The sequence below is a fragment of the Schistocerca gregaria genome, chromosome X, assembly GCF_023897955.1.
Source record: "Schistocerca gregaria isolate iqSchGreg1 chromosome X, iqSchGreg1.2, whole genome shotgun sequence".
Taxonomy (NCBI): Eukaryota; Metazoa; Arthropoda; class Insecta; order Orthoptera; family Acrididae; genus Schistocerca; species Schistocerca gregaria.
The window spans coordinates 751187759-751331937 of NC_064931.1; the positions used below are offsets into that span (position 1 = coordinate 751187759).

Sequence of the window (144179 nt, forward strand, 5' to 3'; positions counted from 1 at the left end):
TAAGTAAATAAACATAAGCCGCTAAGCAGTAGGCCTAAACAGTACAACTGTCAAACAGTTAGAAGTACAGAAATAGCAAAGGGATTTAACACATACTAAATCATTAGTAGCTTATGGAATAACAAAATTGTCATTGGATTTATCTTAGATCTTTCACAAGCTGTTGATAATATCTGCCACGCAATTCTCTTAGGCCAAATGTAAACACTAGTAATGGAAAAGAGTGGGAAAATGTGGTTCAAATCTTATCTTCAAAATAGAGCACGGGTTTTGGAACTCTCATCAGTTCATTGTAGTCATAAGGTCAAACTGATACCTAATGAAAATGAAGTGAAAATATGAGTACCACACGATAGTTCGCTAGGTCCTCTTCTGTTTCCCATATTCATAAGTGGCACACAGCAATAGCAGAAGAAACACCATCAGCAACAGCAGAAGCAACTCCTCCAGCAGTAGAACCAGTTCCTATAGCAGCAGCATCATCTCCCACACCAGCAGTAGCAGAACCAACTCCTTTACCAGTAATAGCAGAAACAACTCCTCCACCAGCAGCAACTAAACCAACTTCGCCAACAGCAGAAACAGTACCAGCTCCTCCTCCATCACCTTCAAGAGTAGCAGAAAAGAATAGACCAGTCACAGTAAGTAAAGTATCATCTTTGTCTCATGATGAAGTGATACCAAATGATTTGGGAAAACATGTTCCTATAAAACTTGTGGACAGTAAAGTGAAACAAACTTCCAACCGTGTTTCAAACAGACCCAAAAAATTACCAAAGAGAAATGATTTTTTATGGTTTATCCCAAGGAAGTCCAACCGCCACATACATAGATTCCAGGGCTGAAAAAACAATTAAATGTTCTCCATTGCCCCATAATACTGTACTCCTCCCCTCCTGTGACAGCAACTCTATCTTATTTCTGCACTTAAATGTGAGGTCTCTGAAAAATAAAGCTGATGAGCTTGGTATACTATAAAAAAGTAACAAAAGAATGATTTTATGTGTAAATGAACATGGGTTAAAGGAAGAGGATATAAAACTGTATGTACCATCAGGTTTCAGATTAGCTACATACTTCTGCAGACCCAGTGAATCCTATGGGGGTTCATCCATATATATTAGCAATGATCTAGACTTAAAGTTTTCTGTTCTTGAAGTTAGTGACCTATGCATTAAAGGAGTTTTTGAAGCAGCTGTTTTTATTATACCTAGTATACAGCTCATAACTGTGCTTTATATCACACTCCTGAAAGTAATGTAGAACAATTTATAGAACGTTTAGAAAAACTTGTGATCAGTATACAAAAATATACTAAATATAAAATTTTAATCTTTGGGGATCTAAACATAGACATTAGGAAAATGACAGCCAGAAATGTTAATTTAGTAAACATGTTAAGATCCTATAATCTCTTTTGTGCTAATGAAGGTCTTACAAGGCACTCCTCCTGTCTTGACAATCTAATAACAAATGTGTACAAATGTGATTTTGAGCTAGGCTTATTTAATGTCGATTACCTGTCAGGCCATAGAGGTATATGGGTGAAACTAATTACTAAAAAACCAAAAGAAGATGAGGAACAAACTCAGTGTGTCAGACTATCTACAGATACAAATATTATCAAGTATAGAGAAGAACTTAGCTCAATAGATTGGAATACTGTTATACATTCCTCCAGAAATGTTGATGAAGCCTTCAGCACATTCCACAAAATCATTTATGAAATCTTCCACACATGCTGTCCACTGGTTAAAAAACAAAAAAGTTAGGAAACCTAGCCACTCAACTTTACAGAAGTGGTTTTGCACCCCAATTACGAAAACTGAGACTATTGGTAATTACTTGTCACGATAAGATCAAAAAGGGAGCAGTAGATAGAGAAACTTACAAAAACCTGAAAAGAAAATATAGATCTGAAATTAAAATAGCCAAGTGTAAGGCAAATGGTGATTTCATTAAAAAATCACACAATAAATGTAAGGTTGCATGGAAAGTAATAAAAGCAGAGCTAGGTATGGATATAAACTACAAAGACAACACAAATGCTGCTAACGTCACTGCTGATGATTTCAATCACTTTTTTTGTCAACTCTGCCAATCTTAGCCTTCCAACCCACAGCAACCAGAATTCCAATTCAACACATACACCTACTTCTCACCCCATATCTGGCAGAAATTTTCAACAAAACATTACAAACATAGTGTCAGCTTGTAAATGGAGAGAAGTATAAGTAACTGACATAATTAAAGCAACCTCTAAATTAGGATACTCTAGATCTGAAGATGTGTATGGCCTGTCAAACTATGTAATTAAAAAATTTGTAGATCTCATATCATATCCTCTTTGCATACTGATAAACTGGATGCTCTCAAGTGGACACTTTCCAGACTGTTTCAAAAAAACAGTTGTCATACCATTACACAAAAAGGGTGACAAGTCCTGTCTCAATAATTATAGACCAATTTCATTTGTGCCTATTCTCTCAAAAATAATAGAACATTGCATACTGCAGCAAATAAGCATACACCTATCAGACAATAATATATTAAATGATTCTCAGTATGGATTCAGGTCAAACTTATCAACAGTCAAAGCAGTTGAAAACCTTATCTCTTTTGTACTAAGCGCATTTGAGTCAGAACTATCTGCTGAAGCCATTCTAATTGACTTGAGTAAGGCTTTCGACTCAGTTAACCACAAATTATTATTAGATAAACTGTGTTGCTATGGAATCAAACACTTGGAACTCTCACTAATTGAATCACACCTCAGCAATACAAAACAAGTAGTAAAGCATAATGACCAACAGTCACAGACTTTAAGTATAAAACGAGGTGTTCCTCAGGGCTCAGTGCTTGGCCCTGTACTATTTATATTGTTTGTAAATGACTTTCCAAATAACTTACCCTGTAAATCTATCCTCTATGCCGATGACACAACATTAGCTAATTCTGGAAAGGATATAAACATGTTGAAGGAGGAAAGTGGAGAGTGTCTCAAAATATCTAATATCTGGTTTAAAGCTAATGACTTATCTATGAACCATGAAAAGACTGTCAAGATAATCTTCAGTTTATCAAACAGTAACATGGAGTTATCATCTGTTAAACTACTAGGAATACACATTGACTCAAAATTAACTTGGGACACACATTCAGATTATGTATGTCGACAGCTATCATGAGTTATCTACCTACTAGCCAAACTACACACATGTCTTACACAAGATTTATTGCTTCAGTCATACTATGCCTTCTTTCATTGTCATCTACAATATGGCATTCTTTTATGGGGTAACTCTCCAGGAGCCAAAAAAATTTTCACTTGGCAGAAGAAAGCAATTAGACGTTTTTGGGACACACATTCAGATTATGTATGTCGACAGCTATCATGAGTTATCTACGTACTAGCCAAACTACACACATGTCTTACACAAGATTTATTGCTTCAGTCATACTATGCCTTCTTTCATTGTCATCTACAATATGGCATTCTTTTATGGGGTAACTCTCCAGGAGCCAAAAAAATTTTCACTTGGTAGAAGAAAGCAATTAGACGTTTTTGCGGAATCACTGACAACAGGACCTCATGTAGACCTTATTTTAGAGACTTAAAAATTCTCAGAGTCCCATCTCTTTACATATATTGTTGCCAATTAAACATAAAAGAAAACTTAAACCACTACACTATAAGGAAATCAGTTCATCAACACAATACTCGACAAACATATATGATTGATATACCCACAACCAGGCTTAAGAAAACCCAATCTAACTATGAATACATAGGCATAAAATTATTCAACACTTTACCCGTACAGGCTCAATTGGATTCAATGGATATTTTCAAAATTAAAACCAAAGTGTGGATGAAGAAAAATACTTTCTACAGCGTATAAGAATTTCAGAATAGTTGTAAGGATGATCTAATTTACTGATAAACTAAGGCTTACTGTTATGTATAGTTATGGATGTAGAGGCAACTAGCTATAAGCTAATAGGGTACAACACCGTCATCATTTCCTTTTTTACATTTTTTTCCATGTAATATTTTTGTTATATGAAACATAATGTACAAATAGCTATAATACTTTGACAACATTGATTGCATGTTAATGCTGATAAATTATGGATTACTGTTATGTATGGATCTAGGTGTAGAGGCTGTTGTAAGCTAATAGTTTACAACATTGCTATATTTTTACTATGTAATATTTTGGTATGTAAAACATAATGTACAAATAGCTGTAGCTCTTCTGACGACATCGATTGCATGTTAATGCTGAAAGATGGATAAAATAAACAAATAAATAAATATATCTCGAAGATATAGAAGTTACTACCATGAGTTCACAGATGGCGTCGGTGTAACAGTAAGTGACCGAAAGGAATCTTTGTATACAGCTATTTATTAAGTTCATACATTCATGGTTCAATGCGAACAGCTTGACGCTAAATTTCAATAAAGCAAGTTGCATTCAATATGGAAAAAGTAATTCAAGAATAATATCTGGTTTTGAGAAGTTAAGATTTAGCGATGTTTGTTGACCTGGTCTTAAATTTGAAATACCATGCACCTGTAATGAAACTTTCCCAAGGACTCATTTCAGTATCTTTTGGTCTGAAAATCATTTCAAAGGTTTGCACTACACAAGGCTGCAGAGTTAGATGCTTTTGAGTACATCCAGTCCATTGTAACTTATGGTGGGTCAAAAAATTGCGGAAGAGCGCAGTTCAATCCCGATCCGCAATGACCTCTTATTTGAAACACATTATATATAGTGTGTACATTTCATCAAAGATCACTTCCTTAAATTGCCTTCGATATATCTGCGCCTGTAGTCCTTGCCACATTCTTAACTTTAAGGTTTTGGTTTGTTGCTCATTGACAATATGGAGGAATTTAAATGTCTCTCTTTCCTGTGAAATAGCATTCAATTTTCCCATTGGTTCTCTGCTAGTATTCGCCACTGAGCTATCTGTTTTATCTGAGATCACTGTAGGAAGTAAACATGTCAGTGGTGTAGAATAACGAAGTTTGTGTTCTTCACCTGTGGAAAAGTATGATGAGCAGTTTTGTCTAGTGGTTGCCTCGATGAACGACTTTTATAAAGCATCTTTGATATAGATCTCAAATAGTGAAGAGCATGAATACATTTTCCTCTACGTGACCATCCATATGTTTTATCTTTGCATATTGCTTTGGAAACCTAGAGATTAACCAATAACATTGTTCTTCCGCCAAATAATCCAGTTGTGACATCTGGCCTGTGAGTGTGTTGGAGAAGGTAGGTGTTTTGCATGATGGCTGATACAACGGTGGACGCAACCCGACGCCTCAATGTCAAGAAACAAACGTTGGATGATGCTTATGCGGCACCAGCAAATTTTCTTGAGATCGACGTGATAAATCCTATTACTCATGGTGTTGGGAAGAAAAGATACACTGATTATGAAGTTAGAATGAGAGTAAGTTTCTTTGGAATACCAAAACCAATTTCTTACCTGTCACTGTATAGTTTTGCTGCCAGAATACTGAAGATACTAATTTCGCGTCGTTTTTCCTGAACTTCAGACAAATCTACCTGTTTTCAAAGTGAAGGAATCGAGCGTTCGCCGGAGATACAGCGATTTCGAATGGCTCAGAAATGAACTTGAAAGAGACAGTAAGGTAAGAATCAGCGTTCTTGGTAGCAGTGTACTTTCTGTGCTGTAAAAATCGTTTGATTTGGTGGTTGTCATTATTAATTTAACTAACAGTTACCAAGTGGCATTAAAGTACTAGCTTCCTTGCTTCGAGAAGTTTCTGATGAGCAAAACTTGAAGGCTTTGTCAGAATAATAACTTTTAATTTCAGGTTGTAGTACTCTGCAAAGTTTTTACTACTTTGCGTGTAACATCGTATTGTTTCCCAAATGATCTGCAGGTCAGATGATATAAATGAAAACTAAGTACCGCCATCGTCGAGAGAGCAAATAATTTTCGTCGGCATTGACAAAAAAGGGAAAAAGTTTTTAAGACAAGTAGAACTGGGGGGGGGGGGGGGGGGGGATTCTAAGGTGTAGGTTCAGTCTAAAACATCCCAATTGCATGCCTTCCCAAGCAAAAATAAAACAAATCGTTCCCCTTACCAGGATTCCTTTCGTTCTGAACTATTAACTATACTTAAAATTTCAAATACAGACCTTACGGTTGACAGCACCTGAGGTCTTTCTCAACATGCCTCCTCCCCTCCATTTCTCATTGCAAATTACTTAAAAGAAATTGGTATGGTATGTTTAAGATGTCAGACTTGTGGGATTTTGAGTATTATTTTAAAAGGAAGCTCGCGTTTTCGAGTTAGACATTCGTATTTGTTTGACAGCGATTGATAATGTAGGTTATGTATACACTTAGGGCGTATTTTGCTCTTTTTACATTTTTTTGTGCAATGGTTAGATCTGTTAAATAACTGCTTTAGAGTAATACTCAACCTTTGTTAGGTGCATAAAGGCGTAGGGCAAATAAAGCATTATCGTATTTTATGGGTAAAATTTATATTCAGACACACCAAAGGTTAATTTATTTCGTTGACCCTTAATCAGATTCTTGGCGATTTCCAATGTCAGGAAAACAAATCTTGTACATTTTCTAAATATGTGATTCTGCTAGTGTTCCTTCCATACATTGTAAGAGAGCATCTGTCATAGTGTGGATAAAGTAATAAATATGCACATTAATGACAAAGTTTATTACAAAGATTTGATTCTAGAACCATTAAAGTGCTCAAGGTAACTGTGCTAATTATATGTAAAAATCAAGAGTTTACAATGTTTGCTTACACAGATTGCATGGCATATTGTGAAATTTCGTCTAACCACAGCCACAACCACCACCACCCAAAATGGGACATGTCCATTGTATAATACGGGTGAAGTTTTTTAAAATGTATCTTGTTATAAAAAAGATGCTTGTGTAAAATGAGACAGAAGTGCTATCACAGCCTTGATTTTTTGCAGTCACATTCTTTGGATTTGCCAATTCATGACCAAAATATAACCTTTCAACCTAAGCCATTCTTCAGGCTACACTGCAAATCCACTAGAGCTGAGATTTGAAGGGATCCAGTATAACACTTAAGTGATTGAATTATTGTACAGAAGAGATGCAGAAGTCAGATGTTACCTGGAACTCACATATCTGCACAAAATATAAACTATGGCAATCCATGTGGAACTGCTGGTGCAAGGTTCCAACTATTGGGTAGGGTGTGTTGTTCACCAACTGTAAAACTATTTTATTAGTGTCTTACTTTTTATTACTCCCAAGTTATTGAGAAGTATAGTCCTAGATGGACACTTTCTGGTCCAAAGTTAATTTTGATTTTTGGAAGATAGTGGTTATTAAAGTGGTTCTCTGAATTATGCTGTTGGTTTGAAGGATGTTCTTTACCATAAATTTTAGTGAGGAATAAGTATATAGAGGGGCTGTAATCGGTATATCCAGTTCTTTGAAAGGGCTTTGACATACTCTAATTTTGATTCGTTTTAAGACTTCTGCTTGCATAATTGTTCAGTAATTACCTTTCACCCCCTCCCGCCTTCCCTTTCTGTAGATTGTATGCTTGCCAATTAATTCTAATAAACCTTTGTTCATGTCAAAGTTTCCCAGGTGCTTTATGAATTCAGATTTGTGGCAAAATGCAGTGCTGTATGTGTGATGTTTGGGAGGGACAGACTTCACATCCCCATTGGGCCACCAGATTTTGGCTCTGTACACTTTTATTCCTGGAAATGATTAGACAGTTCAATGTTTGAATGATTCCTTCATCTACAGTTTGTCAGTTTACCTACCCACATGCACCAGTCACTTCCTCTGTATGTATTCTCATATGACTTTGACTCGTGAGCAAATTAGTCAGCATAGCCCAGTCTCAACATTGTCCACCCTCGATAACTGAATGGTCAGTGACGGATTGTCAATCCTCTGGGCCCGTGTTCATTTCCCGGCTGGGTCAGGGAACTTTCTCTGGCCAGGGACTGGGTGTTGTGCTGTCATCATCCTTTCATCCTCGTCGACTGCAGGTTCCTGAAGTGGCGTCACATAGAAAGACAAGCACCCAGCGAATGGCCTTCCCGGCAGGGGGGGGCCACTAGCCATTCGATTAAATAAATAAAAATATAAACATTAAAATGATTGAAATTTCTTATGAGTCAAATTTTTTAACTATTTAGGTGGGTGAATTGTGGTAAAGGTACAGCTAAACTGGCTTTTGCTGAAAACGTTATCAATCTGTTTCAGTGATGTTTACTGAGGACCCCTTCAAACTCTACCATTCACACTTGTCTTGATGAATTTAGTCTTTCCTTCTGTTCCTCTTCCATATGTCCTAACTGTCAAAACATGGCAATCTCAATACTCTACACTACATTTTCATCCAGTTCAAGACATTCCAAAATTCGAAAACTTCGAAGTTTTAAGGCTTAGTTAAATGATAGGCACATTGAATAAAACTAAACACACTTACTCCATTATTTATTGACAATATTAAGTTAGAAGGTAACTATAAAATTAAATAACACTTTGTAAACAATGGTCCTGTATTTCACTGGAAAGTTTGGGTAGGCTAAGTGAAGGTTGTAAGTTTTAAATTTTAGGCATGATTTCAGGTTCTCATCCAATAAGACTTCAATTACACTTCACAAGGTTCTCTAGAGAAAACGGTGTGTGCATGAATATGTAGATCTGAATAAGAAAAGAACAGAAAACACTAGTTTAAGCTGATTTGGTCAGGAGTACTACTTTAGATGTCATAGTGCCCTTCTCAAAGTATTTCAAAGTAGACCTCATCTGCTGTGAAGCAAGTTCATTTTTTCTTAAGTATTTCTGTGCCGGAATAAGAAATTCAAATGTAGTGTTCCAGAATATTTTTTCTTAAATCTAGCAATTACTGGGTGTTATTTCACAAGTTCATGAAATTCGGCAGGTACATATGATATTTTACTCATCAATGTATTCTCCTTCACTATTTAAGTCTGCCAACACTGGGGTAACTTTTTGATTCATTGACTAGGAATCACATGGTTTTGAGATGAATAAATCATTGAGCTATGTTCAGAGTGCATTTTCATTCAGAAAGGAAGTTCCTTGAAGGTTGTTAGATAGTGGTGGTGAAAATCTGAGGGTGCAAGGTAAAGTGAATAAAGTGGGCACAGAATGAATTCCCAGACCTGTATAGTGTTTTTGGGTCGGTATATCACAATGCAAAACTAGTATAAGCCGACCTCAGGGAAGATCATTTTGGATTCTGTAGAAATGTTGGAACACGTGAAGCAATACTGTCCCTACGACTTATCTTACAAGCTAGATTAAGGAAGGGCAAACCTACGTTTCTAGCATTTGTAGACTTAAAGAAAGCTTTTGACAATGTTGATTGGAATACTCTTTCAAATTCTGAAGGTAGCAGGGGTAAAATACAGGGAGCGAAAGGCTATTTACAATTTGTACAGAAACCAGATGGCAGTTATAAGAGTCGAGGGACATGAAAGGGAAGCAGCGGCTGGGAAGGGAGTAGGACAGTGTTGTAGCCTCTCCCCGATGTTATTCAATCTGTATATTGAGCAAGCAGTAAAATAAACAAAAGAAAAGTTTGCAGTAGGTATTAAAATCCATGGAGAAGAAATAAAAACTTTGAGGTTCGCCGATGACATTGTAATTCTGCCAGAGACAGCAAAGGACTTGGAAGAGCAGTTGAACGGAATGGATAGTGTCTTGAAAGGAGGATATAAGATCATCAACAAAAACAAAACGAGGATAATGGAATGTAGTCGAATTAAATCGGGTGATGCTGAGGAATTAGATTAGGAAATGAGACACTTAAAGTAGTAAAGGAGTTTTGCTATTTGGGGAGCAAAATAACTGATGATGGTCGAAGTAGAGGATATAAAATGTAGACTGGCAATGGCAAGGAAAGCGTTTCTGAAGAAGAGAAATTTGTTAACATTGAGTATAGATTTGTGTCAGGAAGTCATTTCTGAAAGTATTTGTATGGAGTGTAGCCATGTATGGAAGTGAAACATGGACGATAACTAGTTTGGACAAGAAGAGAATAAAAGCTTTTGAAATGTGGTGCTACAGAAGAATGCTGAAGATTAGATGGGTAGATAACGTAACTAATGAGGAAGTATTGAATAGGATTGGAGAGAAGAGAAGTTTGTGGCACAACTTGACCAGAAGAAGGGATCGGTTGATAGGACATGTTCTGAGGCATCAAGGGATCACCAATTTAGTATTGGAGGGCAGCGTGGAGGGTAAAAATCGTAGAGGGAGACCAAGAGATGAATACAGTAAGCAGATTCAGAAGGATGTAGGTTGCAGTAGGTACTGGGAGATGATGAAGCTTGCACAAGATAGAGTAGCATGGAGAGCTGCATCAAACCAGTTTCAGGACTGAGGACCACAACATCATCATCACAATGCAGGTGGATTTTATTGTTGTTGTTCTTGGTTTGTCTCTGCAAGATGTCTAGTTTCTCAACAATAAGTGTTCACAGTGATTGTTACATCTCAGGGAAGCAGTTCATAGTACACTACACTGTTACTGTTCCATCAGATGCATGCCATTATCTTTTGTGGATGTGTGCATGTCTCTGTACTGGAAGTTGCTGCTTTGTTTGGGGTTAACCATTCCTTTCTTTCCTTTATTTAGCATAATGCCATTTCTCGTCACCAGTGATGTTAGAAATGAATTATCGGTGTTGTTCATGAACCAATATTTATAACAAGCAAGCAGCATATGTCGATCTGCTGATTTTTGTAGTTTTGGCTTAGAGGATGTGGTACCCAAACACCCATTTTTTTCCCTTCGCCATTGCATGCAAATGTCACATGATTATGGGCTAATCACAGTTCATCACATTTGCCAGTTCTTGTACACGGACATGATTCACTGTGGGTTAATGCATTCGAACGATCGTTAAAATCCGAAGGTCTTCCTGAACGTGGAAAGTCACTGATGTCAAAATGATCCTCCCTGAAATGTGTTGTTTTCTTGCTGTGCTCTGTGTAGTGGCATTAGCCATTCAGTGGCATTAGCCATTCCCTCTATTAAACTCAAACAGAAGAATGTTGGGAATGTTAGTTTCTTCACTTGGCACTCCATTTTCTAGTGGCCGCAGCTCCACGCCCTATCTGCAAATGATAAAATAACTTCAATGGCACCTGTGAACTGCAATTAAAAATGACAGTTGATAAATAAACCCATAGCAACAGGAATGCTAGCATCTAAAACTAAATGCTGCGGACTGATGCACCAATTTGCAGTTGGGAGTTCTTGAAATAGAAAAATGTAAAGGACACGCGCATGGGGGTATTAAAATCCTAGAATGTTTAATGATCTGAAGCATGGAGGTTTAGAGGTGTCCAATTCCACCTCTCTGCTTTGACACAAGACAACATAAATGTGGTGGAAAGGGCCATTTTAAGTGTCACCAGTATGGTGCTGATATCACTACATACACACAGCAACAAACTTGAAAATACATGTAAATAAGACAGTAACATCTCCCTCCAAAAATAGCCCAACTAATGGGACAACAGTGGGAAATCGGAGGATTTAGGCTGGGGACAAGCTAAATATAATAGTAAAAAAACCACGCCACAATCCCAAAGCACACATTGATAAACAAAAAAATTTACCACATTCTGCTACACCAATAAAATCTACAGGAATCACACTTACCTTGACCTATATAGGTCAACCACAGCTGACGATACCAAACACACAAACAAACAAAAAATTGATAACTTGCTGAAAAAACTTCATGTCCTGAACTACAAACACTGCCAGAGACTTCACACATCCAACACAAAGGCATAAATGAACACACACGTGCATGTGCATGCATGTGTGCGCGTACACATACACACACGTGCATGTGCATGCACGTGTGCGCGTACACACACACACACACACACACACACACACACACACACACACACACACACACACACACACACCAGCAGCAGCGGGCACCATCAAACACAACGAACTCAGAAACTCCACTCTGTAATGACATCACACACAACACCCTTACATCAGGGTTCAAGGCAGATTTAATCAGATGCTTAGATTGACCCAAACATGACTTTAAACGTGAAGAGGTTGAGAAAGAGCAGCCAACCACTTGCAAACAAAGGCATATTGCGACAATTTTGTGTCTTCTTCAAAAGGTGTAGTAGACCTTCTTGAATCGCATACTAATTAGGTATAAGGAATGAAGCCAAACAGCTCTTGTCACAAAGATGTTCATATTAAGAGCACAAATAATCATAAGCATGTCTTATGGTGCAGCACTGTAGTTGGACAGATGTGCAGATCAAATGCAAAGGCACACTGTGCACTTCAGCTGCACACTTGTAATACTATGATGCTGCAATCCTAAGTCATGGCTTGTGATTATTTGTGCTATTAATGCTCAAGTGGACCTGTGTGTAGTGACAGTTGCAAATAGCATTGTCTTAAACTGTTGCATTGTTTTAAAATTGTGACCCCTGTACCAATTCCTTAAATATTGCTCCAGCTAATGCAGTGATAACATGTGCTGTCATGTGTCCAAGTGAGCAGCAGTAATATAAAATTGAGCTAGGTGGGAAATTTATATTACATGCAAGAAAATGACCTGGATTCAGAACTAGCAGTGTAATCCCACAATGTGGCAGTTGTCTAAGATATAATTAGCAATTACATACAGTTGGCTAGGATCTGAAACTGTGCTGACAGTGAGGTTAGCACACTGGGCTCTCATTCGGGAGGACAATGGTTCAAACCGGTTTCTGGCCAACATTATTTAGGTTTTCTGTGTTTTCCCTAAATGGTTTCAGGCAAATGCTGGGATGGTTCCTTTGAAAGGTCATGGCTGGTTTCCTTCCTCATCCCTCCCTAATTTGAGCTTGTGCTCTCTAATGACCTCGTTCTCGATGGAATGTTAAGCACTAATCTCCTCCTTGTGCTGTTTACTGCTTAGTCATTACTATGGGGTAATGTGTATGTGGCAAGTGTGATATATGAATGTTTATTTTATTATTGTTTAATGGAACAGTGATTTAGTGTGTGTAAAGTAACTTTCTTTTGTTTGATTAAAGTAAGATTGAACTGATTTTGCCATACATGTTTATCCTTATGTAAACAGCTATTCTTTACATGTGTACAAAGTATACCATGTGCCTGGTCGTATTATAAAAAGATTATTTATTTTTCAACCTTTCCAAGGTTAAGATTGCCTTGCTATAGCAAAGTTATCGAGATGCACACTTAAATATTTTGAAAAATGTTGTTACCGTATAAACCTTATTTATACGGCACTGTCTTATTTTTAGATCGTTGTGCCTCCTTTGCCAGGCAAAGCTTGGAAGCGTCAGATGCCATTCAGAGGGGATGATGGTATATTTGAAGAAGATTTTATAGAGGACCGAAGAAAAGGACTGGAAAGCTTTGTAAACAAGTATGTAATTAAACTAATTAAGTTTTTGTCAAAGTATACATATGCCTTTTGTTTAATTTGTAATTTCTTTTGCCAGGATTGCAGGTCATCCACTTGCCCAAAATGAGCGATGCCTTCACATGTTCTTGCAGGAACCAGTTATTGATAAAAACTATGTCCCGGGAAAGATCCGGAATGCGTAATACTTAAATATGTATTTCTGATACTCAACTTTCGTTTTCACTTATTGTTCTGTTAATATCAAAATTGTCAACTTTGCCATTCCAAAGTTACAAGCTGTACTGTGCTATTCCTGCAGATAGAAGTCAGATGATGTGGTTATAAGTTATTTGTGTGTGTGTGTGTGTGTGTGTGTGTGTGTGTGTGTGTGTGTGTGTGTGTGTGTGTGTGTGAAATATTTAACCACCTTCAAGGTTTTTCATTTTAGAAAAAAAAGTGCGTAAGTTACAGGAAAAGCATTACCGTGTGAGATAGTCCTTATATATATATATATATATATTACTTGTGTGTAACTGTTTATTCAGCCACAGATAATGTGGATAAGAGTGTAATCATGAATGAGTGGTTTGAAATTGGGTAAATGCTAGGCTGCTGAATATTCAGTATGTGATGCTTACAGCCACTCATGATTCATTGATTTATGTAGTGACTTAGTTTATCCTTAATGGCTTTAATTGTTATTATAAAATTTAAGATTGACTATATAATGTTATGTTGTTCTAAGTATAAATATTTAAAGTTTTTTCCACGTGTTTAAAATTGTAAAAGATTGAAATACTACTACTCTCCACACTTTCACTGTCAGTTTGAGAACATTTAAAGACTTAACTGATCTGTCAAACATCTGAACTATGGGGACAAGTTCAGTGTTAAATTTTTAGCTAATGATAGCTAGTATTTCACTGAAATATGAATAATTTACAGGATAGTTAACTTACCAACCCTATCTACATTTTTGTTCTTTGGTTCAAAATTTCACAGCAGTTTAACTGTAGTCGAAATGTTTCTTTGGGATGTACAGTAGTTGTAAGTGGTTGCATATTACCATTTCAAGTATCTGTAATCTTGAAATATAGAAATCCTGTGTCTGAAATTCATTTACTGTTGAGTGTGTTCTCATTTGGCAATAAAACTACGCTTTGTATTTTCAGTCTCATTAGAAGATAAGAATAGTTATGTGCGTGTGTGTTGTACATTTTCTTGAATGTATGTGCAAATCCAGCAGGAGTTGTCATGTTCACATGTCACTGTATAAATTATTGGGATGAATACTATTTTATATTAACATATGTAAAGTTTTTAAATCCACAAGAACATTTATGTATGGTGCCAGTGTTTATACTGGTGATATTGAAGAGTCTCTTTACATTTATTTACCATATTTTCCTCCTCAATCCAGTTTCCCTGTTTAGTAAAAACTTATTTTAATTTTACAACCTTGAAAGGAATTATCATTTGTGTTAATATAATAAATGGAACATGTGGAACAACTACATTACTGCTTACTAATGATCTTTGTGGTATTTGAGAACTGTGAATAGACTCCCAATACATGATTTTATTTGTGGTATTTTATTCAGATGCCTCTTAGTCCCATCAGTATTTAATTGTATTGGTGTAACATGTTTTTGGTGTTGATTGCTCAAGGGCATTAAAAAAATCGGATCTTAAAGTTGTGGTTAATCAGAGGGTGGGCTAGCTTGAGGTTTCAATTTGCATTTTGAATAACCCATTTGATACTGAGGTTGGAAGATGATAAATTGTCATATCCATTGTTAAAATATAAATTTACTTTGAGGGTGCCACATGAATTTGTTACAGGTGTTTGTCATGTACCCACAAAAGAGCATTGAGGCATTGACTGAAAAAGTAACAGCTGATATGATTTGGGACTGCTTGAAAAGTTAATAAAAGCTGTTTGAGATGTGGCATACAATGAAAGTTAAGAGTTGAAAAAGATGTAGCTTCTGTCTGGAATTTATATATTAAATGATAAAGAGAATTGTAGTTCTAATTACACTGGAGATTTGCAGAATGGGTACTGCCCACAATGCATCCTGCCTGCTCAGTACTGGAAAGTTTTCTTGGGCATCACAAGGGTATTAAGTGGTCCATACAGTGAAGTAAATTCCAGTCTGATGGGTTCTAAGTGCTGTTACATTTCACTCTTCTTGTAATGAAGCTTCTTGTGGTTATACAATTTAATTTTGATGGAGTTTCCTGGAAATGTTGTCAACAAGTCACATTGTATGCCAAGGAACAGTTCTAACAGTTTGTAGGCTTCATAAGTTTTCATGTCAACACATCATAAATCATTTTATGAAAATGTTGTATACACTTTAACAAAATAAGAACAGGCCTACATTATCCCATGTTACTGTGGAAGGTAAATTTGGTACAGTACACATGGGTTTGAATTGTTGGTTTGCTGTATTTGATAAATGTACATTTGTCAGGTCCTTGTAGAAGTAGTTACAGTATTCCCACTCTTTTGAATTCGGCTTTGTTTTCAGTTCTCAATCAATAGTGTGTTGCAATGTCATTGTTAAAACTTTAGTAGAAGTGAATCACTTCTCAGAGGCCAGGAATTTAATTTAAACTGTCTTGGAGTTTCCATTCCAGTATTACATGGTAATAGGGAAATGGAGGGAAAATTAGTTCTAGCAGTCTGGGCATTTACATTTATATTTTTGTGTAGTTTCATTGTAAAATGGGATATATGGCCACTGATTCTGCCACAACCACTGAAATTCCTTGTTGTAGCTTTGTTTTTATTGGTTTAAGGGTATCAAAGTAAAGTGGACACACTGCGATACTCAGATTGGCCATGATGATAGGAAACACACAGTCTGACTATCCCTATATGCCACTGACAGAATATAATTTACTGCAAGAAATTTCTTTATAGTTTGTGAATGCAGCATGTGCAACAAAGGGCTGAGGGGACTAGTTCAAAATATCCCGTAGTATGAGATAGGATATTGGAATCTGAGACTGGAAAAGTAATACAGCCTACTGTAGCAGCTAAAACTAGACTACAAATTACAAAACAAAAGTAGTAGCCTCAATTTGCCAGGTTTGTTTTTGGAATATTTCATTTAATATCTGAATGAAACATGTTCATTTTGTCATTTTCTGCAATGTTCTGGAGATAAGTAGAGCAAGGAAAGTCGTCAATATCTGAATCACAATCAGGGGAAGAACTTTAGACCAAAGACAAATTAATCCTCTTGCAGTACGTAAATGAGTCATACTTGTGGAACATTTTGTCAGATATCTCTATTCAGTACATACATCAAAAAACACATGGTTGGAGAGACAAGCAGCAATTGATTACTGAATAAATATAGCAGAGGTTGTTAAAAAATCTAATTGTCACACTACAGAAAGCATGGTAGAACATATCGGTTTGATACTTTTGAAAAAAACTGAAGAGTGCAAAAGATTGTAACAGTGTACAAAGTGAAACTGCGTGGAATGTAAAGGGGTGTTAAACTAACCACAATGCTTATGAAACTGCCATGCCTTGCAGGACTGCAGATTTTTAGAAGTGCAGGTTTGTTCCTGTTAGAAATTTGTTGTAGGAAAGCATTTATTATTGTAAATTAATTTTGTCATTTTTAACATCTACAGTTAGGCATCAGGTTATTACATTCCTTCCGTCCTTTCAGGAAATCGCACCTGGAGATGCCTATGAAAATAATTTAAAATATTTGTGTAAAAATCTCAAAGTAATTTGAGTAGGGCTTGGTGACTTTGGCAGTGGGTGTAATTTTTGCTGGGATGAACTATTGGCAGTTGGTCATACACTGGTGACATACTTGGCATATAGAATGTTCCTGAGCATACATGTCAAGTTGCCATTTCTCCTCCACTTCCATACCTGCAATTTATGTGAAGACCTAACCAGTATAAGTGCTAGTTTCAATGCCATGGTAGATAGCTCGGTACATAAAAACTGACCGCTATTTCAGTGATATTAGGCATCGTGCCAATAGATCCTGTGGTTTCAAATCCATGGATCAATCATTAGTTCTGAAGCACTATGCCAAAGACTTGTCTGAACCAGATTCTGGTTTGCCTAGTAAATCATACTAAAGTTATGTGATAAAACCAACTGTAAGCTTGACTGACCCAATCAAAGGAGTGCAGTGTCCCAGGCTGGTAGCTATGGATGGGAAAGCTTCTCTTACAAGAAACTCTAATATGAGTGTAGTTAATAATTCATGGTTGTGTGTGAAAGCTTTTACTTATAGTCCAATGAAGCACTTTGCTGTTAAGAGAATGTTTAGATACTGAAAGGGAGGTCTGCAACACCACCTACTGATAAACATAATTTCTTTTGAGCTTGAAAAGTAGTGCAGTTGCTAACATTGGTATTGTTCTGGCTGTTAGTGTCTAGTGGATAGTAATGAGCAAGTCCTAAGTGTGTTTGCCAGCCTACCATTTCATTTCTATGGGGTATGAATTTTTGGAATGCAACACTTGAAATAGTGTTGGAATTGAAGGCATTCAGGAACTGAAATCAGCTGGTCTCATGATATCAGATGAGCAACAGCTTGGCACAACTGGCAAGCCAAATGCTTCAATGCCATCAAAGAGGAAGGTAGACACTAAGCTAAGAGCCATGAGATTTTTAGAGCATATTTATGGCTAATGAGGTAATCGTAATTTTTGAGTATTACCTAGGAAATTGAAGTTTCAATGAGCTTGACTAATCTTTTCCACAACTAGAATATTACAACTACCAATGTAAAGATACATTTCACTAGATCTGCATTTGTAGTGTAATCTACATAAGTAAATATTCTTGATTGAATGACAAGATAAATCATGATTATTAAGAGGAGAAAAGCTTTAGCTCTATGGAACATTTAGTTTCTGAAGAACTAAACTGAGACCTGTGTTGTGGTTTTTAAAATATGCAGTTTTGTTCCTATTAACTTGGTCTTGTAGTAGTACCAGGTCATACTAGGTAAATGGAAGTGATTTGGAAGAATCCTTTGGTTGTTTATCAACACAAGTTTCTTTGTGATTTTAGTCCTAAAGAGTGCAGTCATATTCACTACTTCTACAGACAAATTATAAGATTTTATAGTCCTATTTATTTTTCTATTGACAAATTATAAGATTCTGTAGAATATGGACATTTTTTGATGCTCCTGAGTGAGAAATTTCAGTTCCTATACTGAATCTTGCCATTGTCTCAGGAATAGTCTCCATGTCCACTAAAAGCTAATGGCTCCCTCAATGACATGACTGAAACACACTTTTACAGAAAGTTTACATGTTAGCTATTGCAGTTTGTCAAGATTTTTCTCTCCTTCATTTTAAGGATGTGTCCTTCCCAAATGCTAATCTTAAAAGCAGGCAAAGAGCGTTCAGACTGTTGTGAGAGAATTTGGAAATTGCTTGCCGAGAGAGAAATGGAAAAATGTTAGTAAATTCCCCATGCCTGTTTTAATTCTACAAAAAATGCTAACTGACACTTTTTGCACAAATCAGGTAAATTACCTATTTTGTGTATCAAGACCTGCTTCAAAATCTACATTGTCACTGAATTTGTATAAGGCCCTTCAAAGCCACTTCTATGATGAGCAGCATATTTGTAGAAAACTGGAAAAAATGGCAACAATTGCAGTTTTAATTTTCATTGTTGTGCAGAATTGATTTCTTTTCAGAATGGTTGAAGGTTATTTGCCCCCAAGGAGTCTGAAAAATCTGATTTTTCACACTTGATGAAATTGCTATACCTAAGACTAATACACACACACAGATGTATAAGTCTTCTCATATTCCGTGTGAGAACAGACTGAGTAAACATATAGAAGGCAGAATAAAAAGTGCTACCCTGAACTTAATAGAGATTTGTAGAGTATAGATGTACATTAATAGGGTGCTGGATGTTTGTAGTAGATACAAAGCTGAGAGGAGGATGTTTGCTTCCCCAGTGAAGGTCAAAGATGTAACAAACAATGAAGTACAGTTTGATGTGTCAGTTTTTTTTTTTGCAGTGATTAATCATGTGCTTCTGGGTGTTCCCCTATTTCCATTTAACACAATATTTATAGATGATCAGCTAGCTGTCTTCAGGTGCCACATTCATCTGTAATGTGACATACACTGCCTTTTGGATATCTAGATTGGCTTTTAACATTACAACTGGGTATTGGGCCAATATAAAGAACAGCAATCTTTGACTTCACTTCCTCAGTCTCTCAACTGCAACTTCTTCCTCAGGTGTTTTTCATTGCATTGCCCATTCAGTTTGATGGTCTGGGTACCCATTCCTTGAAAACAATTTGTAGTTGCAATTCTTCGGCAAAGCTATCCTTGTGTGAAAGTATTTGAGCTCTATTGATCAGAGCTGTTAAGTTTCTTTGTGATGGGTGTTGACGGCTTGATGTGTGGGTATAGAGGTCTGTGTGTGTGATTTTCTATATACACTGACAAGGAATCCATATGTTCTTGTAACTAACACAAGGAAGGAGGGTAGCTTGTCTCTCTTTAAAATTCCATCATGTATTTTGTTACAATGGATAGTTTAAATGTTCCAGGAACTATTAAAGCTTTTCCACTCCATGTGGGCACAACATAAGTGTTGTCCACATGCTGATTGAAACACTTTGGTTACGGATACTGGCAGAAGTAAAGCTGTGAGTACGGGGCGTGAGTCGTGCTTCAGTAGCTCAGTTGGTAGAGCACTTGCCCGCGAAAGGCAAAGGTCCCGAGTTCGAGTCTCGGTCGGGCACACAGTTTTAATCTGCCAGGAAGTTTCAGTTTGGCAGATTCTGGTGTCTTTGTTTCAAAGTGTTTCATCTATGGTACACCCAGTGCTTTATTTGTAAAAATAAAACTCACTAACTCACTCACTCTACTGTGGCCCTCCAGTGGGTGTTTTTGAAATTTAGACTTGTTAATACATTTTTTACATACGAGTACAACATATCAATGCATACTGTCACAAATAGAGCAAGTCTCTCAATATGCAATAACGGGCAACCCATGAATACACCATCAGTCTGTTCATATTTTTTGTCAAATTGGAAATAATTTGATGACAATGTACCTAAAAAGTTCTGGGAAACAATTAAATTTTTCCTTTAGTTCCAAGAAATCAGGAAGTGGAACTCTCGTAAAGAGGGAGACATCAAAACTGACCACAATTTCTATGTCCTGGAGCTGCACTTGAGCTGCTCTATAAAGTCAGTGGTGTTATGAAAGTGTTGTTTACACTTCCCCCACATTTGATGGGAATGTGTTTTAGGTATTTTGTCAACTGGCACATAGTTCTGCCAATATTACCTGTGGTCTTACAGGAATTCCTTCTTGGGTTTCCAAGAAGACACTATATTCAAGATGGCACTGCAGCTCATATTTTAAGACCCTTAGTGATGTTACTTGGTAAACATGACTCGAAGAGTCATCATCTTTCTCTAGATTTTATTCTTTGGATTGACATTTATCGTTGATGTTCAAAAGGTCAAAAAATCTTCTCATTGTAGTCCACAAGACACAAGGACTGCAGCATTGCCCTTGTCAGCTGGCAGAACTACAGCTTCAGTGTCCTCTTGCAGGTTTCTTAATGATGTTATCCCTTGGAGATGTTGGATCTTAGTGTTTGCTTCAGTAAGTGTTCCACAGGTTTTGTAGAAAAACTTGTTGGCTCCTTCTGGTGGGAGGGAAACTGACATGCTCCACTGAGTTGTTGAATGCTGCTGGTAGAATTTTTGGAGTGGATGCAAAATTTAGCCCTTTAGTGTGGATCCAGTGTATTGCCCCAGATGTTTGTAAATGAGATTCATGATACAGCTCCCAGCTTCTTGTCTTGGGTTTTTGTGCACGTGATTGAATTTTGCTCTGCTGTGCATACATTTTTTTTTATTGTTTGTGAGCATGTTGTATTATCAACCCATCCCCAAGATTTTGCAGTGTGTTTAGCTGACATGTGAAGATGGAGCTGAAGCAGCTGTTTTTGAAGTGACATCTAGCATATGTCGGGTGTTGCAAATTCTCTCTCGCACTAGAACCATGCTTTCATGGCACCTAATCATACTTGCTGCTGTTGATGTTGTGTTTGATTGTAGCGAACATAACTACAGCTTCAAACTTTCTGGCAGATTAAAACTGGGATCAGGGCTGAAACCTTTGCCTTTTGTGGGCAAGTTGTCTGCTGATGTAACTACCCAAGCGTGACTCATGACCCATCCTCACAGCTTTACTTCTGCCAGTACATCTCCTCATGCCGTCCAAATTTGACAGTTCTCCTGCATGCCTTGCAGGACTAGTACTGGAAGAAAGCATTTTGTGGAGACATTGCTTAGCCACAGTCCGGGGGGTACTTTCCAGAATGAATTATGAGTTTGCAGTGGAGTGTGTGCTGATATGAAAATTCCTGGCAGCTTAAAATGGTGTTGGCACACAGTTTTAATCTGCTAGGAAGTTCAAGATCAACACACTCTCCACTGCAGAGTGAAAATTCATTCTGGTAGGTATGACTTGTTCATTTCGACTCCTTGTTGGGAAGGTCAACACTGAGAAGTGGACTTTTTTTCTTGGCAGAGTTTATCCAAATGGAGTACATTGGGGAACATCCTGCAGAATGGAGTGCTGAGATTGCTCAGACTTTCATAGTGTTATTAGTGTTGTGCTTCCAGGTGTTCTGCTGGGTTATTGTTTTTACTTTATGCAGTATTTCAACAACCAATCAAGCTGTCAGCCTAAGGTTCTTCAAGTTTTGCTGTTAAGTGTACTCACTACCTGGACTCCAACCGGTCTGTGAACTATTGTTGGTATGCACAACTATTTATAGCAAGAGTTCAAGTCTCTACATTCTATGACGCTCTTTTTGTTTTTAAAATTCACTGATATTCCATGAAGTGCAAACTCTGTGGTTTCCTGCTCTGGTAGATGCAATGGCCAGCAATATTTTAATAAATTGATTTTAATTTTTTTATCGATACCACCTAAACAGTAAAATGGTTAGCATTGTTACTGTCCATGTGGTGTGTGTCAGTCATATAGGGTCCACTCTGCCCTTGTGAGGGCAGATGAGGAGCTGCTCAAATAAAAAAAAGCACATACTGGCAATAAAGGCTGGAGGAATTAGCAATGTTGTATGATTATAGGTAGCTCCTCCTACTGCCTTTTAGGCAGCAGTTGGCCAGTCACAGCAGGCCTAAATATGGGTCCATGAATGGTGTTCTTGTTTTTAAAATGGAAACAATAACTTGTCAGAACATGTGGAGGCACACCATTAATGGAGTATAGTACTGGGAAATAACTGTTTGAAGCTGTATAGTTCATCACACAGTAATTAAAATGGAGATAAAGTTGTTTGTGACTTTTGCACATGTGTACAGTGGCCAAATGACATAAGTTATTATGGAGGTAGGCACAGGTGCATGACAATTAGATAATGGAAATGAAGTGGCCTGTAAAATGTTATTCTTTGTTAAAGTTGTCAATGGTTATCAGGAATGTATATTGAATATGTAGTGGAAGTGTGCAAAGTAGTGATGGTGGCAGTATAATCCACACATTTGATTGGCCAACCAGGGCCTCTTAAGTGTTCTAAAAGTTGTGAACTACAATAGTGTGGGTCTGGGCAGTATTCTGAAACTTGTTTCTTCTGGAAACTTGTCCGAACAGCTCTCCTCCATGCAGGAGCTTGATTGTGAACAGTTTAAAACCATCAGAATTAGACAGAGGAATTTCCCCAATATTCACTACAGCACATTCAATTTATAGCAGGTAGCATTCATCACTGAATGTAATCCGAATTTTGACTGGCGTTGGGCTTTAACTTTCCTTAGCTGCAAAAAAAAAAAAAAAAAAAAAAAAAAAAAAAAAGCGGTACAACTGATTATTTAGGAGGTTGAAAGCCTCGCAATATTTGGAGTAGTGATGCAATGAAATGTAAACTATTTTGTTAATAAATAATCAGATTTATATACATTTACACTATATGTAATTTTATGTGATTCCATGCAAAAGAGTAGTTAAATGCACTTACAGCTCTGTGGAAATGTGTTCATTACTGCCTCCACATACAGAAGCACTGACAGTTGATCTATATTTAAGTAGAAACTATACATTATGTCTAGGTTTTAATTTAGGTTGGTACCATTGGCTGAATTGTGTTCATTTATTTCATGTTCCAGTGCTCCAATTTATGAATATATCCCAGGACATAGAACATGTCAGTTTTACAAGTTCATAAGAGTTAGGTTCTATGGTATTATAAAAGTAATACTAAATAATTTCATATTTTATTTACAACTTAGGTTCTGTTACAGAAAATGAATTACAATAATAAATAGAAAGGAACAGAGATAAAGGGTCTGAGTGATGCTGGGTATGTGGTTCAGGAACTTTAGAGTAAAATGACCCAAACACTTAGTTTGTGAAGGGAAGGCATTAAAAATCTTAAAGCCTCTGAAATGGACCCCCTTCTGTACAATACTCAGGTTCGCATGCTCTTAATAGATATCATCTTTTCTTCAAACTTCCTGGCAGATTAAAACTGTCTGCCAGACCAAGACTCGAACTCAAGACCTTAGCTTTTTTGTGGACCAGTGCTCTACCATTCGAGCTACCCAAGCACGACTCATGACCTGCCCTCACAGCTGTACTTCTGCCCAGGCTGTGGCGGCTAAGCCATGTCTCCACAATATCCATTCTGCAAGGTTTGCAGGAGAGCTTCTGTGAAATTTGGAAGATAGGAGATGAGGTACTGGCAAAAGTAAAGTTGTGAGGACGGGTCGTGAAATGCAGTTGGGTAGCTCAGGTGGTAGAGCACTTGCCCACACAAGGTAAACGTCCCAAGTTTGAGTCTCGGTCCGGTGTATATATAGTTTTAATCTGCCAAGAAGTTTCATATCAGCACACTATCCACTGCAGAGTGAAAATCTCTATTCCGGAATCATTTTTTCTTATAGTGTCATGACTATGATACACACTATTACATTTAAAAAAGGGCTTTCTCCCCCTTTTATGAAACACACAAGGGAGAATATTGTTCAGTGGATGTGACAATTTAAAGCTCCTTAAAAAGATTTCTATATGTGATGAACCCCACTTATGATTCTTAAGGCTCTTTTCTATGCAAATAGCATTTTTCTAGCTAGTAGCCCAAATTGTAATGGCATGAAAATAACCATAACGTGATTTACTAATTTCTATGAGAGTAAAGAAGGTGTAAAGCATAAGTTGTAGAACTCAGTCTTTTGCACAGGCCGAGGTTGTGGTTGTGGTTGTGGTTTTACCAGTTTAATTTGCTGTCGATATGCAAGCCCAGGTATTTTGAAGTATCCACTGTAGCCATCTGTGGGTCACCCAGTTTTTCTACAATTTCTTCATCTTTAGAGGTGAATGTGGTTTTACTGTAAGTAACAGAAAGATCATTTATGTTACACTAGTTCACAGTATACCCAAAAATATTATTAGCTGATGCCTCAAGTTTGTCTAATGAATTATCAATAAGTATCGTAGCGTCATCGCCAGAAGTGAGTTTTGTTTTGTAAGAATGTGTGCCCTGATCCGTACACTCGACCTCCTTCCACAAAATTAATGAGAGATGGCAGCCAAACACCCCACCCCTCACCAGATCCTAGATATACTCTTGACTAACAGTATTCATCTACCTCTACAAAGAGGTAGATCTTTAATAGAAAGTAGGGGATCCAGAATTGGTCACTTTCCTGCTGCACAACCTACGCTTAGGTACGTAGCTTTATGTAAAAGTATTTGCTAACTGATACTCTCAAATGCTTTTGATAGGTCACAAAATATTCCAGTCATCTTAATTTTTTGTTGGACTACAAAACATTGACACAAATGCAAATATTGCATCTTCTGTTGATAACTACTTCTGAAATATGAACCAACCTTAGCTTATAGTATTATACTCATTAAGGTATTTAACAGTCCTAGCATGCATTGCTTTCTCTGAAACTGTGGAAAAACGTCCAGTAGTAAGACTGGCCCGTAGTTAGCAATATCTGCCTTATCTCCCATCTCGTGCAGTGATTTTACAACTACTTGCTTAAGCCTTGCAGGAATTATTCATTGCTCGAGTGATACATTGAATGTATTACTAAGTTGAGGGAACAAACTAAAATGTTAGCAACTACAAATGTATGTGTATTTATACTGTTTCCCCAGTCATTAGTGTTTCAAATATGTAATGTCAGATATGAATAATGTTAGTCAAGAGTGTACCTAGGATCTGGTGAGGCGTGGGGTATTTGGCTGCCACATCTCATTAATTTCGTGGAAGGGGGTCGAGTGGATGGACCAGGGCACACATTCTTACAAAATAAAAATCATATCTATAGAAAAACTGTTTTTGACTCACCAAACATACTAAGACTACTAATTTATAATACATACCCACCACAGTGTGATGAACTGAGAGTGTGTAGCTTGTGTGATATTTTTAAAAAATTATTTTGTTATTGGGCAGGTAACATTGAAACATGCAAATACTTCTTATATACACATTCGCCAGTGGGTAACAAGAAAAACAGCATAATTTAAATGTACAATACAAAGGGAAACTTTTAGAACCCAGAGCCAGAGACTTTTAGTTACAAGAAGAATAATGGCAAAATATTTATACACTTGCTGTTAGGTTACAAACATTCCATATTGCAACTTTCTTCAGACTGATAACTGAAGTGACATGTTTGTGTGGCAGGGAAGGACAAAAATTTCACTTGCAAAGGTCATAATTTTTGTATGGGGAGGGTGAAAGGTGCAGCTGCCCCTCACCGGGTTTGTCCTTACTGTTGGTAATTAATGACATGGTGAGTGATACATAGTTACTTAATAGTAGGAACAACTATTAGAGCACACTGTGGTATAGGATAAAAAGTTATCGATTAACTTAATGCGTCAAATTCTGATAAAAGCTCAAGCTTTCAATAACTGCCTCTATCATCATCATTATCATGGGCTGTTGTGAAACTGTCGCGGTTCCCAATTTTATGCCCAGAGGGCAACATCCTGTTTCTTAGATTAAATGATGGTGATGATATCATGGAGATGCCAAATGCTTAGGTGGCACTGTCTGCATCCGGATTTGCTCAAGTGTCATGACTTATATCAGTTGGTGAACTTTAAAAAGCCTTCCTGTGTCATCTTTCTTTATGAAGTTCATGTTTCCGTGTGTTGCTAAGTTCGTAGCCAGTATCTATTAATGTTATCACATAATATAATTTCCACTGCTTCCCTAATCACAAAGTACCACCCTGACAGACAGGGTGAACAGCTTGACACAGTCACAAAATATATAATAAGCGTAACAATGCAAGGTGATATGAAATGGAACGAGTACATCAGATTGCTAGTAGGGAAGATGAATGGTCAACTTCGATTTATTGGGACACTTTTGAAAAAGTGTAACAAATCTATAAAGGAGACACCGTATAGAATACAAGTGCAACCCGTTCTTGAGCACTGCTTAAGTTTGTGGGATCATGACCAGGTGAGGTTAAAGGAAGACATCAAAGAAATTCAGAGCCATCTAGCTAGATTTGTTACCTGTAGATTCAATGAGCATGTGAGTATTACAGAGATGCTTTGTGAACTCAAATTAGATTCCCTGGAGGGAAGATGACATTCTTTTCGCGAAGCGCTATTGAAGAAATTTCGAGTACCAGCATTTGAAGCCAACTGCAGAACAATTCTACTGCTGCCAATGTACATTGTATGTAACGACCACTAAGAGATGAGAAAAATTAGGGCTTTTACAAAGCTTATAGGCAGATGTTTTTCCCTCACTCTATTTGCAAGAACAACAGGAAGGGAAAAGACTAGTAGTGGTACGTGGTACCCTCCGCCATGCACTGTACAGTGGATTGCCGAGTATGTATGCAGATGCATAAAAGTGGAAGCCTTGCCAATTTCATGACAGTCAGGCCTAGCCCATGATGATGATGATGATGATGATGATGATGATAGTCATTAAAAGCTTGGGATTTTGAAACAGAAAGTTAACTGAGAACTTTTTACTCAGAGACAACAGACTTCAATCAAATTGGGGCATACTTTGCTTGTTGCAGCTACGTGCACCACAGTGCAAACATAGAAATCAATTGGAGCCAATGCTAAGTACAGCATTCAAAAGTGACTGTAAAGTTGGTAAGAGGTAAGGCTGTCATCAATCCAAAACTTGGTTTGGAAACCCCAATGCTGTACACTTATATGGCGTGGTATACTGTTGTCTTCCTCCATCCTTTGTGACTTACCCAACTACTTCTAGGGGTACCTACAGTTTAAAGTGGATTCCAAACCATTGTAGTTGCCACTATCGTATTAAACTTGAAACAGCTTTCACAAAGATGAAGTAATTTGGGAGTAATCTGAAGACAACTTTCAGACACAATGGTGTAACATTGTAGACCTAAGGCATGTGGTATGAATTTAACACACGAATGTCAAATAGTAACATCCTCATTCATGTAAAGGCTCCCTGCAGATATCTTAATTCTGATTTTGTGAGATGTCATGTACCAGTTCTCCCCGACTTCACCAAACCATCAGTGTGTCCCCAGTTCCATGTGATATGCCCTTAACAGAAATTTATTTGAGAAGAGATCAAAACTGGGTAGGCAAATCATGTTCCACTACAATAACAAAATTGTGCGAAATACTAAGGACCTGAACACACATGAAAATTGAGTCATACTCTTGTTGCTGATGGCTGACAATTGTATGACCATCATCAATAGCTTCATTTCAAAGCTTGGAATCTGTTAATATTTTTATAAGTTTGTACTTTCCATATTGCACATACTTATTTGTATGATGCAAATTGTTGTTGATTAAACTGACTACATCACAGATATACCTTACAGGTAGAATCCTGTTTTTTTTTTTGTCATCCATGTCCAATAATGCTTGGGGTAACACAGGAGTTATGTTAAAAAAAAAAAAACACCTCTGTCTTCTTTTTACATAGTTACACTTTGCAAGCAAACTTTATGGGATAATACTGGAGCAGTTATGTAAATAAAAGTGACATCATTGAGGCAAACATTTGCTTCACACAAATAGTAAGTGGTAAGTATTTAAAAGGGTTCTCTCAAGTCACTATAGAAACTGAGTACTGATGACCGGAAAGTTGAGAGAGATTTTGACTGGCACGTGCTCCGCACATCTAGTTTTTAGCTAGGTTTCAAGCTTGTACAGAGTATTAACTGTATTGGATATAGTTGTTCATTACGGAATTATACATTCATTTTGGTGTCGAAAACATCATGCTAGAAACTACCAGCATAAACTGATGTTTCTGTACAGCAGATCAAAGTCATAAAAGAAAGTATAAATGTTACAGAGGTATTTAATCTCCCATGTAGTAACAGTTCACAATACATGACATTATTCCTGAAAATGGAAATACCTCTGTAAGGCTCAAACAGAGAATGATAGTCGTTCTAGTAAAGATCATTTTGAGCTTAATTGCTTACATATACCAATTGTGTAGCTTCTGTTAAACTTCACGTGTGAATTATCCTCATATTTCATACATAAAGTACAAGAATAAATACTTTAAGCTGTGTTTTGTAGTTGAACTGTTGTTCCATTTCTTTATTTTATCCATAATAGAGTGAAAAAGTGCTGAGGTAGCAAACTGTCTTGTACTCATGTTGTCATGAGTCGTCATTTGCCTAAAGAGGTGGATCTCACAGCATGTTTTGTTTACTGATGACTGACTCTACTCTTACATCTTGTTTGTAGTTGCCCCTGACATTTGGTTAAATTCTGGCAGGAAAAGAACTGTGTTTCATAAGTAATAAAGTGAAGCTGTCTTCAATCTGAAGATTGCTTTGAGCACCACAGTGCTTTGTGATGTAATTCTATTGTGGTCTCTTGCCTTCCTTCAAACTCTGAACTGACTTGCGTGACCAGTTACAGTGGGACTTATAGTTCAATGTGGATTCCAAACCAGTTAGTTGGTTGATTAGTTAGCTGGTTATTTGCATGTTCTTTGGATCACTATTGTGAAGTGGAATGAGTCTGTTTTTCAATTATAGCATACTTTCTCAGCAAAATATGCTAACTGTTTCCTCAGAAATTGTTCTATCGAGTAGAACAATGGTTTCCAACATGGGGGGTAATTACACCTGAGGGGTAAAAACAAAAGAATTGGTCATGTTTTGGTCACAAAACTGAATTGTTTTTAAAACATCATTACAATCAATCATATTTCAGTGTTATACTGATTGCATAAGTTACCAATTACTACATTTCATTCAAATACTAGCAGGGTTGCCACAGGTTCTTGAAATCAGGGAATGTCAAACACGTCATGGAAATGAAAAAAAACGCTGGCAAAATCACGTTTTTGTTTCAGTAGATGAAATGGTTCGTTTACTGAGATGTCATGCATTGTCACTGGCCAGGCACAGCAGAGTACATGCGTCACTTCCCTACTCCCTCATTACTACTGCTTCTCTCTTTTCTACCACTCCCGTGAGCTTGCAGTCAGTGGTGCCACCACTTCTTGCAGCTAGCCTGGCAGCTACCAATGAGAGGCAGGGGGGCCATGAGGAGTGGGTTTGTATGATCAGATTCTCAGAGACTGTAGACGCAGTGGCTAGAGACGGTAGTCGTGTGCATTATTTGTGTCTGGATGATTGTATATGTAATCTCGTTTTCTGGCAAAACCTATGGCTGAAAATTTAGTTGTGATTGTGTTTTCTACTTGCCTGTCTGTGCCTCAGCGGTCATCTTTACGGTGAGTTGCTACCTATCCTCATTATTATTGAGACGGCTAGAGACGGTAGTCGTGTGCATTATTTGTGTCTGGATGATTGTATATGTAATCTCGTTTTCTGGCAAAACCTATGGCTGAAAATTTAGTTGTGATTGTGTTTTCTACTTGCCTGTCTGTGCCTCAGCGGTCATCTTTACGGTGAGTTGCTACCTATCCTCATTATTATTGATTCTAAGAGTATTTGAACAAGTTATCTTTTGCATGTATTGATCACCGTGGTATCATTTCATCAACACGTTGTCTGTGGCTGGTGAATAGCTGGTAACACGAGTGGATTTCTGTGATGGGCGAAAGCCATTAGGGTTCCCACTAATATGCAGGCCCTCCCTGTTAGGTTTAGTCTCATTGATCTACCCACAAGCTGTGTGTGTCTGTGTGTAGCAGTGGATTTTCAAGGTTTATTCCATGGACTCAGGAATGCAGTGCTCCTCAGAGGCCAATTGCGCTGGATTTCTGGAATTGCGACTGTCTCACCACAAATATGTTGTACTGTGTGGCGTTTTCTAGACATTTTATTTGTTCTAGTACATTGTGGCACTTCAAAAGTAGTTTATAAGTTAGGAAGTACGGGAAATAAGAACAAGAAATCTGCCAGTCACTGGAGGTTATCTGCTACATACTCATATACACTGAAGCTCCAAAGAAACTTGTATACGCATGTGTATTCAAGTACAGAGATGTATAAACAGGCAGAATACAGCACTGCGGTTGGCAATGCCTATATAAGACAACAAGTGTCTGGCGCAGTTGTTGATCAGTTACTGCTGCTACAACGGCAGGTTATCAAGATGTGAGTGAGTTCGAATGTGGTGCTATAGTCAGCGCACAAGCAACAGGACACAACATCTCCAAGGTAGCGATGAAGTGGGGATTTTCTCGTACAACCATTTCATGAGTGCACCGTGAATATCAGGAATCTCATGAAGCATCAAATCTCCACATCACTTCAGCTGGAGAAAAAACCTGCAAGAATGGAACCAATGAAAACTGAAGAGAATCATTAAGTGTGACAGCAGTGCAACCCTTCTGCAAATTGCTGCAGATTTCAATGCTAGGCCATCAATAAGTGTCAGCGTGTGAAACATGGAACAAAACATCATTGATATGGGCTATCGGAGGCTAAGGCCCACTTGTGTACCCTTGATGATTGCATGACACAAAACTTTTACGCCTCACCTGGGCCCGTCAACACCGTCATTGGACTGTTGATGACTGGAAACATGTCGCCTGGTTGTACAAGTCTCGTTTCAAATTGTATTGAGCAGATGGACATGTAGAGGTGCGGAGACAACCTCATGAAACTTGCATGTCAACAGGGGACTGTTCAAGCTGATGGAGACTCTGTGATGGTGTGGGGCGTGTAGTTGGTGTGATATGGGACCCGATACGTCTAAATATGACTCTGACAGGTGACTGTACGTAAGCATCCTCTCTGATCACCTGCATCCATTCATGTGCATTGTGCATTCCGATGCGCTTTGGCAATTCCAGCATGACAATGCAATACCCCACACGTCCAGAATTGCTACAGTGTGTCCCCAGGAACACTATTTTGAGTGTAAACACTTCCACCGGCCACCAAACTCCCCAGATATGAACATTACTGAGCATATCTGGGATACTTTGCAACGTGCTGATCAGAAGAGATCTCCAGCTCATCTTACTTTTATGGCTTTATGGACAGCCCTACACGATTCATGGTGTCAGTTCCCTCTAGCACTACTTCAGAAATTAGTTGAGTCCATGCCACATCGTGTTGCGGCACTTCTGTGTGCTTGCAGGGTCTCTACATGATATTAGGCAGGTGTACCGTTTCTTTTGCTGCTCAGTGTATTTCTCGAAAGAAAAATTACAAAATATATGTAAAATAATAGATATAGCACAGTGGGTAATAACTGATGATAACGAATGTAGCAGAACCAACATTTTATTTTCACTTACCTGTAGTGTTAGTTGACACAATTATTCCCTGCCTTATACATCTCTTTCAAGACCCCTACTTTTTTCTAAGGTTATTTCTGAAATCGGTGAAGGTCTTTTAAATCTGTCTTGTTACTCCAAGAAAATGCATGTTTTTGTCAGTAAATGTGTTTAGTTTTATTGAAATAAAATGATATCAGTGGTCTTAATGAAACACACATACCATTTGGCTTGCTTTCTCCATCTAAAAACAGTTGATTACAAAGGCTGTTCATGTCAGTACCTAAGATTTTCACCCATATCAGGAAACGCCATCTGTTTGGATTTTTTTTTAAAAAAAATAGATATTTCCTCATTTGCACTATTGTCTTACCGTAGCTGCAAATGCAGATTGTCAACTTAGTCTTATCTCACCTTTGAGATCTCAAAATTTGTTGGGGAAAAATGATAAAACTTGTCTGGAATTCAGCATTAATGTGTGAAAATGTGGTGGAGATGACAGTTTCTAAAGCAAATGTGTCAATTACATCTTCCTGAGGTAGTCCACCTGCTACACATATACTTTGTGCTGCAGTGCCCTTAGACAGTGAGCTGTGTGATGGGACTTTATCTCAATCGATGAGGTTAAGTGGTGGTGGGATGCCTGCTGATTTCCCGTAAACAACCTGTATGGGATTTATCAAGTGTGGCCCCAATAGACCATTCTGTGCATTCACTATTGCAGAAATCAAAAAGTCATATTCACATTCCAATTCCTTGAACATGGGCACTAGTAACACTAGTTGCTCTGTTAAGGATATTAGAAATATAGCATGTTGCATCTTCTTGCTCATACCATTCTCATTTCTCCCACATGAGTGCCCAGTTTTCTAATCCCTTCAGCAGTAATCTGCCCTCTCTTGGTCACTGCATTTATCATTTGGTTTGTCCCCATTAGGGATGCTCTTACTATAGTTACTCACTCTTTATACAGTCACAACAGTCCTCTCTGTTGCTTTTCTAACACACCTATTTTTTACCTTAAAGAAGGATGCATTGTCTTAGTGTAGTGTACCAAAAAATATCTTGCAAGTCACACCAACAAAGTTTAATATTCCTCATTTTATCCTTGTTTGCTCATGCCTAGCCAACTCCCCAATTAATTCTTTTGCTTCCATAATTTTCCTTGCATGCCATTTTGTAGTCTGCTGTACCATTTGCCTGTGCTTACTTTGATCACACGTAACTTCATATGGCAATGCATTACTGCTCTGTTGGCTACTGGTTGTGTTTGCTCAGACTTCTCGTGAAGTTCTCTTAGACTGAAATAGCTAACAGTTCTCCAAGTTGTACTGTATAGACTAATTATGCCATGGTTATCATAATATATTCCCAGTGCAAACTGGAACTGTTGTATTCATACACCTTATGACAGTCTTCCTTGTTCCGTGAAGCAGGACATCAGCATCCTCCCAACAAGTGCTCTCATCCATAGTGCCTGTTTCCCTGGAATCTGTAATAAAAAGAAACTCTCAGCCTACTGACCATACCCTTCTAGTTCTTGCTGGTTAAAATTTGGTCACTCTAGTACATAACATTTCATTTCACTTAAACTAATCCAATATCAAATATCTCACTGTTATTTCTCCTATTGTTCCCTGTACTTCAGAAAAACTCTTTTTATCGATCTGCATGTACCTTTATACATTTCTTTCACCATAATCGAAATAGATTTGGTTCCTTCACATCAACAGCAGTAGATGGTCCTCACAACTGACTATCCAATTTCTTAGTGCATCCTCTTCATACGCATTCATCATGCAGCCATGCTTCCTGAAAATCTGGGGTTCTTAGTTTTATCACAGTTTAACTTATTTCGTTCCTTGTTCTCGTGTTGCTGCAGGTGCAACATCTGCGTCCTTTGCTGGATTTTGGTCACATAATCTTTGTACTTATGAACTACATTCACCGGCTTTTTCTGGAGCTACCCGGGTAGGTTACATTTCCTGTCAAAAAATAACTCAAATGGGGCACACCCCGTTGTACTGAGAGGTATCGTGTCGTATACAAAATTAGCATGTGGCACGCAGTGGTCCCAGTCGGTTTGATCTCAGCTAATATAGTGCTGCAACATCTCTGTTAAGGTACAATGAGTGCACTCCAGTGCACCATAGGATTGTGGATGGTAGCTCATCATCTGAACCTTTTCTATCCTCAACAGTTTACAAACCCCTTTCATGGTCTCACTTATAAAATAACTGCCCATGTCATCCAGTAGTGATCCCAAATTTCATAATTACATTCTCAACTAGTTTTTGCACAGCCATGTTAATGTCTTGTCGGTCAGTTGGTCCGGCTAAAACAAATTTCGTTAATGAATCCTGAAATGTCAGAATGTAGCAGTTTCCGGCATGTGTTTGTGGTAGTTGGTCCATGATGTCAATATTGCACCTAAGAACACAAATTCTGGGTAGGAGTCAATTCCAACAGGTGCTTCATCTTTGTCTGTGTTATCTTGTTTTTCTGGCAGCTCTCACAAGTCTTAAAACATTTTTCTATGTTGACCTTCATTCTGGGTCAGGAACAATATTGTTTCACCTGCCTGTAAGTTCTCCCCATTCCCTGATGTCTGCCCACAAGGAATGTGTGTATCTGGGCCAAAAAAGCCAATTTGTCTGCTGAACTCATTGTCCTCCATGCTTAGCGGTGGTGTGTCATTCTTCATGTCTCCGGTTGAGGGTTCTATTGTCTCAGCAATTTCTGCTATCTCTGTGCTAGCAGTCTCATCACATGCCTCCAAGGCCAAGCTTTGTTTGCCTTCTATGTAGAGTATGTGATAGCCACACTCCTCTAATTTTAATCAAAACTTCATCAACTTGGAAGATGGATCAGAAATGCTACCTAACCACGCCAGTGGTTTGTAATCCATGATTATCTTAAATTTTCTGCCGATCATCACCGAGGTCGGAAATATTTAACAGTTGACACTATATATGCTAATAGTTCGTGTTCCACCATACTATAGTTCTGTTTGGATTTGTTATGGATCCTGGAGAAGTACGTTATTGGCAAGTCCGTCCACATCTCTCCTTGGCTTAAGTATATGCCAAGAGCATGATTGCTTGCATCCCTTTTAATTACAAATTCTTTAACAAAAATTAGGACACTGTAACATAGGAGGACTGATTAGTTTTTCTTTCAATTGCTGTAAGGGTTCTTCCTGTGAAATTTTACGGAAATCACTCATGAATCATCATCAGTACCCGACGAGTCCTAGGAATGATTTGGCTGGTCTTTGGCTGTGGGTATTTCTCTATAGCCTCAACCTTGGAAGGATCAGATTACAATCCCAAAGCGGTTAGTATGTGTCCCAGGAACATAATTTCTTTCCATAAAAACTCGCATTTATCTACTTGCAGATTCAAGTTCCTTCATCGCAATTGACTGAATACTACATCTAGGTGCATTTTATGCTCGTCTAATGTGGCACCCACCACAACGACATTGTTCAGATATATAAAGACTTTGTTAGCCCATACCCCAGTCAGACAGCATCCATTAAATGCTGAAAAGTGGATGGAGCAGCTTTCAAGCCTATTGCCATTTTATTGTATTCATAATGGTCCATTGGTGTGCTAAAAGCCATTTTTTCTTGGTCCTTCTCATCTATCAGTACCTGATAGTATCATTTAGCAAGGTTCAGCATGGAGAAATACTTCGCCTTCCCTGAACTGTCGTAAGATCTTGTCGATCCTGGGCAAAGGCTATACCATCTTTAAAATATATTTCATTCAGTTTTTGGAAGTCTGCTAATACAATTTTTGTCTCCTGTTGGCACCTTATTTCTTTGGAATCATTATTAGTGGGAAATTCCATGGGCTGGTACTTGAAATTATGCCATCAGCTAACATCCCCTCCAGCTAGGTTTGTAATGCTTATGGCTGCACTTGGGGAATTCGGCATGGTCTCTGGTTTATTATTTCACCTTCAGCTTCCAGTGTCAGTGGAATTCAATGCTTTACCAATGTTGTATGAATGAGCACATCTCCTGATAAATGGAACACATTGTTGCATGAAGATCTGAACAGGAAAGGCTTGACAGATAAAATAGAGATTCAGGAGAGGAAGAACCTGAGAAAAATTCTGAAACCCATCAAAACAGATGGTGAGTTCAGAAGACAATCAAACCAGGAGCTATACAATCACACTGAAAAAATTACAGATGTAGCCAGGAAGAGACATCTCGCTTTCTATGGACATATCACAAGGATGGACCAACCAAGACTAACCAACCGACTTCTCAGTTACTGGAAGAACAAGAAGACCGTGGCACCATGGCTGATAGAAGTGAAGAAAGACATCCAGGAACTGAACATAACTGAAAGTGACGTTAAAAACTGAGAACTTTTCAAAAAAATGGTTCAAATGGCTCTGAGCACTATGGGACTTAACATCTGAGGTCATCAGTCCCCTAGAATTTAGAACTACTTAAACCTAACTAACCTAAGGACATCACACACATCCATGCCCAAGGCAGGATTCGAACTTGCGACCGTAGCGGTAGCGCAGTTCCAGACTGAAGCACCTAGAACCGCTCGTCCACTCTGGCTGGCGAGAACTTTTCAGAAGAATATTAAAAGAAAAGAGATTTCAGGACAGATCACCCTGTAAAAAGACCGGCGCCCTTTGTACAAAGGAGAAACATAGGCAGAGAATGTGGGATTACTGGGCAAACATCAAGTCCATCTACAGGCTGAAGTTGAATATGGTGGTCCTTAGCTGGCCCATTCGAAAGAGGAAGAAGAATAAGAAGAAATAAATGTGATATGCCAATAAATATAACGTAATCGATGGGTATATTTTCATTTTCAATGTAACACTGAAAAACAGAGAAATAAAATAAAAGAAAGAACATATTGTACCTCAAAAATAAGTCTTCAGAAATGAATATTAAACTGGCAAGAAATAATGCCAAAATTAGCAGAAAGAAGGACTAAAATTTACAGGAAATAACACTGAAATTGTCAAAAAATAAGATCAAAATTGTCATAACATAAAACGATTTCCTGATCTTAGCCATGAGATATTAGTGAATGAAAGTAGGAATATTAAATCACATTTTTGAAATTTTCGTCTTCAACATGTGGTATTATCCACAATGTCAATGTTGCAGAGCTTAGACATTTAAGGTAGCCTGCAATGTAAGACTTTCAGCTCAGGTTCTTATCCATATAAACACGTAAGAATTTTGTTTGTTTCTATTATTGATTTATCATCATGCATTATTTCTAATGTGTGATCATGTCTTGTGCAGTACTGAATTGCATATTGCGTTTTATCTAAATTCAGGGACAGTCCAATTTCAAGTTTTTCAGTTACTCCAGTAGGCTTGATTATAATATTTGCAACGTCAGCAAAGAGAACTACTTGTTCTTCTTGGATATACAGGGTGATTTTTTCCGCAGTGTACAAACCCTATGGATTGATCAGTGATATGAGACAAAAAATGTCTAGTGAACTTATGTCCAGAAATGCATGGTTTCCATGCTAGAGGCCATTTATTCAATCACATGTTGTTAAAGAGACTGCGGTCTATTAAGAGCTCTACCATGCAGCCACAGTTACAGCCTGTGTTGAAAACGGTTTCCATGCGCCTCAATGTGTGCGTGTTCTGTCCCACACATTCGACCAGGTTGCATCTGAACAGTGTCAAAAGTAGCATGAATACATTGCTCCAGTGTCTCCATATCTGGGATGGCATCTGCATGTGCAATACTTTTGAGACGGCCTCATAATCAGAAATCACACAGGTTGAGGTCCAGTGAACAAGCAAGCCATGCAGCTGGACCCTGGCCAGTCGACCAGGGAAGACACAATTGAGACGTGTCCGGACAGTAATGGCGAAATGGCTGGAGCACCATAATGCAGCAGCCTCATAACACTTCGAAACATCAATGGCACTTCTTTCAGCAGGGGAGGCAAAGTCACCTGCAAGAAACGTCGATAGTTCTGGCCTGTTAGGTGATATGCAAGGAAGACTGGTCCCAAAATACAGTAGCCAATTATCCAACCCCACACATTCTGGCTGCACCGATGCTGATGATTCACTGTCACCATAGCATGGGGTTTTGCATAGTAGCCCACAGATGACTGTTATGGAAGTTGAAGATACCACTCCGCGTATAGGTGGCCTCATCTGTGAACAGGATGGATGACACACATACCGGAATCATTGTTGCCTCGTGAGGAAAACACTGACAAAACTGCTCCTGATGTGGCAAGTCTGTTGCTAGTAGCCCTGAACACGCTGTAAGTGATAAGGGTAGTAACAATCATCATGAAGAATGAAACTTCCTGGCAGATTAAAACTGTGTGCCCGACTGAGACTCGAACTCGGGACCTTTGCCTTTCGCAGGCAAGTGCTCTACCATCTGAGCTACCAAAGCACGACTCATGCCCGGTCCTCACAGCATTACTTCCGCCAGTATCTTGTCTCCTACCTTCCAAACTTTACAGAAGCTCTTTTCATATCAGCGCACGCTCCGCTGCAGAGTGAAAATCTCATTCTGGAAACATCCCCCAGGCTGTGGCTAAGCCATGTCTCCGCAGTATCCTTTCTTTCAGGAGTGCTAGTTCTACAAGGTTTGCAGGAGAGCTGCTTTAAAGTTTGGAAGGTAGGAGACGAGATACTGGCGGAAGTAAAGCTGTGAGGACCGGGCGTGAGTCATGCTTCAGTGGCTCAGATGGTAGAGCACTTGCCCGCGAAAGGCAAAGGTCCTGATTTCGAGTCTCGGTCAGGCACACAGTTTTAATCTGCCAGGAAGTTTCACATCAGCGCACATTCCACTGCAGAGTGAAAATCTCACCATGAAGAATGTTACACACAGTTGTCTGGCTTACCCTGTATGGGTGGGCCAACTGCCTGGTAGTGACATAAGCAGTCACCTTCCATAGTGTTAATCACATTTTCCTCCAAGTCTGGTGTCCAAACATATCAAGTACGCCCTTCATGATTTCCTGCTTCTTGAAATAACCCTGTCTCAGACAAATGGTGAAACACTGTTGCACACATTGAATGCTGTCGTTGTTGTCAGTAGAGACTTGTCTCCTGATACAACCTTGGTGCCCCCTCCCCATTACCATTTGCCTTTCTGTAAGTAAACACCATGTTGGTAAGCTCTCAATTCAAATACAGAGCCATTGTGTATAATGCTGTATCACATCCACTACAAGGTGAGTCAGCACCAGAAGTAGTTGGACAGAACATTCTACATCTAAATACATACTCCACAATCCACCATACGGTGTGTGGCGGAGGGTACCTCGTACCACAACTAGCATCTTCTCTCCCTGTTCCACTCCTAAAAAGAACGAGGGAAAAATGACTGTCTATATGCCTCTGTACGAGCCCTAATCTCTCTTATCTTTGTGATCTTTCTGCGAAATGCAAGTTGGCGGCATTAAAATTGTACTGCAGTCAGCCTCAAATGCTGATTCTCTAAATTTCCTCAGTAGCGATTCATGAAAAGAACGCCTCCTATCCTCCAGAGACTCCCACCCGAGTTCCTGAAGCATTCCTGTAAGACTCGCATGATGATCAAACCTACCAGTAACAAATCAAGCAGCCTCCCTCGGAATTGCTTCTATGTCCTCCCTCAATCCGACCTGATAGGGATCCCAAATGCTCGAGCAGTACTCAAGAATAGGTCGTATTAGTGTTTTATAAGTGGTCTCCTTTACAGATGAACCACATCTTCCCAAAATTCTACCAATGAACCGAAGATGACTATCCGCCTTCCCCACAACTGCCATTACATGCTTGTCCCACTTCATATCGCTTATCAAAGTTACGCCCAAATATTTAATCGACGTGACTGTGTCAAGCGCAACACTACTAATGGAGTATTCAAACATTACAGGATTCTTTTTCCTATTCATCTGCATTAATTTATGTTTATCTATATTTAGAGTTAGCTGCCATTCTTTACACCAATCACAAATCCTGTCCAAGTCATCTTGTATCCTCCCTACAGTCACTCAACGACGACACCTTCCCGTACACCACAGCGTCATCAGCAAACAGCTGCACACTGCTATCCACCCTATCCAAAAGATCATTTATGCAGATAGAAAACGTACTGGTTTCTATTACTTAAGAAGTCTTCGAGCCACTCACATACTTGGGAACCAATCCCATATGCTCGTACCTTAGTTAGGAGTCTACAGTGGGGCACCGAGTCAAACGCTTTCCGGAAGTCAAGGAATATGGCATCCGTATGATACCCTTCATCCATGGTTCGCAAGATATCATGTGAAAAAAGAGCGAGTTGCGTTTCGCAGGAGCGATGCTTTCTAAAGCCATGCTGATGCATGGACAGCAACTTCTCTGTCTCAAGGAAATTCATTATATTTGAACTGAGAATATGTTCGAGAATCCTGCAACAACCCGATGTTAAGGATATTGGGCTGTAATTTTGAGGATCCGTCCTTCTAGCCTTCTTATACACAGGCGTCACCTGCGCTTTTTTTCCAGCCGCTCGGGACTTTATGTTGGGCAACAGATTCGTGATTACCAATTACTATGGCAGGAGAGGGTGCTAGGGCACTGAAATATGAGGAACAGTACCACCCTCTAGGAGGAAACCATGTGTACCGCAACTGTGGATGCATGGTACACTGTGTATTAGACAGCAGTCTCTGTAACAAAGTATTATTGAACAAATGGTCTCAAGCATGGAAACCAAGCATTTCCGGAAATAAGTTCATTAGACCTTTATTGTTCTGTATCCTCTCACACATGGCCAGTGCACTATTGTTTAAACTTTCCATCAGCCTCATTAATAGTTTGCAGGCAGACCTCCACATACTGCTACAATAGTTTACTATTGAACATCTACGAGCAGTAAATCCTAACCACCAAGTTCACTATTCTTGAAGAATAGAAAGGTATGTATGAAGCAGACACTGTCATTGTTTTAACACGAATGGCCTAAAAGTTAACACTTATTTCACAGTTAAGTCAAAGCATTGCTGTTGTTCTAACCAACAAAGGTTTCTCGTCTGAAACTCGGCTGTGCACTGACTGTCTCATGACCAACAATTGGCCCTTTATATATCTTCACCATACTGAAACTACACATTGCTCAAAGTTAAATTTACAGAAATTACAATTGAAACTTATTCATTAAATGAACTGAATATATCAAAAAATTGGTTCTTTTTAACAGTTTCTTCTACTAGAAGGGTTAGGCCCAATTATTTGTTTAAATGATGAAATTAACAATACATTTGACAAAAATGTTAATTACTTTGGTATTAATTAAGGCTGGCTTTACAAACATGTTTTCGAGCCAAATAAATACTTTAAGAATACTAGCATTTCGTCTTCCAAATGTTTACAATTATTACTGAATTTATATTTATTTATCAGTCAACAATAGAATTTAAGTTAAGAAACAATTACTGATTCCACCCTATAACAAAAGTATTAACTAGGAATAGTCAAAACAAATCAGAAAATCAGTTATATTCTTTAAAACTCAGGGCCAACCTTTCTCTTTTATGAAAATGCAGATTATACTCATGTACGTTAATGGTAATTAGTTAAAAAATGAATATAATGTGGCAGATGGCAAAACGAGAGGGGAAGTAAAAAATATCCCAGCTTGCATCATCACAGGTAGTAAAAACTACCCCGTATTACTGAAGGGCATTTATATGCAACAAGAGCTGTCCCATGTTGATCCCTGTGGTGATTATTTTCCATTTTGATGATGCTGTTTCAATGTGTACTAATTCAGAGTTTCTTACTGTAACTCTCTGTATAGTTTTAGACAGAATGAAAACAAGCAACCTGCGAGATCTCTGACACCCTAATATGTTACCTGCTCTAACAGGATACAGTGAATTGCAGAATCAAATACTTTTTGTCATATGAATTTTGTATAATCTGATTTGTGAATTGGAAAATAACATTCTATGAGAAGACCCTTTTGATATCCACATTGTCTGAGAATCTCATTTAGAGAAAGGTGTGTTATGGTTCTTCCATATATAATCTTTTCCATTACCTTTGAGAAGTGTGTAAGCACTGAGACTGGTCAGTAATTATTAATATCTGTTTTAATGCCTTTTTTGTAAAAGAGTTTGAAGATAGCATATTTCAGACTGTCTGGATATAACTCCTGTCATAGTGATTTATTGCATATGTGGTTGAATACATTGCATATAAGTGAAGAACAGGATTTTAGTATTTTACTTGAGATTATGACTATTTTGTCAACAGAAATAATTCCCATACAAAAAACTGCAGACACAATGATTACTCAGTATGTTCTTTTATGTGCATACTAAGTAAACATAAAGCACACAAGTAAACATCAAGAATATTAAATAAAACCCTTCATTGACAATAAAGACTCTTCTACCAAACCTGTGATTCATCTTCTCTCTTTTGCGTTGGCTACTTTCAGAGGAACTACAAACACACACCACCACCACCACCACCACCACCACCACCACCACCACCACCACCACCACCACCACCCCCTCCCCCTTTTTTAAAGCTGGGCACTCCAGTAATATTGGGTCCTGGTGCTTAGCCTGTCGGCCAGCCCTTGTGGTGATCGTGGAAGTAGCTGGCAGAATATTGTGGGCCTTTGGAATCCTCCAGTGTCACTCAGGGTCATATGCTCAGTGGAAAACTGACAGTACAGTGCTGCCGAGGTTCCTTCTTGTAGAAGAAGGCAGGATTTAGTCACTCTATGAAGACTGTTTCATGCCTGCCATTCAGGTCATTCTTGAATGTGTTCTCCTCTTTCAAAAGTACCCTATAGGGACCAGTATACAGTGGACATAATGAGGGGTGAATGGTATCATCTCTGAGCCAGACAAGTGATGGTCACTGTCCCTGGAGAGGTCGGCTGGAATGGTGCTGGTACAATAAGCTCACCTGGCATAAGTAACTGCTCACCATAGACTAGTTGGCCGAGTGAACATTGCAGATCCTCATTTAATGATGTGTGCAAGCTTAACAATACCAGCGGGAAGGCATCTGGCCACAATGACAAGTAATACACCAGTGCCATCTTTAAGACATGATGCAGCCTCTCCACAATTCCATTACTAGCGGTACGGTACCTAGTGGTGTGAAGATGGCTACAGCTGCATAGTTAAAGGAACTCATTAGACAGCTGCAGCTTGAACTGGGATCCGTGATCAGTCGTAACTGTTTTAGGAACGCCAAACCTTGAAAACCATGTAAGCAACAAACACCTTTGCAACCAAATCCACAGAGATGTCTGCTATAGTATTTTATCTTTAGAACACCTTGCAAAATGATTTACTACAGTAATTAGATAACAGTGACCTGCAGAATAACGTAATGGTCTTACTATGTCGAAATGTATGCCTATGTGCAAAAATCTTGTTGCGATGTTGGAAAATATACATCCGGTGCAAAGATATGTCGGCTGACTTTGCTGTGCACTGCAATTGAGGCAGCACTGCGCCCAAACTCAGCGATACCTCTGGATTTCTGGCCACGCCACCCTACTTGTCACGTGTTTTGGAGTTGCCCAGCTGAGCCAGAGTCTGCAGTGCTTCGGAATGTTGGGAATTGTTTGCCTTGGGATGTGTTGCACCAGACACTTATGGCATAATATGGGACAGAAATATATTTCAGTTGCAGGGCTATTTGTGAATTATGGATCAAGTTGTGCAGCACTTTGCATTCTTATTGCTTCGCTACTATCTAAGCCCACGGCATCGCATGTAGGCTGGCACAATAACGTGACAGGCAAAATGCGACAATGTTGTTTCTACCTGAAATGTGACACACATCGATCATAATGGGCTATACAGGGTGAATCACCTAAAACTTGCACCACGAAAATTGAGGGAATGGAAAGCGTTATTGATGCATAGTTGTTAGTTGAATTGTTAGTCAGGGGTTCCTATTGTTATCCAATACAAAGACTGTAATAATACTTAGTAAGTGTATTTTTTGTGTAAACATACACTTTTTTTAATGGAACAATGCCTATTGACATTAACAAACTAAAAGTTGGGTAAATTAGAATGTCAGTGGTGTTTGTTGCAGGATTCTAGTGCAAGTCGTTTATGAGTCAGCATAGTTTGAAAAGTTTCCACAGTGACACTTGTTTGTGCCATTCAACCTGCATAGCTGCTAGGTACGATGTTGTTATGTTTGCTTATAATGTGCTTGTGTGTTCCTTGAGGGCATTGTGACTTACTAGTCAGTTAGCGTGGGACAATTCAAGCAGTAGGTTACGAGTGGACGATGGGATTTATCAATGTAGAAAAAGCTGGTTTACTCATGGTATATGGAGAGTGTAGGAAAAATGCAGTTTGTCCTTGTATGATGCACGTGGCAATATATCCCATAGACATTGGCCATCTCGGCAATTATTTACCAACACCTTCAACCAGTTATGTGAAATGGTAGTGTAACACAGAGACAACTTAACAGAAGGAAACAAGTGACAACAGAAGAGGGGAAAATTAATGTTCTCACTGCTGTTGCAGTTGATTCGCATGTTAGCTCCTACACAATCGCATGAGGAAGTGGTACAAGTCAGGCAAATGTCCTGCGCCTTCTTTGTCAACATACCTGTAGGTTCCATCCCTATCACATCTCTCTCCAGCAAGAGCTGCACAGCAATGATTATGGAAATTGTGTTAACTTCTATACATGGGCATTAAGACTGGATACTGCAGATGTATTGTGTCTCTTGTTTAGTCATGAAGCCAGATTTATCAATCATGGCCTGTTAAACTACCGAAACATGCATTACTGATCCGCCAAAATCCCCACTGGTTTCATCACGTGGAATGTCAGCGTCCATGGAGTGCAAATGTGTGGTGTAGGATAGTGAACCATTGGCTCATAGGCTTGTTTCTCATACACACAACACTGAATGAGCAGAAGTATCACAGCCTCCTAACGGACCGTCTTCCACGTATGACAGAAGACACTCCTCTGCAGACTAGGAGGAATCTGTGATACCGACATGATGGCTGTCTAGTTCACAGTGCACAAAGTACTACAGCACATCTTCACAAATTGTTTCCATATCTTTCAATTAGATGCAGAGGACCTTTACCTTGACCGGCCCGTTGCCTGGATTCGATACCTGTAGACTTTTTCTGTCAGGAAAACTGAAAGACACTATCTGCAAGGACATACCAACGACACTTGATATTTAACACTGTATTGCTGGAGTCTGCTCAGACATCTCTGCTGAAATGCTAGCATGTATGCAGCAGTCATTCCGTACCAGACTAGAAGCATATATTGCCACTGCTGGTGGTCATTTTGAACACAACCTATGATGGTCAACTGTCTCATTTCTGGTCAGAATCCACATAAGTAGTGTATGCACTTGTGTTGTTCTTTAGTGTGTGCTGCCAAAGGCACTGTACTAGTGTCGGTGCTGGTGAACTTTTCGGTGCTGGAGAACTTTTTAAAATATGATACCTCATAAATGACTCTCACTAAAATCCTGCATTTGGGGTAAACACTCACCGCAGACCTGGAATCTACAAGACAATTCTTAAAAGTGATTTTGTCTTTCGTCCTTCAGTTGCGGGTGCATACGTTGCTGATGATGAATGTAAGGTCGGTCTGTGGTGTTTGGGCAACAGCAGGGGATGGTGAATTTGCAAGCTGCACCTCCAAAACACCTGCGATATCAGCACTATTGACCAGTAGTCATATCAAATCTATGCTGATCATATTTCTGGTGCCCTGTATGCAGTTCAGGAGTACACTCATAGTAGCAACAGAATTTGCACTGCTGTGCCAACAGCTTCACTTCCAGGTACACAATGTGATCCTCTAACTGTTCCACCTTTCTTTCCTCCATTGGTACATCTGCGCCCATTACACACGATTCAGGGCTAGTGGTGACACTTGCTGCTTCAACATGGATTTTGTGGCCTTTGTCAGTCATGCTCTCAATTTTAGCATATACTGGAACTTCAGACAGGATGTTCGCTACTGCGTCACCCTTCTCTGCCAACACCTGCAACAACAAATCTCGATGTGTTGACATGACTGTGTGAATACTGGCTGACAACTTATAAAGCCACAGCAAGCTACTGGTCAGGCAGCACATCACGTCCAGCGAAAGCATGTAAAGCTTGCAACATGTGAGACAGGGATCTGTTGCCTAGCTGCTCATCGTTAAAAGCTTTCTGCAGCCGAAGCTCCAGCAACATTGTGTGGTGTTACACGAGTGCCTCCTTTGCTGACACTGCAGCAGACCATCTTCTGTATCTTCTATCACTGCTCCTTCTAAATGTCCATGATTGTGTACTTGTCGTCATCGGTATGCACTCTGTATCGCTGAAAAATGCACTCTACATGTGGGAGCCATTTCAGTGGGTGATTAGGACAGAACAGAAATGTGACATGATTAAAACAGGTCATGGAATATGTTTTGCCGATTAAAATCAGTGGCTGCACACTGCAGTGTAGTTAGAGACAGGGTTTGTTCCATTTTATATTCAGTCTCTGGTGTTTGCAATGTTGTGTCCTTCATTATCGCAAAATAAATACTCAGATCCGAATCTCCTCTCCACATAATCACCTTGGGGCATCACTAAGGGTATTTTGTCAACAAGAATAATTCCCATATGAAAACTGCGGATACAATGATCACTCAGTATGTTCTTTTATTTGCACGCATGCTAAGTTGGATGATGATGATGATGTGTGGTACAAATTCCCAACCTTTGCTCAGTCCAAACTTGCCCCTTTCATGAATGATGATGAAATGATGAGGACAACACAAACACCCAGTCACCTTGAAGCAAGTGAAAATCCCTGACCCTGCTGGCAATCGAACCTGGGACCCCATGTTTGAGTAGCGAGAACGTGACTGCGAGACCACGAGCTGTGGACACTAAGTTGAAGCAAACAAGTAAACACAAAGAATATTCAATGAAACTCTCTATCAATAATTAAGACTCTCTGCCAAGCCAGTGATTATCTTCTATCTCTTGCATCAGCTACTTGCACAGAAACTGACATCACCACAAGATATTATCAGCTCCATTAGAGTTTTCGGTTTTGGAGGAAAAAACAACTAACAAAATTTACAGGTATTTTACAAAATTTAACAACTATAACATCATTATCACCACCACCACCACCACCACCACCACCACCACCACCACCATTTCCCCACATCCTGTGGGGTTGGAATCGCTTTGCTGGATCCTTCTCTTCCATAAATGCCTATCAGTGCTTCTTCTCTGAGCCATCCTTTCTCCCATAGGTCCCTTGCTACCTTGTCTCTCCACCTCAGTTTCGGTCTTCCTCTTCTCCTTAATCCTTTGATTTCTAGGTGTCCAACTCTTCTCCCCACGTAGAATTTCCCTCTTCTCTGCACATGTCCATACCACCTTAGCCTACTTTCTTGGATCTTCTCCCCTATGGGCCCCACTTTCACTGTTCCTCTGATGTACTCATTCCTTAGTCTATCCTTTCATGTCACCCCACTCATCCGCATTAACATTCTCATTTCTGCCACTTCCTTCTCTTGGGCTTTAGTAATTGGCCAAGTTTCTTCACTATACAACACCACAGGCATCACCACAGACTTGTAAAGCTTTCCTTTCATTCTGCAGCTAACCTTCTTATCAAACAGTACTCTGCTCAGTTTCCTCCAGTTCATCCATCCACTATTTATCCTGTGCTGTACTTCAGCCTCCAGTCCTCCATCATTTGCATGTAAGAGCCTAGGTATTTAAATTTCTTCTGTAAATCGGTATACATTTCACCATAATTTCACAAATGGCAATTAAGAATTAAATTTGCCAAGAATAGCCATTACAACTACCATGATATTACTCTCAACTGTTTTCCATGATACAACTTCACTCCAAACACGTAAGTTATTTAGTGTGGGTAGTCGTGTATCGTGATCAGAGAGCACATTTGCTAATGAAAAAATATTTAAATCTTTGATTAAATGTTCATCTACAAAAATGTTATTTGTTTTTTTCTGTTTATTTCAAGTGGTAACATTAAAAACTCATTTTACGAGTGTTAAGTAAAATTTCCAAATCATCTCTGTTGTCTGTGTCTTACAGAAAATTAATATTGAAATCTCCACAGATGATCATCTGCTTTCTTTGCTCTACTAGATGGTATGATAATGACTCAAACTTTCCTAAGAACATTTGCATTTCCCAGTGGGGAAGTTCTTATAAACAGTATGCTGCACCCTACTTTCTTCTACAGCTGAATGATTCCTCTCGTCTATTCTTTAGCTCAATAGTAGCTGACTTATCCAAACATTTCCTGTTACCTTTTCCCTCATCCTATTTGCCCCACAGACTGCTCTAATATGATTTTTGAGGCTTAATTATCTGCCTTTTGTTCTGCAATATTTACGTCTTTTACACATAACCATGGAAAAACCCCACTAACAATCCCTTTTTCTGTTCCCCTGCATTTGCCCCAGTGAAACTGCAATTCACAATCCTCTCACACGAATCACATGTTATGAAATAATTTGCAGCACCATGCACATTTGTCAGCTATGGTTATAATATTAAAAATAATTACACAGATATAAATGTATTTGTATGTGTTAGTGATATGTTACAGTTGGGCTTATACGTGAAGATACACATAAACAAATTAGGCCTACTGGTCTTGCCTTCTAGCACTAAATAACATAATATAAACTAAATGTAATCAATCTTACATTTATCTGTCTATAAGAAAATTAACACTTTGGAGACCAGCCACTCAAAGGCATTACTGGCACATATGTGATTGATAAATTTTGAAGAGTAATGCATAAATAAAAAGAAAAGAGACCATGCTTCAAGATCTATTTTTCAAATTTGCTTTAGTTCTTTGATACATTACAAATTTTAAAGTAATGATGACAGAAAGTATAATTATCCTTTGGAGAGGGGGCGGGTTGGGGGGGGGGGGGGGGGGGGGGAGAGAAAGAAAAGTGTGAAGTGAGTTACTGTGCAATTTCTTCTTCTTGAGCTTCCAAAATTTCTCGCTTACTCAAAGAAAATTACGTATTTGCAGCAGAATTACTGTAAACTTATCACATATTGGCTCAGCCATTCGCAACAGCAGCTGGTACATCGACTAACGTTGCTTTTCACATAATTCTATAAATTGACAGCAGAGGGCAGCAACTGTCGAGGGACACATAGCGAGACATCCTTACAGTGTTCTCATACAAAATTAGTACACTTTCCGAGAAACAGGTGCGTTGGGTGTCGAGAAAATCGCAGCCCGAGCTACATTCAAGCAAGATTTTTTGAAAACAGCATTGTGACCTGAGCTATGCTCGGGCTTAGTCTCCAAAGTGTTAAGTACTCAGATACGTAGTCTTTTATATGAAGTAGAAATGAAAAAAAGTAAATCAAGACGATGTTTATTGCAAGTAAATTAAAACCTGAAAGCATGATTTCTATTTTTACAAACTTTTCAATTTTAACGAATAATATGACTGGAAATTTAAGTGGAACAGGTAATAATAATACACTTATTTACTATGTAATCTAGACAAAATTAATTGTTGAAAACCATATAATAACTTAAGTTTACAGTAGTACGAAATGACAGTGCAACTTAGCATTTTTAATATTAACAAATTACTGCCAGAGGTAAAAGCAGTGATATATGACAGAAAAATCTTAGGACCCAATGAGGATTGAACCCCAAACCTTTTGATTTGTGGTGTAGCACTTACCCTTTGATATGCCAAATATCCTGGCTTAATCTCCATACCTCTCTGTAGCATATTGAGTGATGAATCCAAAGGCTGACAAATTATTATCAAGTTTACAGCTTTATATTAAGAAGATAGCAACAAGGGAGAAGATTTGTGCCAAGAATCTCATACTGTCTTAGATCCCTGATGTCTCTTCGCTTTTTGATACGCCTAACCTGGCTGATTTGTTCTCATCTGAGTGTGAATGGCAGAAACACCTCATTTGCTAGGAGGGAGGCTGATGTTCCTGAAGGGCAGCAGAAGTGCCAAGGATGGGTATGCTGATTACTGAGAGTGCAATATTATGCAGACAATACAGTCTCTCAGGGAAATGCCTGCCAGGACAGAAAATAAGTCAGTGCGTACGTTCAATATGCCAACTGGTTGGTGAGGATTCTTTTTTTTGTGGGGGGGCTCTTGGTTCCTTTGAAATGGGGAAGAGGCTCCGGTGGTGGCTGCTAAGTGCACTGCATGCAAATTGTGACACATGTTTGCAAAAGTGGCACTGGCCAACTGAGTACAGAGGCAATCTTCAGTTCCTTTAGACAGCTGATGGATGCAGTAAGAGTTAAAGGTGGGTCAAACATGGCATCAGCTGATTTTATGGACCACCTGCCTCAAAGGTTGTACTGCCACAATGATTCTGAGAATATTGTGTTTAAATATCCTCCTGATCGTGCTGCAGCAAGAAATTTCAACTTAGTGAGCTATGGGCTGGGAAACTCATGTGATTAAAACTGTTATCAGGGTCAAGGACTTTGTGGTATTGCACTGCATGCATTATCCATAAATTATCTTGAGCAGTTAGTGAACTAATTTGTGGGGATATCATATTATATGTGGTGATTAATGGTTCCACATGTTTCATTTCCATTAATAAAGATGAGGAAATTGTTGACTATAAGTATTATAACATCAGTGAGAACATGTTTCAAAAAGGCTTTTAAAAAAGGTAGTATTTTCTTATATTTAACAAGAGCAACATGCAACTGATTGCAGAAAATATATTGTGTTAATGGAAGAACTTCAAGGGTACTGTTCAATACACTTAGACATGGGTGAAAATAATACTTGTATGCAACTCTTAGGGAATTTTCTACTTTTCAGTGATGATACTGCATTACATTGAACAGAGATGTGTTTTGTCTGTATTCACGGCTTCACTTTGGTTTTATCTTCTGACTTTCTATTTTCTACCACCATGATATGGACAAATAATAACATTGGAGTAAACATGCAGAAAGATACTTTCAATACACGTGAAATGCCACATTTTTGTTACAAAATTATGAGCAGACTATTCAAAGCAGTCTATACTGTCTGTCATTTCTATCATACCTTATGCTTTGATCACATTTCATGTTATCAATGAAAGATTTTAGAAGCCACATGCCAGTTAATATCTGAAACAAATTAAATGTACTGAATACCCTTGTGGCAGGGTGCACCGTGGTCATGGACACACTCCGCTATCCCAATGATGCAATTCCCACATACTCCATAAGAGAACCTCTAGTAATAGTGTTTGAAAATCATATGCGGATGCATCAGTGACAATGAGTTTGAGTATGGCCTGGAGGCATGTACAGATCACCTAACAGTTAAAGTAACAATAAGCAGGAAATCCAGGTTCATGACTCAGTCTGCCATAAATTTTTAACTGTCACTATGTATTCATTACATGTTAATGTCACCATATATAAATACAATAATAAATACTATTATGTCTTTGAATATGATGCACTCTTCCTGAACAAAGCCAATTTTATTTTCAGTTTGCTTAATGAGATGTAGTTCAAAACATTTACATTGTGATATTGTCATCTTCCCCCACAATATGGATCTTCACATATTTTCTTCCCCTACACTGTCAACTCTCCCCCTGCAATTCCCATAATAATGTGAATGGCAAAAATGAATAGCATAACTATTCGGAAGGTACACACAACTGCTGTCAAGGTAGCATTTCCATGGACACACCATATTTTGTACATTGTACATTACCAACCTTGAAGTCAACTGTAGTCTCTAACTGAATTAGTGGTAGATGATAATATTATCTTCAATGCCATATACAAGCTGGGATGTCTGATGAAAGATGTATAACACACATCCGCTGAAGAGATTTCAATTACTTGTATTTTAAAGATCATATCACTAATAATAACTTAAGTCACAATTTTTTTATCAAAAACAATTTTAATAGCTGCACTATGAAAAATACTGCTTCAACAGTAGTTACTTACTAAAGAATGACAAGAAGACTTAATGTAATATATACACAAATGAAAAACTACAACAGTGGTAGGCTGTCATTACAAATAATAAACTTTTGTTATAACAATGCTGAGTGCATTTACAGTAAGAAAAAATGTACCAATGATGGTAATAAATACTGCTAATGTCTGCCTTACACTTTTTAAGGGAATTTTTTTACCTAGCAGGAAATCAATTAAGGCTCTCATTATGTACTGACCATCTAGAAAAAAACATGGTATGGCATTAACTGCAGCCAATCCAGATGAAAATAATATGCAGTATTTACATATTTGGGTAACCATTTCAGGCAACGTTGAAGGAATGAAATATAAAGGAACATAATCACTAACTGCAACTGTATGATAGATTTCAGCTGGTCGACCCAAAAATAAAACTACTTTTGCATCTAATCTTTCGATTCGAACAAGTCTTGTTGAATTTTCAAGGGATGGCTTTAAGCAGTGGAGATCTGATGTACAGTCAGTAGCTTTTGAGCACATAAGTGCAGCAGATTCAACCACTTTTCGACCTGGTAGACAAGAATGCTGAGGTAACTCTAGTGTTCCTCCTTCCTTTTCCAAATATTCAAAGCAGAGGTGATCTGGGCTGTTCATTCCACAACAGTCAACTGCACCATTAGGAAGCTGTCGAACTGGAAAGTGAGAATAAAAATATCTTTTGTGATATGGTTCAAATGACTGGGTAGAATTTAGATTTCTTTTCTTTTTTTTTTTACATCTACAGTAAACAACAGCAATATATACATAACAATATGAAAAGGTGTGATCTAATTGACATCAAATGATCCATTGCAATAAATTGCCAAAAAATAACTGATAAAGGTTGTGCCAACAGTGCAACAACATATGCAGTAGTAATAAAAGTTGATTATAATCAATTCTATACAGAATCATCCTGCAATCGAGAACATACTGTTCTTTACAATTAAGAGTTACTGAAATACAAAATGTACACTAGCAAAACTTAAATTACACATATAAGGTAGATTTTTATGAGGTGTTACTAAAGAATGACCATTCAATGTGACATATTTTTGTTATCATAATGGTTTTGGATGTAGTGTGTCAGCATATTTCAAATAATCATGAGTAACAAGTCTTGAGTGAATGATGAAGAATGGATGACATAACAGAGTTTACAATTAACTTAGATATAGCATGCATCCCATATATTCATTTACATCAATACAACATAAGCCACTTCACGCTGTTTGGCAGAGGGTACTTCCAGTACTGTTATCATTTCCTCACTTCTTGTTTATTTTGCAAACGTTGCATAGGAAGAATAACTGTCAGTTAACCTGTGTATGGGCAGTAACTTCTCCTGTTTTCTAATCATATTTATTTCGTGAATGTGTGTGTGTGTGTGTGTGTGTGTGTGTGTGTGTGTGTGTGTGTGTGTGTGTGTGAGAGAGAGAGAGAGAGAGAGAGAGAGAGAGAGAGAGAGAGAGAGAGAGAGAGAGGAAGTAGGTATGTTGCCAGATTCTTTTTTTAACTTATGCTCTTTGAGTTCTAACAGTAAACATTTAAGCGATCCACAGTGCCTCTCTTCCAGCACCTGCTATTGAAGTTTGATGGTATAATCTCCAATGGTCTTGTGTTCACTAAACAAACCTAGGAGCAAACAGAGCACTCTTCTTTTGATCTTCTTTATTAATCCTACTATTAACATTCCCAGACTAACGAACAATACTCACGAATTGGTATGTAAGCCACTTCTTTCATGAATGAATTACATTTCCTTAGAATTATTTCACTGATTTGAAACCTACAATTAGTTTGATAAAGCTGTTCCATTTTAGATTGCTATGGATACAGACTCTGAGATATTTTATTGTTGTTGCTATTTATTATTATTATTATTATTATTATTACAGAATTAATAACACCAGGTTCACTTAATAACAATATTTACTGTACTCCTGTTATCTTCTGCCAAGCCTCCTTGGGTACACTGCCATGCTGCATTATTTTGTTGATGTGGCTTTTCAAAGAGTATCATGATCTGCCAGGTGGTTTCCATTCAAAAATTTTCTTTGGCCACCAGTGATCTGGCTTCCTCAGCAAATACCCATATCACTTTAATGATTTTCCTTCAACTCTATCTATCACTGTTTCATTTGCCTTCATTCTAGCTATTACTTCAACATTAGTCTTTTTCTTGATTCTTGATAGTTTGTTGGTTGCATGTTCCATTTATCAATCGCACGGTATGGTAGCCGTTATGATGTGGAACGTGTCAAGTGCACAAGAAATGCACATATGAAACAAAATTTTTTAATATATTACAATACAGAGTTAAAGATTAATATTTCTATTATTTACCCCATTCCCTTAAATGGCACAAAATGCATATACTACATTTATAAACTTATTTATTCATATTCAAGAATTCATCTATGGTATAGGAGTTGTCAAGGAGATATGATTTCAATTTATTTTTGAAGCTATTACTGCTGTCTGTCAGACAACTTGTTTCATCTGGTAATTTGTCGAAAATTTTTATAGCAGCATATTTTACCCTTTTCTGTGCCAAAGACAGGTTGAGCAAAGGATAGTGTAAGTCTTTATTTTTTCTGGTATTATATTCATGAATATCACTGTTGTTTTTAGACTGGTCCATGTTGTTAAGAGTAGTTAGTGAGTAGATGTATTGTGAGGCTGTTGTAAGAATTCCCAATATTTTAAAAAGATGCCTACACGATGTGCGACTATGAACCCCACACATTATTCTAGCCACTTTCTTTTGAGCAGTGAATACTGTTTGTCTAAATGTTGAGTTACCCCGAAATATTATTTCGTATGACATCAGAGAGGGAAAGTATGCAAAGTATGTTAGCCTACTAATTTCTATATCTTCATAATTGGAAATTATTCTGATCAAAAAAGTTTCTGAACCTAGTCGCTTTAGGAGATCCAAAATATGAATTTTCCAATTAAGATTTTCATCTATATGTACACCCAAAAACTTAGTATGCTCTACCCTGTTTACTGACTTCTGTTAATGTGTTATATTTATTGAAGGAACTGTACTTTTTGCAGCAAATAATTGTATGTACTGTGTTTTTTCAAAGTTTATAGCAAGCCCATTTGCAGAAAGCCAATTAATAACTTTTCCAAAGACCTTATTTGTATAATTTTCAATTGGACTTTCTTTTACTGGATTAATAATGATGCTTTTATCATCAGCAAACAGTGTAATTAAGCTTCCTGTTTCAGATAGGAAGGGAGGTTGTTCACATGTGTCAACAACAGAAGGGTGACCCATGATTGAACCCTGTGGAACACCTAATGTAATTTCATCCCAGTTAGATGAAGTGGCAAACTTATTTAAATCACTTGACCCATATAAGGAAACTTTTTGCTTCCTGTTCTGTAGGTATGACTTAAAACCACTCATTTGCTATTCTATTGATATCACAGAATTGTAATTTCTGTAACGTAATGTCATGGTTCACACAATCAAATGCTTTGGACAAGTCACAGAAAATTCCTATTGTTGTCATTTTACTATTTAAAGACTCTATTATGTGGACAGTGAAATAGTATATTGCTGTCTCAGTGGAACAGCATGTTTGAAATCCGAACTGTGATTTACTAAGTATCCCATTACTGTCGAGATGGCTAACCACTCTTGAGTACATTACTTTCTCGAAGATTTTTGAGAGTGCTGTAAGCAAGGATACTGGCTGATAATTATTGACATCTGTGGTGACCCCCTTTTTGTAGAGAGGCCTGACAATGGCATATTTTAACCTGTCTGGGAAAATACCTTGAGTTAGTGATGCATTGCATATATGAGTCAGAACATCAGCTGCAATTGCTCCACATTGTTTTAATATTTTATTAGAGATGCCATCTATTCCAACAGAACATTTATTTTTCAGAGATTTAATAATTTTACTTATTTCACAAGAAGTTGTTAGGTGAAACTTAATCTGCCTAAATTTTTTCAAAACAGACTCTTCCATGTTATGCCTAGCTTTTTCTTTTGAACTGTTCTCACCAATTTTTTCTTCTACACTTACGAAATGATTGTTAAATACATTAGCTACTTGTGTACTGTTGGTTAGGATGGTCTTGTTCTCTTTAACAGTAATACTACCTACCCCAGTGGTTACCTTTTCTGTCTTCCTTCTAACAACATGCCACACTGATTTGATTTTATTGCCGGGGTTGTTAATTTCTTCTCTAACACACATATTTCTTCATTTCCTTACAACTTTTCTCAGTATGTTACAATAATTTTTATAGTGTAAAACTACTTCTGGATCTTTACTATTTCCTGCTGTCTCATACAGTTTTCTTTTTGTTTCTGAAGACACTTTAATACCGGTTGTAATCCAAGGTTTCTTTGAAAAGTGTGTGGTGTTACACTTAGTAATTTTCTTTGGGAAACAATGTTCAAAGAGTGATATAAATTTATCAAGAAATGTTTTGCACTTATCATTAGCATTTGGCTCATTATATACATCTCCCCAATTAACAATTTCTTAAGCTTTCTCTGAAGTGGTGTATAGATACGGGGTTGAGCGACCTCACACTTTTACTAAATGGTTTCTGAACTGTACACCCTGTTAGGTTTTGCAAGTTAACCAGTTGTGCATCATGGTCTGACAACCCATTTACCACAGGGAAGCAAGTTTTTTTTTTTTTGTTTTTTTTTTGTTTGTTTGGTTGGTATGACATCTGTCAAAGATATTTAGTATACATCAAGTCATGGAACAAACATCATCGTGTTAACAATGTCGAATTTTGTTCCAGAAAGTGATGATTTGCGGAAAGCATTAATTTTTTGTTTTCATTTGGAAAAAAGTGCTGCAGAGTCGCATTGAATGCTTGTCGAGGCATATGGTGATCATGCTCTATCAGAAGCAAAATGCAAAAGATGGTTTCAACGGATCAGAAATAATTATTTTGATGTAAGAAATGAAGAACGTGGAAGACCACCAAAAAAGTTCAAAGACACATTGCAAGCAATATTGGATGAAGATGATACTTTGAGTCAGAAGCAAATGGCAGCAATGTTCAATGTTGCACAACAAGCAATTTCTGACTGTTTGAAGGCTATGGGAAAGATCCAAAAGTGTGGAAAATGGGTGCCACATGAATTAAATGAAAGACAGATGGAAAACCGAAAAACCATGTGTCAAATTTTCTTCACAGACATGAAAGAAATCAATTTTGCATCAAATTGTTACTGGCGATGAAAAATGGATGTATTTTAAGACTCCTAAACGGGAAAAATCATGGGTTAACCTGGGACAACCATCAACATCTACTGCAAAACCAGATCGATTCGGCAAGAAGACAATGCTCTGTGTTTGGTGGGATCAGAAAGGTGTGGTGTATCATGAGCTTCTAAAACCCAGTGAAACTGTGAATACTAATTGCTACAGACAACAAATGATCAATTTAAACTATGCATTGATCGAAAAAAGACCAGAATGGGCCAGAAGACATGGCAAAGAAATATTTTTACACGACAATGCACCTGCACACAAAGCAAAACTGGTTCAGGATACAATCAAAACACTTGGCTGGGAGCTGCAACCCCACCTGCCGTATTCACCAGACTTGGCCCCTTCCAATTACCATTTGTTTTCATCAATGGGACACGCATTGGCTGAGAAACACTTTGATTCCTACGAAGAAGTCGAAAATTGGGTGTCTGATTGGTTTGCTTCAAAAGACGAACATTTCTATTGGCGTGTTGTCCACAAATTGCCAGAAAGGTGGTCAAAATGTATAGAAAGCACTGGTCAGTACTTTGAATAAAATGTTTTTACTTTTCAATTCAAAATTAGTGCTTCATTTTCACAAAAAATGCTCATTTCATACCAGTACACCCGGTATTAGCGTGCTACTGTCCTGAGCTATACATGTAGAGAAATTGATCACTGATTCTACGTTATATGTTGTTAATAACACTTCTGGTTCACTTTTCCTATCAGAATTACTTAGAAAGTTTACACTGAAACCACCACAGATTAATAACTTATTCTTTTTTGTCTGACAGACAGCATAATAGAGAGTCAAACTTTCTTATGAACAGCTCCCAGTCTCCTAATGTGGTCCTGTAGACTGTTGCTAATATCAATACTACATTATATAGCTGAAGTTCACATCCACAAACCTCAAAGTGTTGAGCAACACAAAATTTGCTTACTTCTACAGTTTTGCTTTTATACCCTTGTTTTATGAAAATGGCAACTCCTCCTTTATCCATCCTAGATCTACAAGAGTAAGATGCTAAATTATACCCACTTATACTGACACTATCCATGCCCACAGTTACATGGTGTTCAGACCGACAGATTATATAAATCTCATTCTTATTTTTGAGATCATCTTAACACACAGATAGCTCATCTACTTTATTTTTTATTCCCCTGATATTTTGATGGAGTATGTTGATACTGCCCTTAGCTTCACCCCAATTAACTGTATGTGAAGTTTCTTTTATTCTATTTATCTTGATTTTCATCTGCCTGGACTTTGGCTTAAACCTAAAAAACCTGTCTGCCTGGACCCATTAACCACAGGGATCACCCCTTGTGTGACTGTGGACCCCCTTACAGTTTCTGCTAATATAGAAGCTAACTTACTTTTCCCCATCCTATTCAGGTGCAGGCCATGTGTAGTGTATCCCCACCCACCAATAGCATTTACTGGAACAACACTTATGTGAGATTTTGCCAGTGTCTAGAGCATCCTGTTCAGCTCCCTGACCTTCCTTTGTAAATAACCCATTTCTACAGCTACTAGTCTTCTTTTGAGGTCAGAATTTAAAATCTATAGTTCTGATCCATAGCATAGGACAGAGTCAATCACTAGCTTAGGCATTCCTCTCTTATTGTTGTTGGAAATGTTCTTGTCCCACCAACAAGAATTCATACACCCTATTACTTTCCTGCTTTGCTGTATTCTCCATTTTATTAGCCAATCCACTTTCGTCAATACATGCCCCTAGATATTTAAATTTCTCTACCAGTCTCATAACTACTTCGTCATTAATGTGTACTTCAAAACCAGTGCCCCTATGCACCTCCAGATATTAAATTTTTGTCAGACTTATCTGTAGTTCCCATTTGTCATATTCTTGATACAAATGTTATACCATGAATTCAAGACTGTACAAGACTGTATTCATCTTATTTTAGAATGACCTCATCATCAGAGAAAATAACACAAACACCTGTACATCGCATTTCTCTACAGCTATTCTTCCATCTTTAAGAGCCATTTCTATGTCTATGTCTATGTCTATGTCGATGTGGGTCATCGAATGCAACCTTGTCTTAGCCATTTTGTAACATTAACAGGTTCTGATAATTCTGACACTCTTTTTACTTGTACCTTACTAGTTCTGAACATTTCAATACCAATCTGTAAAGGATGGTCATCCATATCTATATTGTTCACAGCTTCCTACAGTTTTGCTCTAGGAACTGTATCATAAGCTTCTGCTAATTCTACAAAGGCAGTGTGTAGCTCCTTCCCTGCTGTTATGTTTCTCCATGATCTGTAGTAAAATAAGGAGGTTATCTGCACAGGATCTGTTCTGTCTGAATCCACTCAGCAACAGCATACTTGAACATTAATGGGTCTCTCCATATTTGTATCTGTGTAACATGCTACATTTATTCACATTTTTGGTGTACTGCCAATCCCTGCACCATAGTTATGAGATCCTCATGGATTTGGGACATGCAATTAAAACAGAACATAGAATGCATATTTTACACAGAATCAATATGCTCTGCTTTACTACTCATTCTACAGGTACTTAGACAAGTGGCCTTCGAGGATGGGAACCAAGCTTTACAAATGACTCATTTTTGTTTACAATTTAATGCTACAGTTGCACAGACATGCGAATATAGACACATTAATATGTATAATGATCACTACTCACCAAATGCATGCAGTGTTCCGCGCGCGCGTGCTGTGTGTGTGTGTGTGTGTGTGTGTGTGTGTGTGTGTGTGTGTGTGTGTGATAGAGAGAGAGAGAGAGAGCGAGCTGTGATGAAGGAAAGTTATGACAGTTATATTCCATGAGTTGTGCATAACTTGTAAATTACTTGGCACTCACATTATGTGATACTATTGGTAACACATACATCAATATGTACTGTTAATAAATTTGTTGATGAAGTAGAAAGAGTTGGCCACCAGTATGTCCTTCAGGCTCCTCTTAAACAGTATTTTATTTGTGCCTAAACTTTTTATAGTTACTGGAAAATTACTGGAAATCAGTGTGACTGAAAAATGGACACCTTTCTGGACCAAAGTAAGTCTTTATGTCACCTGTTCTAAATCTTAGTATGGGTTTTATGAAATGTCTGTTACAGAAAGAAACTTTACTGATTAATACATATGCTGAGATATAGTAGTAAGTACACACAGTTATTTAAAGAGTTTTCCACAGGATGGTTTTGAGTTAAAACCAGAAATAATTGTAATTACACAGTATGCCATTATGAAATCAAAGTAAGCATAGTATGTCTATTTTTCTGATGTCACCTATGTCTGACACATTCACACTGAAAGTATAGTTTTTTTTTAGAAGTTTCAGCAGTTCTATAACACTGAGAATTTAAAATTGTCAGCCTCTTCTACCTGCAAGTCCTCACAGTTTAGGCATATCTTCTTTCATAGCATATGTCATATACTGATGTAGAATTCAGTTGGGTGTTTCCCACCACAACCTTCAAGTACATTATCAGTTCAAGACCTGTCATTTACATATTCTCTCTAACTTCAATTAATCAGTGTAATGGAGGACGGTTTTCGCATGAAGTTGTTGTCACTTCTGGTGATGTGCTTATTTCTCTTAATGTGCTGTCACCTACATATTCTGATTCCCTTGCATGTTTATTTTCCTGCATCTACATATATATTTTTCAAGGCAAAGTACAGTGCATGGCAGAAGGTACTTTGTACCAATGCTATTGCTTTTCCGTCATATTCCATTTGCATAATGAGCGACAGAAAAATAACCATCTGAATATCTCTATGCACAACATAATCTACCTCATCTTATTCCCATGATCACTACTCAAGGTGTACAATGGTGGTAGCATAATGGTCACACTACTTTATCTGAATAAAAGTTATTTAAATTAAACCAATGAATTCCTTATAAGAATGTCACCTTCTGGTTTAAGTTCTCTGATCATTTCTCTTACATTTATGTAATTATACTAACCATTATGAAGCCAGAAGTGTGTCTCTAAATTCGTTCAGTGTCGATTGCCATGCCACCTTTATAAGGAATCCAAATGCTGAAACAATACACTAGAATTCATTGCACTAGCATCTTACTACAAATAAAATTCCTCTATTCTCCTTTGTTAATACTGATATTACATGTTCGTCCTATTTCATATGTTCACTACTAATCATGGGCACTATTTGGTTCTTTCCCTTTGTTATAAGCATTGTCTTGCATCAACATTTACAAACAGCTAACATTTGTTACATCGAGTGGAAACGTTGTCCCAAGTCTTTCTCCATTTCCTTATGATTGTCCAATGATGATGCATTCTTGTAGGGAAGAGCATTGTTGGCAAACAATCTTATAGTGCCTCTGACCCTATCCAATATACCATTTACATATATTGAAAATGTATGCTCCCTTGGGGCAAAAACAATATTAATTTCATTTCTGTAGAAAATTCACCATCTAATGAATCTAGCCATCCATCAACATCTACTGTCTGCAAAGCAAGCAGTTTTTCACATGAGTGACTTTTCCTGACTCTATGCTCATGCTCTGAGTGAAGCTTATTTTTCATTTAGTCAAACTCTGTAACACCCAGGCACCTGAATATGCAGGGTGAAAACCTCTTAATGGTTCAGAAATCTGTAAAGTGAGCATTTCAAAATTTTAAGAAGCAATTGTCGAAAAACCTTTATTAATGGCTGGGCAGATTGCTGCTGTCCTGAAATGAAGCAGCTATTATGAAGACTATCATGCTATTTTATGTAGCATGGCTCTTGGTATTTTACAGTATGCTGACCTTCAAGATTCAAGGAAAATTACAGCAACATGGGAAAAGTAATGTACAGAAATCGCTCCTAAACTGGAATCATCAGGTTGTGAAGATGAGTGTTGCATAAAACTGTTCCCCTGGAGCAGCACAAATGAACATCTTGGAAAACCAGAAGCAAGCTTAATCATATCAGTGGAACACAACACAGTGTGATGATAATTAAACTTTTGCTACTTGAGCCAGTGTAGAAGGGAAACTATTTACCGTATGGATATCCAACTGTATAGCAAAGATGTTCAGACAGTGCACGGTTGAAACAGAAGCATCAGTATGCATTACAGTTGCAGGCAGTCAACATGGATGTGGACAAGGTGAGCAAGGCTTTATTCGCAAAGCAGTTTTGTCAAAACAACAGCAATAGTGCTGCTGCTCTTCACGAGTAACAATGCATTAAAGGAATACAGAGAGGTCCTCTTTCCACACTGGGCTTGAAGAACACAGTTTGGAAGTTTGAATTAACTGGCAATTTGGGAATTTCCCCTGGAAGAGGTTGATGCCCAGCTGCACCACAAACTGTAGAAGAAGTTACTGTTGGAATAGCTGAGAATGCTGGATGCAATGTGTGAGCTTCAAGCAGTGTATGAGCTGTGTCACAACTGCTGAACATTTTGTGGTCCACCATTGTTTTGGGCAGCAGTAGAGCAATCTCTAGTGCAGTTCCAGGCTGTCATATATGCAGACAGTTGTTGCACTGAGCAATTTTTATAACCTGGAATGTAAACATGGAACATAATTAACAGATATTACCTTCTCAAATCTAAATTAAAATGTGTTTCTTTCAATGATTTATTCATTATTTCTCTTCTGCATGTCCTTACAAAAATTAAAATTGTCATACAAAGATGATAAGTGACCAAGCACTTTATTGACAAAGAATCATTTTTCATGTTCGCCTTGTTTCTGTTTACTCCCTCAAATTTTAGTAACAAGCCAGCAGTAGATTTCAATCTCAAGACTTATGAGGCAACTGAAGGGATAGAAATAATAATGATAAAAATTACATAGGGCATATAGTTGTACTTGGCTTCTGTCAAGATATTTCTTCCTGAAAATTTGCATCACTAAATATAATTTAATTTTAAGAGATAAGTCAACACAGTGATAATAGCTGATAAAGATAACAGCAAAGACAACAGCCTGTTGACACTAACATAAAACTATCAATGCTATAACTAGCAAGAACACCCAAATTGTTTATTCATATTCATATTAACTGCTTTTGTCTTGTGACAGTACCTGAACATTACTGAAGAATGAAGAGTCCAGCTGAGGTAGGTCCACTAGCTTGTTTGGCAAGTGAATTATCATTATTCACTTTATTTAACATCATGATCCACAACCTACCTCACCTGCGGTCACTTCTTTTCCTCACACCTCCACCCGCCCCCCTTTTTCCTACGTTCTCTCCAAACTTTCTAGCACAAAAATGATTAGATATCTTAAAATAAGAGTACCAAATAATCATATTTACCATGAGGGGGTAAAATCCCTAATACTTCCTATAAAAGTGGAAATAAACTTTTTCTATCAGATGGTACTCAGAATTTGACTTCTTGACGACAAGAACTGACCAGCCATTCTACGTCCTTGTAATTTTAGTTTCCTCAATAGAATTTTGCTTTTAAACTGTTTGGGGGCCCCCTGAGTCCAGTTCAGTCTGCCTATTACCAATATATTGTCATTGCTCCTGGGTGCTTCTGCAGCACTGTGTTAATACTTTTTTTTAGCCGTTCAACAGCTCTAGACATCACCAAGGAAGCAAACACAAGCCATGAATGACTGCACAAGGTGAGTAGATTGCAGCATATCCTGCAATGTCAGCAAGTCATTGTACAAGTCTGATTTTCCATCCATTCAACACAGTTGTTGTAATCCTTCATTTACTGGGAATGTCAATAACATGTATCTGGCTGAAAATTAATAACTGATTAATATGTTTTACAAAAATATCACAGATAAATAATTACAGTTCTGGAATAGAGGGTCAACATTTGAAAACTTTTCATGTGACAACAATAAGCTATATTGTAGGAGTTACCTGGCACAGATTCATCATGTTCCTTGACCAACTCAGCTGATATACAATATCCAGGACTAGGTTGTTTGATTGCCAATAATGTACAGTGATACCAAGTCTCTGAATCCAAAACTTCACACTGATTTATTGCCACCACCCTGTCTCCAACTTTCAGTCCAGTTGGCCCCATGAGTGCAGAATCCTAAAACAATTGATATATAAAAATATGTATCCAATGCATAAAATATAAGACATACGTCTAAAGATTAAACATACATTTTATTTGGAACTACATCAAACTGCATAATTTACGATACAGGGGGAAAAAAAAGAACAAGGATACTTTACGAGCGTTACTTCATGTCACTATATCTGCTTTTAATTTTAAACATTTGCATCAACTATGAGACTCTTACAGGAATGCTTATGCACACACTGGAAAATGTAGGTCACTAAATGCAGTTTTGCAATGATGAGAGGAAATTTTACCACCTGAAGGTAAGTACTTGCCAGCAATTCTGACTTGCAAAATTTTTTGATATCTCAAATGACACTTTAACCACCTTTTCAGCATCCTCATTTTGTTTCATCTGTGTGCTGGCTGCTATTCTTACCTGCCGTCTTTTTTGGTATGGAGCAATCTTTTCAGTCTTCAGTAACATTTTATTCTATATACACTGACCTCTTCCCATGTATAGAAACTTTTTCAATGTTTAGCAATTTTTTCACCTCTTTCTTTGGCTAACAATGTTTTTTATTTGCTTCGTGGTCTCTTGACTCTCTACTCCCTCTACTGCCTGTCCCTTCATCTTTGTCTCCCCTCATCCTCACAATGGGAAGGTGGCTCTCATGTGGTCTGAGAACTGTCAACTTTTTAACCTTCCCCAGCCTATCCCCCCTTCCTCCCCAAGGGAGGAACTAACAGTTACAAAAGCTAGGATGGTGTGTGTACTTTAACTTGTACCTATTAGCAGTACTACACAATTCTCTTCCTGATGGTAAGTAATTAACAGAAATACTGTCTCATGAAAGTTTTCAGTTCTTTCAAGAGAAATGTTCTTGGTATGACATCAATTACATCTTCTTTTTGCTACACTGACATACACTGGGGTGATGAAAGTCACAGGATAGTGATACACACACATACATATGAAGGTGGTATCACATACACAAGGTACGAAAGGGCAGTGCATTGGCGGAGCTGTCATTTGTACTCAGCTGAGTCGTGAAAACGTTTCCAGTGAGATTATGGCCACATGATGGGGATTAACAGACTTTGAATGTGGAATGATAGTTGGAGCTAGGCACATGGAGCATTCCATGTTGGAAATCATTAGGGAATTCAATATTCGGAGATCCATTCACGATCGAGAGCAGGGCTTTTTTGTGTGAAATTACCAAAGAAATCAATGTGGGATATATGACAAATTTATCTGTTAGGACAGTGTGGCAAGATTTGGCATTAATGGGCTATGGCAGCAGATGACTAATGTGTGTGCCTTTGCTAATAGCATGAAATCACCTGCAGTCCTCTCCTGGGCTCGTGAACATATCGGGTGCACCCTAGACCACTGGAAAACCATACCCTGGTCAGATGAGCCCTGATTTCAATTGGTAAGAGCTGATGGTAGGGTTTGGCTATGGCACAAACCCCACAAAGCCATGGACCCAGGTTGCCAACAAGGCACTGTGCAAGCTAGTGGTGGGTCCATAATGGTGAGGGCAGTGATTCAAGGGAATGGTCTGAGTCAGTGACTGTAAATTGTTATGTTTGGCAGCTCAAAGAGCAGTTGCCATTTAGCATTCATGGACTTCATGTTTCCAAACAACAATGGAATTTTTATGGATGACAATGAGCCATATTACTGGGCCATAATTGTTCACAATTGGTTTGAAGAACATTCTGGACGGTTTGAGTGAATGATTTGGCCACCCAGATCACCAGCCATGAATCCCATCAAACATTTATGGGACACAATCAAGAGGTCAGTTTGTGCACAAAATCCTGCAGTAGCAACACTTTCGCAATTATGGATGACTATGGAGGTGGCACGGCTCAGTATTTCTGCAGAGGACTTCCAACGACTTGTTGAGTCCATGTCATGTTGAGTTGCTACACTATGCTGGGCAAAAGAAAGTCCAACACAGTATTAGGAGATATCCCATGACTTTTGTCACCCCAGTGTATTTATTTATTTAAATGTCAAGTTCTGTAGGACTAAATTGAGGAGCAAATCTCCAAGGTCATGGAACGTGTCAGTACATCAAATTACAATGTAAAAGTAATAACAGATAAAATAAAATATTTATGAACCCAAAAAAGTCAAGCCATAATTTTAAGTAAACGCACTCAATAATACAGCATAAGAATCAGCTTAATTTTTCAAGGAACTCCTCAACAGAATAGAAGAAGTGATTCACGAGGAAACTCTTCAGTTTCAATTTGAAAGTGCATGGATTACTACTAAGATTTTTGAATCCTTGTGGCAGCTTATTGAAAATGGATTCAGCAGTATACTGCACATCTTTCTGCACAAGAGTTAAGGAAGTCCAACCCAAATGCAGGTTTGATTTCTGCCAAGTATTAACTGAGTGAAAGCTGCTTATATATGTCTGCTTGTGTCTGTGTATGTGCGGATGGATATGTGTGTGTGTGTGTGCGAGTGTACACCTGTCCTTTTTTTTTTCCCCTAAGGGAAGTCTTTCCGCTCCCGGGATTGGAATGACTCCTTACCCTCTCCCTTAAAACCCACATCCTTTCATTTTTCCCTCTCCTTCCTTCCTTCCTGACGAAGCAACTGCCAGTTGCGAAAGCTCGTAATTCTGTGTGTGTGTTTGTGTGTTTTGTTCATGTGCCTGTCTGCCGGCGCTTTCCCGCTTGGTAAGTCTTGGAATCTTTGTTTTTAATATATATATATATATATATATATATATATATATATATATATATATATATATATATGTGTGTGTGTGTGTGTGTGTGTGTGTGTGTAGAGAGAGAGGTAGAGGTAGAGGTAGAGGTAGAGGTAGAGGTAGAGAGAGAGAGAGAGAGAGAGAGAGAGAGAGAGAGAGAGAGAGGGGGGGGGGGGGTCCAAATACCCGTTTATGAGCCAAAAATATCCTTTTTAGAATGTGAAGAGTTACCCCAAAATATAATACCATATGACATAATCAAATGAAAATAAGCAAAGTACACTAATTTTCATGTCAAATGATCACTTGCTTCAGATACCATTCAAACCTTAAAGATGGCAGCAATAAGTGTTCGAACGCGATCCTGAATGTGGGCTTCCCATGACAGTGTACTACCTATTTGAACAACCAGTAATTTGATCTGTTCAGTTTCACTAAACATATGCCCATTCTGTGAAATTAAAATGTCGGGTTTTCTTGAATTGTGTGTTAGAAACTGTAAAAACTGAGTTTTACTGTGATTTAGCGTTAGTTTATTTTCTACAAGCCATGAAATTATGTCATGAACTGCACTATTTGATACAGAGCCTATGTTTGCACACAGCATCCTTTACTACCAGGCTAGTGTCATCAGCAAACAGAAATATTTTAGAGTTACCAATAATACTATAGGGCATATCATTTATATAAATAAGGAACAGGTGTGGCCCCAACACTGATCCCTGAGACACCGCCCCCATTTGACTGTTCCCCTCTCAGACCCCATTCTGAACACTGTGAATAATGACCTATTGCTGTCTGTTGCTAAAGTAAGAGGTGAACCAATTGTGAGCTGCTCCCAGCATTCCAAAATGGTCCAACTTCTGGAGCAATATTTTGTGATCAACACAATCAAACGCCTTAGTTAAATCAAAAAAATATGCCTAGCGTTCAAAACCTTTTGTTTAACCCATCCAATATCTCACATATAAAAGAGAATATAGCATTTTCATTTGTTAAACAACTTCTAAAGCCGAACTGTACGTTTGATAGTAAATTGTATAATATAAAATGATCAATTATCCTTACATACACAGCCTTTTCAATAACATTAGCAACCCTGATGACACAGAAATAAGGCTAAAATATTCTACATTATCCCTTCCTCTCTTTTTATAAAGCGACTTTACTATTGAGTACTTTAATCACTCTGCAAACTGTCCATTCCTTAAGGCAGAATTACAAATGTGGTAAAATACAGGGCTAACATGTGCAGCACAGTACTTTAATATTCTGCTAGGCACTCCATCATATCCATGAGAGTCCTTAGTCTTCAGTCATTTAATTATTGACTCAGTCTCCCTCTCGTCTGTCTCACAGAGGAGTATTTCAGACATCAATCATGGAAAGGCATTTTCCAAGAGAGTTATATGATTCCCTGTAGAAACTAAATTTTTATTTTATTCACCAGCAGTGCCTAGAAAAAGATTGTTAAATACTGCACATGTATCTGATTTAACAGTAACAGACATATTTTTACTATGAACTGACTTTATATTGTCGATCTTGTGCTGCTGACCAGACACCTCCTTCATGACTGACCATATGGTTTCAATTTTATCCTGTGAATTAGATACTCTATTTGTGTATCACATACTCTTTGCCTTCCTAACAACATTTTTAAGCACCTTACAGTACTGTTTGAATGGGCTACTGTAGCTTGATTGTAGCTACTTCTAACGTTTTGTTATAATTCCCGCTTTTTTCTACATGGTATCCTTATTCCCATTAGTCAGTCACCCAGACTGCCTTTTACTGATAGTACCCTGTTTATAACGTTCTAATGGAAAATGAAGAGCATGAGAAATGTGTTAAGGAAAGCACTATACTTGTCATATCTGTGTTATCAGCACTATAAACATCCAGCCACTCTTGTTCATGGATGAGGTTTAAAAAACTCTATTGCCATTGGAATAACTTTTGTACATAGTTTGTAATTATATGTGACATTTGTTTGACTACAAAATCCTTTTAGTGTTAAAATTTGTGCATCATGGTCTGAAATGCCATTCAGCCTAACAGAATGCCCATCTAGTAATGAAGAATAAATAAAAATATTGTCTATTACTGCACTACTGTTCCTCTGCACCCTAGCTGTAAAAAACACAGCTGCGTCAGATCATATGAATTTAGGAGATCTACAATCATACATAAAATTAATATTGATGTCACCACATATAATTAATTTCTGGTACTTCCTATAAAGTGACTCAAGAATCCTCTCTAGCTTGAGCAGAAATGCTCTGAAGTCAGAGTTAGGGGACCTATAAACAACAAAAATTAGAAGTTTAGTTTCACTAAGTTCAACTCCCCCTGCACAACATTCAAATATCTGTTCAGTGCAGTGCCGTGATATATGTCTATGGACTCAAATGGAATACAGGTTTTTTTATGTACATGGCCACACCCCTACTCCACAAGGTACCCTTTGAAAAACAGCCAGCTAATCTGTATCCTGGTAAAGGAAGCCTCTGAATTGTCAAATCATTTAAGTGGTGTTCCCATATACCAATAATTTCAGAGTCAACATCTATAAGCAGTTCACTAACTTTATGTCTAATACCTCTTATATTTTGATGAAATATGCTAATTCCTTCTCTACTTGGAAACATGATGTCCTCTGAAAGTGATTCCTTAGTTAGAGGGACTTCCTTTAACCCTTCAACTGCTGTGGACGTGTTAATGCGCACGCCTTTGTACCTGTCCCTGTGTGTTCTGAATGTGTTTATGCATGCCACCAGTCCTTCTACCTGGTACTCTAAATGTGTCTACACGTATACACTTTCAGAGTACCAAGTAGAAGGACTGGTGGGGCGCGTAAACACGTTCAGAGCACACATTACATGTAGACACATTCAGAGTACCAGGTAGAAGGACTGGTGGCGTGCATGTTAACACGTCCAGAGCAGTTAAAGGGTTAAGCAGGTATACCTGTCAGCTGACTTCAATCTAAAACAAGTGCAGTGCTAACACCAACTACTACAGGAATTTTTCCATGAGTAGGGTAGGGCTGGGGTTGTTTGTGGGAAAAGACCAAACTGCGAGGTCATCGGTCGCGTCGGATCAGGGAAGGATGGGGAAGGAAGTTGGCCGTGCCCTTTCAGAGGAACCATCCCGGCATTTGCCTGGAGCGATTTAGGGAAATCACTTTTCCATGAGTGATCCCACCACCACCCACTACACTGTCACCTACAAACTTTGCCAGTCTCCCCTTCCTATACCTATTGAGGTGCTTGCCATGCCAGCACAGTACATAAGAAACTATCTACTAGATATGTGAAGTAAGTTTGCTTACATAAGTTTGTAAAGAAGTAGAGCTGTGTGTATTTTGTTCACATGGAAATACCGAAACACTGTGCCCTAACAAAAATTCTTCATTTTGAACGGTTTATCACCAACGAAAATTCACTAAAAAGTTGTTGAAGGTTTATAAGGCATTTGCTCCTCAATTTTCAACTGTTAATAGCTATGTGGCTGAATTCAAATGTGACTGTACATCTCTTGTAGATGACCTAACTGAAAGACATATGAACACTGAAACATCAATTCAACACAGTAAGAAAGTGCACAGTATAGTATTGTATGACTAAAGACGTATAAAACAGCTGAGCATAAGAAATACTCTACTGTATTTCACATCGAGAACCAACTATGAGAAAGCACTGTACAAGATGGATGCCACATTAGTTGAATGTTGAGCTCTGCACACAAGTATCCCTGAATGCATCACCTTGCTGGTTCCACATTCCCATACATTTCCCTTGTTGCCCATTTGTTCTTTAGCCCCTTGCTCCTCCCACCCATTCCACCTAATGCAACTATTCACCCAAGTGAATCCCCCAGCACTGGGACAATTACTCTCTCTCTCTCTGTGTGTGTGTGTGTGTGTGTGTGTGTGTGTGTGTGAGAGAGAGAGAGAGAGAGAGAGAGAGAGAGAGAGAGAGAGAGAGAGAGAGAGCGCGTGGGGATCACCTTTACTCTCCCATTGGTCTGCAAAACGTTCATTTATGATTGCCATAAGCTACTCATAGTAATCAAAACTTCCTTTCTAAGAGCATCACTTCAACATCACATCAAAAACAATCAACCTTCCTTAGATTTAGATTTTAAGACTTATAGGTATCTATATTACTAAACTGCTATTCCAGAATCTTATCCCAATTGCAGGTTGCCTATTTAACTGGTTCCAGGGGCAAAAAATTCATTTTCACTATTTTGTGTGATAACTGATCAAATTTAAAAAGCTATCACAAGCTATTCATAAAGACGTATAATCTTATCTTAAAGCTTAACACAATTATTACAGTTAGAAACTGTGTGTTTGTCTTGGGGCAGTGTAACTGATGGGGTGCAAAACACAGGCCATATTCATCCAGTATTTGAGGATGAGAGGACTTAGTGACTTCCAATAAACTTTACACATAATTACAAACCCTTCCAAAACTTTTTCTTACTGTTAGCCCCCACAAAATAATGAAAGGAAGAAAGATCTTTTGCTGTTCACGAAGTAAAACTTCAGCATCATGCATGACTTTAGTTTATTATTCCTTTACTGCCTACTATACATTTGCAACACAGTTTGCAGCGCCAGTACCCACATATACCACAGCGCCAGTACCCACATATACCACAGCACCAGTACCCACATATACCACAGCACCAGTACCCACATATACCACTTACTGTACCTGCAAAATTAGATCACTGTACAACACGTAATTCAGGAGACATAATGTCATAAACATTTAAATGCAGGAAAAACTAGCTTTTGCTTAAAATGGAACACAAATTACCCAGACTATGTTTAGGCAGCATTTGATAATGAGAGCACTTAGTGACTTACAAAAAACTTTTAAGTGCAGTTTCAAACCTTTCCTAAGCTTTTTCTTGCTTTAAAGTCAAATATTTAACACATTAACTCATTTGTACAGTAATCAGACATTTGAAGCTTTTTTACGCATGGGAGCTTGATTCTTTAAAGAATTTGGGTTTACCAGTAACTGAATGTAAACTGTGACCATTGATAAGTACTAATGCTACCACTGGGCAGCACAGAAACCTAGAGTGAAACCAACTGGACAGCACAGGAACCTACAGCAGAACCTACCAAGAATTTTCATAGAAAGTTTGTAGGCTTTTACTGCCAAAGTCAATGTCCATAAAATTCTCTGTGTTACAAAAAGTCTCATGAAGTACAATGAGGAGGATTTCAGTACTCTGAATAATTTTATGAAAAGAATTTCCATTGCTTTGATGTACATTTAGAAAAATGGGTGGTCATATTGCTATAACTGTCCTCATGAAATATTTTCTCATCCATCTCCATCAATCATTAACCTTTTTTGGTAACTTTTTGTTTATAATACAACAGGGGGATTACAACATAAGTGCATTTCAGTTGGCACGCAACTGTAGGAGCAATAACTCTTTCATGGTGGCTTGAATCTGAAATAAAGCTGGTCGATAACAAATAGTTTTTGATGCAGAAGGAGAATTAATTTCAGACCAGGGTGTTGAAACCCTGATACAACATGTTGTGCCATATTAACACTGTAAAATGTTTAACAACAGTACAGTTAAAGGTTGCAGTAAGAAAGAGAGTATGCAAAAATAAACATGAAGTGAGTCATTATCAAAGGAGTGCCAAATTCATGAAATTAATTGCAAGACATTTTCCTGTCTGCCTATATTGTACAATATTTCTAATGTTGTGGATTTACTGCAAAAAAGACCATACATCAGTTTTAGCAAAATTTACTGCAGGTCTTTGAAAATCAATACCGACTAAATGATATACACTGACTGTTGAAATGAGTTTATGATGTTACTGATGTGCTTCTAATCTTATAACAAGTTTACCATAGTTCAGGATGCAGAGTCCCTATTACTGGTGACAGAAACACTTCAAGTAAAAAATACCTATCACTAGCTTTCACTTTCTACTTGCAGTATCTCTCTCATCCGTACTAGAAATTTTGCTCCCTCGAGTTAAGTACTGCTCAGCCTTTCTATCGCTTTGTAATTTTAACATTTTTCTCAATTTAATCTGCCTTTTGATACAATTACTATTGTATGAAAGCTTAAAAATCAACAGTAAACAGACAAATACCTCTCTGATGTTCTGCACTGCTACACCACTGCCTGAATCAAAAGCTGGGTAGAAAATCAGTGGCAACAGCCATAGGAATATAGCTGCAAAAACTGCTAAGACAATGTTGTGCCATACACCAGCACACAAAATTCGTAGTTGCCTCTTTGGAGACAGGGATTCCAGTTGATCTGAATTAAGATTAACATACGCTAATGGCACAATAGCTATTAAGATTATGCCACAGCCTGATATGTGAACATCTTCCCTGAAAGAGAGAAAATGACCAAAACTTGCAACTACAGTATTACACATTCAGATCACAAATACACACACAATATGAAAAAATGATTGAGGTAATGAAAACATTCCATGAATAATCACTTCATCAACCTGTGCAACAGTTGATTTATTTTAATCTGTGGAGCTACAAGTGCAAAAACTATGTACTAAAATTTCACCTACATTAAAAAGCCACAAGTGCACCAACATGTTCGTCACATAGGAACTGCTAGAGATTACAAGCTTCACTTACCCTCCATGAGAAAGACTAGTGTACTTCAGCTCGCAAAGAAGTTACTGGGATAAATAAAGTATCATTTTAATAAACCAAGAGACATATGCTGGCAGTACTTGGGGTTAACTACATCTTCAACCAAAATAACTACTCGTATGATGTTTCTATAATAAAAAATAAGTGACTTGTCAAACATACCAAGTGAGCACCCAACTAGCACATGCTAAATGCAAGTGCCTGCTCAGATTTTTCTGAAGAAACAGTGTCTGTTCACTAGGGACATGCGAGTCGCAGTGACTGTTATCAGCATGTATGGTGTAGCCCTTGGCGGGTACCAAAAATTCACAAAGTCTCTCAACAGGCACTGCACTGCACAGTAGTGACACTATAACTGCCGGCTGTCAATTGAGAGTAATTGCCATCTGTTGCATACAGCTAAATGAGTCAAAAGTGACTCAAGCTGGTGCTGTCAAGTCCCCACAAGAACCTGGAGACATGCTACTTGCAGTGCTTCCTATGGCTGCAAAAGTGTATATGTTGGAGGATTTCGACAGCGAGCTTCATCCTCAAGGTGGTCTCACAGAAGTTCAACTGAATAAACATGTGGAATTCAGTGACCAAGTGTATTGAAACACACAATCCTGCTCTAAAAACCATCTGAAGATGCTTTTAGCCAGCTGACATAGTGCATCAACCTGCCGAAAGATGAAATCAATCCCAGAGAAGATTATCATAACGTAGAGGTAAACATGACCCCTGAAAATGAATTTGTAACCTATTACCTGTCAAAGCGACCTGGTTACCTAGCCACAGTGACAGCACAACTTCATTTATGCCAAAGAAGCAGGAAGGGGAGGTAGTAACAGTGTATGCTCCAGTAATCTTACAAGTGGGGCACTACCACAAGATGTCTGTACATGCCTCTAAATGAAGTGCCCATTGGGAACAAGAACACAAGCAGGACACACAGTATATCTCAACTTGGCTGCTCACAACACTTCACTGGTAGTATAGCAAAACTGCTTTCTCTCACAATATCACTGTTTTCCACAGTTGTTGATGTTGTTTTGTCATCTCTTGTTCCAGTTCCAGATGTATTTATATGACTGATTTTGTTGCACTTTCAGTTTCTTCATCCATCATACTCTCTCTCATCCAACAGTCATCACACACTTTTTTTACCTGATATATGGCCCTTGTAGTTTTATACTGTCACAACATAAAAATCTAAAGTCAAACAGTACAATCACACTGACTGCATGGTCTAGTAGTTGTCATTTTTGCTAGAATATCGAGGTCATGAGTTCAATTCCCTGTGACCAACTACATTTTTTCTCTGGTGGAAAGGCCTGAAAGGAGTTTAACTCAACCTTGTGAGACCAACTGAAAAGCTGCCTGAATATAAAAGCAGCAAGCTTGCTGCACAAGTCACCAAAGTAGTGTTTTACATTGAAAGGCTTACACTAGGATAGGTGACGACATCATTGAGGTCTTCAGTCCAGAGACTGGTTTGATGCAGCTCTCCATGCTGCTATATCCTGTTCAGGCTTCTTCACCTCCGAGTACGTAACTAATGCAACCAACATCCTTCTGAATCTACTTAGTGTATTCATCTCTTGGTCTCCCTCTACAATTTTTACCCTTCACGTTTCCCTCCAATACTAAATTGGTGATCCCTTGACGCCTCAGAATGTGTGCTACCAACTGATCCTTTCTGTTAGTCTGGTGGTGCCACAGATTCCTCTTCTCCCCAATTCTACTCAGTACCTGCTTATTACTTACATGATCGTCCCATCTAATCTTCACCATTATTTTGTAGCATCACATTTCGAAAGCTTCTATTCTCTGCTTGTCTAAACTATTTGTTGTCCAAGTTTCGCTTCCACATATGGCTACACTCCATACAAATACTTTCAGAAAAAGACTGCCTGACACTTAAATCTATACACAATATTAACAAATTTCTCTTCTTCAGAATCGCTTTCATTGCCAGGGCCAGTCTACATTTTATATCCTCTCTACTTTGACCATCAGCAGTTATTTTGCTTCCCCGGTAGCAAAACTCATCTACTACTTCAAGTGTCTCATTTCCTAATCTAAGTCTCTCAGCATCACCTGATTTAATTCAACTACATTCCATTTCCCTAGTTTTGCTTTTGTTGATGTTCATCTTATATCCTCCTTTCAAGACACTGTCCATTCCATTCAACTGCTCTTCCAGGTCCTTTGCTGTCTCTGACGGAATTACAATGTCACTGTCCAACCTCAAAGTTTTTATTTCTTCATGGATTTTAATTCCTACTCCATATTTTTCTTTTGTTTTCTTTACTGCTTGCTCAATATACAGATTGAATAACATCAGGGATAGGCTACAACCCTGTCTCATTCCCTTCCCAACCACTGCTTAACTTTCGTGCCCCTCGACTCTTATAACTGCCATCTGGTTTCTGTACAAATTGTAAATAGCCTTTCGCTCCCTGTATTTTACCCCTGCCACCTTCAGAATTTGAAAGAGAGTATTCCAGTCAACAATGTCAAAAGTTTTCTTTAGGTCTATAAATGCAAGAAACGTAGGTTAGTCTTTTCTTAATCTATCTTCTAAGACACATGACGTTCATCTATTAGCAGCAAGACCATCAGCCATTATGATTTCGGGTTAGAGCGTGTGATGCTTGACATATTATGACTACACATCTTATTCTTTGCAAGATTACTGACAAGTTCATATGGTATGGCAGAGTTGGGAAGAGAACCATTTCCTTGAAAAATTTTGTCAGTGGAATAAACAGGTGCTCATTAATGTCAAAAGTTCACCTTTTCATATCTCTATATATTTTTAATTTTTTCTCTCAGTTTCTACATGATAGTCTTACATTTTTCCTGTTATAGACATAGAGGACAAGCGAACGTGAAAGAAAATGCAGCATTCACAACAATGAAACATTAGCCGAGACAGTTGTTTGACAATGCTCTCTACGTGCTGTTACTTGGCAACATTTATTCACAGTGCTGTGTATATGAATGCACAGTTCATCTAAATTAGCTACTGACCACTTTAATTTGGATGCTTCACTTTTTCTAAGAAAATTAATGTTATATGCCCTTTTAGCAAGTATGTTCTTTCAGCCACAAATAGTTATCGTTCATTTTGGCACCTTTTAAAATAAAATCCCACAGATGTAACAATTACTTCTTGGAGTTTATTTAGTAGCCTGGAACTCCAGTTCTGTGTGAAAAAAGCTGTGAAATTTTTACAAAGATAATATTTTCTGTATTGTTCGAAATATTCCAGAAATTGCTGCCTTATACCACATTTATCTACATCATCAATAAAATATATATTGTGAGCATTTTACTCATTCTACTTTGGGGCAAATATTTGAATCCTGTTACACCTTGCATGGTGACCCTCCTCCTGTAATTTGCACATCACTGACTTCTTTAATTTTTTTCTTGTCCACATTTTTTTGCACCTCCCATTACCTTCTCTGTCAGCACCATCACACCTTTCTCATTCTCAATGTCATTAAAATTGAGGCCAATAACAGTAAGTTGTCGCAGCTTCTACCAAACGTTTCACCATGAACACTTTTGGCACTCACACTATGAGCTAACAATGTGCACTGTTTTATAATGGAATGTGACAGTACTTTGTCACATGATCAAGTTTTCACAATGGCCACTTCACCTTGCCAAGCAATAATGAGTTAATGATATTTCCCATGGAGTTTAATGCTCTAAGGATATGCCATGAAAATATTCGGTACCTCTAGAAAAAGACCAAATTGTCTTTTTTTCCCTTATTTCTTCAGAAACAGCTGTAGAATGTTTGTTTCTTGCTGGTTATGATAATGTCTATAGTCCCTTAAAGGAAATAAATGAGACTCATTGGACAAGGTCATTACTGTCAATCAACAGCGGTCCAAGTTTGATATTGGCGCTCAAATTTATAGTCTTGTTAACTGATGCAGCATCATTAACAATGGTGTAAATATGATGCTATGGGGCCTCATTCACAGTAAGATTTGCTAAGCTGTTATGGTAAACAAGAGTGTATCAGTCCTATGATATATCTGGGCAGTGAGGTATTCCCGTGTAGAAGTCTAGATGTACTTCACACTCCACTTTAGTTGATATAAACAGCACACAGTGTTTCATAGTTTCCACAGCAGTTATTCACAGTGGTGCCATTATGTCTGTTTTTGAAGCACTTTCACCACAGACATATTGAAAAAGTTTATAAATTTCACTATTTCAAATATATTTACTCCTTGGACCCAATGTTTGTCACCACCCCTTTTTCAACTCAGATAAATTGCTACACTGTCTAAAGCAACAGTCAGAAAAATGTGAACAAATAGCCTGCCAGTCTCCGTAGGTACCTATTTCAACAGTGCACATCACACTATGTTTCTCATGAGTTATGTACATTCTGTAGTTCTCACATCTAGGAAGTGGTCAAAATAATGTGAATCTACAGCATAAATAAAGGGAGAAAGTGAAACATGATGTTACCATATAATCAAGACCTGTACAAGTACTGCAAGTATTAAGGTTCTCCATGATAATCACTATTTACACCTTTTTGTGCACTCATACCAGAAAACATGGAAAGTTTGAAATTTAATATAGGGTGTTGGCATGCAAACTTACAATTACAAACTGTACACTATCATTTCTATCCAGTCAGTCAAATTACACAAAACTCTCTCCAACAGCAGAATTCAGCGAGAGTTACAACTGCCACTGAGTCACTATCATTTAATCATCTCTACCACGAAGGCATACTTCATGAAAGTGTTGGTATGGTTAAAAGTGAACTATGATCTATCCAGTTTTAAGTTGAGTTGTGACCTGCCTTTGTTGCAAGACTTCAATCTGTGACACTACATGTTCCCATAGGATGTGTGGAATTGTAGCTCTATAAAGTTCTCGAGTCTCTTGAACCCCTGCACAACAGACACATACACTTTGTCAAATAAACAGAGCCTAAAATGCATTGGATGAAATACATAATAGACATAAGAAAGAAAGAGTGTATGTATTTTGAAGACCTATCACAAGTTTTCAATTGTCACTATACGTTTATTCTATAACATGAAACACATCTTAAGCAAATTGCTAAGGAATCACACATGATTTGATTGTTACAAGTTTGTTGCTGTCCTGAGAAACAAGTATTCATTGAACATTTAATGTTGAGTACACACAGTCAGCACCATTGCTACTAACTGAAATTAGTTCCTTTAGATGGCATGTAGTGGGCATTCTAAAAAGAAACAATACATCCGGAAAGTATATATTTGAAAGCCTACAGAACCTAGTCAATCACAATTAAATATTCTTGGTATTCCTGCATTGTCAAATTAGAATAATCTGATGAGCCAAATATACAGAGAATGAAATTAATTAAATCCACTGAAATGAAATTAATGGGTTCAGGGGATGAAAGCAATGAAGATAAGATATCTATATTTACGTGGCTACTCTGAAAATCACACTTGAGTTACTGGCAGAGGGTTCATTGGACCACCTTCACAATAATTCTTTATTATTCCACTCTCGAATAATTCGCAGAAAAACATACACCTTTATCTTTCTGTGCGAGCTCTGATTTCCCTTATTTTATTAGATGACTGTTTCTCCCTATGTAGGTCAATGTCAACAAAATTATTTTTGTACTGAGAAAAGAAAGTTGGCGATTCAAATTTCATGAGAAGATGCTGCCGCTACGAGAAACACCTTTGTTTTAATTATGTCCACTCCGAACCCTGTATCATGTCCATGAGACATTCTCCCCCATTTCCCAATAGTACAAAATGTGCTGCCCTTCTTTGAACTTTCTCAACATACTCCATTAATCCTATCTGGTAAGGATTCCACACCGCGCAGCGGTACTCCAAAAGAGGATGGACAAGCGTGATGTTGGCAGTCGCTTTAGCAGATTTGTTGCATTTTCCATGTGTTCAGTTAATAAAAAGCAATCTTTGGATCGCCTTCCCCACAACATTATCTGTGTGTTATTTCCAATTTAAGTTGTTAGTAATTGTAATTCCTAAGAGTTAAATTGAATTTACAGTCTTTAGATTTTATTGATTTGTCATGTAATCAGAGTTTAACAGATTCCTTTTAGCAGTCATAAGGATGAACTTTCACTTTTCATTATTTTGGGTTACTTGCCAATTTTCACATCATGCAGATAACTTATTTAAATCATTTTGCAATTAGGTTTGATCTTCTGATGACTTTACTACACAATAAATGACAGCATCATCTGCAAACAATCTAAGACGGTTGCTCAGATTGTCTCATAAATCATTTATATAGAAAAATACTGCTTTGGAGAATGTCAGATTTCACTTGTGTTTCACTTGATGACTTTCCATCAATTACTATAATCTGTGACCTCTCTGACAGGGAATCACAAATCCAGTGACATAACTGAGACTATATTTCATAAGCACGCAATTTGATTACAAGCCGCTTGTGAGGTACAGTATGAAAAGCTTTCTGGAAATCTAGAAATACGGCATCAATTTGAAATCCCTTTTTGATAGCACACAACACTTCGTGTGAGTAAAGAGATAACTGTGTTTCACAAGAACAATGTTTTCTAAATCCATTTTGACTATGTTTCAATAGACTGTTCTCTTCAAGGTAATTCATAAAGTTCAAACACAATATACATTATAAAATTCCACTGCACATCAGTGTTAATGATATGGGCTTATAATTTAATGCATTATTCCTATTGCCTTTCTTGAATATCGGTGTAACCTGTGCGACTTTCGAGTCTTTGGATATGGATTTTTCATCGAGCGAGTGGTTGCACATGACTTAAGTATGGAGCTATTGCATCAGCATACCGTGAAAGGAACATAACTGGTGTACAACCTGGACTGGAAAACTTGCTTTTATTAAGTAATGTAAGTTGCTTCACTAGTCCGAGGATATCTAGTTCTACGTTACTCATGTTGGCAGCTGTTCTTGGTTCAAATTCTGGAATATTTACTTAATCTTCTTTGATGAAGGAATTTTGGAAGGCTGTGTTTAGTACCTCTGCTTTAGCAGCATTGTCATTGATAGTATTTATATTGCTTGGTTGCGTCTTGCCGCTAGCATACTTTACATATGCCAGAATCTCTTTGGATTTTTTGCCAGGTTTTAAGACACAGTTTTCTTAGTCTATGCTAAATTTTGAGCTTCTGTAAAAGGTTGCCAATCTTGTGGGTTTTTGCTTTTGATTAAATTTGGCATGCTGTTTTCATTGTTCCTGCAACAGCATTCTGACCTGTTTTGTGTATTATGGAGGACCAGCTTTGTTGTTTGTTAATTTCTTTGCAATAAATCTCTCAACTGGTGTTGATACTATTACTTTCAATTCAGGCCACATCTGGTCTAGACTTACACTGTTAATTTGGAAGGAGTGGAGATTGTCTTTCAGGAAGGCAGCAAGCGAATATTTATCTGTCCTTGCATGTGTTTTGATGCCCATTATTAGCTCAGGATTATTTGTTGCTAAGAGGTCAAGTGTGTTTTCACGCAAAATTATGATAAAAACTTCCACAAATACTGAACCTCCTATGCAATGAGTAGGGACCCGAAAAAAATTTTGCACTTGCAATAAATCTAAATATTGATGTAAATTCTATCTCAAAAGGTGAGAACACAAAATTACCTAATAAATGCTGTTTCATAGCAGACTGTATTCAGGTGAGCTATGTTACCAGAGGTAGAGTGAAATAGCTTTATTTTTTGCAAATAGATATCGAAAATGTTACCTATTTTGGTTACTAGTATTTCATATCATCATGGTGAAGCCCAAACGAAACAATAATGTATAATGTGTTTGCAAAACAAAAAGTGCATGAACACAACAGTGTATTGATGCACTCAATGTTCTGCAGCCACATCAACTGTATGTGGTTGAATGGACTCTAAAAGATACACACGGCATAATGCAACATAGACTCAGCTGTGGGGGCCTAATATCTTAAAACAAAGAAACACACCCATTTATCGGATAGTTAAATTTCAAAAGCTGGTATAGTACAGACACACTACTGTGTTAGTGTTAGGTGGTGAGTGTTTTGAGCTGTAGTTGTATCAAGTACTGGTAGAGGTCAGGCTTTAACTAACTCTTTTATGATACTGCCATCATCAGTAACGAATTTCGAAGTAACCATCACTCAATGCTTTGTGTTGTGTGTTGCTCATTGTTTTCCTTTCTCTTTAAAGAGACTAAGCCAGGTCCATCGCAGAGTTCGATTACAGCCTTCATGAAACCAGAAAGGATCGACAATCCTTTTGACCATGTGCCAGATCGAGTTTTGCAGAAACACAGGAGTGTAGACTGGCTGTCTTGCAAGAGGGAGGCAGGACTCATTTCACCTCACCATCCCCCCCCCCCCCCCCCCGGTTGTCTTAATTATAGTTTGTTCATACTCATGGCTGAATGCCAGTTTATAGTGTCCCCAACTCTGTGCAACAGCGAATGGATAGCAAAACCTGTCAACATATTTCAACCACAGTAAAAGTCTTCCCTTAATGTGCAAACAGTTATTTTCAGTGCTACTTCTATGCTCAGTACATTGTTGGGTCTATCTGTAGCATTATCAAGTATGGGTTGGATGGCTATGAATTCCCATGAATGATTGGAATGTATAATCTACTGATTTTGTAATTATCAAATTGGGCACAAAAAGAAAACGAATGTTGTGAAACACCTACCTTAGATCAGAGAAGTACTCTGATCATTGGCTGGAAAATGTTGCTGTTTCTTAACAGAAACAATCAGTTTGTCAGAAACTTAAATAGAGCCTAAGAAGAAAAAAAGCACAGACCATTTTGGGAAAAATGTGTAAGGAAATAAACATTTCAGTCAAAAAAGTTCCACAATTGCCTTTTTTTTTACCAATTTCAAAGTACTGAGACTTTGTCTTGAGGTACACAGCATATAAGTCAAACCTCACAGCCTAAGTATGGAACTACTGGGCAAAAGATGCAGATCCAATTGAGTGCACCTAGTTATTGTTATTTTTATTATTATTTTATCAGGACTATTTCTTGGCTACCTATTTCCACTGTTTTTCACAACTGGAAAACTAGGAAATATGGGTTGGTTCATAACAATACCTTCACTCACCGAACTGCAGCCACTGCATGACCAAACTCATGAACAATACTGCAAGCAATCATTGTTAATCCATAGTATCCGAGTTCACTTGCTGGCAAATTTACTCCAGGTACCTGCAAGAGGATATCAGCCTCTGTAGCAATTGTCAGCAGTTGTTGACTAGATTGCAGTAGTGGAATACAGTACAGCATTAGTGATAGTCAAAACTTGCAGTCCAGTATACACAAAATAATACAACACTTGCAATATACTTCTAACACTTGCTACATAATTTTTAAATGATTGGAAAACAAGAGAGAAAAAGTACACATCTTGAAAATACTAGTTTGTGCACAATATTACTATGATGGCTAAACAAAAATAAAAAATCATCATTGTGGGCTAAGAATAATCCTTGTTAATGTACAGCACAAAAAAATGTGCTTCAGGGAGTAATAGCGCGAGAAAAATGGCAAAGTAAACAATATTTCACATTTCATTGCCAGTGGAGGTTATGTTCACAGTGAAGACTGCAACACTCAATTTCTGAACAAGTTTCTGAATGTGACACATGCACAAACACTTGTCATCCATTTTCAGGTCTTAGAATTGCAAGGTTTGATTTTGTAGTATTTCATCATTCTACGATTGTAAAATTCCTTATTTTTGTATCATATGCCATGTTCAGGATCACATGTTTTTGCTCAGTTACCCTCTCCACCTTGTCCAAAAACAGATCTCATGTGCCTTGTCTGCCGAGTCACTTACTATCCTCCACATACCCTCTGACCCACCAAAATGAGTGCCATCCTTTTGCCATAGTACCACCCAGGACTGGAGCAACACCAACTTGTCCAGAAGTACAAAATGTTCAAAGACTCAAATGCTTTTGTTACATCAACAAAAATTACTGTTGACTTCAATTTAGAGTTGCATGTGCTCTGCATAAAAGAATAAATTCCAGTTTCAAATGATGTATCTTGTTTGAAACCATGCTGCAGAACTTGAGTGAATTATTTGGACTAAGATGTGAAATTAAAAGTAACAAAACATGGAAAACTGTGTCCATCGTAAAAGATTAGGCCAGAGTCCAGTCACAGCACAAAATTTTAAAACTCAAGTCACACTTGTGTCACCATCAGCTAAAATAGAGGGCAGATCCCCACTAATATTTGCTTCTGCCCTTTCATAATGGTATAAAATGCACTCTGTTGAAATATGGCATACAGAGATTTGCACGCCACAAGCATTGCAAAATGGGGGAACCTCTCGCCAAAGGAAAAAGTCATGTGTAAGAGGGCAGTGCTGAATTTGAAGATATGTGAGGGACACCTCATCCTGTCTGAGCAACCGTCAGGAGGAACATCATGGCCGGATAGTTGACTTCAACCGACCGCAGTTTATTGTCTGTTACCGCCAGCCATTCCTCATCCCACAAGTGCATAAACTTCCTATGTAGAGTAATAATGACAACCTGCAGGGGAATAGGGCACTGTGCCACATCCTGTCCTCTGCAAGCCTGATTGGCCTGTTTTTCCCCGTATCCCCACATGCCCTAGCGCCCAGCAGAATGAAACTGCTTTATTGGCCGCTGGAGCAAGTATAGTTGGTCATACATCAGCTGGGCCAACTTCTCTGCTGGGTACAGGTTCTGTAACAATTGTAAGGCACTATGGGAATCTGAGCAGGTGAGGAACTGTTTGCCGTGAATATGTCTCATCTGCTCCAATGCCTTCAGGATCATGTGGAGCTCAGCAGAGAAAACTGTATATTCATCACGAAGGCGAATCCTGGTGACACGGTCGAGGAACTCTACAGAGCAGCCAAGGGAATTCCCTTGTTTGGAGCTCTCAGTTACACTAGCATGAAACCATGTGCAAACCTAAAATATTAAAAAACAGAGACTGAAATGTAAAATCTGGTGTACTATCTTTCTTAAAATTGGACACATCTAAAATAAGTCTGGGCCTCTGGAGGAGTCACGGTGGAAATCTGGTCCAATCTTGATGTAAAACATTAAGACCGACCACACCCACTGCTAAAAAGCAATCCCGTGCCCGAATCCCATACAGCCTTGTTGCCCATTGCCAGTTACAAAAAAGCATTTCCATTGGAGGCTGAACAATGGTATGGTATGCACATGTGTATGTTGTGGACAGTGTTTTATACGCCTGGCACAATGTAAGGAGCTGTCGCCTGGTGTGAAGTGGCGGTTCATAAGCCTCTGCACAGAAGCTTGGTATGGTGCTTCTTCTGAATGCCTGAGTGGCCAACCGAATCCCACGTCTAGCATCATTAAATATAAGGCTCTCACAGACCCATACACTGTGCACCCATAACCGATCTGAGAGCGCACAAAGGCTCTGTAAAATTGGAGCAGAAAAGTCCAGTCTGCTCCCCATGTAATGTGGCTAAGACATTTTAAAATACTTAGAGCCTTAAGGAGCATTTTTTTTTTGGCCCAGAAACCACACTTGGTCTTTAAAATTAATATCAGTGTCCTTCATCCTCAACTCAGGAAAGTTAAAATGGGAATGAGAAGTCAAAAAGAATACAATAAAACCAATCTTCTGCACCTATTAATGCAAATGTAGAAGAGTTAGTTGCAACTGGTGTGTTGCTGTTGCAAGGTCTACAGATGAGCAAAACACAGAGGAGTCATCCACAAACAAAGAACACTGGACAGAACTACTCACAACTGGCGTAATGTCATTGATAGCTATGGCTAACATAGTCGCACATAAAACACTACCTTAAGGGACACCGTTCTTCTGCTCAAAGTGATCAGACAGGACGCCACTGACTTGGTATCGGAAATACCATAGTGAGAGAAAGGACTGAATAAAAATGGGAAGATATCCACTAAAGCCCCATTCATGAAGCTGCTTGAGGATAAGATGCCTCCAAGTAGAATCACAGGCGTACTCGATGTCATAAAATATACCTAGAAGGTGATGCCGGTGCAAGAAAGCCTGTTGTATAGCTGCCTTCAGGAGGGCCAGGTTATCAAAGGTGAACCCATACTGAAAGTGACTAACGAGTTGCCTGGATTCTAAGATCCAGACAAGGTGACAGTTTACCATCTGCTCCAAGGTACAAGGTGGCAGTTGACCATCTGATCCAAGGTGTTTCTCATATAGCTAGAGAGGGCAACACTATGATAACTACTCAGGCATGTACTATCTCTGCCAGGTTTTAAACAAGGAATTAAAACTACCTCACACGACGAGTCGGGAAAGTGACCTGATGCCCAAATGGCATTAAAAAGTATGTAGAGGATATCTTTGTTTCTCCTTGTGGGCAGCACACTGTGATGTATTCTGTCATGACCAGTCTATGTGTTACAAGCCGTAGACAGTGTAGATTCCAGCTCCCATCTGGAGAATGGGCAGTTGTAATTTTCATCAATGGTGGACCAGAAGTCCAAACTTCTCCTCTCAGCAACTGCTATGTGGCACTGGAAACCTGGATCCTGACTGGCAGTTGCAGTAACTGTGCCAAAGTAGGCTGCCACAGTCTGGGCAATGTCTCACACACTGGTTTGGAGGTGCTGTTCCTCATTATAGCAGGCATGGGGCATCTCCCGCCTCTCCCCGAAATTTTCCTGATGATCTTTCATACAACAGAACTCTTTGTGGAATGATTATGGGTGTTCAGGAACTGCTGCCATGACAACTTCTTGTTCTTTAGAGTAATCTGGTGACATTTTGCCCTTGCCACCTGAAAGCCTGCAAGATTCTCTGCAGTTGGCTGGCACTTGAACCTATGCACAGCTGCATGCCTAGTCCTGATTGGAGAGCAGCACTCGTCACTCCACCAATGGACAGGCTGCCTTTTCAGCTGCCCTGTGGACTGTGGAACACGTCAGTGGCACAGTGGATCATTTTGGTAACACGATCCACCCATACCTCGACATTGACACAATGTTCAAACTGGGCTAACTGTAAAGTGTCCTGTCTGCTCTACAGAGCACCCATTGTGGTGGTTTCCTTTCGTGCTCCATTCCACTTGGCAGGTGAATTCAGAGCAGAGTGATCACTTCTCTACAAGCCATTGACTACTTTCCATTGAACAGTGTGAGCAAGGGCTAGAGAACAAACCAGAGATCAGTGGCAGAGAACGAGCTAGTTGCAGTGAAGAAGTGTGTGCTCTGTCTCGTATTTAGCAAACATGCATATGATGACACGAGAAGTCTCTCAGTTGCTCCAGCCCTCGGGCTGGTGGTGGTAGATCCCCAGAGCACACTGTGTGAATTAAAATCACCAGAGAGGATGAAGGGGTGGGGAGCAGTGTAAGGTGGTCCTTGAAGGACTCTTCGTAGAGCGCATCATTTGGAGGCTTGTAAGGGAACATATTGTCAATGGATGCCACACATGCACTGATATTGAAACTGCTTGTAAATTCATTGTAAAGGGGAGAGGTGAGGAATGGTAGTTGTTACTGATCAAAATTCCTACCTCTCCTCTGTATGGTTGTTTGAAATTAGTCTCCCAGAAACACAAACACAGTGGTCTATCCTGAGGTAGTAGACATCCCCACAAGTTCAACTTTAGTATGGGAGTCATCTAGCATGGGCGGTAGCACCTTCATCCTGTCTCTCTGCTGGGGTGAGAGACTGCGACAGGCGGAGGTTCTGTCGTGTGGCGAGACGATCGCCTCACACATACTTCATACTCCACCATCTCTGGAGAGGAGGCAGATGAAGCATCAGGTAGAATCATGTTGACATGGTCCAACAGTTTACTACTTGATTGTACCTGAAGGACTGATGCAAAAGATGTAAGATGTAGCAAATGCAGGGGGCTGTACGGACTTGTAGATATTTTTCGTTTCACCGTAGGGGATATGCTTTGTTGTTTTTATTTTCTGTACTTTGCATTCCTCTAGAAATATTCTGCAGGCCATACTCCAAACAGCAGTTTATACATTTGATAGGAGACGAACAACCAACTCCTTCATGAGCTGCCTTACTGCCGTAGCCACATGTCACTTCTCCCTCACACCCAACGGCTGTATGTCCAAAACACTGGTATTTAAAACAGCACATTGGGTTTTTTCTGACATGCAGCCACATGTTTAGGTGAAGAAAGCCTGCCTTGATATGGACTGGGAGTTTGTTGGTATTGAAGGTAAGAATACAGGAGTTGGATTTCACCAGGATTCCATCTACCCTTTTCATAATGTTATGAACATCAACAGTTTCCTCCTGAGCCTACTCACTCTTCAATTCTTCTATAGGTATAGCAACTAAGTCCCTACATAACATAACACCTTTGCTGAAGTTCAAGGTGCTATGGAGCTCGGTGTCAATAGAATATTCCCCCAGGCACGTCGCTCTCTGTGGGTTAACAGCTTGTTGGGAACTGGATGTTTCTGCCAACAGCATTCCATTTCACAACCACTTTACAGATTTTAGAGTCTTAGCAATTTCTTCTAAACCCTTCTGGATCCCGAAAGGCGAGACTTTCTCAAAATTTTCTTCTTTCCTTTTTATTACTAAAACACATTCTGATTACCAGCCTATGTTCTGTTACTCTATATGTTATTTACTCCCGCACCTGGATGGCTGGCTGCCTGAGCTCTCTTATTAGGTTGGGTATTGGTGCCTACCAACGGTCCACCCATCCCACTCGCAGATATAAAATTAAAAGTCGAAGGATCCATTTTGGTCCCACGAACCAGCTAGGGAACTAAAAGTCTGCCCAGACAGAGCCCCACATGCCTGAGTAAAGCCTTACACAACTGAGGCGCAGCTGGTTCCCCAGATGTTGCCTGCTAGCAGCTGTTCCACCTCAACAGCCATGCATCTCCTACGCGGCACAGACTGTTTTGCCATCCTCGCAATCCAGGAGGTCAAGACAAGATCCCCGAGACATACAACGTTCCACTGTTGTGCCACATGGTGGTTCTGAAGCATGTCAAGAGCTTACGGTGACAAAGGACTGGTGGTGCTTACCGTCCCTAGCTCAGGAATCTCGGGGTTGTGGAACTCATACTCATCAAACAAATGCTGAGCCCTTAAAGGTGGGTGGCCTGACTGCATGTAAGTGACTTATTTGGTGTGGAATGAGTGGCCAATGTTGAAATGGCAGTATTGTTGGTGGTTGATGTGGATGGAAAATATGATGGAGCCATGTGCGATGTGAGGGTCACCACTAAGGAAGGTGGCTTCACAACCTGCAACCATCTGGATCTTCACAACAACCACTTTTCACAAATGTGCACGTCAGAAACCTCTCTACAACATAACTTTTGTACCTGTAATCCCCCTAGCCTTAACCTTCACTGGCCACATCCTCCTCTGCCTCTACCCCTTTCCTCCTCCCACTCCAGCCTCACACATGTGCTCTATCTTCCCAGCTAACCTGCATAGTCTTTTACCTTTCTCTGCTTCTCTCTCCTGTTCACCCCTCCCCAACCACATTCTGCACTAAGCAGCCAACATTGCCTGTCCCCAAATAAATGTGTACTCATCCCCCCACCCTTACCCTGCTATCCCATTAATCCCCCACCTACACGTCTAGAAGCCAAATTAATATGAAAGACACTTTGGTCACGTGACTTAGTATGACACTGTTCTTCATAAATATAAATGTTATAATAGACATTTGAATCTTTAGTGTTTAGCAGTTTAATAATTGATTCAGTTTCCTCCTTACCATTTTCCTAAAGCTGTTTGGTACATCATTATCTTCCAACACCAGCCAACAAAGACTCTGCATACATGTCTGTGCTAATACAATTTTGATTCAACTTGTGAACTTCTCACAGGAAGAGAATATTTACTATTTTACAAAACTCTATTACATCAATTGCAGTTTCACTGCCCTACAGAATAGCTATAATATGGTCAGCACCTACCTTACATGACAATATTTTTTCCCAAATACCATATAATTTTAGTTGTGTTTTTAAAGCTCCCTATTTGCTTGGTGTAATGCGTGGGCTCAGCCTGTCTAATGACATTATTCAGTATTTAGCAATGTTCTGAAACTCTACAGCTGGGCTATGACTTTTTTAGCATAATATGAAACAGTTTATCCTTCAACATGGCATTCTAACATCATTAGTGCCAGAAACTAGTTGCTTATTAGCAATGCATTTCTGTTTGAATCTTTTTAATAAAAAAATATGAAAGTTAAATTAATTACACTTAACAGTGGAAAGAAAAAACACAAATGTCTTACAAAGATAAAGCCAGTAATGTAAATCATCTTCTGCTAAAGAGAAGTTCTGCTTAGATCCTTCTACTACAACAATACCCAACATCTCATGGGACCTGACAAATTTGATAAGAACCATTTATAATAACTAGGATTGACCGTACTTTCAGACTGGTTATAATGAATCGCCAAGTTCATATTAAATTTGTTCCATATATCTTGCAAACAATAAAACTATTTCTTTTTTCCTTCAAGGTTTTACAAGGTAGAAATAACCTAAATATTTATCAGTTATAGTCTGATCCCTCTAGGATGGACAAAGCTACGGTGGATATCAGAAAACAATTAGGCTAAATAATCAAATAAAAAACCTCAGCAAAAAACACCTCTTATGTACAAGCACAGGCGGAAGGCACAATTAAATTGGATAACAAGAAGAAGTTGATAACTGGGCCATATCACACTTAGAACATTTTTGTTTTACTGCTTCAAAGGATCAACATTCCATTTCCCAACACCTACATCATCACCGAAGTCAAATTCTAGCTCAGTTACGCAAGGAAGGGAAAGGCATTAGCTGTTGCATTACCGAAGGAACCATTCAGGATTTGTGTGGTGCCATTAACAGAAACTAGCAAAATTAAGGTCCCAAGCCTCTCCGGGGGACACTACCTTGACAAAGCACTGTCCGTGCAGGTGGAGAGGCTTGCGTATTTGCATGAAGCTGAAGGCTATGCCGAAGGTAGAGAACCTACTGCCGGAAAGACCTCAGCCGATGGATCAGACTAAGAGTGTCCCGGAACGTCCCATCTTCCCTATCCACTCCTAATCGTACCCAACTCCCTGACCCAACCCAAGGTGTGACGCGATCTGTGCCTAGGGCTGCATGGCACATGGGAAGATGTGTCGCAAACAGAGCCTCAGGGATACTGGGCGACCTCCCTGAGCAAGTAGCCTTACACCACATGGAATATTAGTGGAGTGGACCTTGTAGATCCCCAAATCTTTTGGGACCAATACGGACACGTCTAAAGAAAACAAAGAAAAACAAACTGAGGGGAAAATTGAGACCTCAAATATCCAAATACGGGGATTGGTACTGATGGAAGGAATTTCCATGACTGAATTAGGGTCTAGACCTGAGCCAGAAGTGGGAACTGTAACTGAGAAGCTAGACCAGATTAAGATCAAAGCCTTGTCTGGGGCCCAGAGGAGGAAACTACTCAGGAAACAGAGGAAAAAGGAAGGGAAAGAATGGCTTCCTAAAGACAAGTGGAGGGAATTAAAGGGACTTGAACCTAAAACCCCCAGGAAGAAACTGTCTTAGGTTGAAGGGGATACGCAGACACCCGCTACGTCAAAGACAGGTAGCAAATGCATAAGGGAGGAATCAAAGACTCCCTCCTCGCTGGATAAAGAGTCCAGAAAAAAACAAGCCAAGAAATAGGGAAACAGACCTATAGTACTGCAGTCTCGGTTTTTAGGCTGGCAGTTATCCAGGAAGGCTATCCATTGGTGGCCATCACCTCGCAGCAGGAGGAACTGGTACAGGTGGGCCTCTTTGAAAAGATTGCGGGGAATGCTGGCCCAGGACCCAACTTCAAGAAGGTCTATCTAGATCATGGTGCCCTCATTTTTGTCTGTGAGGGGGGTGCACATGGTGGAATGGCTCAAGGACAAGGTGCCCATGATATCCATGTGGGAAGATGCGAAGCTGCTGATTAAGATGACAGCAGAGCTTCTGAAGACCGCAAAGGTATCAATATGGGTACCAAAGATACTTAAGGAAGTCTCTACTCTGGAAAAATAGGGGCCCAGAACCCAAAGTTCTCAACAGAAGATTGGAGAGTGATCAAACAGAAGGTTTCCACCGGAAGGATGAACCCTGGTAGTGGAGGTCGGAGAGAAGTCCCTGAAGACAATGCGGGAGCACGACATGAAATTGTTTTTAGGGTTCTTGCAGATCACCGTCAGGGTTCTCGAAGACCTCAGCAAGATGGAGACCGGAGGTGCTTAAGATTAATCTGCAGCACAGTAAAGGGGCTTCTACTGCCCTGAGTCGCTGCCTGGGGAGGCAGAAAGTGGATGTGGCCCTGATACAAGAACCCTATTTATATAAAGGGCACCTCGGTGGCACTGGAGGTAAGCTAATTTATGCTAGAAATCTAAGAAACTCCAGAACATGCATCTATCTAAGAAATGGAATTTCTCTCATGCCAATGATGGATTTCTACTCTAAGGACTTAGTGACTATTAAAATGCAGCAATGTGAGGAAGCTATCATGAGGGAAATTGTTTTGGCCTCAGCATACCTTCCTTACGGATACAACCCTCCTCCTTCCTTGGAGCCATCCTCATCGGACCACATGTACGTTAAATTCAAGGTTGAAATGGGAATAAGACAGACCATGACCTTCAGGAATCCCAGGAAAACAGACTGGGAGACATATAGGACGGACCTTGATTTAGGCTTACCGGACGTTAAAACCTCGATAAGGAATCCAGTAGAATTTGAGGAAGTAGCAGAGCCTATTACCTCTGCAGTAGTGACCTCATATTAGGACAAATGCACAATCACCAAGAAGTGCACAAATAGGAGTGTGCCTTGGTGGAATAACAACTTGGAAATGCAAAGAAAACAGGTACGGAGACTGTTTAATATTGCGAGACGTAAAGGACATGGGCTGAATATCATGAGGCCCTTGTCAACTACAATCTTGCAATCAGACAAGCAAAGAAAGCATCCTGGAAGGCATTCTGTGTGGAAGTGGAGAGCACGGCTGCACAAGCCAGACTTCACAAGATTCTCACTAGGGTACCCAACCAATCCAGGAGGCACGTTGAGGAAGGAGGATCTACATCTACATGGTTACTCTGCAACTCACACTTAAGTACCTGTCAGGAGGGGGAATATACAAAGACAGCAAATGAGATGCTGGAACTGCTCCTCAAACCTCAGTTTCCTCAATATACTCTGCCGGACAACACAGACCAGAATGTGATACCGGAAGGACAATGGTTCTCAGGCACTAGAAGAGAGGACTGGGAATCGGCCAAGGAGTGTGTGAACTTTAATGAAATCCAATGGGCAGTGGGGACATTCCAACCATTCAAGTCACCTGGCCCAGATGGAAATTTTCCAGCTCTACTGCAACAGGCAGGAGAGAGGCTCATAAGAGTCCTATGCAGACTGTTCAGGGTAAGCCTAGCAATAGGAATCATTCCCAATGCTTGGAGAGCAAATGAAGGTTGCTTTCATTCCAAAGCCTGGGAGAATTGATCATACCAAGGCTAAGGATATGAGACCAATCAGTCTGTCCTCCTCCATTCTCAAAACATTGGAGAAATTGGTTAATGTAAATGCTGGGGAGAGGAGGTTAAGTAGGCACACTCTACGTTCAAACCGACACACATATCAATCAGGTAAATCACGTGAGACAGCTCTCCACCAACTCTTTGTGGAGAAAGAACTTCACTTCCAAGAAATAGCCCCCTGCATCTTCCTGGACATCGAGGTTGCCTTCAGTAACACGACCTTCGATTCCATGGTAAGGGCAGCAGATGTGCATGACCTGGTGACCACAATATGCAGGTGGACCAGGCCAATGTTTTGTGGAAGGTACAGGCTACCATGATGAATGAAAAGATGGCAATTAACACCACTAGAGGCTGCCCACAAGGAGGACATTTGTCCCCTCTATTATGGAATCTAGTGGTGAATGAACTCATTGAGGAATTAAATTCCAGACAATGCTTCTACCAAGGATACACTGATGACCTTGTCATAGTAATACTTGGCAAATTTACTGACACAGTTAGAAATATGGCACAAGGAGGTTTGGACATCGTGCAAAATTGGTGAATTAAACAGGATATGAGGGTTAATCCTAAGAAGACTGTTGTGGTGCCATTTACGAAGAGTCATATTCAACACTTTTAGCTTGGAATCTAAGGCTCTTCAATGAAACTCTACCTGTGAAGGGGATAGTGAAATATCTAGGGGTAACCTTAGATGAGAAGCTAACATGGACCCCTCACATTACGAGTATCTGCTCCAAGACAAAAAGTACTCTAGTGAGTACTAGAAGGGCTTTTGGCAAAACTGGGGCTTAAGCCCCAGGGGTATGCACTGGATATACACCACAGTGGTCAGACCTAGGATTTCCTAAAAGGTCGTAGTGTGGTGGAAGAAGGTAGAACAGCAGGTTGCAGCTAAGGAGCTTGCTAAGGTGCAGAGATTGGCCTGTTTAGCCACAGCAGGTGGAATTAGGAGCACACCAACTGCTGCAATGGAAGCCATGCTGGACATACCTCCACTACCCCCTTTGGGTCAAGGTGGAGGCAGCAGCTGGGGCACAGACTTAAAACTGGCAACAACTGGGTTTCATCTACATTTACATCTACATTTATACTCCGCAAGCCACCCAACGGTGTGTGGCGGAGGGCACATTACGTGCCACTGTCATTACCTCCCTTCTCTGTTCCAGTCGTGAATGGTTCGCAGGAAGAACAACAGTCTGAAAGCCTCCGTGCACACTCGAATCTCTCTAATTTTACATTGGTGATCTCCTTGGGAGGTATACATAGGGGTAACCAATATATTCGATACCTCATCCAGAAACGCACCCTCTCGAAATCTGGCGAGCAAGCTACACCACGATGCAGAGCGCCTCTCTTGCAGAGTCTGCCACTTGAGTTTGCTAAACATCTCCGTAACGCTATCACGGTTACCAAATAACCCTGTCACGAAGCACGCCGCTCTTCTTTGGATCTTCTCTATCTCCTCCGTCAACCCGACCTGGTACAGATCCCACACTGATGAGCAATACTCAAGTATAGGTCGAACGAGTGTTTTGTAAGCCACCTCCTTTGTTGATGGACTACATTTTCGAAGGACTCTCCCAATGAATCTCAACCTGGTACCCGCCTTACCAACAATTAATTTTATATGATCATTCCACTTCAAATCGTTTCGCATGCATACTCCCAGATATTTTACAGAAGTAACTGCTACCAGTGTTTGTTCCGCTATCATATAATCATACAATAAAGGATCCTTCTTTCTATGTATTCGCAATACATTACATTTGTCTATGTTAAGGGTCAGTTGCCACTCCCTGCACCAAGTGCCTATCCGCTGCAGATCTTCCTGCTCTTCGCTACAATTTTCTAATGCTGCAACTTCTCTGTATACTACAGCATCATCCGCAAAAAGCCGCATGGAACTTCCGACACCAGCTACGAGGTCATTTATATATATTGTAAAAAGCAATGGTCCCATAACACTCCCCTGTGGCACACCAGAGGTTTCATTCAGATCTCCAGAATCACACACTAAAATAGTGAATGAGGTAAATATAGGAATGGCTGGGGAAATGCCAGCTGACTATATAACAACTTCCAACTACTTCGACAAGCCTTACCATATAACAACTGGAAGCAGGGAACAGTGGAAAAAAACAATTTGACACCTTACGGGGGACATCGTTTGTTTCACTGGTGGGTCAAAAATAGATCAAGGTGTTGGGGCAAGGGTGTACGGGGTTTAGCCACGACTGGAGGGCATCATCTCTCTAGGAAAACTGGCTTCCGTATTCCAAGCTGAAGTTACTGCAATCAGGGCATGTGTGGAGAATATGCATAGGGGCTACAAGGATCGTAGCATCTACATCTATTCAGACAGCCAGGCAGCCCAGAAACCACTGGCAGCTGCTGCAACAAGATCTAAGATTGTTGCAAAATGTCACAGGGCTCTGGTGGAGCTAAGGTGAAGCAATAGGGTAAACCTAGTGTGGGTCCGTGGCCACTCAATGATCTGTGGCAATGAACAAGCTGACAAATTGGCTAGGATGGGGCAACAACTCCATTTATTGGATCAGAACCTGTCCTGACAATAGCCAAGGCTATGATCAAATTAGAACTACGGAAGTGGTGTAGGAAGCAGCATGTAGGATATTGAACCAAGGTCCATAAACAAAAACATGTCAAGGTAATGATGCCCAAGCTGTGTTTTAAAAGAAGCTCTGTAATCCTGGGATTGAACAGGAAAGAGATCAAACTCACCTGCCTTGGGAATTTCAAAGAACACCGACACACATTGGATATAATGGAAGAACACCCTAAACGTAGGATCTGTGAGGAGGCTGAAGAAATTGCACCACACGTAATCTTCAAATGCATGGCATTGGAGAGTAAAAAGATACAGAATCTTCGGGACAACTAGACCTGAAGAAATTGTGTCTAACAAAAAACTGGTAGAGGGACTCTTTGCACTATTTAAGGGCACTGGTTGGCTTTATTAGATATACAGGTAATGATACTGCACAATAAACTTAGTTTTGGTGCGGGTAGTGGCGGGTTAGACCCAAGCTGTTTTAGCTTCCCTGTTACAATAAAATCACAGTCCCAAGCCTTTTCCTGAATATAAGCTCATATTATACCACTGTACTGCAATGACAAGACCTCAAACTGCCAATCATGGATCTAACACTTCAAACCTGAAGTGAGAGCTTCAGTTCCATAATGTGTAGCACAGTAAAATTTTGGGTCAACTGAGACAACTGATACCAGGTATCGGCTTTGTACCATAACATACTGACAAAGTATGTGATGTCATTAGTGTGCACACAGAAAGAGAACAGATCACTGACAATACTTTTTTTTCCATCTATATTAGTAGGTTGTGGTGACTGACTGACCTGTAGCACAGCCTGAGTTCCACAGTAGGTTGGAAGGTGATAGTTTGGTTGAGTTGCTTTACTGGTACTGAAACTTCAATTATTCAAAAAAGTTTGTATTTTCCATAAAAAGACAGAAGTAAAAGCTTGTTGAATGACAGTAATTTTCTGCTCCCAGAAAGATCACTGTATGGAGTACACCACAAACGAGGATAAATAAGTTAGCTATACTGTAATTAACAGAGTTTACACACCAAAATTATTATTATTTTTGGTGCAACAGCAAAAAATGAGTAATGTGCAAAATAATGGCAAACATGGCATTATGGTCCCTTATTAGTGTGTAAAGAATGGCACATTTGCCCATCTTCAAAATGTATGCTGATAAGCTAAATGTACAGTTGTATAAAAACTTGAGAAGAACATGACTAGAAAATATTAATCAAATGATAACATTATTCTTCTAACATTACGTTTCTAGCAGCGGAATGCTGACATTTTTATCAATGAATCTATTTCACACAAACTGTTCTGATCATGACATGACATTCAAAAGAAATACCACAATTTTAGCCTACGTCTTGATTTGTAATACAAAGATACTAAAAGGCCACTGAAGAAACTACCAATAACTTGTATTTGTTTTATATAAATGAACCACGGTGTTGTGTCAAAAGCTCAAAGAATAAATGTGAACATATACACAACTTGTAAGAAGGGAAAAAAATCAGAATAATAAAATGTTTTATTACTCTCCGGACTAAAAATTACTATCAGAGCATTAATAGCAATCAGCTGCAGCTGCTGCTTCTTCTTCTTCTTCAGTTTTTTCATGCTACACTGCATTTGCTTTACATTCGTACACTGTCACCATTATTGATTTACGTGTTCTTACCTACCCTCAACCTCAAATAACTCCTATGATTCATGTATCCTTACCACATGAGATGGTGTAGTCATTAAGGGGCTGGACTCACATTTGGAAGGAAAAGGATTCAAATGCTCAGCTGGCCATCTGGATCTACATTTTTTGTGATGTCTCTAAATTGTTTAAGACAAATACCAGCTTGGTTCCTTTGAAAATGGCATTGCTGATGTCCTTTCCCTTCCTTCTCCAATCCGTGCTTATCCTCCATCTGTAATGACCTTGTTGTCAAAGGGGTGTTACAACCCTAATACTACTCCTCACTTATACTTTTGTACACTATCCTACACCTGGATTAGAATAGGCCAGTTTTACTGATGTGATTTATTTTAATTGTGTGCTTTGTTTCTCAGTGTGGTGTTCATAACAGGATAAAAAAATGCACACAGTAGAGCTGAGATATTATCCTTCAAAGTGACTTCACTACTGCATGTTAATGGAGCAGGTGTGGTCACATTGTGTACAGGATCTTATAGCTGTTGTTACCATAGTCATAATGCAAGTGGGTAACATTGGCTAACAGTTAATCACTTTGTTATTCTGATCCAGGTGTAATTAACACAATAAAAACAACTCACAACCAACAAAATTTCTTATCAAGTACATCTGTACACCACACATTAAGTCCATCCACCCACATCATTCCAGGCGTGGAAAGTTTGCACCATTCTTGAGTTGCCTACCACTTAATGCTTCTTCAGTGGTACCAGTTACTGAAATTACTGGCTCTCATGACGGCTGTTACAAACAAGTATTAAGATGAAGTTTTAATTGATAACAATACGTTCAAAACCCATGAACCATGTAGCAAATTAAATTAAATGGTTCTTCCATATTCTTTCTAAATACATATAACAAATGTGTAGCGAAAGGAACAAAAATCATCGATTTATCAGTCTGTTGTGACGAAATAAAAAATCGAAAATTACTAGATTTCGCCAACTGAAAGATACAAACCTCCTATAAGCTATGTAAATTTGAAAACCCCTGGCATCAACCACGCAATAACCACTGTAATGATTATCAGTTTTGTACCTAGTTCTCTATGAAATATACACTCACCAAAGGTTCCAGGGTAACAGAGTGCTTACGATCGTGATCAACAGAGGCTGTCTGCCAGAAGTCAAAACACGTTTTAATCGTTATGTATGTTGCAAGGGGAACTAGTGCTAGTGACACCCAAGAACCAACTGTGAACCAGCAGCGCAACAACTTTGGGTGCCACGTCCCCCATTTTTGAAATATCCTGTTAAATGCTGTAGTAAACCATTTTATTTTAAACGGTTCAATATTAAGTCCAACATTCTGAAGAAAATAGATGTATGGGTAGTGAGAGCAGCTCTGAAAAGAAAGAAACGTAATGTTTTATATGGCCATGATGCAGAAACTTTAAAGCTAACCCGCCGAGGAAGAGTTTACATCTATTAAATTACCGAACGCTACGAGATACATTCAGTTCTCTACAAATTACCTTAAATAGTATATCGAAGAAGTAAAGGCCACAGTGCACTACCACCACTCCGACAATAACATTCATGAAAGTCATTTTCAGGGTAACAATCAAATTAATTTATTTATGAAACCGATGTGGAAGAAAACTGACAGCTACTTGTGTTGAAACCTGGGGCTAAGAGTTTCCATAGCGCACTGAACTCCTACCGATGTGTCAGAAGAAGTAAGAAAAGAAGTACGAACAACACTGCACATCACACTTTATTTAACATTACATACAAAAATACTGTGTGTTAGAACTATCATAACGCCCTATCTAACATTACATCACAAAATACTCATGCGATGCATCTATCATGTCTTATCGCATACACAAACACGTTGTTTACAAACTAACTGGCAAAGATCTCACTGTACTTCGTCACGACCAATGCCATTATCTAATGCACGCCAGTGAGATTGTTGGAATGCTAAACACTTAAATAACATGCACTAGAAATTGCTGAATAAGAACAAAATTTATTTACAGCTTGCAACATTTACACGACATTATTCGTGCACTGAATTCGAGTGAATCCAAGAGGTACCAGTGACTTAAGGCCTGTCCAGTATTCACAAGCAGATCTGTTTGCGCAAATTTCTGCGCACATCATATCTGCGGAAACAGATTGTGATAATGATGATGTTTGGTTCGTGGGGCGCCTAACTGCGCTTTCATCAGCGGCTGTACTCATTCCCAATCCGAACACTGTCAAATCTAGCCACTTTCATGAATGATGATGGAATGATGAGGACATCACAAACACCCAGTTCCCGGGCAGAGAAAATCCCCAACCCGGCTGGGAATCGAAGCCGGGCCCCGGCGATTCAGAGGTAGCAAACAGATTGTTGCATGTGAAAAAGAGATTTACACATAAATGAGGTGTGCGCAAATCTGGACGTTGGAGTTAGAGATTTGAGTGACAAATCACATCTGCACACACAAGTTGAAGCGTGTGGACAGGAGATCGCCGCATATCTGACGTGCGAAACATGTTTGAATCAGCTTTTTGTTCAACTAGTGCAGTGGTCATCAAACTTCCCCGCTCAAGGACATATACTGACCTTGTAGTTCGGCACAGTGGGCTGCATGTGTACTGATCTTATTGTTAACTGTCAATCTACAAGGGGCGACCAATAAGTTTCATTTCGAAGGCCGTGTAGTCCAGAATCGGTATGCCAATTGCCATAATTGAGCATTGAGGCAAACGTCCAATCAACGCACCAGAGTGAAGATAACCATTTAATAAAACAATGTGTCCTTCTGTGTGAAGAAGTCTGTAACTGCCTGCTGCAAGTCCTAGTCCGTCATAAATCACCAACCCTTCAAGGCCTTTTTTAAGGGGCCAAAGGAGTGATAATAGCATAGGGTGATATCAGGGCTATAGGGCAGGTGCTCGTGTGTCTCCCACTTGAGTTGGCTTAATGATAATGGATGGGGCTGGCCTCCTAAATCGACCGCCGTCTTGCGTCGAATAACAATCAGCACAGAACTTGGCAGACAATTGCACAACGGTGGTTTTTAACAGACATGCTGTCCTGTACACATTTGTCGCTCTCCAAAAGACGTCTACCAGTGTTTGTCCTTCGGCAGCCAAGAATAGAATAACAGCATGTTGGTCTTGTTAGGGCACATTTGGTAATAAAGTCGCCTTAGCTCACGTTATTCAATTATTTGTATTTGTTGCTGCAATGGGACACCCACCAGCAAGGTAGGCAATACAGTAATGAGAAAGTCCAGATAATGCACCCCAGTTAACCTTTGTGGTAGCACATATGGCCCTATTAATCTATCTAAACTAGACTAGAAGAAGCGATCGGTTGGTAGGACATGTTCCGAGACATCAAGGGATCACCAATTTAGTATTGGAGGGCAGCGTGGAGGTAAAAATCGTAGAGGGAGACCAAGAGATGACTACACTAAGCAGATTCAAAAGGATGTAGGTACTGGGAGATGAAGAAGCTTGCACAGGATAGAGTCGCATGGAGAGCTGCATCAAACCAGTCTCAGGACTGAAGACCACAACAACAACAATCTATCGCCAAGTACATCTGCCCATACATTGATTGTAAATCGGTGTTGATGCTTTCTTTCCTGAATTTCTTTGATATTTACATCTGTGCATACACTCTGGTTATGGAAATCCACAACACCATCTCTTGTAAACCATGCCTCATCAGTAAATAAAATTTTGTATGTGACCAGTCGATCTGCGGCACATTTCCAACAGCCACTGACAGAACCACCATCTGCCATGATGATCCTGTGACCTTAGGGCCTGAACGCACTCTAGGTGATGTGGATACAGCAATTGTTTATGATGTGCAGACAATCTTGTAGGTGGGACAACCATAGCTATCAGTAGTCGTCTAGGGTATTAACAACTGCTTCAGCTGTATTTAGTCCTTTATTATTGGATCACTATTGGTTTCATGTCACTGAAAGCCACATCTTCAGATGAACATATGACTAACATATTAGAGGAGAAAAGCTTGGAACCTTTTTACTCAACATTTGTTGTCCAGCAGAACAAAACACCGCTAAAAGGTGGTATGTCATAGAATAAAACAGCAGGGTTGGGTTGGATTGTTTGGGGGAAGAGACCAAACTGCGAGATCATCGGTCTCATCAGATTAGGGCAGGACGGGGAAGGAAATCGGCCATGCTCTTTCAAAGGAACCATCCCAGCATTTGCCTGGAGCGAGTTAGGGAAATCATGGAAAACCCAAATGAGAATGGCTGTACGCAGGATTAAAGCGAAGTCCTCCCAAATGTGAGTCCAGTGTGCTAACCACTACGCCGCCTCACTCATTAAAACAGCAGGATTCCAATATGGTGGAATATAGATCGGAAAAGCGGACCCATCCATCGCTTTTTAGCGGTGTTTTGTTCTGACAGAAAACGCATGTTGGGTAAAAAAGATTCTAAGGTTTTCTGCTCTAATGTTTTAGTCATATGTTCACCTAAAGATGTGGCTTTTAATGCCAGAAACTAGTGGTGATCTAATAACAAAGGACTAAATATGGCTGAAGCGGTTATTAATACCCAATACGTACATGAAGTACTCCCCAGATAACAGAGTGACACACGCCTTCTGCTGCTGCTAATCGTCTCACACTAGTCCTTGGCGTTTCTTCCATTGAACGTAGCACATGCTCCTCCATGTCAGGTGTGTGGGCTGTGCAGGGCCTTCCACTGTAAGTCTTCTGAGGTGCAAGGGCACCTCTGTTCCTCAGACGCTGGAAAAGTCCGCCAAACAGCGTATCAGAGGGCACTCTGTGCTGTGGATATTTTTCGCTGTAGAGGGCATGGGCTCGCAGGGTATGTTCACTTGCTAAACCATAGCAGATTATCGCTTCCGCCATTTCACTTCCATTGCTAACAAGTGGTGGAAGAGAGGAAATGTACTGCACAAATGCACGTGCAAAAGCGCAATATCAGTAAACATGTAAGAGAATCAACGTCTGGAAGAAAGAAAAACACTATGATATGTGCCCAGGTTTGACAGTACTATACAATAAGGCAGACAAAAAGGACGAAAACTAACGTAGCCTACAACACAACTCGAACCACGCAACTGACTGCAGATCACCTACTGGTAGGTAGAATACTGTGAGTAAGACATCATAATACGCTACCGACACATTTGATAGAGCGCCAGTGCAACGGCTGTGCTAATATCTGCAACCAAGCGTCGCGCCGCCCCTCCTATAAAAACTTGTTTATCCCGGAAAGTATGCATTTCCGGTCCAATGTATATTGGACTTATTTTTCTTCTTGCGATTAGTGCTACCACCTCTCAAAAGTATTCGACACTTTTTTTACGTCCTGTATCTATGTTTACAATATTTTTGAACAATGTATTTTTTTTCTACTTAATGCATTCTATTACAACGCCCTTAATTCTGTTTCATATTCCTTGCTACAAACGTGTACTTCATTTGAAGATTAGCATGTCTGTAATGTGCATCCACAAATCATGTTACTCTCGAATCAAAATTTGAACCATAGCAGCTAATCGGTACGACTTGCACACGTCCACGAGTTCTCTGTACTGGAAGACAAACAGTGAAATATTCCTCCTCTCACATCCTCTAACCTCGTAGTGGCCGCGCTACTCACCTCTCTGTCCCTAATGTAAGCAGCCAGCGTTACTTAGCTCAAGACCGAATTCACCAACATCCATTAAAATTAAGCCCTTCTTAAAATATTACTGCCTCTGTAAGTTGTTTTGTTTGTTACTGATAATGAGAAGAAAAACTATGCTCTTAGGAAGTTGCAAATGTTAGTTGCTAGATGCATACTGTTACAAAATATGGCTGAGAATCGCCGACCACATGAACACTTGATCTGGGCCACATGTGGCCCATGAGCTGCAGGCTGGCGACCACTGGTCCAGTGTTTGTTGTCATTGTGTGCATAATGTATTTTAAAACGACAGATGTACATCAGTGCTTTGGATTGTTTATTGCTGAATTTATCAAAATGTATATTAGTCATACATGTTTGTGGAAATCCAAGAACAGGGAATATACCAACAGGGATAAGAAGGCAACTGCTCATAATTCTTTAATACAAAAATTACGAGCGGTTGACTTTACAGCAAACGGAAACGGTAAATAAATAAATTCGTTGCAGACTGTTTACCGCAAAAAGATAAACAAAGTAAAGAAATCTATTCGATCTGAGCTCAGGGGATTGCTTGCATACTTTCACTCAGTTCTGTACTATGCCATAATCTTATGTGACAATGCAGCAAAAAAAGAATGCCCTGTTTGTTATAAAGAAGAGTGCAAGAAAAATATTGTGTCAACTTGATAATGTAATATGTTGCAACAGTGCCTTCAGGGATACATACTCGTTTTACTTCCTAATATAGTATGTACTAATCATGCAAACAAAGTTGACATTCAGCACAGTGGCTGATCGAAGGGAATGTAAATGCATGCTCCCATCAGCCACTGCGTCGAGTGTCAACTTAATTTGCCTGAATAATAGGTTATATCAAGAATGATTTAGAGGTGAACTGTAGAATTCACTGCCACAATGCTAGAAATAAACCTTTCCAGACGCAGAATGGATACTTGTCTGGAGTCCAGAATGGAGTTTTGTATTCTGGCACAAAAGCCTTGAACAGGCGGCTGGTAAACTTCAAGTAGGGACTTCAAAATCCTGACTCAGAAACAAACTAAACTATAGTAATTGGCCACATATATAATGACTGTTTTTCAAACATGTCTAAAACTGTAAAAATATTATTAGCTCCCCTGTTGCAACGAAGCTTAATGACACCATCAGCCGCTCATGTAGAGAAATTGCTCTCCTCATACAAGTATTTTTCTGTGTTATACAAGGAGCTATGAAAGTCAAAAGGCAATTATACATTTCCAGATCCATCCACAAAGAATTACACCAGTTTTTAGATTCATTCTGAAAGTTGTGAAGTACATTTATGTGCGAAAACTGAATTCCCATAAGTAGCCACTACCTAGACCATTTTGATCAGTCTTTCTGTTTCCTGTATTTTGTTTGCATTTGTTTTTTCAACAAAAGTTGCGAACACAGACTGTAACAGCATTTCCTCCATTTCCGAATAAATGAAATAAACTTTGAGGTTACGAGAGTGTAGTCACTTGCCACTGAAATTTCTTTTCTACACCGGCATGGTGGGTGAGCTGTAGACTGGAACCTGTCTCATGTGAACACGCCACACATGCTGCTATATACTGCATGCACAGATGTTGTTGTTGTGGTCTTCAGTCCTGAGACTGGTTTGATGCAGCTCTCCATGTTACTCTATCCTGTGCAAGCTTCTTCATCTCCCAGTACCTACTGCAACCTACATCATTCTGAATCTGCTTAGTGTATTCATCTCTTGGTCTCCCTCTACAATTTTTACCCTCCACGCTGCCCTCCAATGCTAAATTTGTGATCCCTTGATGCCTCAAAACATGTCCTACCAAGCGATCCCTTCTTCTAGTCAAGTTGTGCCACAGACTTCTCTTCTCCCCAAACCTATTCAATACCTCCTCATTAGTTACATGATCTATCCACCTTATCTTCAGCATTCTTCTGTAACACCACATTTCGAAAGCTTCTATTCTCTTCTTGTCCAAACTATTTATCGTCCATGTTTCACTTCCATACATGGCTACACTCCATACAAATACTTTAAGAAACGACTTCCTGATACATAAATCTATACTCGATGTTAACAAATTTCTCTTCTTCAGAAACACTTTCCTTGCCATTGCCAGTCTACATTTGATATCCTCTCTACTTCGACCATCATCAGTTATTTTGCTCCCCAAATAGCAAAACTCCTTGACTACTTTAAGTGTCTCATTTCCTAATCTTATTCCCTCAGCATCACCAGACTTAATTCGACTACATTCAATTATTCTCGTTTTGCTTTTGTTGATGTTCATCTTATATCCTCCTTTCAAGACACTGTCCATTCCGTTCAACTGCACTTCCAGGTCCTTTGCTGTCTCTGACAGAATTACAGTGTCATCGGCGAACCTCAAAGTTTTTACTTTTTCTCCAAGAATTTTAATACCTACTCCGAATTTTTCTTTTGTTTCCTTTACTGCTTGTTCAATATACAGATTGAATAACATCGGGGAGAGGCTACAACCCTGTCTCACTCCTTTCCCAACCACTGCTTCCCTTTCATGCCCCTAGACTCTTATGACTGCCATCTGGTTTCTGTACAAATTGTAAATAGCCTTTCGCTCCCTGTACTTTACCCCTGCCACCTTTATAATTTGAAAGAGAGTATTCCAGTCAACATTGTCAAAAGCTTTCTCTAAGTCTACAAATGCTAGAAACGTAGGTTTCCCTTTTCTTAATTTTTCTTCTAAAATAAGTCGTAAGGTCAGTATAGCTTCACGTGTTCCAACATTTCTACGGAATCCAAACTGATCCTCCCTGAGGTCCGCATCTACCAGTTTTTCCATTCGTCTGTAAAGAATTCGCGTTAGTATTTTGCAGCTGTGACTTATTAAACTGATAGTTCGGTAATTTTCACATGTCAGCACCTGCTTTCTTTGGGATTGGAATTATTATATTCTTCTTGAAGTCTGAGGGTATTTCGCCTGTCACATACATCTTGCTCACCAGCTGGTAGAGTTTTGTCATGACTGGCTCTCCCAAGGCCATCAGTAGTTCTAACGGAATGTTGTCTACTCCCAGGGCCTTGTTTTGACTCAGGTCTTTCAGTGCTCTGTCAAACTCTTCATTCAGTTTCGCATCTCCCATTTCGTCTTCATCTACATCCTCTTCCCTTTCAATAATATTGTCCTCAAGTACATCACCCTTGTATAAACCCTCTATATACTCCTTCCACCTTTCTGCCTTCCCTTCTTTGCTTAGAACTGGGTTGGCATCTGAGCTCTTGATATTCATACAAGTGGTTCTCTTCTCTCCAAAGGTCTCTTTGAATTTCCTGTAGGCAGTATCTATCTTACCCCTAGTGAGACAAGCTTCTATATCCTTACATTTGTCCTCTAGCCATCCCTGCTTAGCCATTTTGCACTTCTTGTCGATCTCATTTTTGAGACGTTTGTATTCCTTTTTGCCTGCTTCATTTACTGCATTTTTATATTTTCTCCTTTCATCAATTAAATTCAATATTTCTTCTGTTACCCAAGGATTTCCAGCAGCCCTTGTCTTTTTACCTACTTTATCCTGTTGTGCAGATATCTGTGCAGACAGGTCATTGTGTGTGGATGTGCCCAAACTGAAGTGCACCGATTGTTGCGAACAGCGATCCACTGTGTCAACAGAGTACACACTACAATCGAAGCACTTATCGAACATCTACTCCCACATAGGCCCCTGCATTACAGCAGAGCTACGGGATTATAGGGGAACTGGTGTCTACGTCCAGGGTGGCACGTTAACCTCACTCGCTGCATTTGGTGACAGAGGGCAGGAGTGCTGAATTGGTAGGCTGTCAACAGGTAAAAGCTATGATGGATTTACCCTTTAAAGTGATACTGTTGTACATTGACTGCTGTGCAAGATTCATGTAGTATCTTCATTATACTTGAAAACTTGCTAAGGGCAAGCGTAAGAAGGCTGTAGCAGCGAGCGCACCACGTATTTCCTCAACATAACATATAAGTACGCCTTCAAATCCGTATGAATCAAAACCTTGGCTTCTCTGTATTGGGGTGCCGATGAAGAGTAATGCTTGGAGATATGACTTTTCACTTGTTGCAGTACAAAAGGCGGTTTGAGTGCAGGGAGGGACTGTTGTGATATGAACAACTCTGATGGTAGCTGCTTTGCCTCTCCATAATCCATCTCAGCTGTTGATACGCCAATGGCTCGCTTAACTGCAATACAGAGGCCAAGAGTGGCTCTAGTGGTAGTGTTGCAGTCTTGGTCATGTCACTCTACGTAAGCATATCTTTGAGCATACTACACCAGCGCTCTACCGGCCTGGCTAGGTGGTAACTAGTGGTGTGATGGTGTTGGAATCTACATAATTTACCGAGTTCGAGAAACAGGGCAGACTCAAACTGCTGTATTTGGTCTGTTGTGAAATATACCGGGTAGCCAAACTGGCCGATCCATGCAGCAAGGGGTATCCTGGCTGTTGTTTCTGCAGGAATCTCCATGATTGGAGTAGCTTCAGCCCAGTGGGTGTACAAGTCAGTTGCCATGAAGATATATCTGAATCCTTCAGTATGAGGTAGTGGGTTCACCAGATTAATGTGGATGTGTGGGAAACAATGTGTCGTTTCAGAAAACTGGCCTATTGGTATATGAATGTAATGACTAGCTTTGTCTTTCTGCCATATGAAATATAATTTGGTTCACAAGTAACAGTCTTTTTGCGTACTCTGCCAACCATACCTGTCCTTGATGAGCTTAATTTTGCTGTTAGCTCTGTAATGTGGGAGGATGTGGAGATGTGTATGAAAGAAAAGACTTTCAATTCTTACGAGACTGACCACCCAGATGAACCAGTGGGCTGCCAATAGTGTCTCCTTAAAGTCCATATTGCGAATATTGCTGTGTATGGCCTCTGCAGCAAGCACCTGGTTCATGTACCGATGCCGACTGCTATTCATCAGCGACGAAGGCTGGAATGCTGCACGCCATTACCGCAACTGGACGTCCACTGAGTACTGACAAGTGCTATTTGCAAATGAATCACGTGTTATGCTCCACCAGGCATGAAAAGTCTCAAAGCAATCACTCTGCAGTGATCGTAGTATGGGTCAAACCCAGAAGAGAGATTTTTTCAAGGTAGTCTATGAGTGATCTTGTCATTTTGAGGGCACAATGGATCACTGCAAGTATATGTCTATCCTTGGTGACCATGTCTACCCCCTACATGCAGTTTGTTTTTCCTTAGTACAAAGGCTTCTACCACAAAACAATGCAATGTGTGACACAGTGTTAAAGACTGCGATGGAGCTCCGTATGCCATGGCAAACTGGCTGACACTGACGGCGGCGGTGCACAAATGCTGCGCAGCTAGCGCCATTCGACGGCCAACACCGCGGTTCCTGGTGTGTCCACTGTGCTGTGCGTGTGATCATTGCTTGTACAGCCCTCTCGCAGTGTCCGGAGCAAGTATGGTGGGTCTGACACACCGGTGTCAAAGTGTTCTTTTTTCCATTTCCAGGAGTGTATTTCACATTATCAATTAATGTTAATGCATAGATGTTTAGGACAAAATAATGAAATTTCTCTATGCAAAAGAACTCTCTGCCGCTGTGAATGGAGGAATAACAGGCGTTAATGGTCTAACACTACAGTGGAGATACCTGTTGCTTTCTTACCTCAGTCTGTATCCACGATGCTGCAACCAGTTAAATCGCAACTCCCTGATCTGGTGTGCACTCTTTATCATGCTGCAACAGGTAGCACATACAATATCTTTGAATTAAATGATGTGCCTAGGAAGACGACGTTTGACAGCAAATAAGTGCCCAACACATCTGGCAAAAAAACAGACTATACTCTCAAGGTCCTGTGTCCTCCAATTAAGTTGGTGTACATCAGTAACAACTGAAAGTCACAGATAAATATGTAAGACGCCAGAGTTTACATAGCCTTGCCAGAAGAGAACAATACGAAGCAATCGTCTTTTTGCTGTAGCTTTGATGAACCAATTACCCCCATGGAAGATCAAACAAAATATGCTGTCACATGGGATTTTATAACAGAAACTTTTGGGTAGTTCTGATATTCCTTAGCACTTTGAATTACAAGATTATCGACTAATGTTAAATTACCACACACAATCGTGAGCAGACGGCCATCTGCGATTATTTACCATAACAGTGAGTATATACACAGTAAGATAATAGGCATAGTCCTACTTACTAGTACCCATGTGAGACATGACGTAATAGCACGACATAAGCTTTGTATATCTGAAATAACCACGTTTAAATCATTATTAATTGTCACAGATAGAACTATAACTTTTGACCACTAATAAAAGTCACTTCCTACGTGAATGTACATAGTTATATTTAGCAGATTTCAGATGAACTAACAATAAAGTTTATGGTAGCCCTGACGTTGAGCTGCCACTAGCTACATAGCCTCACCTCAGTAAACACCCATCGTCATATGCTGAGACCAAGGGCCAACTACTCCTATTTGTCACTTTATATCAGACAGTGATGTCAGACACGTCACTTTTTCTAATATTCATAATTTAGCTACTACGATGTGCTACACCTATAACTATTGTGTAAACTCACATGCAGCGCTTCTTACAATAATATTATGATCGAATTGTCTGCTACAAAACTCATTTCTACAGAAGGACTATCCTGTTTCTCCCATCATTCAGGGCCAGGGACGAATCCTTTAGTGCATCGGTGCTGTTACAAGAACAAAGGGATCCACAGTTCTTGTATAGCAAGGTCACCAATAAGATAAGCTGTCCCGCCTTCCTCTCCCCTTCTCAAGACCAACCAAGGGCTATTGTTCTCATGTGCCGAGTGTTGTATCGCCAAATAGCGTGGTGCCAAAGCAAGGTTGATACCTTGGAACAAAACCACAATAAAGATCTTCGCTCCAAGCCACGTAGCCAAATGAGGAACACCTGCATAGCCACGCTCAGAAATGTTCCTCTACACTGCTACAACAGATCTTCTGCTTATAATTGAGCACAGTACCAATCAGCCCAGTTCACGATCATTGATTAAGATGACAGCATCATCTTCTGTATTATCAATGTATTAGCCAGAATTCAATGTGGAAGTTTGTGTTAAATGCACTCTGAGTGAGAGATATGTATTTTGTCTATATTAAGTGATATGCCAATGTTCACTGGGGGCTGAAATGCACAATAACCCTGGGTTCAATGTGGGGCGGTGGTGGGTTGGGTGGACTGCTACTGCTGTGGCCTGTTTTGGTGTTGTCAAACATAGAGGATTACGGTGGGACAAAGCCTCTCTGTCGTTTCTAGGTCCCCAGTGTAATACACAATACACAATGTAGGTATGTAGACATATGACATGCATTTTTTAGTAATTTCTATCAAAAGCCAGAATTTATTCCCCTTTGCCAGTATTTTGGACATTAATACAAACGTCTGGAAGAGGGATACAACTGGACCCCCTCTGCAAGTACTGGATCGTAGGCATTTGAGTACAGTACGAAATAGAGTATATGACTGAGTGCCTTCTTGAACCCCTTTTCCTGCATTTTGCAAAAATGGCCCAGTGTGATACTCTTGGTGGAGGTTTCAAGCCAGTCTGCTATTGATTCACCCACCAATATAACACCACTATCCCCCCTAATGTGGACAATTCTCAACACCATTATTACTTTTTTTTAGGGGGGTGCATTAGTTTGCAGTATAGAACCAATAGAACCATGCTGTACTTATGTCAGGATACCACAGGTCGTTAATGATCCTGGGAAACTCATTTTACAACACAGGAAAGTATAAGGGTCCCTGTAGCTTACATTACAATCATCTATGCAACCATGCAAGATGCAATTCCCAAAAGCGGCAGCAATTGCAGAGTAGTCCAATGTGGGTGTGTGACTTACGTGATAATCATTAACAGAGTGTGCTGATGATCTACTGCTATGTCTAAGACGATGATCTGAAGATAATCCATCGTGTGGAGCCTTTTTAATCAGGGTCAACTGTATGTAGCCTTTTCAGTGATACCTAAATCAACTAACAGTTTTCTGTCTCTTAAATAATAAAAAAAGTATATTCTTATATCAAATATAGTAAACATTGAGGTACTGTATTGCTCTGTAAAGAATTTTGTTCAGAATTATGTGCTTGAAAATATATGTACAAAGAATTATCATTAAGTCATGATTATTACTTCATGCCATTCAGTTCATTTTTAAAGATGTTTTCTGTCCCTCAGATGTCCTTATCCCAACAACTACACTTATTCCAAATACTGTCATGATTTAAATCTACAAAAGTGCAAAAGTTTCACATGGGTCCCCTGGTAATAACAATAATAATTTCCATTCCTTAACATGGAAAACCATTGGCTTTGGTATAGTCACATAGGGATTTCAGCCATTCATCAGCCATATAAGAATACTGGCTTTTAATATTGATGTCATTATGAGCATGTGTGACACCATTTGGACTGTGACACAAAGGACTTACGACATGTAACTGCTAGTGAGCATTGACTTACATCAATGAGGGAAATTGAAAATTTCCACTGACCAGGATTTGAACTTGGATCGCCTGCAAACTAATCAGATGGTATGACCACTGAGCCATCTGGACACAGTGTTCATAGCAATTGCATAGACTACACTACCACTCCTCCTGTCAGATAAATATTCTCAACTTAACCACACCCTACTGATGTTGCCTATTATCTTAATTACTTGCACTGATCCAACAATTTCTGTAAGACTTGGAGTGTCATACAAATGTGCATGAATGGATCATTGGTCAGTCTTGCCTTGCTTTTCTATGTGGCGGTAGTAGTAGGGTAATGGTGGTATCACCCCATTCTGGACTGTTGCCAAATTTATTCAAGATGGAATGGTGTTATCACCTTACTCTACATGGTTGCCAGATTTATAATTAATCTTAACTTATTGTTCTGTTAAGTGGTTTTCCATGTCACGACCCTCCCCCCTGCCTGGGAAATACCCAGCCTTTCTCTCTCCCAGAACCCTTACACCACTTATTATATCAAATTAATTGACTAATTAATTAAATTAATCAGAAATTTGTGGTTAATAGCCCATCCACTCTTATGACATCATGGATTTTCCTCACACAGTTAGGTCAAAATTCTTATTGCTTCCACTGGGGATTTGATCCCACAGCCCCTCAGTTCCCCATCGCTTCTGGAAATATTGACATACTTTTCATTGATAGAAATGTCTCATCAAATTGACTGCAGTGTGTGGAATACAGTTAATTTCAAAAAATTGTGGGATACAAGGCGGTGTGTGGAATATTTAAAAAAAACTTGTGGTATTTTTTTCTGATTGTTCAAGGAATACCACAACAAATATTGACATACTTTTCATTGATAGAAATGTCTCATCAAATTGACTGCAGTGTGTGGAATACAGTTAATTTAAAAAAAAATTGTGGGATACAAGGCGGTGTGTGGAATATTTAAAAAAAACTTGTGGTATTTTTTTCTGATTGTTCAAGGAATACCACAACATAAGTCACTCACCAAACGTAATTACATTGTGGTCACTTTCTTCTGTAAAATAAACAGTTTTGCTGCAGTTGTGTCATAAGACCAGAAGCACCATGCCTTCCTTGTTGTACCTTCGTCACCCTTCCTTGTTGTACCTTCGTCACCAGTGTGACTGTAAGGTGTCCAGGTCAGAAGGTGTTTGAAACCAATTTCGGTGCCTTGCTGCCGGAGCCATGTGCTGGGCTTGCATCACTGCAGCAACTGCCAGACAGTGCTAATCCCCCCCCCCCCCTCCTCCAAGTGTGTGGAAACACAGAGAGACCAAGATGTTCTTCCCCACCAACTCCACTGCTCATGCAGACCTGGAGATGGTAGTCGATATGTCCCTTTGTTCTACACTTCCACAGCTATTGAAACCTGTAGCAGATGGAACAAAGGAGCTCAAGAAGAACTAGGTAGTGTCTGTTGTGTGCCACACTAACCGATCCTTCGTTCTGAACAACGCATCAGATACCTGGGTAGCCCGCTGCCCTTCCAAAAATGCTGGGCAATGGGTGTCTTGGGAATAGGTCCCCTACTCTGTCAAATTAATTGACAAATTAATTATATCGATAACCCCTGCCAGGGTTCAGTTTTTCATTGCATTCTATTGGTGGATACTAGGTCTGGCACATGTGACAAGATATTCTGGGATTCGATTCTGCAACTGCCAGTTTCCAAACCCTCCCAGATTTTTTTCCCTACCTCATATTGGTGGATAGTAACAGAGTTGGGTCGTTTGACAGAAAGCCCATTACGCTGAAGGTGGCTGAGAATTTAAAATTTCAGCTCAATTGTGCCATTTCCTTAGAAAATTTGTAGTCTGGGTTGGACAGATGTGTGCTTGCAGTACCACTATTGGAAACAATAAACTGATCAGCCGGGAATTTGACGTTACTATTGGTTTTTAAAGCACTACCGTATATAAACCCTAAGTTGGTTCTCGCAGCTACACTAGGACGACGACATATCTGAACACTGGCTACAGTAACTTGACACCTTAACACACACACATTTCTGATTATTATTTATATGTATGTGGCATCCGAAAAAACTATGATATGTCCACACTCACGCTAGCTAGGTGTCTCGATTCTTCTGGTTCTGGGAAATTATTTGACATTTAAGTCTTCCTGGCAATGAGATTCCGGAACAGACTAATCAGCACTTTCGGAAGGTGCTGCATCCCACCAAGACTCTCTCAAACAAGTGTTGTAAAGCACAGGCGTCCGGCACTATGTGACAATCAACAGCACTCCCATGAACAGAAGAGTTGGAAAGACATTACCAGTATGGATTAGTGTACTGTGATAGACACCGCAGTGGATAAGGGACAAAGAACATGTGAAAATCTGCTTAGAGGAGCAGATGGGAGGACGTTCTGTGTATCCATTTTGTTACAGACGTGTTGCCCGCCCTGTTTGTACACAGTAGAAGATCCAGTTGAACCCTAGCATTGCTATATTGTGTATCTATTTACGAAATGAATCTATCACCCATTACCGTCGGATATACTCCTCAATGCGTTGAAATCACAGTTAACAACGTCAAGTCCAACCTCCTCTTACGACTAGACACACATATCTCTCTCTCTCTTTTTTTTCTTTGCATGAATAGTATCCCAATTACTTCCCACAAACATCTGGTGATATGCGGGAACATAATCCACGTTCAAGCAGCAGCATAACATTTCTATCAATTATAGGTCTAAAAAAACTGTCGTTTTCACACTGCCCAGTAGCAAAAAACTCTCCCACCATCACATATTTGTCGATGAATTACGGATATAATTACAATTCAAATAGCCCTAGCGTGTTTTTTTATTTTATCGATTTCATCATTTCCATGAAACCTTCTCGTATTTTCGATACTGTAAATCCAGCCAACACACAGTGTTCAGACCGCCAAGTCGGGGTTTGTGTCAGTGCATTCCATGCACAGCTACCGTCGACCTGCCTACCACTACCCAGATCATACAAATTTGTCCTGACTAAGAAATCATTATTAGAGCAATATACGCTAGAGTACGTACATTCGGAGTTAATTTTCAGGGGCCAAGCAAATTGGTGGAGAAACTGCAAACCGCCTAGTCTAAGCACATTTTTAAGTTCCTGTTGCTAAGCACCGCACCTGTTTAACACTTTGGAGCAGGGGGAGGATCACCACGAGATGGATCTGTTGTTGCACCTGGAAAAAATAAGTTTATTACGGAAAAACAAAAGAGCCTGTTAGGGTGTCATACAAAGATTTTGTTTGATGCATGTGCGGGAAATGGCTACTTAATGATACATACCTGTTTTGATCCTGTAACATGTGTGGAAGCTGAATTTTGAGACTGTATATCATGTTACGTAGAAACCTCCTATAATCTGGAATGAAAAGCTTGCATTATTCCTAGCTAAAGTCGACTTCTGTTTGTCCGTTCAGTGCACCAGCTGTATAAAACCGAATAACCAACATAACTCCATAGTCATTCAATTATTAAACTGTCAGTGTGCAGAATGTCTGTGAATAAGGTGATGCTGCTTGTCGCTAGGAGGAACAGTTGCAGTGTCGTAATTTTATAAGGAGAATAGCGACTGCACGACTCTGCTCTATTCAAGAACACAGCTGTGCCCACACACCAGAAAAAATGTCCTAGAGCTCTTACTTCCTCAATACACTATGTGATTAAAAGTATCTGGACACCTGGCTGAAAATTACTTACAAGTTCGTGGCGCCCTCCATAAGTAATGCCAGAGTACAATATGGTGTTGGCCCACCCTTAGGCTTGATGAGAGCTTCCACTCTAGCAGGCATACGTTCAATCAAGTGCTGGAGGTTTCTTGGGGTATTACAGCCCATTCTTCACGGAGTGCTGCACGGAGGGGAGATATTGATGTCGATCGGTGAGGCCTGGCACGAAGTCGGCGTTCCAAAACATCCCAAACATGTTCTACAGGATTCAGGTCAGGGCTCTATGCAGGCCAGTCCATTACAGGGATGGTACTGTCGTGTAACCACTCGGCCACAGGTCGTGCATTATGAACAGGTGCTTGATCATGTTCAAAGACACAATCGCCATCCCCGAATTGCTCTTCAACAGCGGAAAGCAAGAAGGTGCTTAAAACATCAATCTAGGCCTGTGCTGTGATAGTGCCACGCAAAACAACAAGGGGTGCAAGCCCCCTCCATGACAAACAAGACTAAACCATAACTCCACAACCTCCGAATTTTACTGTTGGCACTACACACACTGGCAGATGACGTTCACCAGGGATTCGCCATACCCACATCCTGCCATCGAATCGCCACATTGTATACCGTGATTCGTCACTCGACACAACGTTTTTCCACTGTTCAATCGTCCAATTTTTACGCTCATTATACCAAGCGAGGCGTCGTTTGGCATTTACCGGCGGGATGTGTGGCTTATGAGCAGCCGCTCGACCATGAAATCCAAGTTTTTTCACCTCCCGCCTAACAATCGTAGTCCTTGCAGTGGATCTTGATGCAGTTTGCAATTCCTGTGTAATGGTCTGGATAGATATCTGCCTGTTACACATTACGACACTCTTCAACTGTTGCAGTCTCCGTCAGCCAACAGACAAGTTCGGCCAGTACACTTTTGCGCTGTTCATGTCCCTTCACGTTTCCACTTTACTAACACATCAGCAACGGTGGACCTACAGATGTTTAGGAATGTGTAAATCTCGCGTACAGACGTATGACACAACTGACACCCAATCACCTGACCAAGTTCGAAGTCCGTAAGTTCCGCAGACAGCCCCATTCTGCTCTCTCACGATGTCTAATGACTGGAGGTCGTTGATATGGAGTACCTGGCAGTATGTGGCAGCGCAATCCATCTAATGTGAAAAACATATATTTTTGGGGGTGTCAGGATACATTTGATCACATAGTGTATATGAACCTGATTATAGTCATCACTACTTGAAATCGTTTGGTTAATACATGTTCCCTACACAACTTATACCATTACTGTGTGATGTACTGCACAAATTTAGTTTGCTGGCTGACGTGTTTAAAATGGATGGAGTCATTTTAGAGTAAGAGCCCTCCTTTAAGCACTATGACTCACATTGCGCGATACTTCCAGTTAAGGTGCATTGAGTTGGATGTGTAGCTGAACTGATCAATAATAAATCACGTGTCTATTCCATAGTCACAACAGCCAAGTAAGATGCTACAACTTTTTTAGTAACCTATTGCTTTCCTTTAGGGTTTCTGTGATGATGAGTGTAGACAGTTCATGTTTAAAAGTATTGCATTCAGAGAAGATACCTGTATAATATACACGTTCTCAGCAAACGTTGTATCGCCGAGGTCTTTCAAAGGTGTGAAGTGTACTAACACACAGAAGATTGCAAAATGGTTGCAATGGAGTCCACTGTTATATCCAATAAATGTATGGTGATGTCACTTCGATTATTCGACCATTATCTAGGTCCAGAGGAAGGAGAAGATCACATGGATGCATCGAATCATCAAGTACACTGCTGTTCAGGACGTTGAATTCTATGGCTGAGCTGCTCTCCATTGACTCAAGAAGATGGTGTGAGAAAAAAGTGATGTATCTTCTTAAGAAAATCCAGAATTACTTTTCAGTTGGATGAGAAATAAAAGACTTTTTTTTTACCTCACAATCTGCGTATGATTTCTCTTCATCCCGTTTCCACTTTGAAAATATTCAACTTTTCCTAGATGCTGTGTATGCAATTCTCCTTAAGCAGAGGAAATATAATGTTAGACATGTTTACAATATTTCTTTGGAAGCGGGCATAGTCATATATCATGCAGCACAATATGAGAAATCCCATGCAATCATTACACATATTTTGTAATTCTCCATGTTAAACTTCACCTTCATGTTCAAAACTGATGATATTTGTCTGTCCTGCACATCACTTATATACACAATGCAATTGGCGATAGGTTTACTGGTAAATAACAATAACAAAGACATATAGTAACGATTTTTTTTCATTTATTCAATTCATGCAGATACAATTTGCTTTTTGAGAGGCAGTTCAGTTCTTGAGATACAATTCGCTTCTTGAGGTACAGTTCAATTCTTGAGATGCAATGCAGTTCTTGATATTGCAGTTTAGTTCTTGAGGTACAGATCGGTTGTTGAGGTACAGTTCAGTTCTTGAGATACAATCTGACTCTGGTATTTCAGTGCAGAGATACTCTTAACTTACACACGGTTACTAATAACTAGAAAGAAAGAACATTCCAACAGTAACACTTGTTGACAATATTCTTACAATTTTTTCCAATAGCACTGGATGACAATATTTTACAATTTTTATAAATCTACATTTAAAACTAATGTTGAGATACTTTTTTTACTACAACTAAATTTCATAGTCCCAATAGGTTGAACAATAATTCTGATGGACTGTGAGCTATACAGATTTAAAAACCAATCAGTCTTGGACAGTTAGTGGTAGATGAAAGTTAAAAAATATTCTATTTAGATGATACACAGGTTGTGGAGATATATTCACATATGTGTACTCAGTACACATACACTGTGTATGAACAAATAAGTATATATACGCCGTATATTTGCTTATGGTTTCTTACATTTCTTAAAACTTTTTAATTTTTGTTTCTTTTTTCCGCAGCACACACATACACTTGGTGTGCATATATATATTTGCAAATGTGTGCACACAGTGCACATTTCTCACACATACAAATAAGTAAATATTGATATGATATTTCCTGTGTCCATGTAAAGCTGTGCATCCTCTGCTAAAGTGGAGTTGTTGAATTCCTGCCAGACATTCACAGCATACTTATACTCTGCATTCGATATGGAATCGTCTGCAAGGTTTGTAGAAAATCAATTGTGTCAGGTAGCCTGGTTTCGTTGAGTATTGCCATACTATCCAGATACTCATATGGAAAAAAAAACCTCCTACTCACAAGCTGAAACTTTTCCCCATTGGGAAAAGCAACTCGACTGATATGCAGCCCTTCCCTTGTGGTAGAGTTTCAACAAGTTTCTAGAGTGGTGGCCTGCATAACATGTAGCGAGACAAGGAAGCAGAGCTTAATTCTTGGTGTCATTCGTTTGAAGAATGAAGCGTATTTCTCGTTGCTCTCAGATAAGACCTGACCTGATTTTTCTCCCAACCAAATCTAAGTGCTCAACAAGAAAGTCAACATCACACCCACTTAAATTATGGAATAAAACGGGTATGTAGCTTTGTAACTGGTACTTCAAATTGCACATATTGTGAGCTGCACCACAGATCTTCCACGTAAGGTGACAATGGTCCATACAAGGAGTTTTTGTTTTTCTGTCTAATGGAAGCCCACAGATAATACAGGCAACCAAATTATTGTAAAAATATTCATTCTCCTTCGATTTGGTCATGGGAACGAAACTGCAGGATTATCCCTGACATAAGATTTTTAATGGTTAAGACTTGAATCATACGATGAAACAATTTCGAATGCTGTAGTATGTGGTACATGTTTTTTGGTGAAGGTAGTTTGTTAAACCATAGGGTCACTTTCACAGGGGATCATAGGAACGAGGAGGCATTCAAAGTCGGTGTACACCACAAAATGGTATCGCTCCTAATGGTTAGTATTTTTCAACTTTATGAATCTGCTTTCCTCAGTAGTTACAATAACACATACTGGGTCCCCGGCACACTTCCTGCCTGAGTCTGCACACCCATTGGAAGAGGCCACATGCTGGAATGGGTGAACGTCTTGCCTCTTGCATTTCGAAAGACTGACTGACTGGACCTTTATCGCATGATCTACGGTTACAGAACATGTAGTTTTCAGTATGAGTTGGGAAGCATATCTTAGGCTCATCCTGCTGCATATTCATTATTTCATGAAGTATATTTGTCTTCACCAAATATCATTGCTATCATCACAGTCCCACATGCATTTCTGTCACTAATATACTCCTTCTCCAGCACATACATGTCATCCATTGAACAGAATAAATAATTAAATGGCACCTCCAAGTCCAGCAGCTAGACACAGAGTCCTTTTCCCGCCATTTTTCCCCAGAGCGCCATCTTGATTTACGCCACTGGAGGGGAGAAGCGGAGGGATGATAGCGCCCTCTGGTGGTGGTGCTGTGAACTAGGTCAATTGGACTCCATACTTCATGGTGAACACAATAGATGAGCTACTGCCTATGACAACTGAAATTGTTTGAGTAAACCATGCATACTTACAGCCATTCTGTCTGGCAGCCCGGCACAGTCTGAGTTCTTTTCTTGCCAATATCCACATGGGGGTGCCGAGCAATGTATGCAAAATAAAGACTTACACCCATATTAAGCAGCAGCTCAGCACATACTGAGTCCTTTTCCTGCCAATTTCCAGATGGGGTGGGGAGGAGAGGAGGAGGCGGGAGGAGAGAATTGAGGTGGGGTGTTAGGTTAGTGGAGATTGACCTATTTTGCCGCCAAAATTTGAACTTCCCACCGTGACGTCACTGTGAATTTGCCACATCTATGATTGCAATCTTGAATCTGCCATCTTGAATAAATTTGGCAACAATGCAACGTGGAATGGCGTCCTTGATGCCCCACTACTGATACTTTGCCAAAAACTCGCTAGCTGAAAAGGCATTGAAGCAGCTTAAGCAAATATGCTTTTTAAACATGTGAAAGAATAGGAGTCAGGCCATGTCTTTGAGCCAAACATAACAATAATTGCCTTCCTCATGATTTTTCTGATCGGAGAATAAGATCAAATTTACAAGCATTAACGCTCACCAATAAATTTTGAGAAATGGAGGGGGCCGACAACTACACTCCTGGAAATGGAAAAAAGAACACATTGACACCGGTGTGTCAGACCCACCATACTTGCTCCGGACACTGCGAGAGGGCTGTACAAGCAATGATCACACGCACGGCACAGCGGACATACCAGGAACCGCGGTGTTGGCCGTCGAATGGCGCTAGCTGCGCAGCATTTGTGCACCGCCGCCATCAGTGTCAGCCAGTTTGCCGTGGCATACGGAGCTCCATCGCAGTCTTTAACACTGGTAGCATGCCGCGACAATGTGGACGTGAACCGTATGTGCAGTTGACGGACTTTGAGCGAGGGCGTATAGTGGGCATGCGGGAGGCCGGGTGGACGTACCGCCGAATTGCTCAACATGTGGGGCGTGAGGTCTCCACAGTACATCGATGATGTCGCCAGTGGTCGGTGGAAGGTGCACGTGCCAGTCGACCTGGGACCGGACCGCAGCGACGCACGGATGCACGCCAAGACCGTAGGATCCTACGCAGTGCCGTAGGGGACCGCACCGCCACTTCCCAGGAAATTAGGGACACTGTTGCTCCTGGGGTATCGGCGAGGACCATTCGCAACCGTCTCCATGAAGCTGGGCTACGGTCCCGCACACCGTTAGGCCGTCTTCCGCTCACGCCCCAACATCGTGCAGCCCGCCTCCAGTGGTGTCGCGACAGGCGTGAATGGAGACGTGTCGTCTTCAGCGATGAGAGTCGCTTCTGCCTTGGTGCCAATGATGGTCGTATGCGTGTTTGGCGCCGTGCAGGTGAGCGCCACAATCAGGACTGCATACGACCAAGGCACACAGGGCCAACACCCGGCTTCATGGTGTGGGGAGCGATCTCCTACACTGGCCGTACACCTCTGGTGATCGTCGAGGGGACACTGCATAGTGCACGGTACATCCAAACCGTCATCGAACCCATCGTTTTACCATTCCTAGACCGGCAAGGGAACTTGCTGTTCCAACAGGACAATGCACGTCCGCATGTATCCCGTGCCACCCAACGTGCTCTAGAAGGTGTAAGTCAACTATCCTGGCCAGCAAGATCTCTGGATCTGTCCCCCCATGAGCATGTTTGGGACTGGATGAAGCGTCGTCTCACGCGGTCTGCACGTCCAGCACGAACGCTGGTCCAACTGAGGCGCCAGGTGGAAATGGCATGGCAAGCCGTTCCACAGGACTACATCCAGCATCTCTACGATCGTCTCCATGGGAGAATAGCAGCCTGCATTGCTGCGAAAGGTGGATATACACTGTAGTAGTGCCGACATTGTGCATGCTCTGTTGCCTGTGTCTATGTGCCTGTGGTTCTGTCAGTGTGATCATGTGATGTATCTGACCCCAGGAATGTGTCAATAAAGTTTCCCCTTCCTGGGACAATGAATTCACGGTGTTCTTATTTCAATTTCCAGTAGTGTATATACTTGAAATTGTAATTAAATCAAGACCCTACGCTGTCGACAGGCGTTGATATACATCAACAGGGACAGTTGAAAATATGTGCCCTGACCAGGGCTCGAACCTGGGATCTCCTACTTACATGGCAGATGCTCTATCCATCTTTTTTTTAATCTCATTTTGTTCGCTTTTGTTCGTTGCATCTGCTCGGGGTGGACGTCGTAAGACAACCATTTATGTTCGTTTTTGATCGATTGACTCAGTTTTTTTTTTTTATTACAGAGGGCGCGTAACCCTCTGACCGAACACGCTGAGCTACCGTGCCGGCTATCCATCTGAGCCACCGAGGGCACAGAGGATAGTGCGACTGCAGGGATTTATTCCTTGCACGCTCCCCGTGAGACCCACATTCCCACCTTAATGTCCACATACTACATTCATAGTGCTCCTGCCGATTACACTCATTAGTCGCGGCAGACAATCTTTCCGAGTCCCGTAAGAGTTCGAGGAATATGTGAGCATCAGCATAGAAGATGAAGGTCAATTGCCGGTTAGAATTAACTATATGAAAATGGTATCTGTTCAATCGGACATGTCCGAAAGAACAGATACCACCTTCATATTCTATATGCTTGTTCTACTCATGTGATTTATGTTTCTCCAAGCCGTAAAGATGAATCGATATTCAGGTATTTCCTGGCAGATTAAAACTGTGTGCCGGACCGAGATTGGAGCTCGGGACCTTTTCCTTTCACAGGCAAGTGCTCTACCAACTGAGTTATCCAAGCACGACTCATGCCCCGTCCTCACAGCCTTACTTCTGCCAGTACCTCGTCTCCTACCTTCCAAACTTAACAGAAGCTCTCCTGCGAAAGGCAAAGGTTCCGACTTCGAGTCTCGCTACGGCACACAGTTTTAATCTGCCAGGAAGTTTCATATCAGCACACACTCCGCTGTAGAGTGAAAATCTCATTCTGGATATTCAGGTATTCTGTGCCACAAATTTAGGTATATCCTGGATCTTGATGGGGAACTCGATACCATCAAAGTTGTAACACCCACAACATTATCACCTACATGGTATGTACCAGGACGCTCAAGATGATCTCTGTAATTGTAATTTCTCTCGTAAGCCAGGACTGACTATGCAAAACAAACTTCATCCTTTTTTATTTTTGATATAAATACACGGCTTCCCATCAGTATATAGGAAACTTACTGGCTCATAGACATGCATATGGATGTCAAGGTGTAGTATTCAGCTGAGTGCTTGAACTGACTGTCTAACTTCCATCTCGGAAAACCGGTCCAGTATAGCACTCAAGGTGGACTCGCGAGCCCACTAAGCGATTAATATGCTCCGTGTTATCATGCCATTTTCCCTCAAAAGATAGTGAATATTTGTCTCTTCAATGCCAGAGGCATGTTTGGCTGGATGCGGGTGTTGCGACATTTCCATGCACAGCACAGTGCTGCATTTAATGGCGGGTATACCACAGATCATTAACAGCCTTGAGGAGCTCCGTTTCTGGAACAGGAAGGCACATTTTCAGAAACCTTCCAGGATCACGGTACCCTCATGCTGGATTCTACATCTACATCTACATACATACTCCGCAATCCACCATAAGGTGCGTGGCGGAGGGTACCTCTACCACAACTACCATCTTCTCTCCTTGTTCCACTCCCAAACAGAACGATGGAAAAATGACTGCCTATATGCCTCACTCTCATCTTATCTTTGTGGTCTTTCCGCGAAATATAAGTTGACGGCAGTAAAATTGTACTGCAGTCAGCCTCAAATGCTGGTTCTCTAAATTTCCTCAGTAGCGATTCACGAAAAGAACGCCTCCTTTCCTCCAGAGACTCCCACCCGAGTTCCTGAAGCATTTCCGTAACACTCGCGTGATGATCAAACCTACCAGTAACAAATCTAGCAGCCCGCCTCTGAATTGCTTCTATGTCCTCCCTCATTCCGACCTGATAGGGATCCCAAACGCTCGAGCAGTACTCAAGAATATGTCGTATTAGTGTTTTATTAGCGGCCTCCTTTACAGATGAACCACATCTTCCCAAAATTCTACCAATGAACCGAAGACGACTAACCGCCTTCCTCACAACTGCCATTACATGCTTGTCCCACTTCATATCGCTCTGCAATGTTACGCCCAAATATTTAATCGGCATGACAGTGTCAAGCGCTACACTACTAATGGAGTATTCAGACATTACAGGATTCTTTTTCCTATTCATCTACATTAATTTACATTTATCTATATTTAGAATTAGCTGCCATTCTTTACACCAATCACAAATCCTGTCCAAGTCATCTTGTATCCTCCTACAGTCACTCAACGACGACACCTTCCCGTACACCAAAGCACCATAAGCAAACAGCCGCACATTGCTATCCACCCTATCCAAAATATCATTTATAAAGATAGAAAACAACAGGGGACGTACCACACTTCTCTGGGGCACTCCAGATGATACCCTCACCTCCGATGAACACTCACAATCGAGGACAACGTACTGGTTTCTATTACTTAAGAAGTCTTCGAGCCACTCACATACTTGGGAACCAATCCCATATGCTCGTACCTTAGTTAGGAGTCTACAGTGGGGCACCGAGTCAAACGCTTTCCGGAAGTCAAGGAATATGGCATCCGTATGATACCCTTCATCTATGGTTCGCAAGATATCATGTGAAAAAAGTGCGAGTTGCGTTTCGCAGGAGCGATGCATTCTAAAGCCGTACTGATGCATGGACAGCAACTTCTCTGTCTCAGGGAAATTCATTATATTTGAACTGAGAATGTGTTCGAGAATCATGCAACAAACCGATGTTAAGGATATTGGTCTGTAATTTTGAGGATCCGTCCTATCTTATCTATAGGCGTCACCTGCGCTTTTTTCCAGTCGCTCAGGACTTTACGTTGGGCAAGAAATTCGCGATAAAAGCAAGCTAAGCAAGGAGCCAATGCAGCAGGGTACTCTCTGTAAAACCGAATTGGAATCCCATCAGGACCTGGCGATTTATTTATTTTTAACCCATTCAGCTGCTTCACAACCCTAGGGATGTCTATCACTATGTCCTCCATACGGGAATCTGTACGAGACTCAAACGGTGGTATGTTTGTAAGATCCTCCTGCGTAAAAGATTTCTCAAACGCTGAATTTAAAATTTCAGGCGGCTGCTTGCGCTGTGGCTACCCACGCAGCGACGAAGCCAGTCATACAAGGTGGAGCATGCCGCATCGGACCTTGTCGAAACATTGGATACTTCGCCATAGCCGGCTCCCGCGCCACGACTTACTGCTGAACACAATTAAGTACAATGTTCCAGAGATCGACTGCTGCTGCAAGGAAAAAAGAACACAAATTTTCTATAAGCAGAATGAGTAAAATGTATAAATTGCCTATTTCGCACTGGCTCTGTAGCATCTCCCTCAGGTCAACTGGCATGGACGCAGGTCTCTTTGTATCTCCTTTACATACTGTAGCATTGTCCGCCCCCGGTAGCTGAGATGGTAGCTCAGCGTGTTGAGTCAGAGAGCCGTTTGGCCTCTGTAATAAAAAAAACTGAGTGAAAGGATCAACAAAACGAACTTTAACAGATAGCATGTGACGTCCGCAACGACCAGACTCAACGATCAACAAATAAATAAATAAAAATATTGTGGTCAGCGCGATGGAATGTCAATCCTAAGGGCCCGGGTTCGATTCCCGGCTGGGTCGGAGATTTTCTCCACTCAGGGACTGGGTGTTGTGTTGTCCTGATCATCATCATTTCATCCTCATCGGCGCCCAAGTCGCCGAAGTGGCGTCAAATCAAAAGACTTGCACGCGGCGAACGGTCTACCCGACGGGTGGCCCTAGTCACACGACATTATTATTATTATTATTACTGTAGTATTTCGCCCTCGCCTGAATTGGGGTTAGAGACATCGATCCATCTCACTAATATCATTTGCAACAAATAATTTAATAAAAAACCTATACACACAAAAACAATTTTTTTTTATTTTTAGAATAAGCACTTACATGTGCTCTGCGATGGCTTCTGTTTATTCTCAGCTCGTACCCTTTCTCCCTCCTCCTATCTTCTTCTTCCAGGAAATCATCTCAGATGAAGAACATGCAATATATTACGTATATGGTGAAATTTTAGTCTAATAGCCGGATACTACGTATGCACTGTACTATGAAGAAGAAAATATGTATACTACTTACGATACTGTCGTTGCTGCTAGTTCTCAGCATCAATCTGGTGAATTATCTGCTGGACGAATACTGAAACAATAAGTTGATATTTATTTCGTACTACTACTACGAAATTCTTAGTGCAAAAGTTATAGTTATCGACTTTTGGTGCTGTCGCTGTAACTGGAAGTAGCCACTTGGTGTGGGAATTCCCCAATTAAGAACGCCGTCATGAGCAAAGGGGGACGCTGCTACGAGATGACCTGGCTGCCACATGGCCACAAAAAAATGTAGATTGCGTCCGCTGTCACGAGCAGCAGGCAGTACTGACCCTACGACTTAACTTAAAAGCTAGATTAAGGAAGGGCAAACCTACGTCCCTTGCATTTGTAGACTTAGAGAAAGCTTTTGACAATGTTGACTGGAATACTCTCTTTCAAATTCTGAAGGTGGCAGGGGTAAAATACAGGGAGCGAAAGGCTATTTACAATTTGTACAGAAACCAGATGGCAGTTATAAGAGTCGAGGGGCACGAAAGTTAAGCAGTGGTTGGGAAGGGAATGAGACAGGGTTGTAGCCTATCCCTGATGTTATTCAATCTGTATATTGAGCAAGCAGTAAAGAAAACAAAAGAAAAATATGGAGTAGGAATTAAAATCCATGAAGAAATAAAAACTTTGAGGTTGGACAGTGGCATTGTAATTCTGTCAGAGACAGCAAAGGACCTGGAAGAGCAGTTGAATGGAATGGACAGTGTCTTGAAAGGAGGATATAAGATGAACATCAACAAAAGCAAAACTAGGGAAATGGAATGTAGTTGAATTAAATCAGGTGATGCTGAGAGACTTAGATTAGGAAATGAGACACTTGAAGTAGTAGATGAGTTTTGCTACCGGGGAAGCAAAATAACTGCTGATGGTCAAAGTAGAGAGGATATAAAATGTAGACTGGCCCTGGCAATGAAAGCGATTCTGAAGAAGAGAAATTTGTTAATATTGTGTATAGATTTAAGTGTCAGGCAGTCTTTTTCTGAAAGTATTTGTATGGAGTGTAGCCATATGTGGAAGCGAAACATGGACGATAAATAGTTTGGACAAGAAGAGAATAGAAGCTTTCGAAATGTGGTGCTACAGAAGAATGCTGAAGATTAGATGGGTAGATCACATAACTAATGAGGAAGTATTGAATCGGATTGGGGAGAAGAGAAGTTTGTGGCACAACTTGACCAGAAGAAGGGATCGGTTGGTAGGACATGTTCTGAGGCATCAAGGGATCACCAATTTAGTATTGGAGGGCAGCGTGGAGGGTAAAAATCTTAGAGGCAGACCAAGAGATGACTACACTAAGCAGGTTCAGAAGGATGTAGGTTGTAGTAGGTACTGGGAGATGAAGGAGCTTGCACAGGATAGAGTAGCATGGAGAGCTGCATCGAACCAGTCTCAGGACTGAAGACCACAACAACAACAACGCCACGAGCAGCATAGCTCTCTGGGCGTTCGGTATGCATAGCGCAATTTTAATATTGATCAAAGTCATCGTATTCTGGCACCTCTAAGAGACAAAATCTTTGTATGGCGCTCTAACAGGCTCTTTTTTTCGTAACAAACTTACTTTTCCCAGCTGCAACAGATCTGTCTCAGGGTATTCCTCCTCCAAAGTGCTAAGCAGGTACAGTGGTTAGCGAGAGGAATTAAAATGTGCTTGGACTCGGCACAGAACAGTTTTGCCATAACATTATGGTATGAAAACGTTTCTCCACCCATTTCCTTGGTCCTTGGTAACTAACCCCAAATTGACATACTCTAGTATTTTGCACTTGCAATGATGTCTTAGTTGAGAAATTTATGTTATCTGGATGTTACATCTACGATAGTCATGCGTGTAATCTTGGCATAAGGCTCAAATGCACTAACACAAACTCCAACCTGGCAGTCCGACGCCAGACGCCACTGTATTGGCTAAATTTACAAGTATCAAAAATACGAAAAGGTTTCGTGGAAGTGGCGAAATCGAGAAGAGACGTGAGGACTTTTTAAAATTGTAATTACAAAAGTTATTCCTCGACACATGTGTGGTAACTACGATGTTGCGGGGGAGTTTAGCTACTGGGAAGCTATGGTGTGCAGTTCCACACGACACCCATCTTGTGCGAGTGTGGGCATATCATAATGCTTTCGAATGCTGTACTCCTATGAATGGTAGTCAGAAATGTGATGCTGCTTGGACGTAAAGTTACTGTGGTTTATGTACCGACATATCACCAGCCGTTTGTGGGAAGTGATCAGAATACTATTCTTGCAAGAAATTACATGTGTCTAGTCGTTAGGGGAGGACAGATTAAACGTGAAGAATTGTGATTTCACCGCACTGAGGAGAATACCCAACCGTAAGGGGTGATAGATTCATTTCATAAACAGATGCACCAATAGCAATGCTAGGGTTCAACTGGATCTGCTACAGTGTACAAAAAGGGCGAGCAATACAGCTGTAACAAAATGGATACAGAGAACGTCCTCTTAACAGTCCCCTAAGCAGATCCTCGCATGTTGTTTGTCACACTATTGATTGCGATGTTTACTTCAGTACATCAACACATATCGGTGACGTGTTTCCAACTCTTCCGTTGATTATCACGTAGTGCTGGACGCCTCTGCTTTACAACAGTTGTATGAGAGAGTCTTGGTGGGATGAAGCACATACCGGAAGTGCTGATTGAAAATAACTCCAGTCTGTTCCCGAATCTCATTGGCTGGAAGACAAATGTCAAATAATTACCTAGAACTTAGGAAAATAGAGAAACCTATCCGGTTTGAGTGTGGACATATCAGAAGTTTTTCAGATGGTACACACATACAAAGGAAAATCGGAAATGTGTGTGTGTTAGAGTGTAAAGTTACTGTGGTCAACGTTCAGACATGTGCAAAGAGCCGACTTGGGTGGCCGAGCGGTTCTAAGCGCTACAGTCTGGAACCGCGCGACCACTACGGTCACAGGTTCGAATCCTGCCTCGGGCATGGATGTGTATGATGTACTTATGTTAGTTAGGTTTAAGGAGTTCTAAGTTCTAGGGGACTGATGACCTCAGAAGTTAAGTCCCATTGTGCTCAGAGCCACTTGAAGCACTTTTTGTGCAAAGAAAATGACTATGACCGGTCGTAAGGGAGGTATAGATCTGTCGTGAAACAGAGCGATTTCAACACATCGATAGCCGTAAGGGGATGAAAGATTTTACGTGGTAAATTACGTCCAGTCATAAGAATAGTATAGATATTGATTCCAGAGCCACATTAGTCAGGGGGAGGTATTCCCGATACTTCGTTCATTGTCGAATATCACCAGATTGGCTCTACGATCATATTATTTAATTGTAATTACACTGACAGATATGTGACTTGTTTCCTACGACGACTTTGGGTGGGCGAGCAAATGGCGGAGCTAGCCACTGACCGCAACGAAAGGACATTTCCAGCATAAGACACGAGCCATCTCTGAGTCTTCCAAACCGGTCAGGCAGAGTACAACCGTATCGCCCACTGGGAGGGTGAATAAGGAACTAATTCCCTGCATGCCTTGGGCAGCCTTCGTGATCGCGTGTGTATTCTCCGATTTTTAAGTGGATATTTGAGAAGATTCAGTATCGATCACTGGCAAGTGTTGGCGCTGGACGTATTGATAACACTCGAATTCCAACCTCTCTTGTCATCCTGAACACCCACCACGGCCAGGTGGTCCTCTCTGGCGGGCTGAGACCGGCTACTGACCTGGCACGATTGTTAAGACGCGCGTACATGATGGCAATGAGTGGTGCGCGACTCTCTGGCCTAGGCCGCTGCGTATGGACATGGGGACATAAGCGTGCACGATGTACGAGTATTCTAGCGATTTCCGCCATCTGTGTGACAGCTACTACGACGGAATGGAACGTCATTTAAGTGTGTGGTGTTTACTGTTTCTCAACACAGTCCAGTGACTCTTGCAGCAGAAAGGTGGGACTGGTATTTGTTGTTGTTACCATCCTGTCACATGGTAGACCCTTCCTCCTCCTCCTCTTCCTCTTCCTCCTCCTCCTCCTCCTCCTCATTCGTCGTCATGGTGTAGCTGTGAGTACCAACTCAGAGGTTATATAGTTCTTTAAAAACCAGTAGTAACGTCTAATTCCCGCTTGATCAATTTATTGTTTCCAATTGTGGTACTGCAAGCACACATCAGTTCAATCACTTCCACAAATTTTCTAGGAACATCGCACAGTTAAGCTGAAATTTAAATTCTCATCCACCTCCAACGTAATGGATTTTCTGCCAAGCGACCTAAGTGTGTTAGTATCCGCCAGTATGAGGTAGAAAAAAAATCTGGAAGGTTTTGGAAACCGGCGGTTGCGGGATCGAATCCCAGAAGTTTCTACCACATATACCAGACCTGGTATCCACCATTGGGATGGAAGGAAAAACGGAACCCGCAGAGGGGTTATCGATTTAATTAATTAGTCAATTAATTTGATAGACTGGTGGACCTATTTCAAAGGCACCCAAAGCCCAGCATTTTCGGAAGGGCAGGAGGTTTCCCAGATATCCACTACTCTGTTCAGAACGAAGCAGGAGTTACTGTGGTACACGACAGACAGTACCTAGTTCTTCTTGAATACCTCTGTTCCATCTGCTACAGGTTTTTACAGCAGTGCCGGCCGGGGTGGCCGAGCGGTTCTAAGCGCTACAGTCTGGAACCGCGCGACCGCTGCGGTCGGCGGTTCGAATCCTGTCTCGGGCATGGATGTTTGTGATGTCCTTAGGTTAGTTAGGTTTAAGTAGTTCTAAGTACTAGGGGACTGATGGCCTCAGAAGTTAAGCCCCGTAGTGCTCAGAGCCATTTGAACCATTTTTCCACAGCAGTAGAAGTGAGAGAACAAGGGGACTTATCTACTACCAGCGCCAGGTCTGAATGAGGTGTGGGAAGGGTGGGACATCTTGGTCTGCATGTGTTCACACAAAAATAGGAAGTAGCCACTCGAGACAGAGAAAGGAGAGAGAGAGAGAGAGAGAGAGAGAGAGAGAGAGAGAGAGAGAGAGAGAGAGAGCCAGGACGTGAGTCTGGTATCAAAGGGACGCTAGCACCTCATGCTTTTGGCTAGAGGGATTAGCACTGTCCGGCGACTGCAGTGGTGGCGAGAGCCCAGTACATGGCTCTGGTGACGAGGTCCCGACAGTGATTTCGAACATCTCCTGACTCAAACACCTCACGTTCCCGCTGGCGACGGGCTACTACGAGGGACGCACAGCCCTTCCAGTCTTATTCTGTAACTGCAGCGCAACTGTTTTTTCACCGAACAAAGTGACGTCAATGTAATTACGAGTGGTGAGTGTTTTATGTTGTGGTATTCCTTGAACGATCAGGAAAAAATGACGCAAATATTCCACACACTGACTTGTATCCCACGAACTGAGTAAATAAATAATATTGCTGAGACTGCAATCAGTCTGATGTCAATATTTCCAGAAGGGGTGGGGAACTGAGGGGCTGTGTGATGGAATCCCTGTAGAGCCAGTAAATATTTTGACCTAACTGTGTGAGGAAAACCGATGACGTCATAAGAGTGGACTGGTGCAGCGTTTCAGAAGAGTCGAAGACTGGGTATTTCCCTGACCAGGGGCGCGGGTAGCATGGAAAACCATTTATCAGATCGATAGATTATGGGGGATTATAAACTTGGCAACCATGCGGAGTGGTGGGGTGATACCACCATTACCCTACTATTTGTGTTGTGTATTCTTCCGAAACAAGTAATATGGCCCAATTTCTGACGTTCACAAGTAAATTTTATCGTTTATAGTCGCCGAATTACGACATCAACTTTATTTCTTTCTAAATGAACTGTACACTTTTTCTGGGGTATTTGAAAGAAGTTTATAAGAAAACGTCATCGACATAATATGTATGCGACTTGATCAAATAGTATAAAGATACCTACATCTACATTTATACTCTGCAAGCCACCCAACGGTGTGTGGCGGAGGGCACTTTACGAGTCACTGTCATTACCTTCCTTTTCTGTTCCAGTCGCGTATGGTTCGCGGGAAGAACGACTGTCTAAAAGCCTCCGTGCACGCTCGAATCTCTCTAATTTTACATTGGTGATATCCTCGGGAGGTATAAGTAGGGGGAAGCAATATATTCGATACCTCATCCAGAAACGCACCCTCACGAAACCTGGCGAGCAAGCTACACCGCGATGCAGAGCGCCTCTCTTCCAGAGTCTGCCACTTGAGTTTGCTAAACATCTCATTACCAAATAACCCTGTGACGAGGCGCGCCGCTCTTCTTTGGATCTTCTCTATCTCCTCCGTCAACCCGACCTGGTACGGATCCCACACTGATGAGCAATACCCAAGTATAGGTCGAACGAGTGTTATGTAAGCCACCTCCTTTGTTGATAGACTACATTTTGTAAGGACTCTCCCAATGAATCTCAACCTGCTACGCGCCTTACTAACAAGTAATTTTATATGATCATTCCACTTCAAATCGTTCTGCACGCATACTCCCAGATATTTTACAGAAGTAACTGCTACCAGTGTTTGTTCCGCTATCATATAGTCATACAATGAAGGATCCTTCTTTCTATGTATTCGCAATACATAACATTTGTCTATGTTAAGGGTCAGTTGCCACTCCCTACACCAAGTGCCTATCCGCTGCAGATCTTCCTGCATTTCGCTACAATTTTCTAATGCTGCAGCTTCGCTGTATACTACAGCATCATCCGCGAAAAGCCGCATGGAACTTCCGACACTATCTACTAGGTCATTTATATATATTGTGAAAAGCAATGGTCCCATAACACTCCCCTGTGGCAAGCCAGAGGTTACTTTAACGTCTCTAGACGTCTCTCCATTGATAACAACATGCTGTGTTCTGTTTGCTAAAAACTCTTCAATCCAGCCACAGAGCTAGTCTGATATTCCGTAGGCTCTTACTTTTTTCATCAGGCGACAGTGCGGAACTGTATTGAACGCCTTCCGGAAGTCAAGGACAATAGCGTCTACCTGGGAGCCTGTATCTAACATTTTCTGGGTCTCATGAACAAATAAAGCTAGTTGGGCCTCACACGATCGCTGTTTCCGGAATCCATGTTCATTCCTACAGAGCAGATTCTGGGTTTCCAAAAACGACATGATACTCGAGCAAGAAACATGTTCTAAAATTCTACAACAGATCGACGTCAGAGATATAGGACTGTAGTTTTGCGCATCTGCTCGACGACCCTTCTTGAAGACTGGGACTACCTTTGCTCTTTTCCAATCATTTGGAACTTTCCGTTCCTCTAGAGACTTGCGGTACACGGCTGTTAGAAGGGGGGCAAGTTCTTTCGCGTACTCTGTGTAGAAACGAATTGGTATCCCGTCAGGTCCAGTGGACTTTCCTCTGTTGAGTGATTCCAGTTGCTTTTCTATTCCTTGGACACTTATTTCGATGTCAGCCATTTTTTCGCTTATGCGAGGATTTAGAGAAGGAATTGCAGTGCGCTCTTCCTCTGTGAAACAGCTTTGGAAAAAGGTGTTTAGTATTTCAGATTTACGCGTGTCATCCTCTGTTTCAATGCCATCATCATCCCGGAGTGTCTGGATCTGCTGTTTCGAGCCACTTACTGATTTAACGTAAGACCAGAACTTCCTAGGATTTTCTGTCAAGTCGGTACATAGAATTTTACTTTCGAATTCACTGAACGCTTCACGCATAGCCCTCCTTACGCTAACTTTGACATCGTTTAGGTCCTGTTTGTCTGAGAGGTTTTGGCTGTGTTTAAACTTGGAGTGAAGCTCTCTTTGCTTTCGCAGTAGTTTCCTAACTTTGTTGTTGAACCACGGTGGGTTTTTCCCGTCCCTCACAGTTTTACTCGGCACGTACCTGTCTAAAACGCATTTTGCATTGCCTTAAACCTACGCTTCGAACCACTGTCCCGCCGTCAGGAGCAGATTTCCACAAACGTCTGGCGCATTGTACGAACTGTAACGAAACGTATAACTCCCCATCAATCCGTGTTCTGTTGTTGTAGCAATCAAATCAATTACTCGTAAAGCTATTGAGATATTCACAATTTATACGACAGTCGAAGAAGTGAATATAGTCGCCGAACTACTAGAGCAGCGGAGCGATTGTATGCCGAGGAGCACCCAGATCGTGACAAGCCTAATGATCCGCCTTTGCAAACATTACCAAAATGTTCTAGAAACTGGAAGTATGGAGAATAAAATATTCCGAGGAAAAATAAGAGCAACTGATAAAAGAGATGAGACATTTTAGTAGAAGTAACACACAATGTAAATGCCACTGAGGTCCAATTCCGACAGAAATGGGATGGCGCGGACGGCTGGAAGCTGTGAGTCAACGGACGTAGTGCGGACGGGACGTGAGCAACTCACGCTGAGGGGGAGCTGTGAGAGAGAATCTGGACGGTCGTACTACGCGTGGATCAGAATATTGTGTCTTCATCAAACTGGATCTTTTGTAACTCACAAATGTCGAGCAGCGAAGAAGATACTGCCTACATCGGTTACGGCTGAAAAAAGGGAAGAAATATGGCACATTCGATGCAATTGTATCCCAAACGTTTCCAGCATTTTCACAGAGCGTGTCAAAATTGTTTCTATATTGCGTTATATAAAGTAAAGCACAGCATTTACAGAAAATAACGGAACTGGAATGTTCTGATCATAGTTCTTGTTTCCCATATGATTTTCATTTAGCGGAAGCCGGAACATCGTTGATTTTGTGAGAGATGTACAAATTATTACGACACCTTTCCAAAATTTGATCGTTGTAAATATTTCACTGCTACAGACCAGAAATTCCTCGTTACAGGGCATACTTTCCTACCATGAGATAGAGGGTTGGTGTTGGGTTGTTTGGGGAAGGAGACCAGACAGCGAGGTCATCAGCAGTATCATCGGATTAGGGAAGGACGGGGAAGGAAGTCGGTCGTGCCCTAGCAAAGGAACCATCCCAGTATTTGCCTGGAGCGATTTAGGGAAATCACGGAAAACCTAAGTCAGGATGGCCGGACGCGGGATTGAATCGTCGTCGTCCCGATTGCGAGTCTAGTGTGCTAGCCACTGCGCCACCTCGCTCGATGATGTGATAGAGATTTTGTTCTTGTAGAGAGGAGCAAAATATCTCTTCACCCAGAATCCTGATTCCAGTCATTGCCAAAGCCAAGGACAAAGGATTGCTTCTCTGCAAGATGGAACCAAAGGATTTCAGGATCTTAGTGTACTAGACCATGGGTTGCGAGAGGCTCATTCAAAATAACTGACTATTTCTGGCTTCTGACAGTTCTGCTACACTAAGGAGAAGGAAACGTCACAACATCCAACAACCGTGGATTTGTCGGAGCATTGCCAAGAAACCGAGAGGTGCTGGGAAAAGAAATCTGCTACTATATAACATTACAGCTTTCCCTATCTTGGGTGATAAAGTTCTGCCAATTGAAAGTGCCAAGAAGAAGACCTTACTTGACATGAGACAGTATATCCCAACTGAAAAACAGAATTTCTGTGAACAAGTACCAGGTCAATAGTGGATTTGCATGTCGTTCTACCAAAACTAATTGACTAAGGACAGAAAATATATTGCTGACTGTACATGTTTAGATTAGTAACAACAGGAATAGTGTTAAATTTGTCTGTGTCTTTTGCTGATGTTTGGCCAGATTTGTATTGCAGTAAACATTCTATGTTTTGACATGCGGTGCTTTCTCAATATAAGGTTTCTATTTCTGCAATAAATAATAAAAAGAAACCAGATTGTTTCAGGAGCACATTGTTATAACTGCACCGATTCAGCATTGTTCGTCCAGGAAAATAAAAACAGATAGTGCTATTTTTTCAAAGATAAAGTAAGTAATTATGTAATAACTAAATATATATGTAATAACTGTTAGCAAAAGCATGCGAAATGCCTGCACCAAGAAAACTGAAATACGTAACCATAAAATAGGTATGCAAATAGATGAGCATAAAACATCCAGAATACATAATATTTTAGTTATAGCACCAACAAAATCCCATTTCTCATTCACTGCTCTCTGGAACACACGTCATCTGTTCGACAATATGAGAACGGAAATAGTGAATGTTTCGTGAATAAATCTGCTAGAGTAGACAAGAAAATTGTACATATGCAGTATATAGCTAACTCTGCCACTGGATCTACTGTTGTCTACCTGTAGTTTAAAAATGAAAATAACTCGTCATATAATATTAAATTACAATTTAATTGTGACTGACTTCATGAAACACATAATACGAAACGGAAACGCCGGCCGAAGTGGCCGAGCGGTTCTAGGTGCTTCAGGCTGGAATCGCGCGACCGCTAAGGTCGCAGGTTCGAATCATGCCTCGGGCATGGATGTGTGTGATGTCCTTAGGTTAGTTAGGTTTAAGTAGTTCTAAGTTATAGGAGACTGATGACCTAAGATGTTAAGTCCCATAGTGCTCAGAGCCATTTCAACCATTTTTGAACCACTGAGGGCTACGGCGAGACAAAGCCTCTCGATCATTTCTAGATCTCCGGTTCAATACAGACACTATGGGCAATATCGAAAATAAAACTAGTCCGCTTTCAGGCTGTGATTTCAGACTACAAAATATCAAAAATCAATTTTTTGGTCCAGTATTTTCCTCAAAATCAAATGAGAAAGACTGTATAAAACAGAACGCACATGAATCCCAAAACAGTGATTTTTATGGTTTTACGTGAAAAGAAAAGGTTTAACTGAGAAAGCATGAGAGGTTCCATGTCCACTTTTGCATGTCGCCTCTCATTTTCATCAATTTTATTAATGTTTTATGTCATTGCACGGTGGTAATGGGCCGAATTAGGTTATTTTAGAGAGAGTAGTTCTACTGAGAGCTCAAAATATTTTCCACTTGATTCCTACGCATGTTGGGTTACTTCCCTAGATGGCCTGTGCTAGGCGAGCACCAGAGGATGCAGCACACTGCGTTTCCGGTTGGGAACTGAACTTCTACGAATACTGAGAGGGTCATACATCAATGGGCTTAAGCACCTGGCAGAACGACTGACGTCGGTCGAGTTTCGCCTATTGTATGCAGGGCAAAACGACCTGCAAGATGTCTGAGTGTCGCCGCACTTTATGTGTTTACCGTTCCGGCGCGTCCGGAACGAAGATTCCTGGCACCGACTGGATGCATTGTCCTCTTGATTCTGAGAATACTTGTGGACCATGCCCTGCTGGGCGCCACTGTCTGCCGCCGAATGGCCAGTGGTCTAGGCATGTTGTTTTCGTATGTGGTCAAACGGCAAGTTCAGTGCCCTCAGCTGAATAGCAGAGGCATGATTGGTTAACTTAAACTGAAGCTAGTTGACATCATAAAGCCTTGCTCGAGATTGGAAGGAACGGTCGCTATTGGCGCGAATGATGTTCTGTGGCAGTGTGGGGGAATTTTGGAATCAGCACTGAATGCTGATTGGCGGTTTTCGAGGATGGTAGGCAGCTGAGCAATGTTGACTTCGCTCTTGCGTTGCGCGGGCGCAGATGGATTCAGGATCTGACCTAAGTTGAAGTCGGACAGTCTTGCGACTTAGTCGCACTTATTGTTCAGAACTTAGAATTCTCGGACAGCCTTCGAGGCCAGGGGCTGAAACAGAGTTACTGCACACCAGAAGTCGGCGCCTACATCACCGACGATGTGCCGCAGATTTCAGGTCTGGCGCAGTATTCTGCGGCTTAGGCACTGTAGGACCTATCATTTTTACACTGAATCCCTCAGCAGCAAGCGCGCTCGCTTTGCTACAAGTCCACCGTGCTTTGTTTCTCCACGTGATCCCATTTGAGCTCTAACTACTAATCGCGATACTCCAATATAATCTGGAGAGTAAAATTTGATTCATTAGGACCTCTAGTCATTATCGTCAGTCGATTGCATCACAGAGAGTAGGAGTCCCTTGTTCTCGAGCCAACTCTTATTCTCATAATAGTTCAGTATATCGTATCCTTTAACCTACTGTTTGTGTCGATAATCATGTGCCTTTATGTTCTGATGTATAATAAATCTCATTGTAATATTTAATCCGCATATCATTCAGTACATATACGCAGAATCCTATTTCCTCTTGTTTATTATGATAAATTTCTCTTTTTTTTTTGCTCTGAGTAGATTACGATTTTTACTAAATTATTGTGAGTGTGCACTCCTTATTTTACCAACTAGCATGGTCCACCATCATTTCCTTTCTTTACCATTGTGCGCACAATTAATTAGGTGGTAGGTAAGGAGGGGGTCGAGTGCCTGTCTCGTTCTCATGCAAAATTCGTCAGAATTAAAGACTTACAAACTCTTCTCCATCCCAGCAACACGCATAATATGGCGACCCTTGCCTCGGTTCTTTCCTGTGACTGCTGAGACGCTGTCAGGACTTGGTCGATAACATTTTCTGATTAAAGGAAACCACCATAATTAGTTTCCTTTGCTGTAATTAGGTTTCGCGGTAGAAATATTTTGCGGCGTTCATGTAATAGCCATTGATTTTCTTCATTTATTTAGCAATTTCATGTTGTTTTGTTTTGTGTGTGTTGGTTGATGTGTGTGGGTTTTGTAGCACATCATATTCCCGTTGAAATTGAGAGCGTTGCTTCAGCGTTGAAGCTATTTTGGAGGGGTTGTCCTATGGACATTTGTGGGTTAAATTCTTTTTTTTCAGTAGTAGGAGTGGACTAGTGCTGTCAAGTGTTATATGGGGTTTTGTCTGTTATATATATAACAGAGAAAACCCTATATAACACTTGACAGCACTAGTATATATATATATATATATATATATATATATATATATATATATATATATATATATATATATTGTTGATGTTCCGTGAATGAATGTTCACTCGAAGCAGGGCGCGACTGTTGTCGAACATATCTCAAATAAATAGACTGCACACGATGGAGCAGGATGAGGGTAGTAACAGGGGTGAGCCAGATGAAGAAATGTTGTTTTCCTACGGGACGGGAGGTGTTGGACACAGACGATAGACTCGAATCGGAGGCAGACCGAGAGTAGGAGGATATGAGCGGTGAAATCAGTGAGAAAGAAGGGGAGGTAGAAGTGAATAGGCATGTGGAGGCTCATGTTCATATAAATAAGACTACAGATGAGAACACGCCGAGGAAAATTCGGCCACGACAGTATTACAGTGCTCATGTGTCTAGAGTAAAATCACCAGTTGGTGAAGACGGGCCTAGTGAGCCGAACGATTTATTATTAGAGATTTTGGGAGTCGTAAGGGACATAAAGTAGAACCTAGAAAAAAGAATGGATGAAGTAGACAATAAGGTACTTGCGGTGTGAACGAAGTGAAGAGTGAAATAGTGGTGGTCAGTAAGACGAGTGTCGAGGCGAAGAATAGAGCCGTCGAAGCCAAGAAGGATGCAGAGTTAGCAAGGGTAGAAGCAGCTAGCGCCAAAAAAGTGGCAAAAATCACAAATAACCGGCCAAGAATCGCTAGGAAAATTGGACACGTCGTAGGAATTGATGCAATAAGAGTCTAGGGGAAGGAAGCACTTGTGATTACGACGCAAACAATGGAAAGTGTCGAAGAACGCGTTGCGGGTACCACCGAAAGATGAGAAAGCGTGGAATAACGTGTAGCGCGCCTGGAACGCCAGGTACAAATTGGTACATCGCGTACAGAGGCGACAACCGGCGGACATGGAAGTGTGGCGCCGGACGGCTGCCCACCGTGCACAGGTTCGGCGCAAAGTAGTGAACTACACTCCTGGAAATGGAAAAAAGAACACATTGACACCGGTGTGTCAGACCCACTATACTTGCTCCGGACACTGCGAGAGGGCTGTACAAGCAATGATCACACGCACGGCACAGCGGACACACCAGGAACCGCGGTGTTGGCCGTCGAATGGCGCTAGCTGCGCAGCATTTGTGCACCGCCGCCGTCAGTGTCAGCCAGTTTGCCGTGGCATACGGAGCTCCATCGCTGTCTTTAACACTGGTAGCATGCCGCGACAGCGTGGACGTGAACCGTATGTGCAGTTGACAGACTTTGAGCGAGGGCGTATAGTGGGCATGCGGGAGGCCGGGTGGACGTACCGCCGAATTGCTCAACACGTGGGGCGTGAGGTCTCCACAGTACATCGATGTTGTCGCCAGTGGTCGGCGGAAGGTGCTGTGCCAGTCGACCTGGGACCGGACCGCAGCGACGCACGGATGCACACCAAGACCGTAGGATCCTACGCAGTGCCGTAGGGGACCGCACCGCAACTTCCCAGCAAATTAGGGACATTGTTGCTCCTGGGATATCGGCGAGGACCATTCGCAACCGTCTCCATGAAGCTGGGCTACGGTCCCGCACACCGTTAGGCCGTCTTCCGCTCACGCCCCAACATCGTGCAGCCCGCCTCCAGTGGTGTCGCGACAGGCGTGAATGGAGGGACGAATGGAGACATGTCGTCGAGGGGACACTGAATAGTGCACGGTACATCCAAACCGTCATCGAACCCATCGTTCTACCATTCCTAGACCGGCAAGGGAACTTGCTGTTCCAACAGGACAATGCACGTCCGCATGTATCCCGTGCCAACCAACGTGCTCTAGAAGGTGTAAGTCAACTACCCTGGCCAGCAGGATCTCCGGATCTGTCCCCCATTGAGCATGTTTGGGACTGGATGAAGCGTCGTCTCACGCGGTCTGCACGTCCAGCACGAACGCTGGTCCAACTGAGGCGCCATTTGGAAATGGCATGGCAAGCCGTTCCACAGGACTACATCCAGCATCTCTACGATCGTCTCCATGGGAGAAGAGCAGCCTGCATTGCTGCGAAAAGTGGATATACACTGTACTAGTGCCGACATTGTGCATGCTCTGTTGCCTGTGTCTATGTGCCTGTGGTTCTGTCAGTGTGATCATGTGATGTACCTGACCCCAGGAATGTGTCAATAAAGTTTCCCCTTCCTGGGACAATGAATTCACGGTGTTCTTATTTCAATTTCCAGGAGTGTACTAAGCGCGCAGCCGGCCGCGCTGGTCTCGCGGTTCTAGGCGCACAGTTCGGAACCGTGCGACTGCTACCGTCGCAGGTTCGAATCCTGCCTCGGGCATGGATGTGTGTGATGTCTTTAGGTTAGTTAGGTTTAAGTAGTTCTAAGTGCTAGGGGACTAATGACCACAGCAGTTGAGTCCCATAGTGCACAGAGCCATTTGAACCATTTTTGAACTAAGCGAGCATAGCAGCCCAGTGAGCGAACGGACGCAAAATTACAGCCCGATCGGAACAACTAACGCTCAGTTCCAGTATCATTATGGGGCAGGACTATGTGGTCACAGCACGCGCCAGGAGATGTCAGCTCGCATCGTACGGATGGGTGCGTTTAATACTAAAAGCAATAGAAATGTGCAAGACGGAGCAGAGTTTGATTACAAACACTTTTTGTCGGTCCTCAAATTCCAAAATTTACGGAACAATGGAGGCTCACTTCACACAAAAATTTGACTGTCACAATTTTCTAACGCTCTACCAATAGCTTGGCCATTGACAGCAAAATTAGAATTTTTCTGCGGACACATCGAGGGCAAGGCAGCTGAGAAAATGGGCGGTGTTGCGAGTACTTGCCGAACGTTCCAAGAATTCACCAACGCGTTTCTCGGAACGTATTGGTGGCGCGAAATGCAAGACCGAATAAAACAGGAAATCATTTTGTGTCCAGATCTGGAGACGTCAGGATACAAGAGCCCCACGAAGCTCTTTGAGGCTTTAACTAATAAGAATCAGTTTCTTGATGTGCCACATGGTGATGGTGAAATAATTAATTTCTGTTTCGCGAAACTGCCAAGCAACTACCAGCAAGCGCTTCTAGGAAAGTACAGATCGAATACCGAAACATTCAAAAGCCTTCTGCGCGAGTTGGAGGTAATTTTTGGAAAAGAAGCAGCACATGATCGAAGGAAAGGGCAATATAACCATTACAATGCCGACTTTCGTGGAGCACCGCCCAATAACATCAACCAGCGTGATGGAACATCAGAGAGGCAGGGGTATGGAAGGCAAAATCCAGGACGGCGGAGTAACTGGCAGAGGCAAAATGATACCCGCCAGTACGACACGAACTGAAGGTGCAGAGATTCAGACGAACAGCGGGATGAGTCAATCGAAATACGTGGTCATAACCTGAGTTCCAATCACCAAAACACAAATACTCGGACAGAGCCGTGTACATTTGTTAAAATACAAGAAGAGCAAGAACGTAGTTTTTGCATAGGGCAAAAAGTCTTGGTGAAATCTTTTCGGCTTTCGAATAACCAAAAACAGAAATGCCAAAAGTTTTTCTCAGTGTACAATGAGCTCCATAGGGTTAAAAGAATCGCCCACCAGAACACGCACGAACTGGAGACGCTGAAGGGCAAGAAATCCATTGGTATTCACCACATATCTCACATCAAGCCAGGAGTGGAATAAGTTTTGTGTGTGAAAAAAAAGGGAAAAATTTGTAAAATAATCTGGGTTAGAAAACATCTTTCTGTTGTGTACATATTAGACAATAAGTGTAGTAATTTGTTTTTATTTATATTCTTTAAAATTTACATGTGTAACTTGTAGGGACTACGAAGTGACATATGATCTTGCGCGATAATGGTTAACTCTGAAAGCGACGTGCCGGCCGGAGTGGCCGAGCGGTTCTAGGCGCAACAGTCTGGAGCCGCGCGACCGATACGGTCGCAGGTTCGAATCCTGCCTCGGGCATGGATGTGTGTGATGTCCTTAGGTTAGTGAGGTTTAAGTAGTTCTAAGTTCTAGGGGACTGATGACCTCAGAAGTTAAGTCCCATAGTGCTCAGAGCCTTTTGAACCATTTTTTGAAAGCTAACTCACTATTCCGGACTTTCCGTTACATGGGGGAGCCACCACTCTTCCGAGTCAGTGGTAACGCAGACTCGATCTTCATGTGTGTTTTGTCTTTACACCATACCTATTACTGCGTCTTTGTTGAGGAAGAGCTACTGGATGCATATCGACAGTGTTCTGGGAACCCCTGTCAGCGTTGCACCATTGTTTGTTTACGCGGTATTTGTCACTGGCGTTATGGGCACACAATTGCAGTGTTGCACCTATTTGCAGTGAGGTTTCTTTTCGTTGGCGTTACGGTTTAGACGCGGATATACAAAGGTCGCCATTGTGCCTGCCCATGCTGCTGCTGCTGGGCGCAACCCTTCTGGAGTGTGGCGAGTTTCTCGTACGATGGTACGTCACGTCTCTGAACGTGTGCGGTCGTCGGGATTTGTCGTATGAGCGGTGTAATGCAGAAGGTATGGAATTCCTCAACAAGTCCGGTAATTGGTGTCTTGGTGTCAGACCTAGCACACAAGAGAACTCCGAAAGGTTGGTATTTAGAGGAATTTGTTTACAGAGGTAGAGTCTTTGCATTGTAACTTGCGAAGTCTGCCGTGTTTTTTGTGTAAATTTTCCACCATTGTTGTTGTGGTCTTCAGTCCTGAGACTGGTTGGATGCAGCTGTCCACGCTACTCTATCCTGTGCAAGCTTCTTCATCTCCCAGTACTTACTGCAACCTACATCCTTCTGAATCTGCTTAGTGTAGTCATCTCTTGGTTTCCCTCTGCGATTTTTACCCTCCACGCTGCCCTCCAATACTAAACTGGTGATCCCTTGATGCCTCAGAACATGTCCTACCAAGCGATCCCTTCTTCTAGTCAAGTTGTGCCACAAACTTCTCTTCTCCCAATCCTATTCAATACTTCCTCATTAGTTATGTGATCTACCCATCTAATCTTCAGCATTCTTCTGTAGCACCACATTTCGAAAGCTTCTATTCTCTTCTTGTCCAGGCTATTTATTGTCCATGTTTCACTT

The 144179-nt window shown here is 40.3% G+C and overlaps 2 protein-coding genes across 4 annotated transcripts; one reads left to right on the forward strand and one right to left on the reverse strand.

Annotated features, from left to right (window-relative positions):
• The first annotated feature begins 4634 nt into the window (after nucleotides 1-4634).
• LOC126298800 (sorting nexin-12) lies at nucleotides 4635-15045 on the forward strand. Its single transcript, XM_049990264.1, has 4 exons — nucleotides 4635-5472; nucleotides 5579-5674; nucleotides 13360-13484; nucleotides 13561-15045. The coding sequence occupies exons 1-4, from the start codon at nucleotides 5305-5307 to the stop codon at nucleotides 13664-13666; spliced, it is 495 nt and encodes a 164-aa protein (XP_049846221.1). The 5' UTR covers nucleotides 4635-5304; the 3' UTR covers nucleotides 13667-15045.
• Nucleotides 15046-23410: 8365 nt separating this feature from the next.
• On the reverse strand, nucleotides 23411-99596 carry LOC126299370 (membrane-bound transcription factor site-2 protease). Of its 3 annotated transcripts, none has more exons than XM_049991234.1 (6): nucleotides 99203-99596; nucleotides 98794-99072; nucleotides 82997-83100; nucleotides 73356-73602; nucleotides 64316-64496; nucleotides 23411-24868 (listed from the first exon to the last, which is right to left on the reverse strand). In XM_049991234.1, exons 1-6 carry the CDS (start codon nucleotides 99275-99277, stop codon nucleotides 24831-24833), a joined length of 924 nt encoding a protein of 307 aa, XP_049847191.1. In that variant the 5' UTR covers nucleotides 99278-99596; the 3' UTR covers nucleotides 23411-24830. The 3 variants fall into 3 exon arrangements, with proteins under 3 accessions (XP_049847191.1, XP_049847189.1, XP_049847190.1); XM_049991232.1 differs by lacking the exon at nucleotides 23411-24868 and adding an exon at nucleotides 49426-52851; XM_049991233.1 differs by lacking the exon at nucleotides 23411-24868 and adding an exon at nucleotides 63514-64187 and having other exon boundaries at nucleotides 99203-99589.
• Nucleotides 99597-144179: the final 44583 nt, after the last annotated feature.

Bases quoted from the DNA above. Each gene is read 5' to 3' on its own strand.
- LOC126298800 (XM_049990264.1), top strand. From the start codon at position 5,305: ATGATGGCTGATACAACGGTGGACGCAACCCGACGCCTCAATGTCAAG. The intron at 5,675-13,359 runs GTAAGAATCAGC...TCTTATTTTTAG, and splicing joins AACTTGAAAGAGACAGTAAG to ATCGTTGTGCCTCCTTTGCC. The intron at 13,485-13,560 runs GTATGTAATTAA...TTCTTTTGCCAG, and splicing joins CTGGAAAGCTTTGTAAACAA to GATTGCAGGTCATCCACTTG.
- LOC126299370 (XM_049991232.1), bottom strand. From the start codon at position 99,277: ATGACTTTCATGAATGTTATTGTCGGAGTGGTGGTAGTGCACTGTGGC. The intron at 83,101-98,793 runs GTGAGTGTATAT...ATCCTCTTGCAG, and splicing joins CTGTTACCCTGGAACCTTTG to GTACCTGGAGTAAATTTGCC. The intron at 73,603-82,996 runs GTGAGTGAAGGT...TCTCTCTTTCAG, and splicing joins CATGCAGTGGCTGCAGTTCG to GGAAGATGTTCACATATCAG.